We start from the raw sequence: 133,500 nt of genomic DNA, 5'->3' as shown, positions 1-133,500 counted from the left end.
TTCTGTCAGAGCTGAAACCAGGATGCCCTACCCATCGTCCCATCTACCCATCGCTACTCATTTACAGCTAAGTCTCTTGCAATAGACTTTGGCAATGCTAAATATTGAGTTCTATAATAATAGTCCTCATGGCTAGGAATTGGCTTTTTTCTAAATTTGCTGAAGGTTTGGTCAGTGCTGGGATATTTATGAGCTTCCTATTAACTCTTGAACTCTTTCAAAGTTGAGGTACATCAGAGACTTGGTGGGAATGAACTCACCTTGAAGGACTTACACCCATTTTCAGTGAATTTGTCCTGTGTCAATTTAGCTGAACTGGAACTACATTTCCCAGAATTCTTGTCTCTGTAATTCCAGTCAGGTTAGGCATATGGAAAACTGTATCTGGAAGGAAATATGGAAGCAGCAACAATTAGGCTTTGAAGTTGCGTGTGGGACATCAGACACTGTTGCAGCCCACTGCCACACTGTTACTGTTCTGCAGGTTCACGTTCAAGCCCACAGCTCCTCAATATCCCAGGGGTCTCCTTGTTCAGTTTTTCTGAGTCCTGGGGCAGGCGTGTGTTTAGTTCTGTGTGAAGCGTCAGCTGCTTCTGCAGTCACTCACATCATCCTGGTTGGAAATTCTAAGAAATAAACATAGGTTCCAGTTTGTCCTTGATCACCCCACTTTCACATCCCCTTTTTTTTTTCTCTACTTCTGGCCGTAATGATCTATAGCAACTTCAGGCTGGCTACTGGATGCAGAGGTAACACTCTTCCAAGACTTCTCCACCAGGTTCAATGATAGTGCAAATTTTAATCCCTAGAATAAATCCCCATTCCTTATCACTCATAGTAGTTCTTCTTCCTTGGTTGCATCCTACAAAATCTTGTGCCTGAAATAGAAATGCTGTCATAACAAAAACCTAAAACAACTGCCCCTGGCTTTGGGACAGCATGGCAGGAAGAGGGCAGCTGGCCGAAGCTGGAAGGGTCTTCCCAGGATGATTCGTTAAAGTTGAAGAGTCTACAGAAGACAGTGAAAATTTGAAAAACAGTAAGAAAATTTTTATTGGAAAGTTTGGTAACATAGCTCCCAGTCATAATGTGGAAAATAAATATTTAATGAACTCGCTGATCTAGCTGGAGAAATTTATAGACAGAACGTGGAAAATTCCAACAGACTTCTTTCTATGATTAAATACAAAATGAAAGGGGGATGGGAAAAGAAAGAGAAACTAAAGAAAGAATTGTACCATTTTCACTTAGACTTTAAGAATTTAGAGGAAATACAAAGAATCCAGGGATTGTCAGGTTTGAAAATAAAATGGTTTGTCATCCCGAGTTATTCCCAAAAAAATTCTCAAAGAAAGAAATAGCCTCAGCAAATATAAAATCCAATGCCCTGAAAGAAACTCAGAGTAAAGACTGCAAATGTGTGGCTGCTCTAAATCCCCTTGTTGAGACCCCAAAAAATGTAATCGCATGACTCCTAGGACTCTAAAGGATCTTATAGATGTGGCCCCACAGCAGCCTTACTCGCTGCCTGAGGTAGAAAAGGGCCTGTCTCAGTTAAAAAAAAAAAAAAAAAAAAAAAAAATTTGTGAGTGGTTTATGCTAATGGCATGGATTTTAAAAGTACAATACAAAATACAAAGGAGTCTTTGGACCTCCCCAACCTACTATGGACAAGAAGCAGGCTGAGGAGGTCACTTGGTTACAAAAAAAATTGATCAGTACATATAGATAAGGACCTAAAAAGCAGAACCAAGAGCTAAAAGGCAATGCCAAGAGCAGAGGTGAATCATTCCCAGGGAGCGAAACTGTCCCTGACCCTAGATTTCAGTAACCACTGTGCCTCTCATTGCCTCCTTATTTGAACTGAGTTTCCTACTGCTCTTATTTTATCTCACCATTGTGTGGTGGTAGAAAAACGTGTCTCTTTAGTTCATAGCTCATCATATAGAGAGGAATCAAGCCCCAAGAGCAAGGAGGCTCGTCCACACCTGGCACCTGGCCTAAGCGTGTTGCTGTAGTGCAGTGAGAACTCAGAGGGGTCATGGGAAGGGCTGAATGTATTTTCTGTGTAGTCAAAGGGCAGGCAAGCTACCACGCTGATTGAATCTGAGTGGACTCTTTGACTTCTTTGCAAATAGAATGTGGCTAAAATGATGAGATGCTAGATTCTGGGTCCAACTCTTAACAGACTAACATTTCCATTTCCTGTATCTCGAATATTCACCTTTGGAGTCTTGAGTCTCCATGTAAGAAGTTCAGCTGGAGGAACCATGTGGAGAGGTCCTGAGACTGCATGGAGAGATAGAAGAGCAGAGTTGAACCCAGTCTTCCATCAATCTGTGCTAAGACAGGCATGTGAGTGAATCCATTTTGGACTTCTGTATCAGCCCATCAGCTGAATACCCCCAAATGACCCTGGGGAGCCAGAAGAATTTTATAGCTGAGCCCTGTTTTGATTTCTGACCCACAGAAGCATGAAATATAACAAAATGTTTTGTTTTTAGCCACTTAGTTTTGGGGTAGTTTATTGCTCTGCCATAGATAACTGGAATGACATTCAGTGTGAGACATCTCATTGTACAGCAGCTGGGATATGGAAAAAAAACTCGTATCATTTTAAAATGGAAAAAAAAAGCACTGCTCTTTCCCTTGGTCTCCTTAGTGGTCACTTGGCCTCAAGGTGTAGTAATTCTCTGTTCCTCATACCAGAGATTTTACCAACACAGCCTTTACTACGTTAGTAAACTTTTTGGATTTTAGAGTCCGATTATTGGGACCATTTGGATCTAATTCTCCACTGCATCTTCCCACCAAGCTTTATTAATAAAAAGTGTTATGTTTTGGCCTCCATCTGCCACTCCTTTTTCTTCAGACATCTTTGGAATTCAGGCAGAGATGTAGAGGGATATTTCCTCATTCCTCTCTAAAGTATTTCTGCCAAGCCCAACTTTCAGAATTTTAATGCAATCAGATTGGTTTTATTTGCTTTTAAATACCAGTGAGATGGAAAGGAAAGAACTGATTTTTTGTGTGTGTGTGTCATCTTCCATTAACCAACGCAAATAACTTTCCATATGCTCGCTGAACAATTTAAATGCATTTCTGCAAGTCAGCCTGCCTTTAATCTTTTTTCAGCATATTTGTTAACGGGGAAGTTTAGATCAGCGTGACACCTCTCCCTCCTTATGGTTAGAGAGTGAGTAAAATTACAGAGCTTTAATCCTGAGAGTAATCTGTAAAATTTTTACTGCTCATTTCATTTTAACCATAAAAAATCCAATTTAATCATATGCTGTATCCATAAACAGATTTTTTTTTTTTTGCAGTAGGCGGGCCTGTCACTGTTGTGGCCTCTCCCGTTGCAGAGCACAGGCTCCAGACGCGCAGGCTCAGCAGCCATGGCTTACGGGCCCAGCCGCTCCGTGGCATGTGGGATCTTCCCGGACCGGGACACGAACCCGTGTCCCCTGCATTGGCAGGCGGACTCTCAACCACTGCACCACCAGGGAAGCCCCATAAACAGATATTTTAAAACCTGGTCTTAAAAAGTCTTGGGAAAGAACTTGCATTAAAACTATTCTAAGAATTTGCATATTCTGCTTATTTTTGGCTTTTGGTTCCTCTCTGAGCTGGCCATCTGTGTAACTGTCTCTCGGACTTCCTTTGTCACACCTAAACTGTGGCTACCACAAAGCCACATAACCTAGAAAGCTTCAAACCCAGTTTAATCTTCTCAGCTCAAGTAGATTACAAAAGCTCTGTTTATGTCACTAAATGCCTTTCGTTTCTTTACATTTCATTCAAGGAGACAAAATAGTCTCTTCCCATCTTCTTTCCAAATCCACCCTGTTTCTTCACAGTGACCAGCCGTGTCATTCTCAGGCTTCACAGCAGATCCAGCCGTGTCATTCTCAGGCTTCCTAACTCTAAACATCTAAGTGGTATTAGGCCCCCCAGTATTTCCTAGAACTATTAAATAAGAATCTACGTATAAGAAAGTATAGAGTATAAGGTATTCTATAAATAAGAATCTGGAATCTATAGCTCTTTCATTGTTAAATCAGAGTTCTAGATCCCTCAGTAGACTGGATTATTGGGGGTTCCATCCAAAGGGACAGCTGTATACTGGCAAGATGGCCCCTCCTCTGGCCTCCTCAGTGAGAATAAAGGAGGGCTCCATATCTGTGATGCTCTGGCGAGAGCCTCATCACTCTCTCTCTCCCTACCACCAACCCTGGTGCTCACAGATCCTCCATCACCATTTCCCCTGAGCCCATTAAGACGATTCTTATTATGGTATCCATCTGGATTTCTTTCAGTTGCTACAAAAAAAACACATCAGGTCATCCCTCCTCTCCCAGACTATAGGGACCATGAGGCATCTGAACATCCCTCCTCTTATTCACATTCCTCTCCTTCTCACTCCCTGAACCTTCCTGCTGTGCTTTTAGAACTCATAGTCATTCGGTAGAAAAAACCCCTGTATCCTTAACCTGTTCCCTTAACTACCTGCTCTAATTGAAACTAAGTTCTCCTCTGAGGACACTGGCTCCCTTGCAGCCCTCTCTGGTGGAGGCATCCACTGAACACTGCTCAGCCTGGAGGAGGGGTGGCTGGCTGTTTGCTCAGCATTGCCACTTCAAGATCACTCTCCCTTCTTCCCTCTATCGCGATACATCACCAGCCATGCCTTCTCATTGCATCATTTGCAGTGCTCTCACTTCTTTTTTTTTTTTTTTAACATCTTTATTGGAGTATAATTGCTTTACAATGGTGTGTTAGTTTCTGCTTTATAACAGAGTGAATCAGCTATATATAAACATATATCCCATATCCCCTCCCTCTTGTGTCTCCCTCCCTCCCACCCTCCCTATCCCACCCCTCTAGGTGGTCACAAAGCACCAAGCTGATCTCCCTGTGCAGTGCAGCTGCTTCCCGCCAGCTATCTATTTTACATTTGGTAGTGTATATATGTAAGTGCTAATCTCTTACTCCGTCCCAGCTTACCCTTCCCCCTCCCCGTGTCCTCAAGTCTATTCTCTACATCTGCGTCTTTATTCCTGTCCAACTTCACTCCTGGCTTACTGTCCATCTCTTCAATGCTGTTCCTGCCAAAATTCTCAGTGATTTCAATGTACACCTAACTGATCCTTCCAAAGCCCTGGTTCCTTAGTTTCCTGAACTCTCCTCTAAGGATCTCAACTCTTGCCCTACGTCATACACTCACTCCTGTGGTCATATCTTAGATTTTGACTCATTACCAAAAAATGTAACCACTCCATATTTCAACTTCAAGAATTCTGCTCTTCACAGACCAACTCCTGTCTCGCCATTAACAGGTGTGGGCAAGAGCAAGATAGAGACTAGAGCTCATATGATCACATTTTAAACCCTGAGCTAATACAAACTAGAGAAACTCACATTTCATAGTATTGCTTCATTACTTTATTGTTAGGAATTTGAAAAGTTTTTCACTAACATAGGTAATGCTGTACTACACATCTCTGTATAAACTGCTGATTGTTAATGACTTTATTTAATGACATACATTTCTAGGAGTTAATAGATTGAGAAGGATGAGCTCTTTTAGTCCTCCTATTGCATTAGTTGAAAGTGGCCAGATTTGCTCAGAGGAGTTATGATGAAGGTTGAGAGATACAAGAGACTTTTATTTTTTCCTTTATACTTCTACAGTGTTTGAGTTTTACAATAAGAACCAACATTTGTGAATCAGTTGTGAAACTAAAATCTTTTAGTTTTAAAAATAGTAAATAATATTAACCAGTGATTCACAAAACAAGAAAAGTAAATTGCCAATGAATATGGGAAAAAAACTTTCCAAAGATGAACTCAGAGACCGGTAAAAATATTCTTTCATTCTTTGTAAGCAACTTAGTTATCCTGCCTTGATACTTCTAGAATTTTTCTATTTACCATTCTGTTTCTTAAAATATGAAGGTATGTTCAAGGTGTTAATTCCTTTTCGTTCACAGGATATCTTAAAGTGCAAATTTATTATCATTGACTTTACCTGGAATATGCTGTACTCTTCTTCCAATTTGGCTCTTTTACATTTATGGAATATATTAAGTCCCTCTTTTTCTCACCCATCTCCTTTTTATCATGTCTAACTCACCCTCATGCCAACCTGCTCTTTCTTTGTGGTCTTCTGCCATGCTTAATTAATGTGGAAACACCTTGTGTCCTGAGGAGAATTAACATGCTGATCGTTATATGTCTTAAAGTAAATCATTTTTGGAGTCTCTTCTTTCTCTGAAATTTCACAAAGACTTCTTTTCTGTTGCTTTATCATACATTTTAATTTCCCTCTTTTAAAAATGTACTCAGTCCTAAATAAGGCACAGTGATTACCACATCACAAGGACCGAGGAATGAGTTTATGTCCATTGTGATCCAACTTGGGTGCAAGTCCCATTCTTTTATTGGGACTTTATCCAGAACACTGTTTCAGGAGCATGTGCTGATTTCATATGCTCTTTCATTACTTAGAAGGCTTTTATCTATTTGGATCCTGCAGGAATGAAGTGAGCCCTTTCTATACTCACCACCTGGGTTTTTAATGTTCTGAACGAATAATGCACATGGATCTGTAGAACCCTCAGTGTGTACCATGACCGGAGGTCTTCCCGACCCCGTCCCTCTTTCTAATACTTATTTGTGTGCATTACATCTTGCAGAAGATAGTAAGCTGCCACCATCAGTCTCAATTTTGGGTGGTCCCTGGTTCTATCCGACTAGTATTACAGAAATTTTGGTCTCTAATTAGATGTAGAAAAAGTTGAGTTGGGTTGTAGACATTGACATCATAAGGTAGCATCTAGGAAGTAGAAGAATAGCTGTCAATTTTTCTATTTGATAAAGATCTTCAGGTTCTGAAACAGGAAGAAAATGGCAGAGGATGCAGAGAGAATGGCTTACTGCTTCCCATCACTGACCTAATTGGTTTCTCATTTCTATCATCCTGGCAGTTTGTAGAAAGTGTTCCCAAATTCAGTTAGGTTTACTACCATGGCTGTTGTGAGTTTTTATTTTCTTCTGTTTCTAGAATCGGTTATCTGAGTTAGAAGTTGAGTGAGGCAAATTAATTATAGCCATTTTCTCAAAAGACAAGAGATCATTAACTAGATGCTTTTTATTCATGAGATGTAAAAAGGAAACCAAAGCAACCGGGTGGGGAAAAATACTGTATAAAAGATTGATTATGTTTTCAAAATTTAAGCTACTGATATTTTCTGCCATTTACTTTATCTTTTACTAAGAAAAGCATTTAAATACTTGCTGGGGCACAATTACTTTAAACGGAAAGAGTAAACATCTTATAAAAAAAATCACATTAGTCTTGATTACTTCTCTTAATGGCAGTCATATCATGAAAGCAAGTTCATCTGTTCCTTCACCATAGCTTCTAAGGGAGATAAATAGTAACTGAATCAAATGGACTGTCTATTCATTGTTCTTACCATTCATCTGAAGATATCATTGTTTACTAATACTTAGGTACTTAAGTCAGGATGCCATGAAAAACAATTTTACTGTAGGAACATATGCAATTAAATTGACTTATATTGTTACTTAGGACATTTTCATAAATTACCATGTACTAGTCATCTTAAATTCCCTATAGAACAGATCCTTAATATTTCTTCAAGAAACTGAATATCTGAAATCTATGTCCAGTTCAAATCAAATATAGAAACATGCAGCAATAAAACTTTGTACAATTTCTCTTCTTAGTTTATTTATACACAGAGTGGGAAACAATAATCTTTTCCACATGTTAAGGATAAAGCAACTAAGAATGTCCTAGATAGCTTACAAATGTTTAGTACATATTATTTACCCTCTGGACCACAAAAAAATCTAACATGCCATATTTAATTTAAGAATTTGACATGTAATCATGAGAGGGTGTGTGGAAAAGGACTGATGTTTTCTCAGTTCTTAAAAGCAAAAGCAAAGTTTTGTTGCACGAAAATGAAAAAACGTTCAACACAGCGGCACAATTTAATAGCTTTCAGTATTAATATGTACAAGGCTATACTATATCTATGTTCAGTTTTCCATATTTCTATGCCTGTGTTTATCTATTGAGACAGATAATTTATACAATTCTCCAATTCAAGTGCAAGGATGAATTTTAATATTTTTCACCCTAGAAAACATAATCAGGAAAAGAGAAATGTATCTCATTCCCTTAAATTGTTTACCCATTATCTAACTAGCATAGTCAGATTGTTACAATGTGACACAGCACAAATAGTAAATTAAATTTTTTTAACATAATCTAAGGTAACTATCTGAATATCCCAGAGTGCAGTGATGATGTAGGGACACCTTACTTTATTCTCCAGTTTTCTCTATGCAAAGAAAACATGAATGTTTTGATTCATCACCCCCTTTGCTACCATGGAGATAGCAATACCTAAAATCACTTACAAAATTCATATTTGCAATGAGAAATAGAAAAGAGAAAGATTACACCTTACGTGTCTAAGAGTTGTAGTATTATAATCATAGAACTTTCTGAAAAGATAGATGGCACTCATGAATATAGAATCATTATACAGAATCACTGATCCTACCCAGCAGATGTCAAAGGAAGGCTGAGAAAATCATTCCAGTCCCAAGAACGATAAGGGCAAACTGAAAACTATTTCCAGAGACTAGGACTCCTCATCTTGAGTTCCAACCATTGGCACTTCCCTGGGGTTCTGTAAGTATCATGAAAGACAAAGTTTGGCTATTAATCCCACTAATCCTGTGTGGAGGATTTTTTTTTTTTTTGGTCTGAATTACCAAATCCAGTAAAGCGTAATAAGTAGTCAACTAAATATTAAGCAAAATCAAACTTCACTCTGAGAGTCTTAACTCAAGAAATTTTAGACATTGAGCTTCTAGTAAAAGGTGCATAGTCAAGGGCAATCAGTATATCTTAGGACTGATCAATAAATCTCCTTGACCCTTTGCTCTTCTCTCACTGTGCTCTTTGTCAAAAATATCTCATCATGACCTCTGTGAATCATACCTGAGTTCATATTCCATCTCTGAGCTTACTCCTGAATACTGATCTCTTGTTCACAAGCGCGTATAATGTGTCTTAACTGCAGATACTTGACATATTTGATTGTTTTGAAGACCAGCAGGAGAAAAGCCAAGGTTACAGCTCTGCTCCATGAAATAAGGAGTCCTCTCTACATTCCCTCTCAGGCAGGGAGCCCACCTGAGTTGTATCAAAGGACAATGAACAATGTGACAATGAACAGCTTTCTTTCAAAAGATATTTTTAATCACACAAGTGTCTATAAAGGTATTTGGCTGAGATCTGATCATTGAGACTAAATCATAGTATTCTGGCCCACAGAATTTTATAGATGGGTAGTAAATCCAGTTGCCAGTACCATTAAACAAAACAAAAACAACAAACACGTCAATATGGTTCCTTTAAGCCTTCTAATTTTCATTATTTCTTGTGTTACACAAAATAAGATTAACTACTATGAAATGTGGCCGAGTGAATTACCCTATTGGAAGATATCTTTTTTTGATATCGTTCGTTGACAGATCATTTATTATCAGAGATGCCATATTTTGGCAAATTATGTGGAGAAATAATATCTTCCTAATTATTACTCAATAACTTAAATGAGTTACAAAGTAAAGTTATATAAAGACTATGCTGAATACTGGTTTGGTCTATTGCAAACGAAATGTTTAAAGATGAGTTGATCTGAACAGCTGACACCTGAGTTCTTTTTAGGTGTGAGAAGTCTGTGTTTAGGAAAACACCTTGAGAAGCCACTAGAGGGCAATAGTTAGCAGGAAGTTGGGAAAATAAAATGTGTCAGAACTGTGTTAATGTAAAATAAAATATAAAATACAAAATAAAATGTGTCAGAATAGGATGGTGTGGGAGAGAGCTGATTAAAATGCCGTGAGACTGGACCCTTTGTTGGTGGAAAGCACCATGAGATAATGTTTAATGTTCAATTTCAAATTCTTACTTTGCAGTCTAGGTCAACCTAGGTCATCTGTCCAGAACATCAATAAAGTCAGATATGCCAGATAAGGCCTTCAGTAAAGTGTGTGTGTGTGTGTGTATGTGTGTAGAAAATAAGGAAAACTCTGAGTTCACTGTTTGAGTTAACACGTCGTGGAGAAGTGGCAATAAATTATTTGTTCTAATTTAGTTAAAGTAGGAGTTTGAAAGTAAAGATGACACTGACTAAGACTATGCTGGGTATTCCCAGAAGTCTTAGGGAGCCCCTTGAATATTTCATAAGATGTGGATTTGGGATTTGAATCAATCTTACAATCTTAAGTAGCAGGATAAGTTTAGTTATCACAGAAGATTTTAGATTAACATGCATACACACACACAGACATGTACACACACCACAGTTATTAAGAAAAAGATTAGCACAGGGCTTTTAAGCGTTATTGGTTCATGGTGGCAGATAAAACAGTCTCAGCAGCCAAGTAGACGCTCCTTATTACTAGAAATTTATTTCTATATCTATCATGTTTATCTCTAAATGTATCTTTATCTATCTGCCAAAAAATCAGGGAGATATATATATATATATATGAGATGTATCATATATATATATCAGGGGTTGGTAAACTATGAACCACAGGCCACATTCAGCTTGCTGCTTATTTGTTAAATAAACTTTTATTGTAATAATACAGCCATACCATTGTCTATGGTTGCTTTCACACTACAATGGCAGAGTTAAGTAGCTGTGTCAGAGCCCTTAGGGACCTCAGGATTTGTGGTTCTGCTAGTTTAGTGGTCTTGGTTCCCAAGGGAGGAATTATTCCACCAGGAGACCCAGTAATATGGTTCCATTAAATTAGGAAGTTTAGCCTGCCACCTGGCCACTTGAAGCGCCTCATCCCAGCGAATCAGTAGGCAAAGAAGGAGGTGAATGTTCTGCCTGGGCAATTAATTCTGAAGAGCTAGTGGAAATGGATTGCTACTACACAGGGGCATAAAGGGAAGTATATTTGGAATTCAAACGTTGCTCTGGTATCTTAGTGTTCCCAAATTGGTTGCTATTTAAAGTGTCCAGAAGATGGTGCTCAAGCAACATATATAGTTGACTTGGGGGACTCCTATTGGCTGATGATTTGCTCCCGACCAGCCATCCTTGGCCAGAGAAAGGTAAAGGCTGAATTTGCAATTGTTAATGCTAGAGCTGGACAGCCCCCGCTTCTATATAGGAGCTGAATGTAATTGCTTATTTTACTTCTGGTGTAGAAAGAATAAAGGTCAAACGAATACCTTACTTTTATAGACCTCTACTGATACAATTCTACTGATACAATTTTTATAGAATCATAAAATAGTCTTGAAATTAAATCAGAAAGTGTTATATGGGCAAAAGGGCAATACTTTATAGTCATATGTCATACTTTTAATTGAAAAGTCATATTTGAAAGCTGTGCTCTATTTTTAATCCATTCTATATGCTCACTGTTTTGTTCTCTGATTAGCCTTTAATCCTGAACAAGAACACTTATTAAGCCTTGTTTGATCTTTTCTAGGAATCCCTCATCAGCTGAAATAAATAGTCAAAATATTGTAAAAGATTTCAGCTAAAATTTACAAATCTATAGATAATCAAAAGCAATTGCTAAGCAAAGTTGAAGAAAGATAGACTATATAAAGGATTTAACTGTTCTGGGCAAAATGGTTGAAAGCACAGTCTCTGGAGAACAACCCAGGTTCAAACACTCACTCTGTATAATTTGGAGCAAGGTTCTTAGATTTTTCTGTGCCTCAGTTTCCTCAATTATAAAATGAGGATCATATAATTTCTTCCTCATAAGTTTACTCTGAGATAACATGAATACAAAGAAAGCACTTAGAATATGCCTGCCATGTAGGAAGCACTAAATGAATGCTAATAATATTAATTATCATTACTATTATTTAACAAATTTAAATTTTGTGAACAACTGTCTAAAATATTAAAATTGTACTGTAGGAGAGATATACCATGTTCTTGGATTGGAAGAATCAACATTGTGAAAATGACTCTACTACCGAAAGCAATCTATAGATTCAATGCAATCCCTATCAAACTACCACTGGCATTTTTCACAGAACTAGAACAAAAAATTTTGCAATTTGTATGGAAACACAAAAGACCCCGAATAGCCAAAGCAATCTTGAGAACGAAAGAAGGAACTGGAGGAATCAGGCTCCCAGACTTCAGACTATACTACAAAGCTACAGTTATCAAGACGGTATGGTACTGGCACAAAAACAGAAAGATAGATCAATGGAACAGGATAGAAAGCCCAGAGATAAACCCACGCACATATGGTCACCTTATCTTTGACAAAGGAGGCAGAAATGTACAGTGGAGAAAGGACAGCCTATTCAATAAGTGGTGCTGGGAAAACTGGACAGCTACATGTAAAAGTATGAAATTAGATCACTCCCTAACACCATACACAAAAATAAGCTCAAAATGGATTAAAGACCTAAATGTAAGGCCAGAAACTATCAAACTCTTAGAGGAAAACATAGGCAGAACACTCTATGACATAAATCACAGCAAGGTCCTTTTTGACCCACCTCCTAGAGAAATGGAAATAAAAACAAGAGTAAACAAATGGGACCTAATGAAACTTAAAAGCTTTTGCGCAGCAAAGGAAACCATAAAGAAGACCAAAAGACAACCCTCAGAATGGGAGAAAATATTTGCAAATGAAGCAACTGACAAAGGATTGATCTCCAAAATTTATAAGCAGCTCATGCAGCTTAATAACAAAAAAACAAACAACCCAATCCAAAAATGGGCAGAAGACCTAAATAGACATTTCTCCAAAGAAGATATACAGAGTGCCAACAAACACATGAAAGAATGCTCAACATCACTAATCATGAGAGAAATGCAAATCAAAACTACAATGAGATATCATCTCACACCAGTCAGAATGGCCATCATCAAAAAATCTAGAAACAATAAATGCTGGAGAGGGTGTGGAGAAAAGGGAACCCTCTTACACTGTTGGTGGGAATGTAAATTGATACAGCCACTGTGGAGAACAGTATGGAGGTTCCTTAAAAAGCTACAAATAGAACTACCATATGACCCAGCAATCCCACTACTGGGCATATACCCTGAGAAAACCATAATTCAAAAAGAGTCATGTACCAAAATGTTCATTGCAGCTCTATTTACAATAGCCCAGAGATGGAAACAACCTAAGTGTCCATCATCGGATGAATGGATAAAGAAGATGTGGCACATATATACAATGGAATATTACTCAGCCATAAAAAGAGACGAAATTGAGCTATTTGTAATGAGGTGGATAGACCTAGAGTCTGTCATACAGAGTGAAGTAAGTCAGAAAGAGAGAGACAAATACCGTATGCTAACACATATATATGGAATCTAAGAAAAAAAATGTCATGAAAAACCTAGGGGTGAAAGAGGAATAAAGACACAGACTTACTAGAGAATGGACTTGAGGCTATGGGGAGGGGGAAGGGTAAACGGTGACAAAGCGATAAAGAGGCATGGACATATATACACTACCAAACGTAAGGTAGATAGCTAGTGGGAAGCAGCCACATGGCACAGGGTTATCGGCTCGGTGCTTTGTGACCGCCTGGAGGGGTGGGATAGGGAGGGTGGGAGGGAGGGAGACGCAAGCGGGAAGAGATATGGGAACATATGTATATATATAACTGATTCATTTTGTTGTGAAGCTGAAACTAACATACCATTGTAAAGCAATTATACTCCAATAAAGATGTTAAAAAAAAAAAAATTGTACTGTATAACTTGGGCCATTCATTTAAGATACGTTTGTCCTTTTTCTTATTTAAATATTTCATGCAAATCAACTTTATAAAATGCCATGTTATTATCTTCCATTTAAATAGCATGACACTGAGGGCATATGTAATTAAATTGAAACAGATTTCAGTTAAATCAGGATTTAATTCATTAGTCAGAATTAATTTCCTCATGCTTTTTTATGAATGCCACATTCTAGTTCAATATACCAATATTTATACTCTTGATAATTAAAATATGATTGCAAATTTTATACTTAACTGGAATAGTTTAGAATGCATATCCTGTATATTTCAAAAAAGGACCCGATTTAATATATTTCAGTTAATTCTGTAGATACAATCACACATGGGTTTTGTTCTAGTGAAAACATTTATTAAAGCCGACTGATTTTAATAGGAGCACTGGAGGGCCCCTCTCTCCCCAACGGTCTCATTTACAGAGACTGCTGCACCTGTTTACATTGAGCAACTATCCACAAAGCCTTAACAATTTGATTATATTGAAAAGATATCGGTACTCCTGAAGTTAATGAATGCATTTAACAAAACCCACCCCATACACTTATTTTGAAACTCAAGAAAATAATTCTAAAATTTTCTGGTAAAAATAAATTTTCAAAACCATGAAATAGTGCTTTGAAAAAATGGAACAATAAAAAACGTGAGTTTAGCAAGCAAAGTATAGCCTGCTAAAGAATGAAACATATTTGGATTCAATAATCACTAAAGTATTATTGTGTTGGCATGAAAATATATCAGTGAAAAAGAATAGAAAGTTCATAAACATACAATTGTATATGACAATTTAAATATAAGGAAGTACATATCACTAAATATTGGCAAAGGGATAATATTTAATAAGCAATGTTATGAAAAATTAACAATTTAGAAAAAGAAGTTACACAAATTTTAACATGTTCAGAAATAAATTCCAGTCAAATTAAAGGGCTAAATAAAAAAAAAAGATTCAAGAAATTTAAAATTAAGAAAACCAATCCTCTCAAAAATCCTGCAAGATTTTTAATACTATTTGCATAGTATGACTGGGAAAGCTTATCTCAAAGAGGTTAAGTAACTTACCCAAGGTCACTGTGCTAATTAGTGAAAGAGTAAGTAATCAAATGCAAGTATATTTAAATACAAAATCTATAATTTTCCATTACAATTCTATATTAAGTGCTTAGAATAGTGACTGGCATGTTTTGAACTAGATAAATTTATCATTGTTAGTGGTGTTTACACCATTACAATCATTATTATCCATAGAACTAGAGGAGAGTTGCAGAATTGATGAAGTAAATAAATCAATTTAGAAATAAATATGACTTGGAAACAATGTTAGTAGTGTACTTTTACATAATGTTGCCAAAAGTTACCAAGAGCCAATAAAAATTTTAAACCTCCTGAACTAATGATTCTTGGTAATTTGTTTCAAGGAAGTAATAAAAAGAAGTGGATAAAAACACTTTCTGCACAAAGAGGTTTATGACTAGGTCCTCTGTGACAGTAAAAATTTGATAATAATCTAAAATTTGAAGAATCGACATTACTTCATTAATTAAATTTGCTGCATTAGCACAATAGAATAGTAGGTTGATTTTTTTTAAGTGATAATTATGTAGATAATGTAGCAAAAGGAAATCATTGTAGCAAAAGGAAGAACATAAATGTAATCCTGGTAAAATGCACTTAACTACAATAATGGTGCTTACACAGAAAATCACACATAGGGTGACCATCATGGGGATATGGAGTTTTGGTGATGTTTTTTCTTCGCTTTTTTAAAAAATATTTTTTATGTTCAAGTCATAAAATTCGGAGATAATACATTTAGGTAATTTGCTTAATATATTCATAATATAATTATTATTTCCAAATATACATAAGTATATCGACATTTAAGTTCAAATTAATGTGAGATTTAATTAGATTGTTTCAGCTCATTAAAAAGGGATAAATTTAACATATTAAATAATATATTTTCACTTTCTCCTCCATTTTTTACAAATTTGAATAAAAATAAAATTTTCTCATTAATCCTTAAATTAATTCCCAACTAATCACTGGAGGGGGGGAGAAACCGTGTCTATGTTTTAGTAGGAATTTACTATGATTAAGGATAATCACTTCCATAGTCTGAAGAATCTAAATCTAAATCTTTTCTGATTTCTCTCTGTTCATTAATATGCCATTTTTACAGCCTAATTAATAAAACTTTCTTCTATAGCTCACCCTTTTCCCATAAATTCATCTTGTTAATGTTAATGGGAAGATAATGATTACATTCTTGTGTCATAACCACCACCTTTTCTTTAACAGATAAAGATTGATAGTGATTCTAAGTAGGAGAATGTTGGCCCAGGAGGGGATAGGGAAAGAGGCAGAAATTGTACACAACCTGTTGTGACTTCTTTTTCAAGCTTTTAAATACACACAATTTTTTTTTTTTATTGAAGTATAATTGTTTTACAATGTTGTGTTAGTTTCTGCTGTACAATGAAGTGAATCGGCTATATGTATACATATATCCCCTCCCTCTTGGACCTCCCTCCCACGCCCCCCACCTCACCCATCTAGGTCATCACAGAGCACCGAGCTGAGCTCCCTGTGCTATACAGCAGGTTCCCACTAGCTATCTATTTTACACATGGTAGTGTATTTATGTCAAACCTAATCTCCCTATTCACCATCCCCCAACCGCCCATGTCCACAACTCCGTTCTCTACATCTGCGTTTCTATTGTTTCTACTTCTAGGTACTTAAACGATATTAACCTTATTTTGAAATGATACTTTTTAAACAAACAAAACCAAAAAGCAATAAAACTACCAATGAAACTATGAAACAATGTTCTCTTATCTATTAGATGTGTTATTTTATACTTCTTTAGAGAGCTTCTTTAGACTTTAGACAGTGGTTTTATTGTATCGCTATTGTGCCTACATAAAAAAGATAAATAGAAACAAACCAAGTCAACTGATATATTTCTAAAACATCTTCACACTCAGATCCAACTTTAATAAATCTTTCTTTGGATCAGGGTTGTTTGGTCCTCTGTGTCTGCACTATATCGTCCACTGTGCCATCAAGAACCATAGTGAGGTGGATATTCTGAAAAGTGCCCCACAGTTGTCCCAGCTTTTCTCCAAACTGTCGACATCTGTTTTGCAAGTTTTCATGTCAAGGTTTCCTTGAATATTACCAAATACCACATTCCTTGTTCCTCTTTCTACTCAGGTGTTTGCTGAAAGACCCTTTTTCAGGGAGTCTTTTGCTGATCACCATACAACAACATTGTATGCAACAACATCATCCATATTCCTTTTCCTCTTCCCCTCATTCTTCTTCCCAGTAGCATTTATTCCCATCTGACATCAAAACATTTCCTCATTTATCTATTTATTGTCTTCCCCCAGACACACTAGACTGTAAGTGTTATGAGACAGGATTTTACTTCCCCACCCTTTTTTTACCCAGCACCTAGCACAGTACCTATCCCATAATAGATAATCAATGAATAACTGATGAATGACTCAATGACTATTCACCTAAACTATGGAAAATTCAGAAAAGTATTCCTAATTCACAGGCATTGCCCTGCCTTTGAAAGACAGGGTTTACACAGTGAGAAAATGTATTTCTCCTCGAACCCTCCTCTATGGTAACAACCCCACCCCTTTTGACACCATCCTCCCTAGCTGTGTTAATATGAATGTACATATAAACCACCACAGCTCTTGAGTTTTGAGTGCACTGTTTCCCTTCCTTCTGACTATCTTGATGGTAAAACTGCTTCTGGTCAACTCTTGGCTTATCGGCCATAGGACGCTTTACAAGTTATTTGTTTTCTCAAAAATGCATGGGTTTGGTTTTGTAGACTTCATTAGATATTGAATGTAAGTATCTTAGTATATACTTGACATGTAATAAATGCACTATACATATTAGCTATTATTAAGTTTTTAAAGTCCTCCCGGGCTCGGTTCTAGCATCCTACATGAGTTTGAGCAAAAATATTCAAATCTATTTGAAATGCGTTATGTACAGAATGTCCGGAAAGAATCCCATACAGATATGTGGGAGAAGGCTCAATAAATGTTCATTTAAGTACAGTAAATGTGGACTTTATCCCATATTTACCTCCTTACAAATCAAATAATGCTTCAGATGATGATGGGGAAGGAAGGTGGAGAAATAAAGAATACAGCCCTGCTGCAGGTATAGCAACACCTAGTCATGGGAAGATTATATTTTTCAAGTAATTTACATCTTAAAATGTATGAAAAAACAAACACAAAGAAGAATTCAGGCTTCCGTCCATAGTATTCCTTTACCTGAAATAGTTTGCCTCCAGCTATTTTTATGGCTCCCTACAATGTATTTATCATGTCATAACCTGTGAGCCTTCACCAAACTAGTCTGGAAGGAGGTGCCTGTCTTGGTTCATTATTCTCTGATATTGCATCCCGTTCATTTTCTTCATTGCACTGTACATTTTTGTAGTTATTTATTTATTTATTTTTGGTGTACTTGCTTCTTCTTGGTCTCTCCCACTAGTGCATAATTTGACGAGGACAGGAATGATTCATTACATTTCTAGCACCTTCCAGAATGCCTAGCACACAGAGGTACTAAATTAATGCTTGTGAAATATATTAGTTAAGTAAAGAACAGCATTCAGCAAAATGCAGTGGAGATCCGAAGAAATTTTTTGGAAAATATTTGGAAATTCCTTTTTTTGCCAAGTCATGTGGATACAACTTTAGGATCGTAACAAAAATAATCACAAATAAACTGTGCTACTGTTTGTTAGTGTAAAAATGAGCAGACTTTGCATCTTCTCTCTTATGTTTGCAAATCAGTAGCTACTTGGGGCAAAATGAAAGGGTATCAGATGGGTAAAGTGGAAAAAAGAAACAAAAAGAATCCTGGATTCAAGGAAATCGGATGTTTTTCCTCAGTTTTCCTTATGACTGTAATGTTGGGAAAGTCATCAAACTTTCTCCTGACTTGGTCACCTCCTCTGTGATGTGGTGGATTTGGAATATATCCTGAGAATCCTGTAATCTTTGTTTTTAATTTTTAGCATTTACGAAAACATGTAATGGGTTTATTATTGTTATCTTTAAATAATTAATAAATATTTTTACACTTAAAATTTTAATTTCTAACATAGATATCAGTAGAGCTGCTCCACACACACAAAAGTTACTTGGGTAGTCAATAATTTTCAAGAATGTGAAGAAGTCCTGAGTCCAAAAATTGAGAACCCTTGATCTAAGAAAAATGTAATATCAGTCCTGAAGAGAGTCCTTACAGCACTAACCACGAGGGAAAACAGTTGGAGTTAGCCTACATATTGTTCACTAAGTGACTAGCTAAGTAATAATCATCATAATAATTTATGCAATATTTACCATGTGCCCTTGCTGTTCTAAATGCTTTACTTATTACATGAATAAATCACACAGTGCTTACAACAAACCTATGAGGAAGGCAGTACTGTTCCATTTTATAAATGGGAAAGTGAGCCCTGAGGTGTTAATGATTTGCTGGTAAATGGTGGTGCCAGACTTGCATCTGCAGTCTTACCTTGGAGCCTGTGTGCTCAATCACATTCTGAGTTCCTGGAAATTGCAGTATTTGCATAGAACAAAACATCACGCAGCAGTCAGGAACAATGTGTGAGTAGCCTCACGTGGGTAGATGCTCTACAAATAACGTTAAGTGAAAAAATATGCGGGGAGGGAGGGAGGTGTATTGCAATAACTTTGTAGGAAAATACCATTTGTATATATATTTGAAACAGGTGAAACAGCACCATAGCGTTTTTAAATATAAAGAAGTGTCTCAATAAATGTGTAGAAGTTGAATTGAAAAGATACTTATGTGTTACTCCAGATCAGTTGACTTGTGGTGGGGAAAATGGATAGGAAGGTGGGGAAATATAAGTAAAACAAAATAAAATAAAAATGGTCCTTAACAAAATGATGATAGTATGCCAAGAACCGAAGAGTTGTGAATTCAATTTTAATACCAAGGTTAACAAGAACAAAGAAAATAACGTCTATTCCATCCCTCACCTCCCATGAAGATATAACCTGCAATCACCTTGAAGAAAAGAATTGTCCCCTTTCTGCCACGGTGACAACCATATGCCCAGGTAACAATAGGAAACAGCCAGCTCTTTCTTTCAGCTTTACTTTTAATCAGTCTCAGGGATTCTGACCCTGATCGATGAGGCTCTCCTCAACAAGAAAGGGTGAGGTACAGTGCCTGCAGAACGTGTAAAGTAGAGCAGAATCCCTGGAAAGGTAAGAACCCTACTAAGGAATCTTTCCAGCGGCCTAAAAAATTGAATATTGTGACATAAAATACGTTCCACTCCTTACCTGTCTATGATTTTTGGTTTTTTTTTGCTGCAAAAGGAAATATTTATTTCACAATTCAGCTAGCATGAGAATTCAGTGAATCAGAATGCTAATTTTGTGATAAGGTTTGTTTATGCCAGGGTCATTTTATTTAATATTTTCTGTTCCTCAGACAAATCTGAATAGTTCACTGAGTTTTCCTTAACTAACCACTGAAGCAATAAAAACTGTAATTTCTTTCTTAAAAACAAGCAAACACCCCAAAACTCATGCCCTCCTTTTCATTAGCACAGTCTTATCTTGTATCTCCTTTTCGGAAGCTTGAGATTAAAATGTAATTTTGTGGGGCTGCCAGAGATGTTTCCCTCAATCCCTTTGGGTAGGGGCTCCAGCACTACAGCTCCAACACACCTATAGGCCTTTCTAACTTCATCCATTCCATTACTTTAGGGATTCCTCTTTCCCCACCAATCAAGGAGCTGGGTCTCTTTAAAGAGCTGAGTATTCATGAAAATCTGTCTGTTTCCAGTTGCTAGAACCGCCCTTTCCTGAGGGGATTAATTCCAATGGGAGGAAGGTAGACATATGTTGAGTTTGGAGCCTGAGCTATTTCCAGGCCTTTTCTTCTTCCTGGCTTCCCCCTCTGGTTCAGGTTCAAGTTCCTTCTTTCCTTATAGCTGAAAAAAGCAGGAACTATCTCTATAACACCTTGCCTTTTCCACAAAGAATCCACAGAGTGAATAGTTTAAAAGTGCAGATGGAGAAAGGGCCCCTCAGGCTGAGGCTGCTGAGTAAAAGATGTCCCCAAATTGGTATGTGAATTTGTGAAAAGTTCTGGAAGACATGAAACAAAATTTCTAAGTCCTGAACTTCGACCTCAATTCTTCACAGACACATTTATTTTAAAGTGAAATCTACAACTTCCTCTTTGCATGGGGCCAGACAAATACCCTCTGAAGGGAGGAAGAAAGCCAAATAAATGTTCTAAATATTCCCCAGGACTTTAATTCCATGAGCTATCGTTTGGTCTAATCCTCATGTAGACATTTTTGGTACCTCAGTTTGACCCATTCTGTGGGCAGGCTAAAACTCCCGGTAAGTAACATCTTTTGAACGCCTTTCTCAAGGATGCTGGCCTTTTCTTTTCCTATATACTCAATTCTTTCCACTTACCTCTAACATTAATTTCAAGAAGCAGACAGAATGTTCCTTGGTCCTGAATCATAATACAAACACAATACCCATCCTTGTAAAATTATCACATGGCCTTATCCTCATTATACAGAATTCTTAAAATTACTCCCTCTTCTGTTATTTCACCTTCTTACTGAACTGAAACAAACTATTTCATTAGACACATCTCATGGAAAGTGATTTGTTGCATACACCAATACTTATTTATACAAGGTTCATGTCCCATCAATATTTATTAAAAGTCAAAATGCTATTCTTCTTAATTTTCATATCCCCATTTATGTCATGTATTTCATTTAGTTCTTTGCTAATCCTATACTACGAAGTTTTCCCATTTATTACATAGCTTTATGATTAATTTGAAAAGTAAAATTTAGATTCCCTATACTGTTATTATTTTGTAATACTAAGGGAAGCATTTCATTAGTTTCTAATTTTAAAGCCCTTGCAGTTTAGTTCACTCTGTAAAATTCTACTGAAACCTGTTGTCCTTAACAATTTTCTGTAGGGGACAGCTGTTAACACTGTTTGCAAACACCTAAATGTCATCCCAAGGAAGAAAGAGCTTTCTGCTTCTATTATAAAGGGACACATTTTCTAACAGAGCAACCCTGGAAATTGAGAATTACCGAGTCAAGTGCAAATTCCCCCAAAGGCAGAGATCTTTGGCCTCTGCAGAAGGTCCCACTTCTTCCCGCTCCGCCCCGCCCTTTCCTCCCTCCGTTCCCCGCCGCCGCCCAGGGCGCTCGCTGGAAGGGCGGGTGGAGGGTAGGGCGACAGCTGACTCCCGGGCCGAGTGCTCGCGTCCTCCCACCTTCCAGGCGCCGAACTGACCATCCCCAGCCAAGAGAGGTGACAGCCGCGGACCTCTATACGCTTCCCGTCGCCGGGAGCCCGCGCGGACCATGTTTTCCAGCTTGGGGAGGTGGAGCGCCATTGGTTCCTACCAGCGGCTCCCCCGAGGCCCCGAGGCGCAGGTAAAGATTCCCGGTGGAGGTGCGGGAGGCGGGACGGTTTTCTGGCCAATCTGGCGGCGAGGGGAAGCGGGGAGAGCTGATTGTCCAGACCCTGAAACGCGAACTGGTGTCTTAGATCCCTGTTTTTGTCGTAATCACACAGGGACAGCACAGATTCAGACGCGCACGCACACACACAGACACACACACACAGTCGGGAGAGCTGAGATCAGACCCCAGGATGGTGTGAAACTTCAGCCAGCGCGATCTCAGTCAAGGTGGCTGCTGGAAGAGAAAGCAGCATCTTTGAAGGTCTAAGTGACTCCACTGTTTGCAAACAGAAGCAAATATTTGAGAAAGGAATGAATGGACCTGACTTCTGCTGAAGGAGTAGAGGTTGGGATGGGACTCTAAAACCAGTGATAGAGCCTGTTAAAACCACAGGAGAGATCTGGGATAACTAAACTCTGTGTGTCAACTGACATGGTGTTGGGACACTGAGGCCTGGGGCAAATCCAAAAACTGCAGACATTTGACTGTGCGTTGCTACCCTCCCCCCTGGCCCCCATAACACGTGCTCCTTTCACAATAGAAGTCATGTGCTAAGGCAGTGGTACAGGGAAATGAAACCTGCAGTTGTGTATCAGGAGCAATTTCCCTAATAAAAATTCTCTTTGTTTTACTTCTCATCACCTCACAAGACCGGGTCTTAGATCTAGCCCTTAACACATGTAGTTCTGTAGTACTAAAAAGGAAAAAAAAAAAAAGATTTCAGATTCAGATTTCAGAGGACCTTGTTCTAATCCTGGCTTTTGTTATTAACTCCAACTGTCAAATGAATATGACAGCTATTCTTCTGATTACATATGAAACTATAAATTTCTTTAAAAGTAAAGCAAATTTTATTTAAATCTATAAAATATAGGCGTTGAATAAGTCCCTTAAAAATGTGCAAGCGCTCCACCAGGACAATATACCTATTTTATTTTAGACGTAGAAGGCTTAATCAGGCACACTGGTTTAACTGATCATTAGTCTAACCACAGAGGTGGCCAAAGGCAGTGAATTACAAATAGGTGGGGTGGGAAATTATAAAACTCAAACAATTCCCTCACCCCCAATTCTAGTGGATTCTTCCTCTAAGATTCCAACAATGTTTATTTCCTTGACTATTACTCAACCTCAATAGCTTTATGGACCAAGAATCCATTTGGGCAAGATTGAAAATACTCATTTTCTATTTGTTACTTCTATGATGCCAAGTTAAAAAAAAATTGATGGCTTCAAAGCATGTTGAAAACCTTGTATGATTACATTTCATTGCTGAGACTTTATATTTTTGACATGATAGATCTCAGATAAAAATCCCAACCTGACCTGTAAGCCAAGAACTTGACCTTCTGATTGAATTTCTAGGGCTGGCATAGTGACCCATGAATAGAAAACCTCTAAAAATTTTTATTGGCAGTGATTAACATTCATTCATTCATATATTCATTCATCTAGAACATGTTATGAGCTGGGCCCTGGAAATATAAATGTAGATCAAACATAGCTTCTGTCCTCCAGAGAAACTAAGTCTAGCAGGAGAGAAGTACCTGTAGGCAAATGATTGGATAGTCAGGTAAGAGTGAGGGTAAATTCAGAGAGGGCAGATCTGAAGAGCCTTTAAACTATGTTAACACAGAACAAGAATCTGAGCATTGGAGGTTGGGATGGAGGAGAGGAATCACCAAAGGCAATAAATCCTACAGAGGATTGGACCACAAGTAAGATGTAGCCAGGAGACGTGAAGTACAAGGAAGTGGACAAGAAGAAAGGTGTTTCTAAGCAGCAGCAAACAGCAACAGTGTGTAACAGGTAGAGCTGAGGGTGTAGAATTATGACTGGAAAATAGAATGAATTTACTGGATCCAATCCAGTGTCTTATACTTCTCAGTTGGACGACTTTGGGCAAGTATTTTTAAACTCTAGGCCTTAGTTTCCTCTTCTATAAAATGGGGATGACAAAAATAGTCCCACCACAAAGACATGTTATATTTAATAATATACTTTTAGTACAGTATCTGGCGCAGAATAAGTGATTAAGAAACATAAGTTCCTTTTGCTTTCTAGATGTTTTCCCTTCTCCGTGAGCCTGTACAGACACTTTCCCATAACTTCCTTCACGATTCCCAGGACCCTCCTTTAATACCCAGGAAAGCACCTGAAGTTAGGGATTATGAGGTATTGTTAACTGTAGCAATCACACCACATCCTCAGGAGGCTGCATCTCAAGGTTGAACCCAAAGAAGATTGAGAGCAACACCTTTCACTAAATCCTGGACCCAAGCTATGCTGTGGGCTAAACTTTCTGCTCCTCCATCATAATTCAGAAATAACAGGACCACCATTCAAATGAAAATTGCCCATAAGTCATTAATACTAAGGTGTGTTTATGGGATGCCTACTATATGCCCAGTGGTAGATAAGTACAAAGATAATAAAATAGCTTAGAAAACAAAGGCCTGTAGTGGGCCTGGGGAGATGAAAAAAATGAGAACTCATTTGGTGTCAGTTACATCTGCAGAGGAAGTGCTGTCAGAGTGAGAATAGGTGAGTTAGAAGGATTGCAAAATGGTCAATGGAGAAGATGGGAGTAAATTAGAACATTGGAAGATACTGTCAGAATTGTCATATCCTGGTTTTTAACATAGATGTTGCTTTGCAGCAATATATCAATAAGAAACTCAGTGAGACCCACGTTATGAATTCAGTAATTATTTATTGAGAAGTCATTTATACATTCCTGGTGCTTGGTAAGGCTTAATTACATTTACCAGATATTTTACCTGCCTGCCATTTCTTCTGGGACGGAAATATGCTTGGAATTCACTGTAATAAATGCAGCATAAGATGCCTGACCCACATTTAAGGAGGCTATTTACCAGAGGACTCAAAGAGCCTCGTATAAGATGCTTTCACATGGAAAATGGGCCTAGAGCAAATATTAAGTCAAATACCCAGTTCTTGACCTGCTAAAGTATCTAGTAGCTTTGCAAGACTTTGGCCCTGAAAACGACAACCTTTTTTATTTAGCTAATGATTCTCTGGACCAGCTAGATCATGTCCTTGTTTGGGTTAGCTTGGCTGATCTCTGCTGAGCTCTCTCAGCATGTGCTATCGTCTGGAGAGTTGGCTGGTGGCTGGATAATGTAGGACCTAGTTCCTCATATGTCTGGCAGTTTTCAAGCTGTTGGCCAGGATGACCAGATGAGAACCTTGGTTCTCCTCCATGTGGTCTGTCATCCTCCAGGAGGTTAGCTGGGTCTCAGTCATGTGGTTCACTCAGGGTTCCAAGCATAGCAAGCCTCTTGAAGCTTAGAGTTGGAGTTCTCTTAATGTCACTCCTGTTGCATTCTCATAATCAAAACAAGAAGCAATGCCAGCCCAGATTCAAGGAGTGGGAAGTAGAGTCTGTCTCTTGATGGGAAAAGCTGCAAAGAATTTGTAGCCGTTTGTAGTCAGACACAGAAATATATGTATTTTGGATGAGAATACAATCTTCACATTGGTGGCCAGTTATCAAATTGGCAACTCCCTGTAAAATAAAATGTGGCTTCCAGGTTAATCAGAGAGTTTTCAGAACATTTTCCCCACTGATATATGTATTGATACTTATTTTCCAAATAATATGTTTGGTAACAAGAGTTATGACAGTTTTATAGTTCACATGTTTGAGTGGTTATTTGGGGCCACCATGTGACAAATGTTTTACGTTTGTCACAGCATTTACTTCTTGAAACAATCATATAAGGATAGATACCAATTTGCTAAATTAGAGTTTACCCTTGAACAACACAGAGGTTAAGGGTGCCAAGCCTCATCAAAGTTGAAAATTCACATGTAACTTAGAGTCGGCTTTCCATATATGCTGTTCCTCCACATCCAAAGTTCCTCATCCACAGATTCAAACAACCCCTGATTGTGTAGTACTTACTATTGAAAGCAATCCAAATGTTCAAATCCATGCAGTTCAAACTCATGTTGTTCAAGGGTCAACTCTATGTGTGTGTGTGTATACACACACACATATATATTTCTTCAAAGATTTAGAGTATACCGTTTGCTATAACTAAGAGAACAGATTTGGAGTGAGTATTATGTTTTCTCCTCTATAGTCGGGACATTTTACTGTACAGGATGAAACACTGTTTCACTTATTACTTCTAGAATCAGAATTTTTAAAAATGTGGTAAACACTTTTTCAATATGAAATCAGAACTGGATTAGAGAGGATCAATGCAAAAATTGTTAAATATGGGACAATTTCTAAGAATGAAATTTAATATTGTGATTAGTTTAACTTTTTAAAAGACACAGATTGATGCTGACCTTAAAAATGTAAAATTATGACTTTTGAGCACTTCCCTTTTAAACCCCTCCTCTTTTGGTTGAACTCACCAGGTCAATGGGAAGAATTTTATGGAAATATTATAACCTCCCCAAATAATATGCAATAGTGATAAATATATAATTGTGTGTATGTTTATACATTTATACAAATTATGTAATTAAACACATACAGAAGTTAGTAAACCAAATGCCTGCTATAGTCTATTATTTTTCTATTTTTCAGAAAAAAGCCAAAACTGTTTTTAATTTAGCAATTAAAATGTTTTAAATTTAGCTTATACATATATGTAAGCTAAATTATGTGTGTATATATGTATTCATTTACATAAGCATATGCATACATATATACACAGTCATATAAATTCAAGGAGCTATGTATATATATATGTGTGTGTGTGTATATATTTATAGAGAGAGAGAGGAAGTAATGGGAATTTTAGAAATAATTTTCCTTTTCTACATGGTTTCTTGCTATGTAAGCAGTTGTAATGTTGGGAGAAATCTTAAAATTTTTCTAGTGCAACCACTGTCCAAGAATATCTTAATTGTATTCCTTAAAGATTATGATATCAACGTAGCTGAAACATAAATGATTTCATGTCTACTCTTCCACTTGCTGACAAAGATATTTCAAATGTAAAATAAAGACATTTTCTTCATACAATAGCTGTTTTTTATATATATATATATTTTGTTTTGTTTTGTTTTGTTTTTTAGAAATGCAGTCCAGAGAAAAGTGCTTCATTCTTCAGTAAGATGACCTATTCCTGGTTTAGCAGGTAGGAATTTTACTAATTTATCTGTAGTATACCACACTGAGGAAGATTCCAAGCGAAATGACACCTACATGTTATTCCTTTAATCTAAGCATGAATATTTTTACAAAATAACTTTGTAAAGCTTTTCTTCTCATATTATTTATTACAAAAAAAAATCACATATAATAACATACTAAATAGTTCCACAGATAAGACTACTAATACTCCTGTAATAAGGCTGCCCCTTTATAGGATTTGTATCCCTGTTAGCACTAGGGAAGGGCAAAAAAAAAAAAAAGAGTATATATATATATATCTCCATCAAATATGTTACCCACTTTATACATTTTATTTCATTTAAGTCTCCCCTATGTCCTATGAGATAGGCTTTAACAGGTGAGAAAATCTGAGGCTCAGGAAGAGGAAGTAACTTGTCCATTGACACCCATGTAGGAGCACACTGACCTGATGTTAGAAGTCAGTTTTTTTGAGTTCATGTTTCACACTTTTGTTTGTTTGTTTGTTTGTTCGTTTCATTATTCTACTCTTTACTGGAAATGCTCTCATATACTTATGTATACTACTATTAAAACACACAATCATTTTTGTAAGACATATAATGTGATTCTTCTCATAGAGTAATTCATCTATAATGTGTGATGAAGGCTTTAACACAAGAATTACATCATATTAAATGAGAAGAGTTGATTTTTTTTCTAATTTTATAAATTCAGAAGCTTTCTTTAGAAATGTATTTATTTTCCCCACAGAAATTTTATGATAATATGAAACTAAGTTTATCATCTTAATGCTTTTTTTTTTTTTTTTTTTTTTTTTGCGGTACGCAGGCCTGTCACTGTTGCGGCCTCTCCTGCCGCAGAGCACAGGCTCCGGACGCGCAGGCCGGAGGCCCACAGGCCCAGCCGCTCCGCGGCATGCGGGATCCTCCCGGACCGAGGCACGAACCCGCGTCCCCTGCATCGGCACGCGGACTCCCAACCACTGTGCCACCAGGGAAGCCCCATCTTAATGCTTCTTGATCTTTAGTTGGTAGAAACAAAATTGCCCAATTTGATCTACAAATATGTTCTCTAGAGTAGCCGAATAGTGTAAAAGAAAAGTTTGGTTGTATACTAGATACCCTACATTATGCTGACTTTTAAAAATGCAGACATAAATGACCTAGATCCTGTCTTCCAGGAATTCATAGTAGAATTAGAAAGATTAAGAAGTACAGTATCAATTACCCAAAAAGGCAAAAGGTAGTATAAACATGATGGAGAAACAATTTTCAGGAGTGTCATCTAACCAAGTTTGCACAGTTTGGGAATGTTTCACAAGTGATTAATGGTTTAACCCAACATTTAAAAGGTGTAGGGGTGAGCCACGTGGCATTCCAAGTTGAGCAGATACCATATGCAAACCACAGAGGCAGAGGAGAACTGACCCTTCCACATTGCAGAGTGTTGGTGTGGCAAGCCATCAAGCTGGAAGGACAGATCAGAAAGAGTTCTCTAGGACATCCTGAAGATAGTGGGAAGCCAGGGAAGGATTTTCAATAGAGAGTGACATACTATTTGCACTTTAGAAAAATCACCTTTGCAATTCTGTGGATATGATATGTAGGAGATGAAAATGGAGACGGAGAGCAAGGTTAAAAGGCTCTTTGGGTATCCTGGTAGATTTATGGTTACCATCTGAATTGCGGTAATGGTAATGATGAAGAGGAAGGAACAGATTCAAGAGCTATTTAAGAGAGAGAGTTGGCTGGTTGAGGAAATTGAGGAACTGGGAAAAGTCTTGAATAAATCTCAATTTCTGGCTCAGCTAACTGAGAGGATTAGGTGTTGTAAAAAATTTTGTGAATTCGGTTTGGGGAAGTTTCAATTTCCGGTGCCTGACTCATTCCCATAAAAAATATCTACGGAAAAGTAGCTCTCAGACATATGGATGTGAATTTGAGGGTCAATGACCGTAGATCAGTAGTTGAAGCCATGAGCATGATTGAGATCATCGAGAAGGAGAGCCTATTGAATAGGATGAACAAACAGTACATTGGGAATTCTCAGTATTTAAACAGTGAGAGGAGGGGGAATCTACAAAGGAAGCTAAGTACTCAGAATATGAGAGACAAACCAAAGAAAACATGTGATTGCAAGCTAGGGAAACAGTCAAAAAAGGAGAAATACAAAGTGACCAATAGGGCTAAATACTGAAAAGGAGTAAATTGAAATAAGAGCTGAGTATATTCTCCATTGTAAAGATGATTGGTGATTTTTATGAAAGCTGTTGAAGTAGAGAACTGGTATACTTGATGAGCAAATAATTGGGCAGAAGAGGTTGAATTATGATAAGAATTCCAAGTTATACAAATCTAGGAATCACTTAGAGGATGGCAAAAATTTTACACCAATATGCTACATTAAGTTATGCACTAGAAAAAAATAAAGATTAAATATAAATGTAAATGTGGACTATTTACAGTTAACGATTTTGATTTTTCAAATTTGTGTATGTGTAGATATGTTTTCCAAACCTGAGTTCTGTCTCATCCATGAATTGAGAGAAAGAGTGATGTCTACACTGGCTTTAAAAATTTCAGACTGTCATTTTTTTGGTGGGGGGAGCGCGGATTTTTCTTTCCATTTTATTTTCATGCTTTGCCTTTTAAAAAAAATCACTGAGGGGCTTCCCTGGTGGCGCAGTGGTTGACAGTCCACCTGCCGATGCAGGGGACACGGGTTCGTGCCCCGGTCCGGGAAGATCCCACATGCCGCGAAATGGCTGGGCCCGTGAGCCATGGCCGCTGAGCCTGCACATCCGGAGCCTGTGCTCCGCAAACGGGAGAGGCCACAACAGTGAGAGGCCCGCGTAACACACACACACACACACACACACACAAATCACTGACATTGCCCTTGTCAGATTCCATACACAGTTTTGTATCCTGCTTTTCAAATATACCATTATAATAAATTTTTTCTTTCTTTTTTAAATTAATTTTTATTAGAGTATAGTTGCTTTGCAATGTTGTGTTAGTTTCTAATGTATAGCAAAGTGAATCAGCTATACGTTTACATATATCCCCTCTTTTTTGGATTTCCTTCCCATTTAGGTCACCACAGAGCACTGAGTAGAGTTCCCTGTGCTATACAGTTGGTTCTCATTAGTTACCTGTTTTATACATAGTTATCAGAGTGTCATTTTTAAGTCACAGACTATCACAGAATGTGAAAGACGCAAATAATTTTAAGTAAATGTACTTTAAAACTTTTATATCAAGTTATAAAAACTATGTGCATTTATATTAAACATTACAAACACCATTTTAGGAGGCCTAAAGGAAAAAGCTGAAATTAAATGTAATAAACAAGATAAAACATAGCAAAATTTAAAATATGGCAACCCAATAGCTTGAAGTCCATATCTTAGATCAAATAGGCAATAAGCTATAATTTTTGAATATCACATTTATTTTCTGTTTAAATTTAACATCTCAGCACTAGATAGGAGATATTTTCATGGCATGCCATTATCTGAAACTATCATTGGCGTTAATCTAATGTGGTTTCTTATCTGGTGATCAAACAATTGCAGCTGAAACATAGCTATTGTTCAAGAGAATGTCTCTTTGAAGACAGCGGTTAATTGTGTTCTCAGATCTGTTCTTTGAGTTACAGAATGAAGTCAGAAATTATTTCCTAGGCCAAATTCAAGCTCCCATAATTATATGAATAGTTCAATTAAAATGTACTCAGATGATACAAACAATTAGCAAATTATATGCTTATGAGCCTTAATCCCTAAGGCAGTAGCTGTCTAGATCATGTTGATGATCAAGTAATTATGAAGGCTTTATTAGCAAATATAATCTGTCATCAGTGTATAATAATCATGGTCATAGAATAATCCCCCTGACATACATGGAAAAATCTAGTTAAAGTTCTTATAGGTCACAGTTGAATAATAATTTTAACCAGGGATACACTATTCAATCTGTCCTACCTTTTGCTCACATATTAATAAAACTTGTACATTTCCTAACTTTGTCCTATACTACGATTTTTGTACAGACTGTCTTGCCTTTTCCCATTACACAATCACCCCTTTCCAGAAATGTTTAAAAATGTAATTAGCGGGCTTCCCTGGTGGCGCAGTGGTTGAGAGTCCGCCTGCGATGCAGGGGACACGGGTTCGTGCCGCGGTCCGGGAAGATCCCACGTGCCGCAGAGTGGCTGGGCCCGTAAGCCATGGCCGCTGAGCCTGCGCGTCCGGAGCCGGTGCTCCGCAAAGGGAGAGGCCACAACAGTGAGAGGTCCGCGAACCCCAAAAAAAAAAAAAAAAGTAATTAGCAATAATGAAAATGATGATGTTACTGTATTATCTATACTTTCCAAGTATTCAGTTATTACTCATCTACAAAATTTACTTTTCGTCTCATCCTCCTACCCAACTGCCACTGGTTTACTACCTTTAACATCAGTTGGATGAGATACTTATGCACACTTGTTAATGTTAAATATGCTCAAAATTCTCTCTAATGTAACAAAATTGAATGCAGAGTAGAAATATTACACTTAATGACACTGTCTGCCTTTGGTTAAGTTAGCACTGATGTATATCACATTTACAAACCTGTGGCCAGTCCCTAGAGTTCCTGCTGTTTAACCACCTGTAAAAATGGAAAATTAATATTGCTCTGCATGCTGTAGAGAGTTGTGAGTATCAAAGTAGTTTAAGTGAATGTCCTTTGAAAAGAAATATCAATCTAAAAAACACAAGGTGAATGTAAGTACCTTTATTATTGCTTTAGGACTAAAGTCCGCAAGTTTGTGGGACCTGGTGCATGCTCCGTTTCACTCATTGGGAGGGTCAACTATTGGTCCTAGTTGCTTCCCCAAAGCTACTTCATCAATTGATTTAAAGAAACACCACTTCCTCTTTTCCTAGATGCTTATGTGTAAAAGTTAGACCAGAAGAGAGCAAAAGAGGTGGAAGAAGCACACACATGGCAAAAGGGAAGTCACAGCCGAACCCAAATACACCACAATCAATTCGGCTTAAGTGTCACTTTTAGATGCTGCATTATTTGGAGACAGCATGAAAGCCAGGGGTCACTTATCCCCGTGAACCAAAACCGCTGAGTTTTGCACGGTTCTAACTCAAAATGCTGAAGCAGTAAATGTTATTAAAAATGCTTTTGTGAAAATCAATGCAGTCTTATTTTGAAAATGAATATTTATTTTGTGGAACAGAATAGAAGGACTTAATATGACATAAAAGTAGTTTATTGCTTAATATGTTTTTAAAAGTGCACTGAAGGAAATTGTCCAGCATATTGAACCAACAGAGGCATGATTATGGAAGGTCCTTTCTTAGTACATTTAAGCCTTTTTGTTAATTATGAATTGTAATATGATATTAGACAGTGTAATAAAAGTAAAATTGAATCCAGTGGAGACCGGTTACCACAGGGTTTAAATCCATCCGAGGGTCAATCAATTCAGATTGTTCAGTAACAATGACAATGAAAGCAGTTCCAATTTGGAGTAGTGTAATACTTTGTTATGGTCTCTTGGACTAATATACTTTGTAATGGAAAAAACTGAAGCTATAGAGTCAGAAGGCCTGGGTTTAAATGGTAGTTTAATTTCTTATTGAATCAGTCATGTCATCAAGCTCAAAACTGAGTATATCTGAACTATATTACTTAGCAGTGTGTTTGGCTTCAGGTAACAGAATAGTCAAATAATAATAGCTTAAATAGATATGTATTTATTTTCTTATGTTATTGGGTAGTTCACCAGCAGGGAATAGGCTGGTGAACTACCTCAGAAATGTTATCAAGGACCCAGGCTTTTTCTATCTTTCCACCCTCCATTTCTAGTATTCGGCTTTTCACCCATGGTGGCAAAGATGGCTTCTCCATCTCAGACCATTATGTCTTCAGTACAGGGAGGAAGGAGGAAGGTGCAGGAAAAGGAAGGCAAGCATTTTCTCCTTGTGAAGTTTTGTGTCTTTTTTTTTTTTTTGGGCCATGCGGCCCGGCTTGCGGGATCTCAGTTCCCCCACCAGGGATTGAACCCTGGTCACGGCAGTGAGAGTGTGGACTCCTAACCACTAGGTCACCAGGGAACTCCCTGTTTTGTGTTTTCTTTTGAAAAAGAAAGTTCTCCTCAGTAGACTTTTGTTTAGGTTTCCTTAGCCGTAACTGAGTTATATTATTTAATGCTAAGCAAAAAAGTAATGAGATTACCAGGACTGATTTAGGCCAATCATAGATCATAACTCTGTGGCTGGAATAAGCACTTACTCTGAGTTCAAGAGATTTTCAAATGAATAAATATCAAATTCCAGTTTGTAGGAAGAGTTGAGGCAGAACGGATGGGTGTAAGGTAAATACAAATCATTGTCTGCCACAATAACGTTCGTGGTATAACTAGACCATGCACCTTTGTTTGCCTGGGAAAATCTCAGTTTAGACCCATTGTTTTTGCATAATGACTCACCATGTACTCTGGGGCAAGCTTTTTGAATGGAGGAACGTGGAAGTACTGAGAGGCTGGCAGTATCTTGCCGTACTTCTTAAGGCATCAGCTCCAAAATGGCTCTGTGATATTGACTCATATGCTGTGGATCAAAGTAAGTCATATGGCCAAGGCCTAAGTTTCTGGGGCAGATACAGCTACTCCACTTGGACATTCTGTAAAGTCAAGTGTCAAAGGGTATATATAGTCCCAGCAGAGGATGGATCCATTTCTCTTCTGATACAAGCCTAAAAAGCAAATATGGGTTTTGGCATGAATACCTTACTGTGAAAGTTAGCTATTTAAATTTCAGTAAGGGAGGTAGGGTAGGTGGGTGTCTCCAGTATGAGATGAGTAAATGAAGTTAGTGTTTCACTGAATAATTGGATATCTAAACAGCCCAGTTAAAAGCTACAAAGGATTATTATACATTATTGAACTCCAGGATAGAGTTGTATGATTTTTCAAACACACTCTCTCGTCATTCCAACCTGATCAATAAAATAATTTATAAATCAAGAAGTCAAGCTAATGTGTGCAAAATTAGTTTTAACTTCATTATTGATTTTGCTGAATTGTTTACCTTGCTCTTTCATTTTTAGAATAATTATTTTAGGCTATAAAAAACCTTTGGAAAGAGAGGATCTTTTCGAACTCAATGAAAGTGATTCCTCCTATATTGTGTGTCCCATGTTTGAAAAACAATGGAGGAAGGAAGTTCTAAAGAATCAAGAGAGGCAAAAAGTAAAGGTAATTAATTATTAAATTGTTAGTACTTAATGAAAAAACTAATAAAGCTTGTTCGAAATATGAGGTATTGATATAGAAAATACCTTAAAGATGTGAAATAACAAGCCATTTCTATAAGTATAATTGGTTGTTACTGCAGCTAATTTCTGTCATCAAATTATTAAACATCTCTTCCCTTCAAAGCTCAGGAGCAAATATGTTGATATGTGTATAATTTTTGGCATCTCACCAATATCTTTCCTCATCCATCATGGCAAAGATGGTCTGCATATCTCAGAGAATCATGTCTGTTGGTCAAAGTAAGTCATATAGTGGCCAAGGTCAAAGCTTGTGGGGCAGGGATAGGTTCTCCACATGTAGCATGATGCACACACACACACACACACACACACACACACATGAATATATATATAGTCTTTAGACTTCTCAAAAAGAAAATATAATTTGAAGATAAAAACTGTATTATTTAAACAGTTTCAAAACTCACAAAAGGGATAAAATAAAATATTTTTCCACTTATGCCACGTGGTATAAATAATGCCATGTGGTTTGGAGACATACCATACCAATGATATGGGCCATATTTTCAAGTTTAGCTGAATTTATTTTTTTGTTGTTGCTTTACTATCTTTGGAGTACAATACTAATTTTATGGTTAGTTTATATATATTTTATACATTAGTTCTGTTCCCTTTTTACATTGTTTTTATTTTCTTTACTTATGTAGTCATCTTTTCATAAAGAGGCACATACCAGGAAACCATCTCTGCTCCGTGCATTGTGGAACACCTTTAAGTTTGTCCTGATTCAAGTTGCTTTATTCAAAGTGTTTGCTGATGTTCTGTCCTTCACTAGCCCACTCATAATGAAGTAAGTTGAAGTCTTGTTTTTTCTTCTTCCCACAGGAAAATGATAAGCAAATCATTCACTAAAAAAGAGTGCGATAGGTCCCAATTACAAATTTTATTTAGAATACAGGCAGTCTATTACGTTTGCCTGTGATATGAATGTGAATTATGATACTATAGTGAGTAATTACTGAAACCTACCATGTACTAAGCACTGTTCTAAAAAGCTTTATATTAATTATCTTATTTAATCTTTACAACAATCCTATGATGTAGGAAGTAGTATTGTACCCACTATCACAATGCAGAAACAAAGAATTTCTAGTACTTTGCCTAAGACCATACAGCTAGAAAATGCCAGAGTTACAACTCAAATCTAGGAAATCTGGCTTGAGTATATGTTTAGAAAATGAAAGGACACATACCTCTATTTTTCTTAGCTGTGGACTTTTGGGAATTGAAATTTATCAGCCAAGGTAATAATATATAAATATATATAAATATATATGTATGTGTATATATTTATGTGTACACATAGAAAAAAATTAAAGAATTTCTATAATATTTCTATAGTATCTATATGCAAGGATTCACAGGCAGACATTAAAATTGAGTCCTTGACTATAGGCTACCTTTTTCAAGGGGACATTTCCTTACTTCTGCCTGTCGTATGAAGGAAACACAAGGAAACTTTTTTTTATGAACTAATAATTATACTTTTTGTTTTGAATAAGTTTTCAAGTTGGAGTTTTTAAGAACAATTTAATTCATGAAAATAGAGTTAATCCCGAGTTGCCTGGATCCCAAATAATATTCAGGCACATATTTATCCAATATTTATTAAGCACCTACTACATACCAAACTGTTCTAAGTAGACCATGGGGATAGAGCAAAAATCAAAAAGTCCCTGCTCCGATGACACTTAGAAGGGAGAGATAAATACTAAACAAATGAATAAATATAAATTGTATTAAGAAATAGTCAGTGCTAAGGAAAGCAAAGTGCAGCAAGGCAATAGGGTAGAGAATACCAGTCTGGGGAACTGGAAGTTGTTTTTTTCTGTGAGGTGATTAGGGAGGACATTTGTTATAAGGTGAAATTTGAACAAAGTTCTGAAGGAAGTTAGGGAGGAAGCCGAGACCATATCTATTGCATGGCTAAAGCCTTGAGGCAGCAGTGTGCTTGGTGTCTTTGAGGACCCTTAGAAGGCAAGTGAGGCTGGAGCAGGGAAGCTGAGAGGTCAGAAAAGGAAAGTGATAAGACTGAGGTCAGAAAGATTTGGGGGCTGGAAAAGATTTTGAAGGGCCTTATGGAACGTGATATATTAGAAGGGAAACCTTTGAGAGATTTTGAGCGTAGAATGATATGATTAGACTTCAGTTTTACAGGAATCACTCTAGCTGCTGCACAAAGAATAAAGTAGAGCAAGAGTGGAAGAAGGAACAGCTAAGATAATCCAGGCAAAAGTCAATGATGGCTTCAACTAGGTTGTAGCAATGAAGGTGATAAGTGGTCAGCTTCTGGCTTTATTTTAAAGGTAGAGTCAACATGATGCACTGATAGATTGAACGTAGGTTGAGAGAGGAAGAAAGGAGTCAAGGATGGCTTCCGAGTTTCTGTTAAATCACAAGGTAAATGAGTTACCATTTATGGAAGGTATGGAAGGCTCAGGAAAGAGTCAAGTAGGGAGTGGAATTTGCTAAATTTGAAATATGTATTAGCCATTCTGCAGAAAAGAATTAAAATAGCAGACCTGACTGCTGTCCTTTGGAAGGCCTGTCTATAGGGCTGGCCTTTGGCTGGCAGTTGGAACTTGAACTTCAGGAGGGTTCCCACCACCTTAACTGATAGGAGTGGTTCAGTATCTCCAGACTGTTTATACAGTCAACATGGTCCGTGCTGAATACCTGCTTTCCTTCCGAGAGTCTGGAATTTGGGCGTGTGTTAGGAAGAGGGTGCCCTGGATGCTGAGTCTTTAATGGGCTTCCCTGGTGGACAACATTTCACATATTTGCCACAACTAGCTGCTGGGAGAATTAAGAGAGTTCTCTGCGACTCTACTGAGAGAGGACTTTTTGAAGCTTGTACCTGTTTTCCCCTAGACTTCACCCCATTCACCTTTTCTCTTTGTTAATTTTGTTTTGCATCCTTTCACCATAATAATTAATACTCGTGGATATGACTATATGTTGAGTCCTAAAAGTTGTTCTAATGAATCATTTAACGAGGGAGTGGTCTTGGGGATCCCTGACAGACATTTAGGTAAAAAGTTTGAATGAGCAATCGTCTACATAAGTTTGGAGTTAGGAAAGATATAGGCTACAGTGATAAATGTGGGAACTGTTCCAAATTAGACTAGGTATATCAAGCTACTGTTCTGGATGAGCTCACCTTAGTTACAGTGAAGGGAAGTAAAGATGTCCACACAAAAAAATCACAAGCTTTTTCAGCGTGTAGAGGTGGTGAAGACAGGGAAATCCATCAAGAGATAGTGAGAAGGAGTGGCTGGAACAGAGCGAGGAGAACCGAAAGAGAATGGTGTTAAGGAATCCAAGGGCAGAAGCTGTTTTATTGCTGTCAGAAAACTGTTTCTGTTGTTTTTACCCCAGAGTCTCTATTTGGTTCCCTTGTCTATAGACATATAAGCCAAATGTCTCCTGGATTAACTGTCCCCTCCTCCCACAGACAAGATAACAGATGTCTCATTCCCCCTGCCTCTGCCCCTCACCTCTGAATATTCCAGTTATTTTTAAGTAGTTACCACTGAGTAATTACCATTCACCTATGACCAGAAGTCCATCTATCAGAGATGCATTGGCCAGCATCTTCTCTCCTGCCCTGTTCTGGTGATCTATTGCTGCAAAATTAGCCACTTCAAAACTAAGTGGTATAAAACAACCATGATTTTATTATGTGCATGATTTTGTGGACCAGGGCTTCAGAGAGAGATTGTTTTTCTCTGCTCCACAATGACTGGGGAATTCACTGAGTAGCTTGAAGAGTTGAGATAGTTGTAGCAGCTCCAATAGAGACATACATCTGGGAACTTGGACCTAGCTGTTGGCTGAATGATACCTTGATTCTTTTCTGCATCTGCTGGTACCAGAATGTGAAGATGGCTTCTAAACTTATATGCCTGATGCCTGGGCTAGGATGGCTGGAAATGGTCATCTCTCTTTCCCTCTTTTTCTCTCGCTCCACAGCTTCTCTGAATGGTTAGCTTAAGCATTGAGGTCTCTGGTTAGTTGATCTTCTTACATAGCAGCTGGATGTTCCCAGACTAAACATTCCAAGAAGTTTAGGCAAGTCGTTTTACGACCTAGACTTGGAAATCCCAGGATGTCACTTGGGCCATATTATTTTAGTCAAGCAATTCCTTAATTCAGCTCAGATCCAAAGGGAGGGGAATTAGGTTCAAATTCAAAATGAGAGGAGTAGCAAGTGATCCCCAGCCATTCTTAGTCATGTTCTGATTTCCATTTGCCAATGACTGACTACTGCTCAAGAAACTCATTAGAGAATCTCACTGTGGTCACTCTTTCTGAAAATAGTTATAGACGATAGCAATTCAGTGTCTCTGTATTCTTCCCAAATCTGCAGTCTGTAGGGTACTAAAGAATTGTTAAGTCCTTGGCTGTGGGGTAGAGAATTGTCTCCCTAATTTTGTCACACACCTTTTATAACATACTAGCTTGATCACACCTGCAAAACAGAAATTTCAACATTGCATTGAAATGAGTCAGTTGACATGTCTTTCTCCCTGAGTAGACTATACGTTCCTCCAGGAACTTATTCAATTTTTGTGTCCTTAGCTCCTAGCACAGAGCCTGGCACATAGAATGAAATACAATTCCTGAATGGATTACTGAGTAAATGTACTTATCCAAAGCTATGCTTTTCCAAGAAGCACTCATTCTAGAGTAGCTGAATAAGCTTACAATTCCCACACTGGGGAAGAATTGAGTCATCAGAATTTTATGAATTTATATGATCATGTCTCATGTATAATAAATATATCAAAATAATACTTTCATTAATTTACTAGTAGAAGAAATTTGTTTCTTGTTGATCATGGTGCTTACTCTTTTTTCCCATTTATTGGGATTTTATTCTAATGTCAGTCAAACCAAAAAATAAGTATTTATATCTGATATCATGAATATAGATTTACAGTCTTTACCATGCCTTGATCACAGATTATTTACAGTATTTCCTGGAAATATTTTTAGCAGTTCCATATTAATATAGTACCTGGTGATAGTCATTTAGTTGTTTGATTTTATGAAACAGGAAACAGTCTATTGATAGATGTATCTACGGTAAGAAGAATAGTGCTTCTCGTTCAGGAAATTTAATTCTGAGACCAAGAAGTTATTTAGTAAGTTGCTTTTGTAAAAATAATTTGGAGTCCCAATGGATGGCATCTGATAGACATCAACTAAAAATACAGAACCTGCTGTTGTATAATGTTTATGTGGGTTGTGGTCACTTCAAATAGGGATTTTCAGTGACTAGAGGTTTATAATAGGATTTTTAGAGGCACTGGTATTATATTTGATTCTAAGGTACAATTTTAATAAAGATAATTTCTGAAGTACTTGGTTTATAAAGCAATTCGGGCAACATGAATTGCATTTAAGTATACATCTATTAACTGTCCAAGCTGTTAATAAAGTAGATCGAAGCTTAGATAATTAGAACCATCCCTATTGTCTAGGTGTACCCAGCATTGACCTTAATCACGATGACCATGTTGTCACCAAACTTAAGAGGAAATAAGTAAAGGTAGAGGAGAGGGAAATTGGATATGCATAAAAGTAATAAAAGGGGAGCTATAATTCAGGCCTTTAAAGAAACAGTGTCTTTTTGCCATGCTAAGAGATTGTCTGCTTAAGTTCTAATTGTCATGTTTCCCTATATTTAACAAAATGCATGATTTCAGCAAAAAAAAAAGAACTTTTAAATGTCTCTGTGTCTCAATTTTCATGATGAAGTTCGGCCAGAACATTTAATTATTTGATGAGATTGCCATATGAAAACTAGAAAATATCCTTCTACCCACAAGCCTGCGATAATAATTGTTGATTCTATTTATTATATATGCTTGAGTAAAAATAAAGGGGGAAAGGATGCCAAATTGGGCAAGTAAAAGAACAGGCAAGAGTATGTACGTGTGTGTGTGTGTGTGTGTGTGTGTGTGTGTGTGTGTGTGTATCATTTTGACAGCACTTAATTCACATAAGCATTTTATTATTTCAGATGTTTAACATTTCTTCTCTTTTCTCAATTTGCATATGACATTCAGGCAAATGATCATTTTCTGTGAACACCGCCCAGATTTTGGCTGGAGTGGCTATGGTTATGCTTTGGCACTTTTTGTCGTAGTCTTCTTGCAAACCCTGATCCTTCAGCAGTACCAACGTTTTAACATGCTCACTTCAGCAAAAATTAAGACAGCTGTAATTGGACTGATCTACAAGAAGGTAAAAGATTGAAGAAATTCCCAATTTCTAAATGAACCGTATCCTTATGTGCTTTCAAATAACGAATCTGGAAAAATAGAAGTGTATATTAAAAAGTTCGAGTGTGTCCTTTGAATATACATTTATTTTGCCATGAAAGAACTTTGACTCATCAATATTGGTTGCATTAATTTCTTTATAGGGTCCTCCATCTATAGTCCCTGAAACTTCTAGTCAACTCTAATCCATGAAATTAAATGATATTCTGTGTCCACTGTTACATCACTTAACTCCTCCTCAGAAGATGAATGGAATTGAATGTTTTATGGTTGTCTATATTTATGTATCAATAAAATTCCTTTCCATGATCATGTTCCATCTACATAGTACCTTTTACTTGCTCTGCTCACTCTGTCTTTTCATGCAACAAAGCCATCCTTCTCGCTACAGTCGTTACCTATTTCTCTTTGAGTCCAAGCCCTCTCCCACCCACCCCAAAACCTAGCTGATCCTTATACCTAGCATGACCCTAAAGTTTAATTTGTCCTTTCTTGAAAATACAATTTTAAATACCACCTCTTTACCATTCAGAGCCTTTTATTTACATGATAGTTATAAACAATTAAAGAGTTTCCTTCCTCCCATAGTTATCACGGAGTTATTAAATCAACAGGTGTATTTTGCCTTCTTAGTCTGTACTCCTCTATAAATTGTGGGCTCTTCAGATTTGGAATAGGAACTTTTTAACCTGTTGTACCTTTATCATCTAAGAGAGTGGCTTTTACACATTTTTATAAAAGTTGGAAGACTGAGTAAGTGAATAAATGAGCCATTGCCTTCAAGAAATTGGAGAGAACTATTAACATACATAATAAATGTGTGGAACTAAATGCAGATATTATAAGAGATCAGATAAGCAGGAAATCTACAATGTGTGTAGGCAGTTAAGGAAGGTTTCACATAGAAAGGAGACTTGAAATAGTCTTTCAGAAAGCTGTAGGATTTGTGTAAGTGGAAGGAAATATAATTTGGGTTGACCTGGGCATGAAGTGTTACAGACGATTTGGCCATATTAGGCCAAAATGGAGGCATAGAGTGATTTTAGAGACTCTGGAATGACCCAAGCTCAACTGAGCCAGGAAATACTGAACTTGGAGTAGAGCTAGCTCTGTATAACGTAGCCCAGATACAGGGTCAGAGAGGCTGCCCCAGTTGTAATTTTAACGGCTGTAAATTCTGAGAATTTACAGAATCCAAATATGGAGAAAAGATTGATCAAAGAGTCTAGGAATCAGTTTAAATGCTAACATTTGTTTTCGATATATGGTCTATATGGAACAGGACTTCATTCATTGATTTAAGCATTGGAGTTTAGGTATAGGATTGGGGTGCATTTACAAGCATAAAAGAGTAGATTGCGGTAGAAATTGGAGCAAACTGTCCGAAATAAAAAGGAAAATCAAGTGCTATGGGTGAGTCCATTATAAGGGCAAAAAGACCCTGGAGATAATGTAAGAGGGAACAGAGTCTACAGGAGTGAGACTGTATGGGTCCTTAGAGAATGTTTAATAACAAAGGGCACTCAAGGATCAAAGGAATACAGCAATCAAGCTGGTTCAGTGGATCCTGCAGTAGGGATTAAGATTTAATTCTAACTCCATCAGACAAACAGTGGAAGATATTAGTAGTGACCTGTAGTCCTAGGATGCTCTGGGACAGCCCATGCAGGTGGCACAAATATAAGGCAGTCTTCCTTCTGAGTCTCTTATCCTATATCTGCTTTCCAGAGGGACCAACTGGGGTTGCTAAATTTCCCTTCTCCTATACAGATTTTAGGATTCTGATTTTTGTCATATTTAGATAACTTCAAGATCCTAAATGGCTCTCATAGTGGCACCAGATGACCCATGTTCATCTGACATTGGCCCTCCTTCATCAGGGATTTGTTACACTGGGTTAAAGCTGGTCTCACACCTTTTTCTTGGTGAGGAAGGGAGGTGTTTGAAAGCTCTTGTTCTGTATCCATCCACATGACTGCTGCTACTTTGGAGTAAAGTTCAGGGAACATCATTTTTTAAGGTTTGTGGGGAAGAACACAGGCCTCCTTCCACTTGATCACTGCATGAGTCTTTGGGTCTTAAAACTCAGGTTTTGTTACCCCTTAGCTCTCCGTTGCAGGCTCCATGCGAATTCTTTTTTTTTTTTTGCGTTAGGCAGGCCTTTCACTGTTGTGGCCTCTCCTGTTGCGGAGCACAGGCTCCGGACGCGCAGGCTCAGCGGCCATGGCTAATGGGCCCAGCCACTCCGTGGCATGTGGGATCCTCCCGGACCGGGACGCGAACCCGTGTCCCCTGCATCGGCAGGCGGACTCTCCACCACTGCGCCACCAGGGAAGCCCTCCATGGGAATTCTTGAGGGCTAAGAAACAAGATATGGTTCAAAAGCAGCATCAGTTAGTCCTGGGCTTAATGTGGGCAGTCTGAGGGCATTCTTCCATCAAATACCATCCAATAGGAGTTTCTGTGATTTTTTAAAATATTCTATATCCACATTGCCCAGTATCGTAGCCACTAGTCATATATGGCTGTTGAACCCTTGAAACTGAAACGTGGCTAGTAAGAGTAAGGAAGTAGATTTTTAATTTCAATTAAATTTAAGTTGAATAACCGTGTCTAGACTGTCTACATTTGTGGCTTAAAGGTTTATTCTTTCCTTAATTGTGGGAAGTATATAATATAAAGAAAACTGATAAAATTCTGTTTCCATTCTTTAAAATAGATATACTTAAGTGTGATCAGAAGGAGGAGAGAGAAAGAAAATCCTGGCATACTTATTTTGCATCCAAAGGAACTGAAAAGAAATGAATTCTCATAGATTTATGAGGATCCACCTTTACGAACACCATGACTCATTAGAAGTATGGCAACCACTGTTTGAGAATCACTGGGATAGAAGTGTTTAGGGCCCAGCAAGTTCTAAATTATATGATGTCTATGACTTACAGCTAGGATGGTCAGGAAAAATAGTTCAGGAAATAAAGATATGAACCAGGGCCGTGGCAATGAGTCCAGAAAGGAACAAATACACGAGGGAGAATGTGAAATTGTAAAACAAATTTCATCATCATAAGATGAAATGAACCATTAGTGAATTGAGCTCAGTGATAAAAAGATATTTCCAGTCCATAAAAAGGGTTTTTGAGGTTGGAAGCCATATCTGGTTTATCTGGGTCTTCTTAGAGCATAATTCAGTCAATGAAATGAATGAAGTTTCAAAAAGTGACGAGTCACATAGTTGTGTTACAGATCCTCCTGAGTGGGTCCCCAACAAGGGTCCTTCTGTTCAGTGTCCTTCGAGCCCACCAAGATTGGGTTAGGAGCAAAGGAAAGCTTTATTCTCTGATCAGATAACGGAGAGACGGGAGCTCGCTCTAGAGCAGGGGTCCACAATCCCCCTCCACCCCGGACCCCCAGTCCGTGGAAGAATTTTCTTCCAGGAAACCAGTCCTTGGGGACCGCTGCTCTACAGCACTGGGCTCTCCCGACAGGCTGGCGGGGAGGGGAGGGGAGGGGGCGGGGTTCTTGCTGGGTGGTTGCAGCTGTGCTGCTCAGGCTCCTGATCAAAGTGCCAGGCCCAACATCTCTGCTCGCGGCCCGCTGCTGCCATCTTGGATTAAGTGTCATGCGTGGCTACTGCACCCAGACACCGAGCATCGGTGTAGGCTCGGCCGTTTCCTTTCTCAGCAGGAACTCTGGTCTGAAGGGCTGGGTGCGAGGCCTCTGCACACTGTCCCCTGGGAGCAAGTGAGACTAGACTAAACATCCAGGGAAAGGGAAAAAAAAAGGTTAGACTTTATTGTATTACCCAGTCCCCTTAGAATTGTTTTTTTTTTTTTACAATGGTGTGTTAGTTTCTGCTTTATAACAAAGTGAATCAGTTATACATATACATATGTCCCCATATCTCTTCCCTCTTGCGTCTCCCTCCCTCCCACTAGAATTGTTAATGGGTTTTGCGGGTGACAGTTGTGCTTTGTGTGTTTTCCAAAAGGAGGGTATTTATTTGGTTCCTTGGATAATTTGATGATTTTGAATTACTCAGTCTTTTAGTATTTTCATAAATACTAAGTGTGGTTTATCTTTTCCTTCTAGAAAAGTGGGAGAAAAGAGTTTATATTTGTTTATAATAGTAAGTTGGGGGTGGGTGCTATTAGAGATCAATGGATATCTCTTAAAAAATGCTATAGTCTTAATGAAATGAGAATAACTCTTCTTGGATTTCCATTGTTTTACTTGGCCACTTTAAATGGTCAATAACTTAGTAAGGGAGTTTACAAAGCTACATTTGGAGGAGGCGTGGATAGAAGCCTAACTATTGTTGTGATTAGTATTTTTTCCTTTTTTCCTCTTATGGGAGCAGTGTTTATTCTGTTTTATCATCAACACCACTGTGCCCCTTAGAAGTCAGTAGCAGAAATATAAAGGATTCAACACTGCAGTAGCCATAGGGCTTAGGGGGATCCTGACACTCTGTGAAACTCCCAGGTTTGTGCATCTCCTCCAGCAGCCCCATGACCTTGTTATAATCAGCCTGTGTGTAGGACCTTTGTGTAGGAGGGGAGTGGACTGCACAATTAGATTATAATCTCTTTAAGATTTAGGACTGTATCATTGAAAAATTAGCATTCATTAGATATTCATTGATTCATTTGTGTACTTTGTATTGATAAAAGTTAGATGGTTTAGCATTATACGCCAGTAAATAGAGAGGAACTCAGTGCTAGAAATCTAGAATTGATTTCTTTTGCAGTTTTTCAATTCCACAAATTGTAAAGGGTCCTTGGTGAATGTATTTGCTTGGGAATCCAACTGTTACTCTCTACCAATACATAGTAAATTTTAAAACTATGTAATTTGATCAATAATTGTTTTTTCTTCATCTAAAAACATAGCTCTTGATATTATATGATCTGATACATAAGTAATCATGCATATTTGTCTAAATATATTACAAATTTTTATTTTTAGTTAAAAGTTACCATTGTTTGACTGTAAAGATCCCTCATGATCTACAGAACTCTGAGTATTTTGCTTCTCTTTTTCCAGGCCCTGCTTTTATCTAATGTTTCTAGAAAAAAGTTTTCCACTGGGGAAATTATTAACTTGATGTCAGCAGATGCCCAGCAGCTCATGGACTTGACCGCAAACATCAATCTCCTTTGGTCAGGTCCTTTTCAAATCCTGATGGCCGTATCATTCCTTTGGCAAGAGCTGGGTCCAGCAGTGTTAGCAGGGGTAGCAGTCCTTGTGTTTGTTATCCCAATGAATACTTTAGTTGCAAATAGAATGAAAAAGCTGAAGGTAAGAATATGATTGCCTCAAGTTACATGTGTCCAATAGTACTTATTACTTTAATACATTTAGGTGCTGAAAATTTATGCCTTCTTTTATATTTTTCTGAAGTTTTCAAGTAATTACCAAAAAGATTAGGCTTTAAAGATGAGAAATAGAAAATAACATATGATTATAAAATAATTACGAATTACTAAACACACTAGTATTTAGAATAACAGGTTTTTCAGTGAATTCTTTTAAACTAATTTTTAAAAAATATTCTGATTTTAAATGATTGTAAGTCAAATTTTTAGGAATGGACTTACTTTTTTTTTTTTTTTTTTTTGAGGTACACGGGCCTCTCACTGCTTTGGCCTCTCCCGTTGCGGGGCACAGGCTCCGGACGCGCAGGCTCAGCGGCCATGGCTCACGGGCCCAGCCGCTCCGCGGCACGTGGGATCTTCCCGGACCGGGGCACGAACCCGTGTCCCCTGCATTGGCAGGCGGACTCCCAACCACTGCGCCACCAGGGAAGCCCTGGACTTACATTTTTAGGACCTTAATCTAGAGCCCTAAGACATCCAAAGAGACTCCAATATTATATACAAATATTCCAAACAGAAAATATGCTTTAATCATACAAACAATATTAAAGATATTAACTTGTAAATGTGTACTTTGTTAGATATACAAATACTTATTATTATATATAAAATAATTGTGACAGTATTATTGGAGGAAACCCTTAAGAAGCAATACCTAAACAATAATAAGTATAAAATAATATAAATATTAAGCATTTGAATAAATGTATAATACTTACATAATGTTTGCCAAAAAAACAGTATTTGAAAATATACATTTTAATCACTCTAATTTCCAAAGTACTAATAACACTCAAGATAGTACACTTAAAATATAGAAACCTTTATTTATATATATATATATAATTGATAGAGTTTGGGGAATTTTATCCCATTTTAATAGACTATGGATATTATTTTATCATTCCACTCTAAATAACTATTATATTTTCTACTCTTTTGGAAAATGTACACCTTGTTTTTATCCTACTGCTGGCTACTTTCAAGTTTATAATGTCTATTTATAACTATTTTCTAACATTATCAACAGAATAATATTGCATGAACATTATAAGATGGTTTTATATAAAATATTATACAAAATAGAGGAAATACATTGTATTTTTAAAAATAGCTATGGTCATGTCAATTAAAGTATTAGCAACTCTCGTCAAATATACTTTCATTTTCTTTTCCTTACCTAGAAAAGCCAAACGAAGAACAAAGACAAACAGATAAAACTGCTCAATGAAATCTTACATGGAATTAAGGTAATATAAAAAGAGCATACCTTTAATTTAACTATTTAGAATATAGCAATGAGTTAAACAATAAATGAATTTTTTAGCATTCTCAATATCAAAGTAATGATATAAGTATAATTTTTGAGGGAGTATTTTAGATTTCAGATGTATAGGAATTCTTATTGTTGAAATAACATTTAAATAAAGCCAAATAAAATGCAGGCTTTTTTTTTTTTTTGATTCTCAACCAACAACTAAACACAAACATCCCAAAAGATACAAAATATTACTTGTTTCAAGGGTAGAAGTGATGGGATGAAGCAGGGCAGAGTGACAATATCATTGTCATCAGTGTGAAGGCAGATTTATACAGACAGGGTAAGTGATGAGAAGGCAGATTTATATGGGGTTCTTTTACTCAGAATAGAAATGATCATACAAATGCTATTCTATGAAAGGTGTGTTACAGGTTATTTGTTTCCTAGAAAAGCTACCCCCATGCCACACCACTAACATTTTCTCTGTGATAAAATGAGTGAAACCTTTTGAACTTTTGAATAAAGATCTTCCTGAATTTACAATGGAGCTATATCCTGATAAACCCATCATAAGCTGAAAATATCCTTAAGTCGAAAATGCATTTAATACACCTGGCATACTGAATATCATAGCTTAGCCTAGCCTAAATATGCTCAGATCACTTACATTAGACTACAGTTGGGCAAAATCGTCTAACACAGAGCCTATTTTATAATAAGGTGTTGAAAAGTTCATTAATTTATTGAATACTGTACTGAAAGTGAAAAACAGAATGGTAGTAGGGTTACAGAATGGTTGCAAGTGTATTGGTTGTTTACTCTCTGGACTGTGTGGCTGCCCAGCGTCATGACAGAGTAGTATACCACATATTACTAACCCGGGAAAAGATCAAAATCCGAAATTGGAGGTGCAGTTTCCATTGAATGAGCATTGCTTTTGCACCATCCTAGAGCTGAAAAATCCTAAATTGAATCATTGTAAATTGGAGACCTGTATATAATTTCAAATCCTATTGCACTTGGATTATAGCTTACCAGATTTTTCTAAAGCACAAAATTTGCAGAGTTCACGTGGAATTTCCTTCTAACATTTATTTTATTTATTTATTTATTTTGCGGTACGCGGGCCTCTCACCGTTGTGGCCTCTCACCGTTATGGCCTCTCCCGTTGCGGAGCACAGGCTCCACAGGCTCCTGACACACAGGCTCAGCAGCCATGGCTCACAGGCCCAGCTGCTCCGCGGCATGTGGGATCTTCCCGGACCGGGACATGAACCCGTGTCCCCTGCATCGGCAGGCGGACTCTCAACCACTGCCTCACCAGGGAAGCCCTCCTTCTAACATTTAAAGATGCATAGGACATTCCCTCTGTCTGGTGCATCTATCATTATATACACAGAATAAACCCATTATATGTACCCATTGATTCACCTTAGAATCAATAAATGATATACTGTATTGTGCTGTGTAGAATTTTTACAAAAATATAAATTACTGAAGTGAAAGACATTGTTAGATTGAAGATACCTTGAAAGGAGGCTGTTATCCATTTAATCATCTAAACTTTAGAATGGCAGTAACTAACTCTGAAATTTAACTCAGATTATTCAATAAGGTCACACATCCCCAAAGTATATGATCCAGATGCATCTTGCACCTCTTGGTGGGTTAATTGAGAGCTCCTGCATCCATTAGAAAGTAGAGTGATGTATGTTCATAGGTTTTAAGTATTGATATTCATAAAAGGAAATTTGTACTATCAGTAGGACTAGGACAGTGTAGATAAAATAAAAGAAAATTTCCTCAAGATCTAAGCAAAGTTCAAGATTTAAAGTAGCAGTCCCAGTAGTAAATACACTAGAATATTGGTAGAGGTCCAAGTGGCAATCAATTAGTATAGTTTAAAGGTGTGAGCAGTTTGCATCCTTGGAGTCTGAAAACAGGTGTCATAGAGCCTCTATTTGATAATGATAATATATTAGCATTTATTGAACATTTTCTATGTGTCATGCACTGTGCCTATCACTTTATATCTGTTTCCTCTTATAAACCTCAAGAAAAAGATTTCTCATTTTCATTTTACAAATAAGGAAACAAAGTATCTGAGCAGGTAAGGGTCATGTCTAAGTTCACAGATCTGATGAGAGATTATTAGGGATCTCCAGAGAACCAGGAGTAATAGGACAGATAGACATATAGATAGATAGATAGATAGATAGATAGATAGATAGATAGATAGATAGATAGATAGATAGATAGACAGACAGATAGATAGATGATAGATAGATAGATAGATAGATAGATAGATAAAGATTTATTTTAAGGAATTGGCTTATGATTATGGGGGCTGGCAAGTGTGAAATCTGTTGAGCAGCCTGGAAATTCCAGCAGGAGTTGATGTTGCCATCTTGAGTCTGGAGGCAGAATTCCTTCCTTCTCAGGGAGCCTCAGTTTTTTCTCTTAATGTCTTCAACTGATTGGATGAGGCCAACCCATTTAATGGAGGGTAATCTGCTTTATTTAAAGTCTGATGATTTAAATGGTAATCAGGTCTAAAAATTACCTTCACAGCAACATCTAGACTGGTGTTTAATCAAAGAACTGGGCAACATAACGTAGCCAAATTAACACATAAAATTAATCATCACAAAGAGATAGAGCTGGAATTTGAATGTAGGTCTATCTCACTCTAAAACATATGTGGTGAGCCATTGTATGATTCTGCTTCTGCATGTTTTGCATCTCAGAAAATAGTTTACAATCTCAGAACACCAGTAACCTTTCAGAAAATGGCTTGAAGTCCCAAGACATCAGTTTTCAAGAAATTAGGAGACCAAGGAGAGAAGCTTAGATATTTAGAAATGGGAAGAGAACAGAACTGAGAGTTGGACCAGAAGGAAAATTGACAGGATTAAGCTAGATAGAAACTGCTATGGAGCTCATGCCAGGAACTGGGATGTTGCCAAAATCTGGCTCAAGAATAAGCTACTGGTGGGTAAGAGAGACATAAGCCTGGGGAAATGGTGATTTCCTCCCCCGACCCACCCCAAAAAAACACAATTCAAGGAAGTGTTTTGACTCAGTTGAAAACAGGAGAAATTTTCTTTACTTTATAGGTAACATCTGTTTTTTTTACCTACACAATTATGTGAGTGTGTGTATGTGTTATAGTGTGTGTATTTGTATGTGTGCATGCTTTTATTCCTTCTATGATATTGATTGTCAAATAGTCATTGTCTGACTTCTTCACAGATCCTTAAACTTTATGCATGGGAACCCTCCTATAAAAAGAAGATTATTGAAATTCGAGAACAGGAATTGGAAGTTCAAGAATCAGCTGGGTATCTTGCTGTATTTTCTATGCTGACTTTAACTTGCGTTCCATTCTTTGTGAGTGTGTGTATTATTTCTTGTTTTGATTTTCAAATTTGATTTGTGGATTCACCTTCAAATTACCTGGAATTAAGGTGTCCAAAGTGAAATCTTCTTTATCTGAATTTAAATTAAAAAGTATGCAGTCATTAACCTATGGAGATAAGAGAATGAAAGTTTTAAAGAAGGGGAAAAATTTTTTCGTGCATTCTCATTGGTCTGTATTTTTTATATATAATAAGATTTTACATCTTTGTAAATTTCTTATGGATTGAACATATGCCATCCTCATTCTTAAAAAATATAACCTGTATTTCAGAGTTCCATTTCAGCTCTAAAGTTTTTTGATTTTCATGATTAATCCCTTTTAAGCAAGACCCAAAGTCACACTACATAGAGTTGGGAAGGGAAGTTATCTAAACATTTATTGAGTGTTTCTACTGTTTACCAGACAAGTTATATGCATTGCTTTATTTCATTCTTGAAATAATAAGGCATTACTTTTCTCATTTCACAAAAGGAAATGGAAATATTGATAGTTTGGAAACATCCTCAAAGTTATAGAATTAGTATTTGTAGGTGAATTGATATGAACTGAGGTCATTCTTCTTCTGTCACTTCATACAAATATTGGGAATCTCATGCTATTTAAAGAGTATAAATTGCCTTAAAATATGAAGCAGCAGCTGAAAGCCAAAGGATAAGAAAACTACATATACCTGAAGCATCAATTTTAACCAAAGTTACCACTCTCAGTGGTGATGGGGTCAGGGAACATTCTATATGTCTCCCCTGTTGTTAATTTAAGATATTATTATTTTTTATTCAAACAGACATATGGGTATTATGAAAGTAAAAGCAATATTTACATTTGGAATACTTTAGTAGAAATGTCCAAGAAACATTTGTTTAAGACAGTCCTGTGTACATGATAAATAGTCAATACATTCTCATGCATAAATGAACTTTTCTGCCTTTTCTAAATGAAACTTAACGCGAGTAAATATAAATCTTATCAGTCGTGATTTATTTATGCCTTCCTTAGTTAATACTAAGACACAGAGAAAGTACAATTATTGAATATGAGACAGAAGGTATGCACACATTACTGGCAAAAATTTACATAAAACTTCTCCACTTTGAAAAAAGATGAACTACTATACGTTTTAAATGGGAATAATTGCTCTAGTGAAAATACGATATGTCAAAGAAGGAAGCTAGACCACATGTTCATAGGATGTCGTTATCTAAGATACACAATTGTATGATCTGTACTAAACATTGATTTCATAACTTTCTGCAGTAGTACTGAATTGTACTGAATTTTGGTAAACAGCAACAATAAAGGTTATTAAAATTTTCTTTCCTAATTTTGAGTCTCTAACTCATAATTGAATAATTGAAGATAATAACATATCTCTATTTTTAAGGTGTCCCTGGCAACATTTGGGGTCTGTTTCTTACTGGACGAAGGCAACATTTTAACAGCCACTAAATTGTTCACGTCTATGTCTTTGTTTAATATTTTGAGGCTTCCTTTGTTTGATTTACCAATGGTGATCTCAGCTGTGGTCCAGGTACATCCAAAGTATCCTTAAACTGAGAATCATTTCTCTACTGAAATCTATGGTTTTGCATATTTCATTTCTTTGTCTTTTTTTTAAATTTCACTTTTTGTAGTTGCTTTACACTGCTTTCAAAGTTAACCTCCCTGATTTAGTGAGCAATAGAGAACATTATAGAATGGAAGGAATCGTGTCTTCTTTGCCTGTGCTTCTCTTCTATAAAAATGACTTTTACGCGTCTTTTCAATAGAAAGTCAATTGACTTTCTTTTCAAGTCAATTGAAAATGACTTTTCAATATGTGATACTGTTTTCTTTGCTAAGTGTTAGTTTCTTTTATTTAGCTTTTTAAAATTTGGTGTTTGACACTATGCCATTAAAGGGTTCATTTTCTGTTTTCAGCTGAAAAATTTTTAACTAGGTGCTTTGCACAGAGCTGGATCTGAATTTTCCCAGGGTTCAGCAGCATTTCGTCTATACTAAATGAATAAACCAGGGAGAAAGTGCATTGATAATATCAGTCTGCCAACAAACCTTGTATGAGGTATCTGGTTCAGCCTGCTTTTATTGTAATCTCCAATTGCTAGAGGCTCTTTAGATGCTATAATGAGTAGAAGGTGGCTAAAACCACAAGGAATCCAAAGAACTGAGTTCCTTCATCCCTTTGCCCTGAGATTTTCTCAGTTAAATTTTTTTGATATCAGGTTTGGGCATTCCACCATCAAATCCTTTTCAAGTCTGGGTTCATAAACAAAGTGAATCTTTGCTTATTGGAACCGGCTCTTTGATCTAAGAACTTTGCCTTTTAATTTTTAAATTATTTAAACGAAGAGTAACATACTTCTATAGTAAATACCAATTAAGCTATTTTTGTTACATAATACCATTTTTATGTTATTTTACTAATAATGACCAACAGAGGGCATAGAAGTACTATTGTTGTGATGCTTTTAACACTTGTTTCACAGCACACTTCTCTTAAAGAAAATGTCATTCTTAGAGTAACAGTTTAATTTTGCTTTTGAAATTAGAATCTAGCTAAAGGTCTGGTATGGCAAAGTGTCTTCCAACTCCTAGTGGTATGCTACTACTGTCACTAAACAAATAAGGAGAGCGTTGTTAAAAAAAAAAAAAAAGAAAAGAGAAGAAAAAGAACCAGCTCTGCATACTGATATGACACACTTGGTAAACAAAACCACAGCCCAGTTACATCTTATCCATTAACAATAGACATTTCCTAGCATAAAGTGAATAAAAATATACTAGAGGTTTCATGCAAGTCAGTTTCAGGGGGAAAAATGATTCTATTTATCATAATTGTAGCTAAACATTTTACAGATATTTTACTATAACTAAAAGTTACTATTGCCAAGACAATCATTTTATTTATGCTCAGAAGCAGAATTCATTCAATCGTCCTGAAGTTGCTTTTAAAAACTAATTTTTGTATAATTATTAATGAATCAGTTATTATGTCTTTATTAGAATGTTAAGGAGGAATTTTGCTTTCTTCTTCTCATGCTTTCCTGCATATTGATATTTGTTTTGATCTTTGATCCTTGAAGCTGTTCTTTTCTTTATGGATGGACTCATTTATAAACATTAAAACAATGCAAACTATGCTTGCTGAATATTCTTATCAATATCTTCAATTTACATCAAAAAATTTTAATCATACTGTAATTCACAATAAATGCTTTTCAGTTTAACTTGTGTTTGAAACCCAAAAAATTTCATTTGCATTTATTTTGATAGACAAGAATATCATTGGTTCGTTTGGAAGACTTTCTCAATACTGAGGACTTTCATCCTCGAAGTATAGAAACAAAGTACATAGGAGGTCAGCAGTTCCTCTTTGTATTCAATATTTATTTGACTTCTAGGCTGAAGGCAATTGATTCGAAGATACATTTGTATTTATTTTTTCTTCCTAGATCATGCCATTGGTTTTACAAATGCTTCCTTTTCCTGGGATAAAACAGGGATTCCAATATTAAAAGAGTAAGTCATGGTTTGGGGAAAATTAAAAACAAAAAAATTTTAGCATTGAATTCTATAATGTTCCATGTTTTTATTTTTTAGAGTTTTTAAGCAGAAGATGAATCTATTGGAATTTACAAGATTTTTTTTAAACCTTTCACTGCACATTTCATTTTTATGGTTGTTTTACTCTCTTTTTTCCCTTTTCATTTCCTCTATTTCCTCTGCAGCATTTGCTGTTGCATTTTGGAAGTTTGGAATGTAGGACAGTGTGAATAGCAGCAATTTCAGGGATGATACCCAGTGCAGTGATACAGTGACTTGTCTAGGAATATACATTAAAAACAATTATAACATGAACTTCTTATGTCATCTCTCTCCTTTTCTTGTCATGCAGCTTAAACATAAAGATTCCAGAAGGAGCTTTAGTGGCTGTTATAGGGCAAGTTGGGTCTGGAAAATCATCTCTGCTTTCTGCCGTTCTAGGGGAAATGGAGAAACTTAAAGGAGTAGTCCAAAGAAAGGTAAAGTCAACAATGCATTCTTTTCACATCTCCTAGTGTAATAGGCTACAGCCAGCATATCATTAGTGTCAATAAGAATTTATCAAATTGAATTGAAGATGCAAGTATTTAATGAGCATTTCTAGTTTGTAACAATCATTTAAATTTCCACAGAAATTGATTAACTATGGATGGCTTAGTAAGAGCATTGTGTCCTCCAAATACTTCAGCAAATCATTTAGGAATGCTTATGGTAATTGTTTGATGATATTAACTAAATTGCAACCAATTATAGAGAAACGAATGTGATTTATAATGTAGTTTGAGTAGGTTTCTAATTATCATTCACTGCAATGTTTCCTAAGTAATTATGGCCGTTCCATTTCTAAGAAATCTTGTAGTTGCTCATGAGAAGGACCTTTGACCTAGAAAAACCTCAGGAAAATAATAATATTAACAGCTTACATTTAAATTTAAGCCTTTGGACTAAGGAGAGGTCTACTCCACTCCCAGCCATTTGTTTTATTCTTAAAGGTCAGTAGGAATAAGAATTCAAGAAGTTCTTCATCAGCTTTTTCTTCTCTGAAATACTAGACTATCTAATGAGTTTTTCCTTAGACCTAACTAACTGTTAGGTAAAATACTACCTATTCGCTCCTCTCACATCTGACAAGATGGAGAAGCTCTATAGATCTGAAACCAGTGTCTTCACAGTTTTGCTGTCGAGGAAAAAGCAACTCCAAATCTTTTTATTTTTTGTTCATAATATATCTTTCCTCATGTCTTTATATCTTTCCTGATTCCAGTTCTTCAGTGATCATTTATTTCTCTCTCAGCGTTGCTATTTCTTAGTTTGGAATCAAGTATGATTTTTAGGACTTTTTCTGATAAGGTTACACTCAATGAATACCACTATTTAACTTTAAGTACACGATCTTTGTCTCCTTATGTGCTTCCTAATGATTACAATCAGCCATTTGTCTATCGATCAAGATGACTATACCTTTTCCTAGGCCAGTAAGTATCCTTTAAAAATATAATGCTTGTCATGTTGATTTTATTATCGTTCAGTTTCTTTGGTTAATTTCACAAAGCAATTATTGAGCACATACTATGTGCCTAGCACTTAGTACCAGGGAAATAAACATGAATAGGATATGCTACGCTTCTTACAGAGTTCATAGTCTAGTGAGGGAGATACTAAGATCAATTACAACAAGTATTTAAATTAGATTTTTTAAATGAAACGGTATAAAAACAACAAATTCTGCTTTAAAGAGAAAAACAATCAGAAAGTAGGTAGCCTTTTATTTAATCTTGAAAAATAATTAGGAGTGTATCAATATAAAAACAATATCAATTCTAGGTTTCACCTCATGCGTAAATGATAATAATAAGCTTGAAAGGTTAAGCAGTAGATTGAATAAGATAATGTGCAAAGACCTAGACTAGTTCTTGGCATAGAGTCAGCTGGCTCCCTATGAATTTTTATGGTTTTGTTATCTTCATTATGATTGTTGAGGTACTCATGGTAAGATTTAAAGATTATTTCTGATACCTTTGAGAATTCGTATTTAAGAAAGTGTTCATGGTGATAATAGAAACCATAACATTGCTATTACTAATCGTAAAGCAGAGAGGACACACTTTGTTTATGTTAAGCTAGGGTTGTCAAAGAGAAACTATATATATATATTTTTTTCAGAGGTATACAACGTGTTTTAATTCTCTTGGAAGAATTTCTCTTTAATGGCTTGTTTTTCTTTTTTTTTTTTTTAAAGATTTGATGAAAGATCATAATAATGCAACTGACAATGAAATTTATTTATTTCTGAGATATACATTTTAAAGTAATAACTAGAATTATGACTTATAACATTATACCAGAACATATAAGATTTTTAGAAATTTCATGTAATGTCTGCAACATTTATATTGACGTATTTCCATACAAATAACCCAAAGAAAGTTTAGTATTAGTTGTTTGTTTGTTTGGTTGTTGGTTTTTTATACTGCAGGTTCTTATTAGTCATCAATTTTATACACATCAGTGTATACATGTCAATCCCAATTGCCCAATTCAGCACACCACCATCCCCACCCACCCCACCACGGTTTTCCCCCCTTGGGGTCCATACGTTTGTTCTCTACATCTGTGTCTCAACTTCTGCCCTGCAAACTGGTTCATCTGTACCATTTTTCTAGGTTCCACATACATGCGTTAATATACGATATTTGTTTTAAAGGGAAACAATATTATCTGTCTGTATAATTGGCCACATTGTTCTTTAGGAAACTTGTTGGTCTGGATCAGTGGAGGATTTGAGGTACCACACTCTGAATTATTTCTGAAAACATTTTTAATCATAAATATATGTGTCATCCTTATTATATCTAATTTAGTAGTAATATCATAATGATGGCATGGCCAACTTAACATTTAGTATTTATAAGGTGATCTTGTTTACATCTTTCTGTTTCTCAAGGTTTCACATGAGCACTTTTTTGAGGCATATCATTCCAACGTTCAAATTCTAAGATCCCCTATTCTCAGTTTCTAAGGCTTACATCAGACATCATTCATGCAGAGTATCCAATATTCAATGTTCTTTGATAAAACATCAGAGATTTAGAGTCCATTTTTGAATTAGCAAAACTTCTATCGTAGTTTTATTATTAAGAATGAAATGAAACAAAAACATTTTCATTTGTATGTGAGACGCAAATGATAATTATAATGATGATAAAAAGAAAAATTTACATCTCTGTGAAAATTGATTAACTTTTTTTCAGCTGCTGTCATACCAGAACATCAAGTCCACACCTCTCAATGTAGTATTTAGTTCCGGTTTTATATTATATACCACTTTTCCCTGTTCTACAATCTTTTCTCCTGTGTTCTTCACCCTCTGTTCCCCTTATCTTGACTAATGTATATCAAGTATTCAGAACGTCTATCACCCGAGGACAGATTTAATATGCTATTCTAATCAAAAGTTATTCACTAAATGAGGCAATTCAAGAGCAATTACCTTTGTTTTCAAGATCAAGTCAGATCAGAACTATATTGTTTTGGCTCAAAAGCCATTCTATGTCTTACATGCTCAACAAGGAGGAATTAAAAATTAATCTTTGACCTTCAAAGTAGTTGGTAGAAATCGAAAGACTGGTAGTTACACACAGGTCTACGTCAGAAAGTACTTTAAATGTGTGGTATTGTTACAGAGTGCATAATATTCAAAATACTCAAATCAGTGTTTGGATAGAGTCCATGGGGCAGATTAAAATGTGAGTCTCTAGTTCAAATACTGGGAATCCTTTGGAAGACAAGGGCTAGTTCAAAGGATATTTTATGGAGCAGAGTCATATTCAAGAATAATGTCAAGATATAAAATTATCAAAAAATGAATTTAAGAGCAGAGAGTATGTGGAAGAGAGAGATGTGCTGCCCAGAACCCCCCTTCTAGGAAGGGCTTGCCACCCCGCCTTGGGAGTACATATAGCACATCAGCACCTTCATGCTGGCCTCCTGGGTTCCCACTCTGAAAGGCCAGGCCAGTTGAGCCTAACAGAGAACAACTGATGGGTGATGCACCTCCATAGCTCTCTGAAGGGTTGACCAAATCTTTGTTGGATCTGAATTGCTGTGCGACTTCCTGCTCTACCCAATCCTCCTTCTTCCTTTTCTTTCCTAAGAATTGATCCCAAATAAACAACTTGCACCCCAAATTCAACATTATGGGCTGAATTGTATTCCCCCCAAATTCATATGTTGAAGTCCTAACCCACAGTACCTGAGAATGTGACTGTATTTGGAGATAAGTTCTTTAAGGAGATAATAAGTTAAAATAAGGTCAGTAGGGTGGGCCCTAATCCAGTATGGCTGATATCTCTATGAGAAGAAGAAATTAGGACACACACACAAAGGGAAGGCCATGTGAATACTCAGGAGAAGAAAGCCATCTACAAGCTAAGGAGACAGGCCTCAGGAGAAGCCAACCCTGCCAACACCCGATCTCACACTTGTGAGAAAAGAAATTTCTGTTGTTTAAGCAACCCAGTTCATGGTACCTTGTTAGGGTAGGTAGAGCTGGCTAATACACTCAGTGTCTGCTTCCAGAAAATCCCACCAGACAGGTAACTTTGATAGAAGCTAGAGTGAAAGTAAATAAAAGGCACCAAGTAACTCATTTGAAGGGGCCTCTAATAAAAATACATAAGATTAAAACAGGATATAAGATGAAAATGTAAATAGAATATATTTACATTGAAGAAATCATTTAAATATTTTTAAATTCAATTTAAAGAAAACAAAACCATGGACTAGATACGTTCCTTTAATGTGGTGCATGCAAGTTCTCCTTTTCCCTTGTTAAGAGTATTTATTTTATTTCTTTCTTTTGTAGGGCTCTGTGGCTTATGTTTCCCAGCAGGCTTGGATTCAGAATTGCATTTTGCAAGAAAACATTCTTTTTGGCTCTGTCATGCAGAAGCAGCTTTATGAGCGAGTTTTGGAAGCCTGTGCACTCCTTCCCGATCTGGAGCAGTTACCAAATGGAGATCAAACTGAGATTGGAGAAAGAGTAAGGAAAATATATTTTATCTTATGCAGGAATAACATTCCATTCAGCTGCACTAATAGAATATTTATAGCCTTTTTACTGAGGTCTTGAAGAGCTATACAACTATAATTTTAAAAAGTCATTGTAGAATTCCTATGAAAGAGATGGCCATATTAAGGACGAATAATTATTTATTATTGACTATTTTGAAAATAGATTAAAAATCAGCAGGAAATTCTGTTGTTAGTGTCCAAATGGGGGAATGAAAGCCCACCAAGTGGATCATCTACGCTTTGCCTTAGTTGCTGGCATAAGGCCGTTCACTATCTAATGAGGGAATAATAGTTTTGTTTCTTCCTGAAGCTCTTGTGCACAAAGTCAAGCCTAGGACAGTAACAACAGAGCCCCAGTCTCCAGTGGTTGCACCAAGGCCAGTTTCCAACGAGGCTCTGAGACGATGCTGTCATGAATGTACCTGTTCCATATTTACACATTCCTGCTTAAGAGGAACTTGTTTCCCAGGCGTCGTATTCTTTGCTCTGTTTTATTTTCATCTCATTAATGAATAGTCATTATGCTACCCAGTGTTTTGGAGTTAAAAATAAAACAAAACAAAACAAGATATCATGAGCCAAAGTATGAAGCCCAAGAGATGATCCCCAACCCATGACTAAAATCTCCACTAATTAAACATGAATGCAAAAGCAGCCTCTGCCTACGATTCATGTGTACTATGAAGATAAGTAAATAATCCTTAGTGCTTTGAATTTCTAAGAGAGTTAGAATAACATTGTTAGGCATTTTTACCCTGGCTTCAAGTTATTTAATTGTCTTGTTATATAAATTGAAAGTTATAGAACAAAACTATAGAAAGGGGAAATATTTAAAATCGAGGGTGTACATTTTGCTGTACATCTGAAATTAACACAACATTGTAAATCAACTATATTTCAATAAAAATTTAAAAAATAAAATCTAGGATGAGGCAAATTTTACCTTTAACTAGACTTACTTTGGTTTCATTCATAGCCTGTTACTTTGCAGATGTATTTTCTCGAAGTGTTAAATTGATTTAATTTTTTTGCAACCTCTGTGTTTTTTCTGGCATCTTCACTATCCCTTGGTGAAATGGCACCATAGCTAGAATTATGCAGAAATGTGACTTCCTTTTCAAACTTGTTAATACATATCGAACATTATGCTGATAAAGCCAATCTCTAATAAAATGAAATAGCTAAGTATGTAACTAAAAAATTGAAGTGGGAAAAATTCAAAATGTGAAGTATAGATTTAATATAGTCATTAAATGTTATTGCCACTTATAATTTCTGCTTTTTATATTTTTAAATTAAATTTCTCCCAATCTGATGATGTACTTTAAAATAAACATGTAATTGAATATTTCAAAAAGAAATCTATTTACAGCTGTTTATGAGACGACCAAGATAATGAACGTAGAATTTTCCTCACTTTTATTCATCTTTTTCTTTGGCATTCTTCCACTGAACACAAATAGTTATTAATCTATTATATACCCTTATTCTGCAATGGGGTATATAAGGGTGAGCAAAAGAGCTATCAATCACCCAGTCTTCAAGGGACTGCAATCAACTGGATCTCTGCCAATGATATTATCAATTGTCTTTACCAATATTTATTTGGACACTATGTGCTGGGAATGCAAGGATAAACTAGGCACGAGCTCACAGGAGAGTGAGACACTGACATGGGTATTGTCATTTCTAGCAATGGGTGAGTAAACAGGACACTGAAAGACAAGAAGGGAGGGAATGAATCACTTTACTTGGAACTCTGGGTAGAAGATTGATTTCAAAGAGGACTTAGAGTATCTTTTGAGTTGAAAAGGGAGGATATGGGCACCCAAGCAGAGTGTATAGGCTCTGCCCAGATATGAAAAGGCAGGCTAGTCTGCTTGTAGGTCACAGTCACTTGAGAAGGCAGCATTGGGTGAGTGGTTGAAAGATGAGTTAATACCAGAATATAAGTATCTTAGGTTTCTACTAAGGAATTTGCTGATGCTCATGGATGATGGGAAGAGAGAGACACGGGCATACAAGATTTTTAAGCAAGATGATAACATAATTACAAGATTCGTGATGACAAGTCAGAGGATGGATTGGAGAGAGGAGTGATTGGGTGATAATAGCTAATGTTGATTGTGTCTGTATTTGGTATTGGCTTTGTCCTAAATATATATATATATATATATATATATATTTTGGCGGTACGTGGGCCTCTTACTGTTGCGACCTCTCTGGTTGCAGAGCACAGGGTCCGGACGCGCAGGCCCAGCGGCCATGGCTCACAGGCCCAGCCGCTCCGCGGCATGTGGGATCTTCCCAGACCGGGGCACGAACCCGCGTCCCCTGCATCAGCAGGCGGACTCTCAACCACTGCACCACCAGGGAAGCCCTGTCCTAAATATTTTACACTCAGTAAATGCTCATGACAAGCCCATGAGTTGGGGGCTGTTATAATCACACCACACACACACACACACACACACACACACACACACACACACACACACACACATATATATATGTATCATAGTACTTTGTATATATTTTTTTTACTCCTGGCTCCCCTGCTAAAATGCGACCTCCTCATGACAGAGGCTCGGTTTCATTTATCTTTAAATTCCAAGTGCTAGCACAGCACCCAGAGTATAGGAGATATTTGTTGAATAGTAGGAGGACGAGAAAGGCAAAGAAGCAATGACATTTTACAATTATAGGGCACTGGCTGATTTCTGTGCTGCATGGAGAGCTTTTAAACCAGATCTGTAAACACTAAACATAAAATAAATCAAGTAAATTGGGCCTGGCCCCATAATTCTCCATACATGGCTGTACACGTCGACTTTAATTCTCACAGAGTGATGTATATTCCTTATTCTTGCTTCTTAGAGTTGTACTTTTGCCAACAAGACTTGTACTAATCTTTCTACAGAAGAAAATAGGACATGTTGATTGCTGCTTTGGTAATTTAGCTATTATTCTCAGTCTCCTATGTGTCAATTTAAAAATGATCACCAGTGTCAGTACACGGCTGGCAGCCAGAAGTTTTCTTTAATGTTCCACAGGCACAACTTTTCAGAGTTAGGGAACCGGAAATTCTTTTCTCCATAACTGTTAGTATCTACTTTTGAAAGCACGCAATTAAGAGAAAGCAGATATATCTGTTAATGTGCACCAATTAGTGGTACTAGGAAATAGAGGCTTTTGGAATTTTAGGATAAAGAAAGGTTGGAGTGTTAACCCTGAATTATTACCTATCCCTGCTACAGAAGAGAATTTGGACGTAACTCTATGTGCTTTGAGATTTACACATTTTTCCTCTGGTTTTGTTTTTTCTCCTGCTTCATTTTCAGGGTGTAAATATAAGTGGAGGTCAGAGGCATCGAGTCAGTCTGGCCAGAGCTGTCTATAGTGGGGCCGACATCTACCTCCTGGATGATCCCTTGTCTGCAGTTGATGTTCATGTTGGAAAGCAACTTTTTGAAAAAGTGATTGGGTCCTCTGGCATGTTGAAAAACAAGGTAGCCATAGCATCACTTATGCTTTAGTGAGGGAAGGAGAGGATAATCTATGTAGCATTGTGCCCCAAATTCTAATATTTTGTTTATTTGTTGAAGCAGAGTAGTTAAATTTCACATAAAGAATGAGATGTTATATTGCTCTTTTACAGACTCACTTTAATGAATGTCTTAAAATTTTTTACAAGTTTACTCTGACCACAACTTATGTGATTATTACCTCATTGACTAATACCATATTCGAAGGTGGTTTACATGCCAAAATGAGTTGTTTTTAGCTTAGGTGACTTTTTTTGAAAAGTGGTATTTTGGTGCATAGCACTTTTATAAAAAATAGTATTACTTTATTATTTATTACTTAAAATGTGGTATTATTAATCTAGCATTCATAACAATTCAATTGTCTTGTGAAGGAACCAAGAAGAAAGGAATTAATATTTACCAAGTGCATACTATGTTTGACACTAAATTAGTTCATTTAGTTCTTATAGCAAGTCTCTGAGATAGGCATTATCGTTGTTCTTGTTTTATACATGAAGAAACTCAGGGCTTATAATGACTTGTTGTAGCTTGCTTAATTTAAGAGCCACAGAGATTTTTAAAAGCCTGTCTGACCACAAAACCATACTCATCGATTCACAATATGTGTTTACAGATTTATTAATATAGAGAATTCTGGAAAATTTAAATAAATGTATAAATATTTAAAGAATAGACAAATGTCTTTACTTATTGAAATGAAACCAAGATAAATCTTCTCATTCAATTTTATGTATATATATACAATAATATGGAAAGATTTAAAAATAAAGACTTGAATCAAACATGTTTTTGTAATGCTACAGGACCTTAGAAAAAGGAAGCAAGAGTGACAGTTATAAGATTGTTTTTAATTTGCTGTAAATTTGATTCATTTTTAATGAATGAAGAATACCTGAACTAATGGGTTAAAAACATTTGCTGACTTTTTTCTTTTTTCTTTTTTGTCTAGCAGTGTATCATCATTCATTGTGAAATATATTTATATATGCTGCCTTAAACTGGCACCTACCAAGAATTTTACTCTAAAATAGTAAAGACAAAAAATAATGATTGCAGCTCTCTTTAAAATGGCTTATTTTTGCCATCTTTTGTAACCCAGGGAATAAAATACTCTTTTGTAGACTCGAATTTTAGTGACACACAACCTCACACTTCTACCCCTGATGGATCTTATTGTTGTAATGGAAAGTGGCAGAGTAGCACAAATGGGAACATACCAGGAACTTCTGTCTAAAACCAAAAATCTCACGAATTTGCTTCAGGCCTTCAGTGAACAAGAAAAAGGTGAGGACACAGTGAAAAATAAACCTAAGATACAGTGTGCTTACCCATTTTGAAAGCCCATGAATTGCCTGATTTCTTACTATGCATTTTTCTTCATTCATGCTACTTAAGTCAGGAACTGGGTGTCTTCCTTTCTCTAGAAAAGAAACAAATACGTTGGGACACATCAGCTAAAAATCAACCTTGTTTATGATTTTTAAGCAAAATGTTATGCCCCAGGGTCAGTTTTTTCATTTATGAAATAAGAGATTAGATGATTTATAAGCTCTGTTGCAGGTTTAGAATATAATGGGTCTAAACATTCTACTTTCTTTGAAATTAAATCCATGTCAAATAAATAATAAATATTTGAAACATACTATTACATGTTGTGGGAGAGAAACAAAAGAAAAGAAAATCTGAAGAATGACAAAGGAGAATGATATTTGTCTAACTTTTACAAAATAGCAACTGAGTTTATTTACTACTAATTTTTGTTATTATAGTCCTAGTATTTTAAATTAAGATTCATAGATATTTGTGTGAATGAAGTGGTTTGGTCTTTATCTAATTAGGACATAAGGATGTTTGAAATCTAGTATTAGTTTAATATTCCAGAGATCAGTCATTTTCCAGCTCTGAAAGTTGGATGTACCATTATCTTTTTCCAGCTGTAGACGTTTTCTCATGTGTACCACCATCATGATCCTTGTTCTATACCTTTCCAGAACACCACTGAGAAATGGCTGGAAAACCAGTGAACTATTTCATAATTTCAGGCTAAAAGAAGACATATAGAGTTATTCTTAGTATTTCCTACATGAACTGGTATCTATTCATTCACTTTACACTTTACCTGGATATAAAAGTCAGAAAGATATGAAAGCAGTTTATAACAAGATCAGTGCAATTTAGTATTTTAATGCCATGAAATCAAAAAGCAGAGCCATTTTGCTGATGTGTTTCTCTAAGCTAATACACATTAGGTATGAACTACTATTTTCTTTATTCCTTGTGTATGCCCCTTTCTCAAATTTAAATATTCTATATGTAGATACATTCAGAAAAACCTTATCCATTGTCAGGTGGCTGTGATCAGTCTTAATAAAAGAAGACCTTGTCTTTTCTTAATGTCTAGCAGTTTTGGAAATGAGCCCTTGCCTATTTGGTCAGGCTAAGTAATAATTTATATTTAGTGTGTAGGAAAGATATATCTATGAGTGTCTCTGAGGGCTGCAATGAGGATGTGTTCTGTCATTTTCTCTATCCCCAGCACTTAGGTAGCCTCATGTTAGGCAAATAACAGGTACTCAATAGCCGTTTGTTAAACAGATGAATCTGCCTCCATTTTTTCTACCAAAAGTATGTCTCCTCAGAGTGAATGGGATGATTTGTAATGCTACGAGCCAGGATATATTTTTTGCTACTTATTTTAAAGGCAACATGAAATATAAGTTGTATTACTTTGGAAAATATAGCTCTGAAAGCAGGCAGTGTGTAAGTTTTAAGTTCAATATTTAATCTACCATAAAATATGGAACACAATTTTGAAAGTTGTGGAATTTGCTCTTGTTTAAGTCTCCAGTTTTGGAAACAAATATCATACCTCCCTCCATTGATATATCTTATGTACACCAGTCCTCTGTGGTAACAAGTGGAAAACATTCTTGAAGTTGAGCTGACATTAATAGATGTTACTATCTCAGCAACAGAAATATGACAGATTTAGGAAAATGTAAATTGGACTTTCTTCTAGTTACTTCAGTATTGTGTCTTTTCTGTTAAAATTCAGAAAGGTGTTGAGTAGAGATCATTTTTGTACTAGAAATAGAATATGGTTTTTACAATGAATATTTCTGGGATTTTGATTTATTTGGATGGTAAGTAAAAAATATATAAAGTCTTTTAAAAAGCAGGCATAAAATTACTCATGTTAATACTAGATAGATAGATATTTGTAAAAGGTCAGCCATATATATTGTAATTTTGTTAGTGACCACACAGAGCAGAACAAAAATAGATCAACTGATATACAATTTATATAAAACATCCCCCAGACAACAACTTCAAACCTGTTTACATTTAGTCACATTCCTACAGTATTGCCCTTAGACCTGGGCCAATTTGACCCAGTCCTGTACTACGTCTCTGCTCTGCCTTCCCTGGCTGGCTCTCTGGCCAAGGCCTAGGGATTGTGCCCATCGGGGGTCCTCTTCCCATCCCGCCACTCCTTGACCACTCCAGGTACTTGGAGTCCCAGAGTTCTCTGCTCATATGACATAAATTTGCTCCAAGGACCTGGGCTCTCATTCTTTAGTTCTACCCTCTTAAGGGTCGACTACTCTACTGGCATTCACTACTCCTTGGATGAAGGATGTTTTTTTTTCTTGGAGGAGGGTTGGCAGAGTCTGGACATGTAGCTGGGGCAGCCACAGACATGGTGAGGGGTGGAGCTGGGGTGGGAGAAAACCCAGCAAGCACCTTGACCACATCACCCGGGACTACCGCATTCCCCAGAGGAACTCGCAGGGCTCCAAACACTCTCACCTGGATTTTGCCTTCCAGGTGGTCGGGAAGGTGTATGTGTTAGGGTAAGCGATAGAACTTATTTACCAGTCTGTTAGTTCCATCTATAACTATCAAATACTTAGAAGTATGGTATGCGGGCCTTCATTTATACTCTTGCCCCAGTTACCACAAATGTTAGGCGCAGGCCTGTCCCTGTGGGGAATTTCTTTCTCTTCTTTGCATAAGTAGTGAATAAAAATCAACTTATATCTGAGAACATTTTTACTGGAATTTAGAAGGAAGAAGGCTACATGGACAGAGTGTGATTTGAGAAGTGTGATCCCCACTTCTAAATTCAATCTGTGATCTATCATTTATTTTTTACAATTTATCCTTTTTGGCCTTGAGTCTGTTCAGGAATTACTTTAAAAAGCACACAATATTTCCATTTAAAACTTTTTATTAACTTAATGTGACATGAAAGTGGGAGTAAAAGTCAGCACAACATAGTGGAAAAAACATGGGACCAATTTCAGAGCCCTGGGTTCTGGTTCTAGCACTGAATAATTACATGAATCTTTGTAAAAATGACCTCTTTTCATTCTTCCCATTTATGAAAAATGGGACTTGAACTAGATCTGTTTGTCCTGGTGTCTGATATGGAAATGAACAGTGTACATTTTTATCACTCCCTTGCCCCCAAAACTGCTTATGACCCAGACACTTTTTCTTTTCCTATAATTCTCACCCTCACTACCAGAGTTGATGACAGATAAGTAGAGTTTACAGTACAATTTGGTTTGGATACATCAGATCTCTAAAACTCCATCTAGCTCTGAAAAATCTGTAAGTCTCACCTTATGGGAATATTATATAAGAGGTGAGAATCAGAGGAGAGAAAAGAGTTTATGGAAAAAGATATGACTAAAGATAAATTTACATATTTATAGGTTTAGGATAATTCTTACCCATACTAATAATACTGATGGTAGCCAAGATGTCTTAGGGATTAATTCTGTCAATATAGTCACAAGTGTTTTACTTAATTCTCCCCAAAACCCCCTGAGGCTACATGGTCCTAATTTTACAAAGAGGATATACATCTTGCCCAAGTTAAGACAGTGTAAGTTGCAGAATTTGAATCCATCACTTCCTCTGTTTCATGCCAGAGGCCAATCAAACTCTTAAACATTATATCAAACCTGTAGGAACAAGTACATTGACTTAGTGTGAAAGACAGGAAGGAGTGTAGGGCTCAGCTCACACTTGCTCTCTCCATCTCTCTGTCTTTCTCTTTTTCTCTCTCTCTCCCTCTGTCTTTTTGACAAATTTGGGTTTCAGGCAAATCACTTATCCTATCTGAGTTTTATTTTTCCCTTCAAAATAGGGGTAAATTTGCCTGTTGTTCTCTTTATCTTATCAGCTCATTTGGGCACTCAAATTGTATAATGTATGTGAACATGTTCTATAAATTATAAATATATAAATTCAAACATTATTATTATCAGCTATAAAGATGAAAATGTGCCTTAGGCAGGAGAGGATGAAACATCCCCAAATTGAATTTTAATTCTGTGAGACATGGAATCCCACGTTTCTTAGAGATAGTTGATGTAAATCAGAGGCTTCCTTTAAGGACCAGATGTTTACTTCTAGAAATAAGAAAACATAGAGTTCATATAAGAGACCTTAGAAATCTCCAAGTCACTTCCTTCTTTTTAAAGATAAAAAGTCTGAAATTCAAGGAGGTTAAGTATTACACTGTGGGAAAAGACAAAAATCTGCCTAGCTCTGAGATGTTTCCCATCGAATTCACTAACAGTAACTTGAACCTCAGTCTTGTAGTTCTAGATGTGTGACTTTGATTAATGCTACCTGCTTTACTTCTTCGTGCTTTTTATCTGTAAAATAAGGATAATCGTAGCATCTTCCTCACAGGGGTAGTTTTGAAACATAAGAGTTAAAATATGTAAAGTATTTAGAACATTGCCTACCATGTAGGAAGCTATTATTAGTGACAATAGTAAGAACATGACAGAGATTCGGGGATTACCATTGCATGCTCTTAATACTTTTCACAATAATATTTGTCTATAAGACTTGATGATATTGCTTTCTTTTTTTAAAGACTGGAGTCATGTTCCTCTTGGGCAAATACTTAAACCTTCTGTGGAAGATCCAAAACAAGTTAGCACTCCTCTCTAATGTCTAAGAAAGAACTTCTCCGTAGGCTTTTTCATTATGGAATCTTAGTTTTATCAAGACATTACAAAACATTTTAGGTGAATAAGAAATAATGGGGAAAATGAAAGGCTCCCAGTATACCTGTGGATCCAGAACACAAAAAAATTCTCTAACTTGTATAATCTTTCATCATATTTCTCTCTATTTTGTGCATTGTTTGCTTTTATGGATATAAAAGCACTCACCATCTTCTTCCGCAGCTCATGCTTTAAAGCGAGTCAGTGTAATCAACTCCAGAACTGTACTGAAAGAACAAATCCTGGAGCAAAATGATAGGTGAGTATTAGGGTAATACCAGGCTCATAGGGATTATGGACTAATTAATTACATTTTTTAGCATTTAAAATGCATGCTATAAAAGTGATCTGTACATTATAATGGATACAAAATGTACTTAGTGGTTTCCAAATTTTATACTATGAGTTACAAGGTTGTATCTAAGTTTTTAAGTGAGATGTATGTGACTTAATTTGGGACACATAGTAACTCTCAGTAATTTCTAGCCAAATTCTACTAGAAGAAATCTACTCAGATTTCTGTGTGAGCTAAAGATATACCCCAAATGAATCTGTTTAGAAAAATAAGAGGAAGGGAAGGAGGGAGGAAAAGAATGATAAGGGAAAGGAAGAGAGAAATAAAAATAATAAAACTTTGACCCTGATTAGATTGTTATATTATACTTCTTTTTCATTTTTGTAAGTAATTAAAATGAACAGTGATTGAAGCAAATTAACCTAATCAGTTATTTGCCCTAATACTCCAACAGTTGCAAAGAGGAGACAAAAAAAAAAAAAAGGAATAATAGCAAAAAGTGGTTTAAAAAGTAAGTGGCTAGAATTATAGGGGGGTGCTAAAATGCAGGATTGGAATGGGTTAGAGAGAAGCAAATACTTCAGGATCCAATAGCTCCGAATTTTGTAGTTTTGACCTCGAGTGAATGAATGGGCGTTGAATTTATTATTTTTTTTGAAAGGATTGGCTATTCCTGTGGTTGTGTGATGATGTGGATGTTGCAGCTTGGAGCTCTGTGTACATACCAGGTTTAGCTGACTGAATAGGTAAATTAAATTATTCCTCTGGATCGTAAAGACCTTGGACTGCTTTTCTTCTTTATTGTCTTGGTGTTGTCATCCAGTCTCATGACTTTAATTACCTTTACTCCAAGTTTATATCCCCAGCCCAACCTGTCCTCTGAACCCCAGAGTTGGACCCTCCTCTTTGATGTCTAATCTTCTTAGCTAACGGCAACACTGTTCTTCCCGTTGCTTAGATAAAATATCTTGCAATCACCCTTGACCTCTCTCTTACTCCATATCCAATGCATCGTCAGATCCCATTGGCTCTATCTTCAAAATATATCCAAGAATCCAGAATTCAAACACTACTCATCACTTTCACAGCTTCCCTTTGTCCAAATCACTATCATTTCTCCCCTGAATTATTATAATTGTCTTCTTACAGGTCTTCCTGCCACCAGCCTTGCCCTGTACAGTCTGTTTGCAGCGTAACATCCAGAGTGGTTTGTTTTACAAATATGAGTCAGATCATGTCATTCTTCTGCCCCAAATCTCCAAAGGATTCACATCTCAGAGTAAAATCCCGAGTCCTCACAATGACCTATAAAGCCTTGGAGGACCTGGACCTGTTTACCTTTCTCAGAACCTCCTAAAGCTCATCTCACTATCCTACTGCAGCAAGACTGACTCTGCTATTCCTGGAAGACTAGGCATGCACCTCCCCTGGTGCCTTTGCACTTTCTGATCCCACTGCTTAGGGCATATTTCTCCCAGATATCCATATGGCTTGCTCGCCCATCTTCTGCAGGTCTTCTGCTCAAATGTCACCTCATCAATGAAGACTTAGTTAGCCACCCTATTTTATACCACAATACTTCTTACCCCTTCCATGCTTTTTCCCCCATAATTTTTACTAATTATCAGCGTACTGGAAAATATACTTATTTACTTTATTTTGTCTTTCTCTTACCTCTAGGTTATAAGCTTTATAAGAGCAGGAATTTTTGTCTTTTTGTTCACTCTTCTCTTGCCATCTACATAACACATTTCAACTAAACACTGAATAGCATGTGTTCAGTAAGTACTTTGAATGGATGAATAAATAACTAGAGACCGAAAGCACACTCAAGGAACTTTTAATCCATCATTTATTTTATTTTATTTTTCTTACCATTATAACAATAAGTTTCATTTAAATGAGTGTCAGTTTTTAAGGATATCCAAGAAAAGCAAAAAATACACTGAAACAGACTTTGAAATTTCTGGGCTGTGGGATCTTCAAATCTCTAAATTATAAAGAGAGTTTTCACCTGTGTATAGTCTCACCATACACTCAATAAGTAGCTTGCTTTAAGGCTTAAATCTTAAAAATCAATAAGTATTGTTATAAACATAATCATACCCTTTCCTCTGTAATAAATCATTTTTTCTATTTATAAGTCACGGTTAGTCATATCCAAATTGAACCTCTTAAAGTTTTTGTGAACCACTTTTACAAAATTTCTCCTTGAAAAAAGAACCCCAATCCCTATAAACGTTTGTTTACAGAACTGGTTTCTAAACATTTCTCAAGTTCTGGCGGCTCAAACAGAAGCCAGCATGCTGAAACTTACTTCTTCAGTAGAGTACATCAAAAGGATCACCTCAATCCTACCATGGCACATTCATGTCAACAGAACCCAGCGTCAAACTTACTTTTTAATGACTGTGATAAAAATGTTATTGGAGGTCCATGAATCCCCACATACCAATCTTTTCTTGTTTTTAGGCATGGCAATTATATCACTCTTATTTTTTGTTTGAGAGGTCAGAGACCTATTTTCATTTCTCCAAAACATGTGCATCTTTGCCTACTTCCATGTATTTCCTAGTTTATTACTTTCTATACTATTCCTAGTCTAGCTTTCATCATTTTTTATCTGCTTTACCATTTGGTAAGGTAACATTACATGGGGAAGATTTTCCTGACTTTCAACCTAATTTTTTTTAACCATACCCAATTATTTCCAATTTATGCAGAATTAAGATAGACTAGAGATTGGAAGATACAAACAGACAGGAACTTCACAATGGAGACTCTCTACAGTGGGATGTACTGAGATAGAACAATGAATCTTCCTCATGGAAGGGTTCACAGGGAAACTAACTACCCATCAAGCGGGAGGTGGAAAAGAAGTTGGACCGAATAATGACTGAGAGTCCCTCCCTTTGAAATTTAAGAGTTAGAATTACATTATGATGTTAGTTTTGTTTTCAAATGGGGACTAAAATAAGTTGAACTGTTTCAATATTTTGTTTTTCATTTTTTGGTTTAAATTTATATGGTATATATTATTTTATTTCCTTAAATATTTATTACTATCTTCCCCGACCAAAATAAACTGGAAATGCTATTTTAGTATCTAGACTGCCCCCTTTTGGCTTTCATGTCAGACTCTATTAATCACTTTAATCCTCCCATACATACTCTATACTTTGCAACTGTATGCTCAGTTCAGGGATAACGGTTTCAGTATGTTAATTTTATATATTTTATACAAAAATATGCAGACCGGTATTATGCCGACTTTCCCAAGGGTTTCTGAAGGACAGAGTAAAACTCATTTTTAACACTTCTCTACCAGCATAAAAAAATTTGCTCTTTTAAAATTCAAATAAAACCTGCTATTCACAACAAAGTGCCCAGGATCAAATGCAGAACTTTTGTGGAAAAAGGATCATTAACATTGTAGTTTGGAAAAACAGTACCCTCCTGTGTAGTGGCCAGTACATTATTGGTCTTTCTTAGTTATGTCTAATTAGGATGCCTTAATTCCCTTTTAACCGTTGGGTTCATAGCATTTTATATCCAGCTACATTAAGAATTAATTTTTTGGCTTGACACCAATGCTAAATTTGCTTATCCAAACAGAAGCCATGCCAAGGGCTTGAAGGATGATGACAGTAATTAACCCAAATCATATACCAGGAGCTATTCCAATGAAAGTGTCTGTTAAATAGTGTATCTTTTCCTGAGGTAAAGCTGATCCTACAAAGGGCATGCATGTACTGCAACCTCCCACAGAATGTTTCTTGACACTAATGCCAGAGACGGAAAGGGAAGAACTACTGGGCTGATCAAATAGCCATTTCTTATTCTGATAAACAAAATGGGAAATGTGGAGAAATGGGGGCATGTACCTCAGTTTAGAATTTCTAGAGGTCAGTTTGATATTAGATATATCAAATGACTTAGAATGTAGCATATCTCATGCTCCTATGTCCCTACAAGGGACCATGAGAGATGTGTAAAGAGAATTATCATTACAGCAATAATTAAAGCAGGAAAAATCTGCAACCAGTATACATTTTGATTTTGTTAAATAAATCTTAATATAGTAAAATGATAAAATATTATGTTGCCATTTGACAAAATATAATGCTGTAATAGAATAGTATTTGAGGTGCATTATATACTGAGTTACAAAGACCACGGGTAAAATTTTTTAAAAATTAAGACTTGTTATAGAGCAACATTTGAATTATGATACCACACATATAGAGAAAAGACTATAGCAATCCTCACCAGCATGTTAGCACCAAATATCTCTGGAATATAGCATTATGAGTATTTTGCTTCTGCTTGTCTTCGTCTGTTTTCTCTCTTCTCTCTCCTCTGTTGTCTTTGCTCCTCTTCGTGCCATTCTGTATTTTCCAAACATTTCTTCAGTAACACAATTCCAGAGGAATTGACAGCTACTTGGTGATTGGTTGGAAATGTGTCAATGTTGAGACCGAGGAAGCGTCGTGGCCAGAGAAAGCTTTTGAGGAGATAGGAAGTAACTGGTTTCGTGTAGGGCGTGTTTGAGATAATCAAGCAGAGACGAAGTAGGTGGCAAGTAGGTTTTTCACCGTATGGATCTGGAGCTCAAGGAAGAGGTATGGACTTGAGAAATCCATGTGAGAGTCACCCACAAAGACGAAGGTTGTTGAAACTGGGAATGGATGAGAGTGCTCAGGAAAGAGTGTGGAGCATAGAAAGGAAATAATGACTAGAACTGAGCCTCAGGAAATACAAACGTTAAAGGAAGACAGAAACTAATGGAGGCCCAGAGAGGTGGGAGAAAACACAAATGTGTGATGGTAGGGAAGTAAGAGGAAATGTCTCTTCAGCAAGGGAACGGTCAATGATGCTAAATGCCATGGAGAGTTTAAGTGAAATAATTTTTAAAGTATCCCATGAATACGGCAATAAGTATTGTACCTACTTTATCAAGGCCCCGTTGATGGAAACCGTTTCAACCAGGTGCCAGAAAGTTCGAGGAGAAAAAGGTGGTTTGGCAGAAAAATGTTTGGCTACAGAAAGAAGGCAAGAAGTAGGATAGTAACTGAACATAGAGTTGAGGGTGGAATCATTTCTGTGGTGATGGTATTAATTATAGATGAGAAAAATGTGGAGTTCTCCGTGGGCTGAAGGGAAGGAGTCGCTAGAAAGGAAGAATATGAAGATTAGAAAAGAGAGGACACAATTCGGGGTCTCCTAGATTTGCCTTAAGCTAAGAATCCCTTGCATCATTTGTTTAAAAGACAGATTTCTAGAGGGGAAATCTTATAATCTGCATTTTAAAAAGACACTGTCAAGTGTGTCATTGACAGGAAAGTGTGGAAACGCTATATTTAATAAATGTATTTTGAGAAAATGGGGCAGAATGGGATTCAGCTCATAAGGTTATCCTTAGATCTGAGGAGAAAACTACCTTTGTTTTTTACAGGAGAGAATTAGAAAAGGCTGGGTGGAGATGCAGATAAAAGTAGAAGTGTGGTGACTGACTTCCCTATCTGCTTTGACTTTCTCCATCAAGTAGGACACGGGGGCGCCTTCTGAGAGAGATGCAAGAATTTCTAGGCACTATAAAAACCCGGGTGGAAGGAAGATATTACTTTATGGTGGAGCCAGTTTGCTGGGCTCTATGATCTTTTGAAGCAGCACTCCGCAGATGGGCAACAAGTGTGACAAAGGCTAACTTGTCAGTTTTAACGTTGAAATTTAATTGAAAGAAAGCTATTAAAGTTCAGAATGTCACCACAGTTTGGATGACATGGTAATCATGGAGTACAGGTTGGATAATAAAAGGAATCGAGACAGGGCCTAGGTTTGCCTGGGGCTGAGAGTTTCCCGGATGTGGGACAGTCAGTGCTAAAACCAGGAATATCCCAGGTAAACCAGGATCGTTAATCATTTTAGGGGGCAAGGATGATAGAAAGTTACATTTGGGAACTGGGGGTCTAGGTAGAATAAAAACCAAATATAGTGAGAGTAACTGAATGTACAATCTAGAAATAGAAAAGGTTATGTGATGGCCAGGGACTGAAACAATTGGAGTCAAGTTTTCAAAGGTGGATTAGTTCCAGGTAATAAGATTCATGGTTTGCGGTCATGAAAGTTGATGGCCAATGTAGAATGCAGATGCAGGACTCTGGAAGTATGAAGGTCATGAAGGTGAAAAGAGATTGAGTTTAATACATTTGTCCTTGTCAGCTGTGACGTCACCCAGAATAGTGGCAGAACGAAGTGGGACGAATTAGCCCGATGCTAGTCTTCTGATAGGACAGGAGGCGAGTAGATGCGGAGGCACAGATTATGGTACAGCCAGATGGCATTGTCTTACACAATCTAGGGATTTGGCTCAAGTTTGAAGGATAATTATCTAGAAGAAGCAGTGAAAAAAATCATACAATATGCCCTGGCCCTAAAATATATGGGGTAAAAAAGAATAAACGATCTCCCTTCCAGAAGATTAAAGGAACATTATTATTATCACGGCAAGTCAGGTCTCTGTTAATGAAGCAGAAGAGTGTGCAATAAAGTGGTTGAGAATGTTTAACTTTTTAAAAAATGTTTAGTTGATCTAAAAACCTAAAAAAAATGTACATCGTCTTGCTTTATCAGGCCCTTATTGGATCAAGGAAAACAGTTCTCAGTGAGAAAAGAAAAGGTCCCTGTTGGTGGGGTAAGCACCAGAATAACTAGTGTTATTTGTTACTAACCACTCAAATATAAATGTTATTAATAAATACCATATGTTTTTCATTGAATTTGAGGAAGGTTGCTATATGATAGTTTGAAGAAATTGAATTAAATGGAACAGTTGGACATTATAGTGGTGTTTAATTAGGATTACATGTTATTTAGCTATGTATATTCTGGTTTACTAATAATAGTAACTAACATGATTTCAACTTTTATTTTTAAGTGCTCAGGACTGTGCAGGCACTTTGCTTGTATTTATAAGGTGGCTACTAGCATTACTCCAATTTATAGATAAGTAATCTGAGGACTAGAGTAGTTAGTAACTTAGACCAAGATCATAAAGCTTAGGATATGTCAGAGCAGGATTTAAATCTAGCTTGTGTGACTTTAAGTACAGTAACTTTATTTTTAAAAACAATTTTGCTTTTAGGTGAAGTTCTCAATCATTCTGAAGTACCTCCAAGCCTTCGGCTGGCTCTGGGTATGGCTGAATGTGGCCACTTACCTGGGGCAGAATTTGGTGGGAATTGGACAGAATCTATGGCTTAGTGCCTGGGCAAAAGAAGCAAAGCACATGAACGATTTCACAGAATGGAAGCGAATAAGAAGCAATAAACTTAACATCTATGGATTATTGGGATTAATGCAAGGTTAAACAAAAAGTCTAGCTGCTTTTCTTTTCTCTTTCTAACCTAATTGATTCAGATGCAAACGTAGGGCATTGTTTTACTTTTTAAAAATCTATGTCATAATATTCAAATACTTTGGGAGAATTCAAATGCCTGTGTTTTTAGTTCACCATATTTGCAAGAGTAAACAAAAACTTGTATGTGTCAACTACATGGCCCACACTGAATATTATCAATTTGTCTCATTTAATCTTGACAATAAGTATTTAGCAAGGTGTCATTATCCCCATTTTACAGCTGAGGAAACTGAGTCTCATATGTTAAGTCAGTCAGGACTCAGAAGTCTTGAATACATGGCTGTCCACTGTATGTGTGAGGCTTGTGACTGATGTGAAGATCAGTAAGTGCGTCTTAAAAACTGCATTGTAAGTAAAGCTTAAAACTACGTCGCAAGCAATATGCGTGTAAAAGTAGTAAAAGAAAACACTGTAAGGATTTAGAGCAGGGGAAAGCCGTATTTGGTTGAGAGATTAAGGTAATTTCTAAGGCATAGTTGGCATTTGAGGTGACACTAAAAAGATGGAGGGAATTTTGTCAGGGATCACAGAGGACAAAAGCTGATAGATGCAGAGAAAGATGTGAATAAAGACGGATGGGGAAGGTGAGGGGGATATAGGCATAGGTGAGGATGCCAGTCTGAGTAGTCTTTAGTTTTTTGTTTTTTTGGTTTTTTTTTTTGCGATACGCGGGCCTCTCACCATTGTGGCCTCTCCGATTGCGGAGCACAGGCTCCGGACGCGCAGGCTCAGCGGCCATGGTTCACGGGCCCAGCCGCTCCGTGGCATGTGGGATCTTCCCAGACCGGGGCACGAACCCGTGTCCCCTGCATTGGCAGGCGGACTCTCAACCACTGCGCCACCAGGGAAGCCCCCAGTCTTTAGGTTATTGATAGGGCAGTAGGGGAACTAGAGGTGGAAAGGTAGTTTGGAGATGATAGTTAGAAAGGCAAGTAGAAAACTTTGAGAATTGGGGGAAAAAGAAGTGACAGAATTTGGAGTCATTTTTCAGAATAAGAATAAATTTTCAGTGATGAAAAAAGATGGATTTTTATTGATGGGACTAAAGTCAGAGACCAGGGAGAAGTTGAGGTTGGTAGGGAAAAAATAATCAATGATCTTCAGGAATCTAGATGGGAGATCATCTAGTACAAAAAGATCTCTTATCTGATGCATCTCCTTGTCACCCAAAGCATCTAGACTAGTGCTAACCAATGGGTAGGGAATGAAATAAGATTTGAATAAAGTATGAATGGAGGAAGGGTCAGAGAGCTGCAGTGGGACTGGAGAAAAGGGATGGATAGGAAAGACACTGCAGTGAAAACATATGTAAGAATTGCTGATTTGTGGGTAGGAAGAGAACATCACTCATGATTTTGAAGTTTGGGTAATTGAGAGAACAATGAAGACAAAAATAAAGAAACCAAGGTTGAGGGAAGTCAGTTGGTAGAGCAGAGAAATGATTAATTCAATTTGGAGCATGTTTAATGGGAAGTGTGGATACATATTTTTCTGCTGTTTTTTTTCTCCCCAGTAGCAGAATAGATACACATTGTCCTTCAAAGAAGTTAGGTGATTTGAAAGAGTAAGAAGAAAGACACTCAAAAGTATAGTACTCAAAAGTGTAGAACAATTAAAGGGAAGATATTTTTAATTAATTAATTAACTTTTGGCTGCGTTGGGTCTTCATTGCTGCGCACAGGCTTTCTCTAGTTGCAGCGAGCAGGGGCTACTCTTTGTTGTGGTGCGCGGGCTTCTCATTGCGGTGGCCTCTCTTATCGTGGGGCACGGCCTTTAGGCATGAGGGCTTCAGTAGCTGTGGCTCGTGGGCTCAGCAGTCGTGGCTCTAGAACGCAGGCTCAGTAGTTGCGGCACACGGGCTCAGCCGCTCTGCGGCATGTGGGATCCTCCCGGACCAGGGCTCGAATCCGTGTCCCCTGCGTTGGCAGGCAGATTTTTAACCACTGCACCACCAGGGAAACCCAAGGGAAGATTTTTTAAATAGACAATTTTTGATGTGTTTATAAGAAGAAAGGAAGACAGAGTGAAGGAGAGTGATAAATTCAAATAAGAAATAACAAAGCCATCTACGTGGAAGTCTTGCTGTCTAGGGATATGCATAAGGGAAAACAGAGATGCATGCTTTTGGTAACAGAAAATGAAGATAACATTTAAAAATTTGTGATTTAGGGCCTTGCTTCTGTTTTCTGATCTCCTATCTTATTTTTATTGTGTGACCATAGTACTTCTTATAAGTATCTCCATCAGAAAGTAAGCAAATATTGTGAGACAAATTTATGTTTTTGTCATTCTGTTAACAACATTCATTGAGGAAAGAGTTGTTACGTTAACAACTAAAATGAGACACCAGGACTTAGAATGTGTTTGGTTTTGAGTCAGTGAATCAAGTTTTTTGGCTTGTGGTTTGCAACTTGAGGAAAAAGTAGGTATAGACATCTAGAATGCTGAGCAGCAAAAGAAATGTCCCATATACATCTCTATATCTATGTCTGTCACACATATATAGGAGGGTTAAACTCTTACCGATCCAGTGAGCTCATGTTACAGTTTTAAGGGAGACTCAGTATCCTTCGGAGAATATTTTAAGTGAGCAAATACTGTTTTTCCTATACTAGACAAGGTATGCAAGTTTAGTGTTCAAAATTTTACTTGTGTAAAGTCTGACTTTTAATTAACTATCAGTAGGTATAGAAAGTATTTTGTAGTAAAGGTAACAGATTATGCAGAGTTTAATCAAAAAGATTTTTTCCTGATTGGATTTTTGTTTTTTACATTTAAAAACATTTAAATTTTTGACTTATTATTAAATACAATTATAAATTATTTCTTAAGAAATGAAAATATATAATTTCTGATTTTTTTAGTAGTCTGCAGCTGTGTCCTATGGAACCTGGTTCAATCAAGAGCAGGCTGTATTCACTGATATCATCAAAGCTCACATTATTTTTTGAGCTTTAAAACATAAATAGCACTTTCACGTGTTAATGCCGGAGGCTATGAATAATATAGAAGGCTAACATTCAAAGAAAACTGGCGTACTGAAGCAGAAAACATTGCATCTATATTTTATAACAATAATAAAGATCTTACCTTATCTTCTGAAAAAGAAATAGCCCTGAACATTTTCTTCCTGGTTCCCAGCTATTTCCTTTAGAATCTCTAGGGCACTCTGAACATCCTTAATCTATTGTGTTTTATGCCCCCTTGTTAGGAACTTCCTTTTCCAACCCAATGTGTAAAATGTAGGCACCTTATTTTCAAAGTGCAATGTTTAAGGAGTACACACCAGTCTAAGATGAGTGAGTTGATCATTTACTTTACTTACCTCACAAAATTCCACTGAAATGACAGTGGATAAATATAAAAGTAAAGGGTTCAGGGGATTTCAGAGTGATAAATGTCTACATAAGCGATTATACTGATAATCAAGGGTAGAAGAACCTGTAACCAGGAACAGATACTAGATGAAACTGTCAAAGAATAGGGAGCGGTTCAGTCTAGCTGTGGAGGAACTCAGGTACAGAGAGTAGGATTGAGTAGCGTCGAAATAATCAAAGTGATTCACTAGAACATTGTTCTCCTGTTACCAACTGGCACAGCAGTAGTACAGTGAAAACTAGGAAGCTGATGTTTAAAAAGGAAATTAGGGTTACTAGTGTGTGTGACCTACATAGAAGAAAGCCTCCTTATGTGGCTTTTGGAGAAGTTCCAGCCTATGTCTAGATCACCATATGAGACTTCCAGTTTCACACCCACTTAAGTGGAATTTCCATTCAGAGGAGATTGGGGAAAATTAATGTGCACACAGGCAGAAGAAAGCCACACCAGGTACCTCTTAATTCACCATGGTTTTTTTTTTTTTTTTTAATCACCATGTCTTTATCTTGCATGTTTTAACTGGTAATGATGGATGGTCATGCATTTTAGTCAAGTGAGCAGTATAGATACGAGGCAGCAAATAGAGCAGTGGAGCCCAGAAGTAAAATAGTCATATTTGATATGTAAGAGAAGCTTAAAATTAGTATCTTCAGATATTCAAAAGCAGAGGCAAAGCAAGAGCAGAATGTGCTTAAATAAGTTCAGTCTAAGAACAAGAAAGTTCTTAAAAAATTTAAAGAATTTTAAAAAGATTGTACAAGTGTGAGAAGATAAATCGGTAGAAATTGTCCTAGATGTACAACATCAAAAACATAGATGGCAAATGATAAATAAGGAAAAATCAGAGGAATAATCCAAGATGTTCAACATCCATACAATAAGACACAGTAAATACAGATGGAAATTGTCAAATGCATAATATTTAACAACATTTTCTGTAACTGAAGAATACTAAAGCCTGTTCCCACAAAAATTTCCAGTTTAGAGCAGAAATACAGAGGGTTCCAAGAGAGTAGTTTATGTTGCAGGATGAGGGGGTGAAATAGGATGAAAGACATAATAGACTCTCTGCTGAGTTTAAACATATTCCAAAGAGATTTGCTGACTATTGAATTGTTTGGGAATAGATTAGTGCTTGTTGCATAGAAAAATAGTGGAATAAGCATTATACATTTAGTGAACCTCATGAATATTATGTTTAGTAGTAATGTAAACACTGAATATTTGAGAACAAAAGGGCAACAACCTATTTTTGGAAGGACTAGAAGCAAGTATGGGGAGTGAGGTAGGAAAATAATAGAAAGTATTTAAGAGTAAGAAATTATTAAAGAGCAGTGTGTGATGTTATTTAAAATATAAAGGAACTAGCTAAAAGAATTTGAGGTTGGAACAAGAATCCTGTTGGCAACACACTTTTACTAACAATTTTGTATAGTAGAGATCAGCGGTGCAATTATGTATCCCAGAAGACTCAAGAGCAAATGGCTTAAATAACATGGAAATTTATTGATGCCTCAAATGGAAAAGTCCAGGCACAAGTTTTTAAACACACTTGATCCAGGGGCTCAAACGAAGTGTCCACCATGCTTCCTCAGTTCTGCTCGTTTTCCTCTTTTCCTGAGCCATTCTCAGGCTTCACATGGTGATGAAAATGTTCTCTTTCAAAGAACCTCTTTCCATAGAAATCCATGAAATTACTCTCCTTGAAACAATTTGAGTCACATATCCACCCTTGAACCAATCATTGTAACCAAGCATCTCTTCCTCCACCCCTACAAGTTCCCCAGTTTGGGGATTCTTTGTCCTTTCATTTCTTCTTACACACCTGGATAGTTCTTTTCTGAGCTTGTCTCTTTCTTGTTATATTTTTGTCAAACACAGTTACCAATAGTCAATAGATGCTAATAACTGTGTTTTAACCTGTTCCACTGAAGCTACATGTTTATTATTTATATTTTCTAACTTTTTAGTTTTTTCAAGAACCTTCTCACCAACCAAACTGTAATAGCTTGACAGACCAAAAATAGTTTATTCATGACTCATACCACTTGTCCACTGTAGGTCAGGAAAGGGACTCTTCTGATTCTAGGGCCCAAGATGAAGAAGCAATCCAACCACTATTTTAAATGTTGGCAGGCACTGTGCAAAGGGAATAGGAGCTTTAGCAAGTCTGACACCTGGAAGTGTCATGTGAAATATCTCAACTTACTGTTCAGAACTATTCATTTGATCCCATCAATCACAAGGAGGTCAGAAAGTGCAATTCTACCATGGACCTAGAAGCTAGGAGAACTGAAATTATTTGTCTAGCAACATCAGTCACTACCACATTGTCTTTCAGGACATCATAAAGTTAATAGGTTGCCAAAATTCTGTCAACCCGGTTGATCTCTTATCTTTAGAGCATTTCTCTAGAACCTATGCTCATGAATAAGGAGAGCCCTGCTCTTATAGCGCACCAGAGTGTCCGTATTTATTTTCCATGCACCATATGCATTTATACTTAGTTTGGTCCACAGTGATACACTTTTAAGTTTGATATTTGAGTTTTCCATTAAAAATAAATGCTATTACAAGCAATCTTTTGAGAGTTAAAATTCCGAATTTAAGCTGTTAACGTGTCATTGATAACAATTTGTGTTTAGGTCTCTTTGTTTGCTCGGGAGCTTATGTACTCACCAGAGGGTCCTTGGCTGCCTCTCGAGCTTTGCATGCTCAACTGTTGGATAATGTGCTGCATCTCCCACTCCAGTTCTTTGAAACCAGTCCCATAGGCCAGATCGTCAATCGGTTCACCAAGGTAAGTAAGCCATACCTTATTAAATAGCATACGTATAAATGATCCACATTTAGTACCTTATTATCTCATTTGTAAAAAATATCATTCTAAAAAGATGGGATTACGTTTAGGGTAGATTTCATTGTTATTTTATTTCTAATTATTGGGACATTTATGATTGATGTATAGCAGAGTCACATCTTACACACATATTTAAAATAACCCTTAAAAACAGCTGAAAGAATCCAAGAAGTGCATGTGCTCTGGTGTCTACAACTCCAATTCTTATACACATTTAGTTTGAGAATCAGTGGTTCAGGCTGAGGAGGGGGAGAAATGTAAGTCTGTATCGACATATCCAGATTTTAAGCATTCTGCCTTTAAAAGAACTATCAACTCGTTAATGGCAAATGGGGGATGGGTAGAGGTTCCCAGAGTGTCTCTGCTAACCTATAGGGTTTTGCCCATTGTGTTTACTACTAAGTACTTGTAATTGTACTGTCCAATAAAATGTAATGCAAGCCACAGAGGTAATTTAAAATTTTCTAGTAGCCACAATATAAAAGTAAAAAGAAACAGTTGAAGTAATTATTTATAATAATATATTTTAACAGAAAATATCTGAAACATTACTTTAAAGTATAATCAATGTAAAATTATTGATTGAATATTTTATTTTTCTCCTACAAAGTCTTCAAAATCTGGTTTGTGTAATAGACTTCTGTTAGATCTCAGTTTGCAGCAGCCATGTGGCTTCTGTATTAGTGCATAGCCATGATCTTAAAATATGGCAATATATTTTTGTGTATATGAAAAACATTTGGTGTGGTATGGGGAAAAATGAGGATAAAACATCAAAATATAAATGAGAATACCTAGCGTAATCAATTTTTGATGGAGTATTAAATCTTGCTTAATCATACCAGTGTCACACTGTTCTTTGAAAGTTTATAGAAGAACTTGATCACCAGTGTTCTTTGTCTCCCAGTGGACATATCTCTATGACCCTCCTAAACAACTCGCATTATTATGCAGTAACATGACAAATGATTGGGTCTTGAACAGATGAGAATATGAGAAGGTGTATTTTAAAGACAGGAAGGAAGTTACTTATGAATATGATGCTCTTACACTATTTGGTATGTGAGATAATCAGGGAAGTCCCAAAGCAAGGCTGAGAAGAAATAAAATTCTATCTCCATTCTTTATCAGTTTTGTCCTAAACTGAATACTCCATCCCTTCAAGGTTGAGTGCCTTCCTATTCCCTGGGATCTCTAACGTCATACCTTATACCACAAACATAGCTTTAAGTTACATGTGAACTGATGCATGACCTTCCCATGTCCATTTCTCAGTCCCATTGTCCACCTCTATCTTTCGGTTTTTAATTTTGTAAGCGAAGATTATTTTGTTTTCCTGTTTCTTCTGATATTGGCAGGATCCAGCTATCCAAGAAGGTCACTGGACATGTTCTCAGTGGATAAGAATGGCCCCGGAGTGTTTTACAGTTTTTAGGGAGTGAATAATGGTAGACCAATGTCCCTGAATACCCAACTACCGGGGTTTGGACTCTTTTTTTTTTTAACAGAGTCTGATTTCAGTCATATAAATTAAGTGCCAGGTAGTTGTCATTGGGAAGTACAAATTGCTTGATCATAGACATATTGGTACTAGAACACCCTCTTAATTGTTACAGCTGAAAAATACATGGGGGTGGGCTGGGGAGGGCAGAGATCATATATTGAATAGTTAGATATTTAATAATCAGATTGTCACATCTGGGTAAATGTTTTTATTTTTACAATGAATGATATATGTCTTCTTTCCCTCATTTTAAACCAATGAAAAGTTAAAAATAAAGTGACTCGATATCAAATTTTTCAGGACATGTTTATAATTGATATGCGTTTCCATTACTACTTACGGACCTGGCTGAATTGTACACTGGATGTTATTGGAACAGTTTTGGTCATTGTGGGAGCTTTACCACTCTTCATTCTGGGGATTATTCCTTTGGTTTTCCTCTATTTCACCATACAAGTAAGTACACAGATTTTTATGTGTATTAATAACTTATAAGTTCACAGTCAAATATAGTTTCAGACCTACTTAGACTGCCTGTTAGTTAAGGTTCTCTAAGGAGCAGACATCAAGAAAGGATTAGATGTACTAGAGAATTGCTGGGGGAAATGCCTGTAAAAGATACAGGAGAGGGAGCAAGAAAAGGCTGGGTGAGCCCTTCGACAGTGAGGCAGGTCTGCTCCCTTCGAGGGAGAAGGAAGAAGATTGGGTAGGAAGAGTCTTGGACTGCAGAACGTTCCATAAGAGGTTTGGTTGAATGAATGGGAAGTCCACAACCAACACCGCCCAGTGGATGCTCCCATGTGACCCCTGAATGGGCTTGTTTTAGCACCCCTGCCATGCTCAGTCTTTGCCTGGGAGTCATCTGTGGGAAAAATGGCCTTCCTTCTACTATAGTAGTGCATTTGGAGGGGCAGCGGCTGGGCTGTCAGTCAGCTATGGGCCCTGCAACAGGAGAACTGAGTTGTGCATTTTCATGGCCACCATAAAACCTAGGTGTTGTTTACATTTTAGCAGAAAGTTAATTTGCCTGAAGAGCCAAGAGAGAAGCACATATTGCCTTTTGCCCTGTTATCTCTGCTATCAACAAACTATTGCTGGAAGAACTACAACAGATCTCTCATGATATGTATATATCCTTATATTCCAATTAAAATGTGGTCAACCGGGGGCTTCCCTGGTGGCGCAGTGGTTGAGAGTCCGCCTGCCGATGCAGGGGGCACGGGTTCGTGCCCCGGTCCGGGAAGATCCCACATGCCGCGGAGCAGCTGGACCCATGAGCCATGGCCACTGAGCCTGTAAAATGTGGTCAACCAGTTTGAATTCCAAAATTATGTCACTGTGAGGCTGTAGTGTAAAAACAAAATTTCTTAACACATATTTAAATTAAATATAAAAGTTTTTTGAGGCTCTTTATACAAAAGGATGCAGTTCTTGTAGTTTAATGTTTTCTCAAGCTAAGTTTTCAAATTCATATTGGAGTTTAATTTGTCCAACCAGGATGTTAATCATTTGCTCATTTCTGCACCTGTACTATCATTATTCCTCCTACTTCCTATGTTGTCCCTCTTCTCTCTGCCTGTCTGGATCTTACTTACCCTTCATGCCTAGGTTATATTCTACTTTCTGTGAGAAGCATTCTCTACCAAAGTAGGGCAAAGAGATATGACTCATGTAGGTATTATGGATTTATTATGCTGCTAGTATTATAGGCTGTTTTTTTGTTGTTGTTCTTGTTGTCATTTTATTTATTTATTTATTCATTTATTTATTTACTAGACCAAAAATTGTCTCCTCAATGTGATTGTAAGTCCTCTGGGGCAGACACTATGTCTTATAGTTAGAAAAAAAAAAAAGTCAAGAAATTGAGGAATGGTGTTGAGGATCAATTGTGTCTGCTTAAAAAAACAAAAACAACAAAACATATCACAAGTGATAGTCTTGTGGTTGGTGCACTATAACAGGGTGTCTGGGAGTGGAAAAGAGTCTAGAAACCATGTCTTGTTAGGCGGAACTTTATAGGGTGAGCCCTGAATGAAGATTCAGGAACCTCAGATTACTTTCCTGACTCCTGTGTTTGGTATATCACTTTCTTTTCCAGGCTTCATTTCTTTTCCCTGTAAAATAAGAGGTTTGCTTTAGGTCAGTACTACTCAAAGTGTGGTCCCTGGACCCATGGGCCTATAGAATCAGAATCTCTTTTTTAAAAAATCACATTTTACAACCAAAATATACACAATTTTTATTTGCTAATCATACCCTAATAGATCAGAGGGAAATAAAGAATTTCTCACAGAAGTCTGTGTTTTTAAAATCCTTCTGGTAATTTTTACTAAAGTATGAGAAGCACTGATCTAAATCAAATGTTCTTAAGCTCAATGCTCTGGTCAGTTTCATGGAAGGACCCCCCCCAGGGCTTCTATAATTCATTGAACTTTTATGAAACTACCTTTGAGACAATCTCTTAAGTCCTCTTGCAGGCTCAGAATGCCGTAATCGTTTGTATTCTCTAGAGCACTTAGCATAGAGCAGAGCTTGTAAACTATAAGCTGACAGGCCACATGTAGTGTCAGGTATGTTTTAGCGTAGCTTGCTTAATGTTTTTACCAAAATGAAGACATTTTTAAAATTAGGAATTTTACATAAAATTCCAGATCTGAAGATTTTCATGAAAAAAAATTGCAAGATGTAACAAACTCTTTATTTTCATTTCCAGTTTGTAGCAATTACGTGGGGCTGATGAAGGATCCACCCATCCCAGCTGTCCTCAGCCCAAGTCAGAAGGGAAGTAGTCAATTATAATTGTGGCCACATTGGTTTTTTTGGCAGAAAAAAATAAAGAAAATTTTTTCCATAACTATATTTAGGTACAAAAATATTATTGTTTGTACATTTGGTTGGCTTCCTTCATTTAATGGGTTAACCACCTGGCCACACTTCCAACATGTAACATAGAGCTTTTTCCACAGTAGGTACTCAATAATGGGTGTTTGAGAGCATTATCAAAGTGAAATTTTGCCCAATTATGTTCTAGTTGTGCTATCCAGAATTTGGGCTTTTTACTGTTACAAAGGTGCATTCGTTTCCTGGGGCTCCTGTAACAAACTTGGTGGCTTAAAACAAGAGAAGTTTTATTCTCTCACAGTTCTGGAGGCCAAAAGTCCAAAATCCAGGAGTAGGCAGGGTTGGCTTCTGCTGGAGGCTCTGAGGGAGCATCTGTTGCATGCTTCTCTCCTAGCTTCTGGTGGCTGTCAGAGACCCCTGGAATTTTCCTTGACTCCTAGGTCCATCACTCCAGTCTCGTCTTCACATGGCTTTCTCCCTGTGTCTGTGTCTTCTCCTTTTCTACTTTTTATAATGACACTCAGATTGTATTTAGGGCCCACCCGAAATCCAGGATGATCTCATCTCAAGAACCTTAATGACATCTGCAAAGATCCTATTTCCAAATAAGGTCACATTCACAGGTACTGGAGGTTAGAACTTGAACTTAACTTTTGGGGGCTGCTCTTTAGTTACACAAGTACCCACTACACAAGTATCTTGCCATTTTCAAACTATTGAAGCAATTTTGCCTACATCTTCCCAACCGCCTCTTTCTGTTTTCCTGTTAGAGATACTACGTGGCAAGCTCTCGGCAGATTCGGAGGCTGGCAGGAGCATCTCGCTCTCCTGTCCTTTCCCACTTTAGCGAGACTCTCCTTGGGGTGTCCACTATCAGGGCATTTGGACATGAACAGAGGTTCATCCAGCAAAACAAAGACGTGGTGAATGAGAATTTGGTCTGTTTCTACAACAATGTGATTTCGAACAGGTAAGTCATATTCACATATCCAGTTCAGGACTAGTCTCTTCTTGGATATTTTGTTCACTAACTTCTAAACAAAAAGTGTTTTTTGTTTTTTGTTTTTTTTTGCGGTACGTGGGCCTCTCTCTGTTGTGGCCTCTCCAGTTGCGGAGCACAGGCTCTGGACGCGCAGGCTCAGCGGCCATGGCTCACGGGCCCAGCTGCTCCGCGGCATGTGGGATCTTCCCGGACCGGGGCACAAACCCGTGTCCTCTGCATCGGCAGGCAGACTCTCAACCACTGCGCCACCAGGGAAGCCCCAGAAAGTGTTTTTAATGATATTTCATCAAAAATATTAAAGCCTTAAATATTTCTAGTATTTAATATACACTTAAGTTAAAGTGTGTCTATTTATGTCCGTATGAATAGTACATGCTACTTTACGTGAAAATAAGGTCCCACGTTTTTTGAAGGTTATACAGGATGCTATTAGAATTAGTAAAGATGTGACTCTTTGTTGTATTTTATATTTGTAGAATGGATTTTCTTTGCAAACAATAATCTATAATATTTTGAATTTGAAGCTATACATTTCACATAGAGGAGAAAAAAAAACATTAAATAGTTGGGCACATGTTAACTTTTAGTGACTAATTTTATCATATAAAAAACGTGTATGTAATCAGAAAGGTAAGTGATTTTCCAATGGGATTTTAAGATAAATGCATCATTTCAGCTGATGTTCTTTTGTTTTGATTTTTAATTCTGATTAAGTTTTAAAGCAAAGTTCTGCAAAAGTAAAGTGTATTTTTATGCAGAGAAATCCTTTACTCTATCATCACTGCAAAAATCCTGTTTGATTGAGTTCTAAGTAAGTGTGAAAAAAGAGAATGCAGCTATTGATGTTTACTTCTTCAGTTTTCAGAGGAGAGTTCATACTAAGTGCCCCAAAACTTTTGCATCTCAGTTCAGGAATATTTTCCATTATTACAGGTGGCTGTCTGTTAGACTTGAATTTCTTGGCAATTTAATGGTGTTCTTCGCTTCACTGCTTGCTGTGCAGGCTGGCAATTCTATGGATTCAGCAATAGTTGGTTTGTCCATATCCTATGCCTTAAATGTAAGTAATAGTGATTTTGTGGTATATAATATGTTTATAATCCAATTAATTAAGCTCTCTTCTCCTTTTCCTGTCTGAATTATAGACTGTATTAACTAACTAATGAGAGACAAATCTGGATTACCCTGGAGGCTCATTTCTTTCTTTTGCTACTAGCAAAAGAGCTAGCTCAGTATTTCTAAGTTAGCTCACAGAGAAAACAGGCTGATACCCAAGGCTCAGTGCTAGAGGATCCAGGAAACTCCTGCTGTTGCATCATTACCCAGAAGTTTCCTGTTCTCCTATCCTTATAGAGTTATAAAGTATAACAGGGATAGGACCCCTCTCTACCGTGGCCTGTCCATCTGGTTTGCCCAAACTAAGCAGAGAGATAATGCAAGCTCTGGGGAGAATATATGCTCTGCTTGTAATTTTTTCTCCTAATAAGCCCTATTTTATATGATACTGCAAAGTGCTAGTGGTATGACTGTGTGCAAGTCCCCTTAGTAAAATAGAAAATGTATCAAACTGCTTAATATAATTCCATATTATTTAAAAGATGGGTCTACATGATTTGGGTACATGCCCTTAGTCCCTTATCTAAAAGCCTCAAGTCAGTTGCATTTCAGAATTCAGAACTTAGGCTTCTAGAAAGGAATTATAATACATTTAACATATATATATACACACACACACACACACGCGCACACACACACACACACAAATAAACATATCCATATGTATGTATGTATGTATGTATATATGCAGGGCCTGGGGCAGAACTCTGTAATCAAACTCTTTGTTCTGCAGTGAAATATGTGAATGTACATCCTAAGTGGGTTAAATCAACACTTTAAGGAGACCCACATCAGTTCAGTCAGGTTGACCATCAAATGGTTTAGCACCAAACTCAAGAAAAATCTGAATTGTGAGAGTTTTGTGACTTTCAGAACTAGATTTGAAGTTACGAACTTGGGGAACTTATATTTAGGGATAAGTTGCGTGAGAAGAAAGTCGAGTTTGGGAGAAGAAAAGGAGACAGGAGTAGTCAGAAAATTCCTTCAAATGGAAGCTGGTAAAGAATGCCAAAGGTAACATTGTGTACAAATTTTTTCCTCACTTAGGATGTACATTTCTTAAGGCATATCCCATCAATCTTGGTATTCATCATTTCTTATACCAAGTATGGTCTCCTTTAATATATGTTGAACTATATTCATTCCTTCTTCTGACAAAGAACCATTGTTTATGATATTAATGAATTTAACAAACTTAAAGAAGCACATGTGTGTCTAAGGATAAATATGCTCACTTCTAAAGTTGTTAAATAATTCTAAGAAATAAAATATATGAAAATTCTGAAAAATGAAGCTTTATAAAGTATTATTAATAGCATATAAAAGACTGATACTCATTCATTAAGCTCTTGGTTTTTCACCTCCAGATTACTCAGTCTCTCAATTTTTGGGCAAGGAAAGCATGTGAAATTGAAACCAATGCAGTTTCCATTGAAAGAGTTTGTGAATATGAAAATATGGATAAAGAGGTAAGCACTCCTAAAGAACTAATAAATGGATGCAGAATTAAGATATTGTGATACACCTTGAACTGACATCTTAAAAATCAATTTTGAACAAAACCTGCATTTCCAAATTTATGCTGTAATATTTTGCATTTCGACGAAATTAAAATTCAATCTATTGTAAAATACACCATTATTTTATATAATCACTAAAGTAGACAAAAAGCACTGCTAATTAAATTAGGACTGTTCTTAAATTATAAGATATCCCATTTCAGTATTGTTATAAAAATGAAATATAAGCACCTGTTTTTAAGGGGCACAGTGATCTGTCCCCTACCAATGTAAAGTCAAATATGCAACCTATGATTATAACTTTGTAAAGATTTTACATTGAGAAAAGTGTCTTAATGCAGTCACCTCACAATTATTTACAGTCTGATTGTCCAATTTCAAAATTAACTACGCCTTTACTGCTTATACCTTCTGTCCCATTTACTCACCATTAGCATCTCTGTGGACGGGAAGGAGAAGGAGAAAAAATCAGTCTGCTTTGTTCCCTTTAATTAACTATAATTTGGGAGAGAGAAGAATTAGACTATAGACAGAGTATAATGTTAGCATTATCTTCATATTTTACTAATCTAGGGTACTTCTGTCTCCCAGTTCCTTGAATTAACAGGGCAGATGATAAAGGGTATATGTTGAATTTCTGCATCTTCTTCAATCCATTTATAAAGGTATCTAAATCTTCATGAAACTTTCCTCTTTTGCTCGCTCATAACTCTGAGGAAGAAGTGTTCCTCCTCCAAATAAAAACCTACAAATTTCCAGTTGTATTTTGGAAACATCTCTTCATATCTTTTCTCAGACCTTATTCCATTAACCACCTTCTCTAATTCCTCATTTCAGCCCCCCCAACCCCTTTACTCCTTTCAGCCTATAAATATACTAAAATATTTTCTGCATACTCCAACTCCTACCTGAACTTTGAATCTTCCTCTAGATTCTTCCCTGGGTCTTACCTTCCTTTTTCATACACATTTCACGAAAGATTAGTCTACCTTCACGATCACAATCACAGTTACCAATATCTAGTTTGTTCAGCTTATTGCCATGTAATGACTAATATAAAAATTGTATCATTTTCTATATTTTCTAAATCTTTTGCTATTAATATATGTTTTCTTTTCATTTTTAAAAAAGTTCAGTAAAATGTGTGTGTGCACACACAAGCACACACACATTAAAAAAAAAAATCTTTATGTAATTTGATGCAAGTTGTAACAGACACCATTGCAAAAACCCTTGATGTGGAAAGAAGTAAATGTGTCCAAATGACCCCTATTTACTCCTCTATAGCCCCGTTTCTCTGCTCCTCTTTACAGCAGAATTCTTGGGAATAGTTCCTGTACTTGCTCTCTCTAATTCCTCTTTTCTCATTCTTTTCTGGACCCTCTTTCACACAGGCTTTAAATCCTACCACTTCACTGAGCCTGCCCTAGTCAAGATCACCAATGGTAGCCTCTTAGTCTTTACTTTACCTGACCTATCATTTGACACTTGTGATCGCTCCCTCTCATGAAAACACCTCACCTCCCTGGCGGGGCACCACAGTCTTCTGCGTGTTCTTCTACCTCCTGCTTTTCCTCCAGTGTTCCAGAGCCAGGCCTCAGTCTCAGGTCCTCAGCATATGTAGTTAGTCTCCTTTACCTGGAAAGGGTTTCCTCTGATATCCACATGATTTGTTTCCTGACCATGTCCAGTTAAGCCTTTTCTAACCTCCCTGTTTAAAATTACACCAACCCTGCCTATTTCCTGATTTCCAAAGTTTTATCATCAACTAACATTCTGCATAGGCTATATGGTGCTTTTTGTCTTTCCTCACCAGCATGCATGCTCCGTAAGGGCAAGAATTGTTTTTCTCACTGCTAAATCACCAACAACCAAAGCATTAACTGGCACAGTAAACACTCAGTATTTGGGAAATGAATAAATGACAAACTGTCCTCCTCTCAGCTAAAAATTTCAGGTTACCTTCAGCTCCTTTATAAGGTTTTAGATTTTTCTTAATAACTTAATAGAAGATGGGAAGCCTCTTTATGTGTAAAAATTTATTTCTAAGATTTTGGTATTTTTTAAAAGCGTTTTCAGAACACTCATAATGTTTACAAACGTCATTCATCATTTTTGTTTTATCACTTTTGTTTATATGCATGAGAATTTTTTTATTGGGGGGAGATATTTTTATTGTAATTATAGTTTAAAAAATATTTCTTTGTTTTAAGGCACCCTGGATAATGTCTAAAAGGCCTCCGTCACAATGGCCCAATAAAGGGATAGTGGAATTTGTTAATTATCAGGCTCGATACCGAGATGATCTTGGTTTAGCATTACAAGATATCACTTTCCAGACTCATGGGGAAGAGAAGGTACCATATATATTTCATAAGTCTCACTTTACCTTTCATCTGAATATATTTATTGTTAAGGCCAAAGTATACTGTGATATTGAATATAAGATGGTCATTTGTTCAAATTTCATATAAAAGTAATAAAGACGTGGTTGGTTTGTACAAAATAAGCTTTTCCTCTATCAACAAAAATATATATTTTAGGCTGTTCATAATCTACTGTGAAACATGACTTTACTATTTTTTAGCTTTATTGAGGTAAAATTAACAAATAAAAATTGTATTTTTTAGCGTGTACAGTGTGATAGTTTGATATACATATATTGTGAAATGATTATCATAACCTTAAGAACACTTAAGATCTACTCTCCTAGCAAATTTCAGTATTATTAATTATAGTCACCATGCTGTGCATTAGATACCTAGAATTTATTTGCCTTATAACTGAAAGTTTGTACCCTTTGACCAACATCTTCCCATTTTCCCCACCCTTCAATCCCTGGTAACCTTTTGTTTGACGTTTTGATGTTTTTAGATTCCACATTTAAGTGAGATCATACAATGTTTTTCTCTGTCTGGCTTCTTTTACTTAGCATAATGTCCTCGAGGTTCACCATGTTACCACAAATCACAGGATTTTCTTCATTTTTATGCAGGATTATATATATGTTTATATACGTATTTTTTTTCTTTATCCATTCATGCATGGCATACACTCTTCAACACACATATTAGCCCAAGCCTTTCCAGTGAGTAAGGAGTGTCTGGATAAAGACTCATCCTTGCATGTCACGTTAAGTCTTCCATGACAGTCAATGTTATTCTGGTTGGCAAAATTAGATTCTACTGACCTGACATGTAATGTATTTGTTGTCAGTACCAAGGTCCCCTTCCCTTACAAAAAGTACAATGTAAACTGTTTATGATAATTTCATTACAGATTGGAATTGTGGGACGAACTGGAGCAGGCAAATCAACACTATCAAATTGCTTATTTAGAATTGTAGAAGGATCAGGAGGCAAAATTGTTATTGATGGAATTGACATATCTACAATTGGGCTTCATGACCTTCGTGGCAAACTTAATATTATTCCACAGGTAAAGACTGTTTTGTCGTTAGTCTTTCTTAACTCCCTCTAGGGAAACTTCATCTTTTGTTCTATTTTATTTTGTTTTTGTTTTAATTTTTTTTTAATATATTCCTTTCAAGCATACACATTCATTTTGGGGAGCCAAATTATTTTAAATGTATTATGAAAAATAACTATGTAATTAAATCCTATTAAACACTCTAAATCTGAAGTGTTCTCCCTACGTGCATTTATCTATTTGAAAAACTATGTTGCTTTGCAAGTTTCCTTCATAATAGTAAATACAAATAAAATTCAAATGTAGAGATCAGGCTGAAACACATTGGTAGTTTTTGGAAGAAAAAAACAATTACTGAGGCTTTTGCTTAGTTGGTAATTTGAATGTAGGATTTTGATTCTTTTGACTTGAGGTTTAGAAATATTGAAAAAATGAAAAGAACAATAATGCAGTTAGATCTTTTTTCAAGTCCTTTGATTTTTCCATCTGTGGCATCAGAGGAACTTGATCATTAACAAATATGCAAATTGGCTCAATAATATGCCTCTGCAGTCCAAGATGACTTTATTCAGTTGTGCTTGAGAGATTTAAGCTGAGCATTTATGAAATATCTTTATATTATTCTTTAAAAATATCTTAAAATACTATCATCTCTTTGTCATACTGTTTAAACACATACTTACATTCATGAATTTACTTCAAAACAAATTTGAGTAAAATCTGAAATTCTGACAGGGATAAAATTGACTGGAGAAAAGAAACAGTCATTCCTCTCTTATAAATCAAAACAGGAGTAGTAAAATACAGTTTCACTAGACATGTCAGTGTATTGGAAAGAGCGTGGACTTGTCGTCTTTGAATTCTACCTGAGCACTTACCTTCTGTGTGTCCTTGGATGAGAGCTTTTTAAAACCTCCAGTTCACTGTCTGTCAAATGAGGATATTTACTTCTATCTTTCTGGATTGGTGGGCTGATAGATAATATTATATACATAGTATAGATTACATTTATTCAGTTCTTTTCTGTATTATATTATATCCCTGACTGAAGGGCAGCTACCATCATTATTATCGTGGTTGTGATCGAGACATTATTAATAAGAGGACGAGAAAGAATCAGGAAGCTTATGATGATTTAATCTAACTTGCAACTTATTCTGATTTTCTTCTGCTTTTGGGTTCAATATAAAATGAATTTGATAACTATTTAGTTTTGATCATTTTGTTTTTTCCTTATTTAATGTACGCATGCCTCACGTGACAGTAAGATTACTGGTGACTATTTTATTCTCTAGGACCCTGTTTTATTTTCTGGAACCCTTCAAATGAACCTGGACCCCCTAGACAAGTATTCTGATGGCGAGCTATGGGAGGTGCTGGAACTATGTCACTTAAAAGAGTTTGTGCTGTCCCTTCCCAAGAAGCTGCTGCATGAAATTTCAGAGGGTGGTGAAAACCTCAGGTAAGCTGCTAAGAACAGAGCTTGGCCAGGTTATTCATTCAGGGCTTTTTAGAAACGAGTTGGCCTCAAAAGGAAGTCACTCCTGAGCTACCACGGATCTTGTCTGGCCTGTTCAAAGCACACCATTGCTGATTTCTCCTAGGGAAGACAGACAAGGAATAAATAAAATGATAGCCACTGGCTGGGAAACTGCTGGTGAAGGGAAACAAAGGGGAATAAGAGGAACAATGCAGTATGAAAAGTCACTATTTAATTGAATCTTCTTTTGCAAAGACTCCTACTCTAATAGCTCTCTTCCTAAAAAAAATTGTTGTAAAGGCTACTTTGATGTTTGATGTCTTAGGATGGTCCCTTTATGTGATCAGAGACCTAAGGGAAATCAGACCCTCTCTGCACTGGAGAGACACAGCCTGTATGACTCAGCCTCTTCTTTGTTTACTCTCTCCTCCCTCTCTGTTTCTGCCACCTTGGCCTCCTTGGTTCCTTGCTGTTTCGTGAAGATGCCAGGCCGGTTCCTGCCTGCGTCAGGAATTTTACATCTGCCAATCACTTTGCCAGGAACAGGTTCCCATTGGAAATCTTCAGGACTCACTTTCCACTTCCTTCAGGCCTTGAATTTAAAGGCATCTTCTCAGAGAGGATTATTTTGGCATGCCCATCTAAAATGCCCACCCCGTACCCACATTTTACACCCTCCCTTTCTGTACGTTCGAATTCTTCTCATTACTATGCATTTTGCTCATTTATTTTTTTGTTTCCCTATGTAAACACACAGACAGAGCCTTTTGTCTGTTTAATTCATTGTTCTGTTTGCAGAACTTGGACCAGAGTCTGGCATATAGTAATCACTCAGTGAATATTTCTTAAAGAAAAGAATGAATGAATGTGTGGGTTAGGAAGAGAATAACAGTATAATTAGAATTTTAGAACAGGAAGTGTGTGACCATAAAATCCATTGTGGAAATCATTTTACCATTTTTTATAACAGTGTTGGACAGAGACAGCTTGTCTGTCTTGCTCGTGCTTTGCTGAGAAAAACAAAAATTCTCATCTTGGATGAGGCAACAGCTTCCATCGATTTTGAGACTGATAACTTGGTGCAGACCGCAATCAGGAAGGAGTTTTCTGATTGTACCATCCTAATGATTGCTCACAGACTGCATTCTATCATTGATTCAGACAGGTATGCTTTATTTGTTTTCAGAAATAAACCAGTTTCTACAGAGATACCTACTGAACATATGAAACACATTAATTACTTGCCACTAGTAAAGGATTTTATCTGTGCTGAGAGATACAAAATGTCCCCTAATAGTATGGAAGATACTTTCCAAAATAATTAGAGGAATTTGTTAATGCTCAAAGAATATTAGAAAACTTGATATATTTCCTTAGTTAAATAGTACCTTTATTTTGTACTGACATAACTCATACAGTAATTTAAACCTTACGGTAGCAAGAACAAGAAGGGTGAACTGAAACACTGATTATAGGTTACCTGACTGGATTCTTTTCACATTGCAGGGTGCTTGTTCTAGACTCTGGAAGGATTACACAATTTGAAACACCACAGAATTTGATACACCAGAAAGGACTTTTCTTTGACATGCTAACAGAAGCAGGAATAACACAAGACTCAGGGACAAAAAGTAAATACTTTTAGTTGTATATTGATTATACCAAATAAAAAAAAATAGTATTTGAAAAAATAAAGACAGGGGAGAAATGCAAAACAGCGGGCCCCTAGCTACATGTTAACACAAACAAGAGATAAGCACCATAGCTCTAACCATAACGGGCTGTACCCAACCTTCTTTCTTCCATTCATTCCCTCCAGAATATCTGCCTTTTCCTCATTGCCCAAAGTACTAAATGCCATTTATCCCTTAAGTCTCTGACTTTGTTCAGGAGTCATCTTCTGCACAAAGCATCTCTTGATTTTTCCCTTCGCTCCCCTGTCTGATCCACATGCCCTTTTTCTGTCCTCTGAGTAGCCCTATGTGCATACCTTTATCATGGCAGGGACCATACTCTATTTAAATCCTTTTAGTCTGCCTCTCCTTAAAGCTACTTGAAGGCAAGTGCCCAGTTTATTGTTTTTGTGTGTTAGGTTCCTAACATAGTACCTTTCAGATTGTTGATACGCCACAAACATTTGTAGAATGAATGATTAGGCATTTTAGAGTAATATTATACAGGCACCTATAATAACTTTTGAGTTATTTTACAGTATATAAAATTATGGAGGGGCTTCCGTGGTGGCGCAGTGGTTGAGAGTCTGCCTGCCGATGCGGGGGACACGGGTTCATGCCCCGGTCTGGGAGGATCCCACATGCCGCGGAGCGGCTGGGCCCGTGAGCCATGGCCACTGGGCCTGCGCGTCCGGAGCCTGTGTTCCGCAATGGGAGAGGCCGCGGCGGTGAGAGGCCCGCGTACCGCAAAAAAAAAAATTATGGAGGAATCACAGAAAAATATATTGAGTTATTCAGCTGCTTTTTGGAAAGAGTAATTATATGTTAACTGAATTTTATAAAATAAAATTTTGCTTTATTTAAAAATAATATTTTATAATATTTTTACTATTTACTTTGAGTAAAAAACATATTTTCTATGGAACGTCATTTTCTGGCTTGATCAACCTCAGGTGAGTTATATATCAGATGGTATACATTCACAAGTAATTGTTGATTTGTAGTACTAATTATATTTTGAAGGGCTTTTTCATTTGGTAGTTTTATGTAATAGAAGCCACATTATTTCTCTGAATTGCCATTCAAATTTGAAGTTTTCAAACTTCAATGGTATTTTCCTTTCAAGATGATTTTAATAAAATATTTTAACATGTTAAGACTCAACAGCCATTTCTTTTATCCTCTTTTTCTCCTTCCTCTGCAACAACTTTGTACAACCTTGCTTCATCCCCTAAGTGTATTTATGAAAAGTTACTGTAAATTATAAAACCCTATATTATCTAAAGCTTCATTCCTTAAAATGTAAGCTACTGAAAGTGTTGTCCTGTCTTTACAATTCCTGTAGTACCTACCACTATGTTTTGTACTCAGTAGGCATTGAATAAATATCTATTGAAATCCATTAAGAAAGGGAACTGGATATTTCATTAATATCAGTTAAAATTTATGTTTTGGCCTCTTTACACATGTAGTAAAATCAATAAGAGACACTGCATAATTTAGAAATCTAATGGGAAATCAACAGTCACCTGGATAAATTGTGGTATCTTCATACAGTGGAATTCTATACAGCTATGAGAATGAATGAACAAATGCTACAGGCAACAACACCAATGAATCTCACAAACATAATGTGGAGTGAAAGAAAACACAGGGGACTTCCCTGGTGGCACAGTGGATAAGACTCCATGCTCCCAATGCCAGAGGCCCGGGTTTGGTTCCTGGTCAGGGAACTGGATCCCACATGCATGCCGCAACTAAGAGTTCATGTGCAACAACTAAGGAGCTGTGTGCTGCAACTAAGGAGACCACGAGCTACAACAAAGAGGCTGCCTGACACAACTAAGACCCCATGCAACCAAATAAATAAAATTTAAAAAAAAACTATAAAAAAGAGAAGTCAACCACAAAAGCATATTCTTATATGATTCCATGATTCTATTGATACAAAAGGTTTTTTTTTAAAAAAAAAAAATAAAGAAGAGAAACTATACTCCTAGAAGTCGGGATATTGGCTACTCTTGGTGGTGATGGGTAATGATTGAAAGGGTGAACAAGGTGGGCTTCTGGGAAATGATTATGTTCTGTTTCTTGATCTGGGTCTGAGTATTGGTTCAATTTGTAAAAATCATCAATCTGTATACTTAGGATTTGTGAAAATATAGATAGATAGTTATAGCTATATATATACATGATATCTCATGTATAATATAGTTAAATAAAGAGGAAAAAGAAAAAGTAAAATAAATTAGTCATTTAAAATGACTAAGCCAAAATTACTCAATATAATATTATTGTGTTTTAAAAAATCAATATTTCATTCTCATTTTTATTATGTACATCAAGTTTGTTCAATCACTGAAGTACTCTTTGAAACAAAGTGCAGGATACTTAAAATGACTGGATTATAGAGAAGCAGTAAATTTGAATTAAAAAAACCTTTTAATTCAATGATTTATTTCAAAATTTTAACTTCAAAATATATTAAGAAAATAATTATTATCATTTGGATATGCAGAAATATTTACCTTAGCTGATAGAATGAAAATCCTAAGAAGCATTAGGTTGAATTATTTTAGGATGAGAATATTTATTACTGAAAGCCCACTATATGCCAAGTAATGTGCAAGGCACTGGAATAATTTATTACTTTCAATTCTCAATAAAGAATATAAGAAAGTTATTACCGCTCATCCTATTTTACCAAATATGATAAGATACCAAGAGGACCTTGGCCAATAAAATGTAGAATCCAGGCCCAGATGACTACAAAACTGATGATGATGTTTTCAGTTCTCTAATAAGATGTCTCATTCCTAGAAGAGCCACTTAAAGAGTCCATAGTTCAAGAATGGGGCGGAGAAGAATTTAAACCAATAGCTGTGTAGACAAATGGAATTAAACCTTGGGGGTAGGGTGCTTCTTCAAATATAGTATTAGTTTGAGCCATATGAAATAGTCATTTTTGTAGGTAAAAAAATAGTTGAATAAGGGCAATTTCATATACTTTTAAATATAGCTTTGATATCAAAGTTAGTGTTAAGAAGATGTAATGCAGTATTTTAATACACGTGAAAATAATAAATAGTTCTAACTGGTCTAGAGGGCTTTTATTCTAGGAAAAAAATCAAGAAAATTAAAATAAAATATTATAGTAGTTAAAAGAGTTCAGGATCTAGTGACAAAGTGCTTATGCTAAATCTCAACTCCACCACTTTCTAATTGTGTAAACTTGGGCAAGTTAACTTATTTCTCTGGACTTATTTGGGTGTAAGAATTTTATGTACCTCCTAAGGGTTTTGATTTTTTTTTTTGAAAATTAAATGAGATAACACAACATTTAGGACAGATAAAACTCTTTCTGGAATATAGAAAACATTCAGTAACATGTTAGCAATCACTTCAGTACCAACAGTCCTATCTCCTCTCCTTATAGTTGCAGTTTTGTGTTTACAAACAAAATCACATCATAGGACATAGTATTAAGTAAACAAAAAGGGTAAAACTGAGCCAATGTTTATGAAAGGCTATTCTATACACAGCAAAAACTTGGGGATAATTGGAGATTAAAATAAGACACGGTCCTCAGTGGTGTGCAGTGTGATTGATCTCAGTGAGATTAAGCAAAGCTGAGAAGGCAGAAACAGGGCAGATCTCTTTCTAGTTCCTTCCAGTTCTCCTAGTTCCCACTTTTCTAGCTGTCATTTTCCAAGCAAGTAGACCATCTGTGGAATACAGAAATCAGGACTTCTGGCTACATTATGAGCCACATTTCTCTAAATTTTTTTATGAAAATTAATACTATTTTGGTAGTTTGTATGGTGGCTGCTATTGGGTTAATGGGGCCAAGGTAACTGGTGTGAACCCAGTAAAGGCTGACTGGCTTCTCTTGATGACCGCTGACTAGGTAACCAGGTTATTTACAGATCAACCAGATTTTGCACATGCTCAAGTTATCATAGTTGATCAAAGATAGCAACATTTTCTCTCTTGAGGGCAGCACAAAGAGAAAAATAAAACTGAATAGGGGGCTTCCCTGGTGGCGCAGTGGTTGAGAGTCCGCCTGCCGATGCAGAGGACACGGATTCGTGCCACGCACGGTCCGGGAAGATCCCACATGCCGCGGAGCGGCTGGGCCCGTGAGCCATGGCCGCTGAGCCTGCGCGTCCGGAGCCTGTGCTCCGCAACGGGAGAGGCCACAACAGTGAGAGGCCCGCGTACCTTATAAAAAAAAAAATGAATAGGCATATGAGTAAAATGTTAAAATATATCATAAACTGAAAAATGTTTGTGATAGTTGTGAAAAATATTTGTGAAAAATTTGAAAAATATTTTTCCAAAACACTTACAAGGAAAATGATACATGTGCATTTTTGTGTGTCAGGGGAAGAGATACAAGATTGATTTTTGAGTTCATGTTTATAAGACTCAGCTTATCATTAATACACTTGCGAATGATTATTGGTTTACTGCTATTTTTCAACTCTTGATAGAAAATGTAATGTGGTTATCAGAGAATAAGACTAAATGAATGATTTAGAATACGTGACAGTGGAGTACCACAGGAGCTAGGCATAAATGTTAACCCAGCTTTAGTCAACACTAACTCTGTCTGAACATCTGCTTCTGGCTTTCTGTTCTGAGCATTTGTGCAACAATTTCCAGGTATTACAGAACAGCCTCTGCTTTCCCTGTATTGCTATAGCTATGACTTTACAGAGGTAATAGACAAGAATTAATGTTGGCCATGATGCGTAAGGTCTTGAAAACTGTTGTTTCATGTATTTTCTTCCACTTTTTAGTTGAATCAGTTCCTTTTTATTCCGTCTTGGCCAGAAGCAGAAGTCCAACAAATGGCAATTTGACCAAATGTTTAACCACAAAGTAACGGTCAAAAGTTTAAAAACACAAGGAAGGAAAGAAGGAAAACAAAGAAAGAAGTGTAAACAACTAAGGGGCTTGTTTTTCTTAGGTAGAAAGAAGTCCCAAGGTAGAAAGGACAAAGCTGGCCAGAGCAGTTCCATAACACCACTGGCCACTTCTACCTTTAGCTCAACCATCTATTACATGTCCATTGATTGGTAGTTGCAAACCCATTGCTTTATCTCCAGCATCATGTCTGCATTTCAAGAAGGTAGAGCAGAATTATGTCACATACCCATCCCTAGCTGCAAAATAATTTTTAAAGTAGGGGATGTCGCCACTCCAAAAAAACTGGGTTCTGAAAGTAAGAATGAATAGAAAAGATAATTGCAGTAGCATTTAGCAAGGTCTGCCACCACTACTTTTTGTCACAAAGTATTTTTCGACTATGACAAAATATTCTTTATTTAGTTACTTGGGAGACAAAAGAAGGGTAGTGGTTACAACTAATAAGATCCAATTTCCAGTTTCCAATACTATATAGGCTATGTTAAGCAATTTAAGGTGATTGGATGAACTCTTAACAGAATTGTGTGTTTGTGTGTGTGTATTTATGTATTTACGTTGTGTACGTAGATATACACACACACACACACACGTATATAGCTATAGTTATAAAGTTGTGTTATGCCATTTAAGACATTTCAGGAGGTCTTTTAGGTAAGCCAAAAAATAGTTAATTCAATGAGGTGTAAGACAGACTGTATTTGTTAGTTTTTTAACATCCAAAAAACTTAATGTGAGGCAAGCTATTAATTCTTCCCAAAACTAAATAAATGCTTTACCACAGCAAATTTATTTTCTCTCATATTTCTGCAGAATTCTGCAGAAGTTTTTGACTCATAGTTTCAGGGTCTTGAGGATATTAGGGAAAATAACCTATTTTCTTGTGGCATTTTCTTATAATCCCTCATAAAATTAGCAAGTCACTGAACTTTGTTCATTCTCCTTCTATCATCTCCATTCATAATACTTAGCACTTTCTTGCCAGGCACTCACAAAACCCCAATGAATTAGGTACTATTATCTTCATTTCGCATCTTAAAAAATCTGTAAATTCAAATTTGCTTCTCAGAAATGTAAAGAATTAAATAGCACTGTCTAAACCTGTAACATTATCTGGTAAACAAGAGGTCTTTCATGGATACTATCCAGTTTAGTACTGAACAAAAATGGTGCTATAGGATTGCATTATGGGATGGATAAGGCAGCACAGCATTGGGGCTGAACATGGACTGGATTTGAATAACTCTGCTACGTATTAGTTGTATAATCCTGGGAAAATTACCTAACACATCTGTGCCTTAATTTCCCTATCTGAAAATGGGGTAAGAGGAACTACCCCTAAGTTTGTTAGAACAAAATTAATTAGTATTGTTAAAACATTTAGAACACTCCTGTACATAGTAAGCACTATTATCTATTGCTGAATAAGAAATAAATAAAAATTTAGTAAGCTTAAAACAACAAAAAATGTATTATCTCAGTTTCTGTGAATCGTGACTCTGGAACTGCTTCGCTCAGTGATTCGGGCTTAGGGTCTCTCATAAGATTACATTCAAATTTGAAGTATGGCTACATCATTTGAAGCCTTGAATACCAGGTGGAAGCATTTGAAGTCACATAAGAAGCTGCCTACCTCAATAGGGCACTGTGTATTTGTTAGTCAAGTGAAATAAATGTGGATGTATCACTATTATTTCCTCATATATTTTGAATCTCCGAGCAGCAGTAGTTAAAATAACTATGAAGGAATCACAGGAACTAGTGATTGGAGAGTCAAATCTACTGTTTTTATTTAAGGGCTCATTTGAAAAGACATTTATCAAATGAACTTAAAAAAAAATTGTATTGAGTTTCTTGCCCAAAGAATAAACTTTATTAGAGAATTATAAAGTATTAATCACCAACCAAAGGATTACAGTAGTCTATTATGCAGGATTATTAACTATCTAGATTAGTTTTGGCTCTGTTATAGTCGGAAGCCATGAACTGGTATTCAGAATTTTGAGTATACTGTTCATGATACAAGAAATGTCTCTTCTAAATTAGTCAAAGAAGAGACATTTCCTGTATCATGAACAGTATACTCAAAATTCTGAATACCAATTCATGGCTTCCGACTATAACAGAGCCAAAACTAATCTAGAAAAACAAATATCATATATCGCTTATATGTGGAATCCAGAAAAATGATACAGATGAACGTATTTGCAGAGCAGAAATAGAGACACAGACGTAGAGAACAAACATATGGACACCAAGGCAGGAAGGAGCGGTGGATGAACTGGGAAATTGGGATTGACACATATACACTACTATGTATAAAACAGATAACTAATGAGAACCTACTGTACAGCACAGGGAACTCTACTTAATCCTCTGTGGTGACCTAAGTGGGAAGGAAATCCAAGTAAGAGGGGGTATATGTATATGTATAGCTGATTCACTTCGCTGTACAGCAGAAACTAACAAAACATTGTAAAGCAACTGTACTCCAATAAAAATTAATTAAAAAAAAGAAAAGTAAGTAGAAAAGTAAGCAATTCCAGGGACATTCAGGATGTAGGGAATTAGGTAATAGCTGCTGAGGTCACGTGCCGTGAGCATCAGATCAGCTCTATTCCCGTTTCCTTTCTTATTTACATACCTCAAATATGTACTCTGGGCATAGTCCAGAATAGAAAATGAAGGACACAATTTAAAAAACAAACTGCAAAGTGGTATTTATTTACATTAAAATGTGAAATACCTGTATACACACAAATCTAAGAGGCACAATCTGTTATGCACAATAACTATGATCTTCAGAACATGTTATACACAACAGTATCTGCTGATACATAAGTGGTTCCAGTGAAAACAGTAAATACCAAAACATTCCTGACAAAATAAATTATTCATTCACATATTCTAATCATACAAGACAGTTAATATTTTAAAAGTTATGTACTTCAAAAAACACTAGCAAGATGTACAACCAAAATGTATTTTATGAAAAATGTCTTCAGATTATTATGCATAAATGATCCCTTTCAGAATGCATTTTTACCTTTTAAATAAACTACATTCATTTCAAGACTATTTATATATAGCCCCCTAATATGATTGAAGACATTTTTTTTAAAGGTATAACTATACTAGAGAATAGTTATGCTTTTCTAATATGCTAAACTAATGTCCCCCAATTCCAACACTGCCTATTTTTCAGAAACAATCAAATTATTTAAATTCCAATTTTAGAGTATGAGATTAGCTGCCCTGTTTTGCAAATTGTTTCCTCTAAGGACTGTTAACAGATTGTCCTGAACTATCTCATATACTGGAAAAATTCAAGCTTTTTAAAAAAAAGTCTTAAAATGCTTTAGGTTAAAGCTGGTTACTATCTATGGAGATTTTGATAAATTGAACACTTTTCTCCTAAAGACCTTTGCAAAAAGATATTTTTCAATTTTAAAATCTAGTAAAGATTTTTATAAAGTCCAAAAGAACACTTGAATATTTTCAGAACGCAGTGAAGGATTCCTCTTTGGCATTTCTCCATTTAGTTCTAAAATAAAACATGTCAACATTTTATATTTTTCTATTTACCTACTACAGACATTTTCTGTACACAAAAGTATTTGATTGAAATTGTTTTAACAGCAATTTCATTGCTAAGAAATTTTTTTTTTTTAGGATCTGCAAAAAACACTCAGATTTTTACTATGAGAAGCAGAAATGTCTTGATGTTGCTGAAATGAGCTTGCTTATTTCTCTTTTTCAGTGGTTGGAACTTCAACATCCTTTCAAATTCAACAATGGATAAAGCAGACATATTTTATATTAGCAAAACTGCTGACCAGAGTTTAATTTTTGAATATCGATAGGAAGTAGCCTCTATTAAGGAAAAAGAAAATCTTCAAATAATATGGGCATCACATAAATAAAACTACTATATTTTCTTTCTTGGTTCCTGCATCTTTTCTAAAAGGAAACAAACCAAAACTACTACAAATACGGATTTGTGGACATTTTTTTCACATTGTCTTCCACATTAGATTTCCACATTATTTCCAGTATTCGCAGACTTTTTGCTCTCATCACACACTAACCTTAAGGCTAAAAACAGTCCAAGTCTGATTAGTTTTAAATGATGGTAGGAAACAATAACAAGGTTTTTACAAATGAGTACAATTTTCCTCATTCAAAACTAAATACGGGTAAAAATCTCAGTAAAACTGAATCAAATGCAAGCTAAATTCTCCAGGGCTTACTGAAAATAAACAATGAAACAAAAACAAAAACATAAAATAAATACTGTACCTAATTACTGCTGTTTATCAATGTCTACAAAGGTCTTAAATAACAAAACAGATTTATAGTAATGACGGCTTTATTGTGACATTAACACATTTTTAAAATGTAATTAATAATTCTCTATTGTTTTCAAACCATGCAGAATCATGGAAATCCAAGCAGAGAATGACACATAGCAGATGAAGGAACTAAAATATAAATTGGTAATGAGACATTTGAATAAATCTGTAGCTATTTTAGAAAGAGAATAAATTGATCCAATAAATATATTTTGAAAGTCTGGAGAATGCAGGTTATAGGAATAGGACACAAAATGGGATACTGAGTTTGTGAAAGTAATTTTGTTATATATGGCAGTTACTGAATATTATATATGCAGCTTATATTAATAACACTATCTCCCAGCCACTCTAAGTACCTGACATCAACACTGTCCTTCAAGTATAGTTCAAATTTAAGAGTTACATGTGATAACCAAGTAAATAAATTACCAGCTCCTGCTAATACAATTTAGTAAGAACTGGGAATCCTATAATTGGCACTAGGCAATGTTTATAGAAGACAGTTTTAAGTGCACACGGATATCTACTTCCAGAACGCAGAAAATACAGTCACCTATGCTCCTATAAGAGTTTTACCTCAATTCTTTCACTTTAGAAGTATTTGTTGAAATGGGATCTCTCCAAAATCAAGGATCAATCTGGCCACATTCAATTCTAAAACAAAATGTTCTGTAAAATTTCATATATATAAATGTTACCTTTTAGGTAAATGTGTGAGATATTTTAGAGACTTGATTTAGTGGACAGAGGTGGTCTGATAAATAGGAAGAGATCAGCAAACAAGATCTCAAATGACCATCCCTCCATAATTCAGTTGAAGTTGGTCTTTTGTAAATGCTTACTGGGAATTTCTAACGCACTGACTTGGAGAGGCCAAGAGCCTCCATCAATCCCTGCTTGGATTGCCACTCCTGTCACCACTGCCAAGTCAGGGTCTACAGACGTGTTGGGATCCTTTCCAAAGAACTCTTGAATGACTTGGCGGATTCGAGGAATTCGAGTTGAGCCCCCAACCAAAACCACCTCATCAATCTCAGTTTTTTCCAGGTGGCCTTCTTCTAACACTTGCTGAATGGGTACTAGTATTTTCTGGAAAAGATCTTCATTAAGGGTGTCGAAGAGCTTCCGTGATATTTCTGTTTCAAATAAAACCTGACTTTCTCCATTTTTCTTTTCAGGAAGGCTAGCTCCAAACATGCTGTTCACATGGGGGCTGTCTGCTGGGGAAAGTTCGTCCTTTGGCAGTTCAGTGTCACTACTCTGAGGTTCCTTCCCGTCCTTTTTCTCCACCGTTAGGAATACCGACATCTGGGCAGTCTGATGAAGAGTCAGGTTTAATTTGACCATTTCTACAGCTTGTCTTAATCTGTGGATTTCCTCTTTCCTAGAGGGTAGGAAGCCATATGTTTGATAGATCTGTTTATATAAGTACTGAAGCAATCTTTGATTGAAGTCTTGTCCTCCAAGTTTATTGTTTCCTAAGTTAAAAATTAAAAAAGTTTATATTATATTTATGAATATATGTGTATGTGTGTACATATATACGTGTGTCTGTGTAGTATGTATGTATAAATGATATTCTGGGAATAATAAGTCCTTATTTAATGTATTAAGATTTTATTCATACAAAGACTGATTAAAAATAACTGGATTAAAATGATTTTAATTCAAATGTGTACTATTAAAATACAGTGCACATCCGGGTTTAAATGATGTAATAGGAAGTATCTCAGTGATATCAAATACTTTTGCAGAAAGTAAGAAATTGAGAACACTGACCGGCTTTTAAGTAGCAATTTAAAAACACTAAATGTCATTATTTTCAACAGAAGGAAGTCCTTCTTTTAATTAAAAAGTACCAGTAAGCATTTTCTTTTTTAAAAAATCCTTTTGTTTAAATGATTAAGGGCTGAAAAGTAGAAAAAATAATTTAATTAGGAAAAGAATAATGCAATATAAATGCTCACCACTGAACTTTGTTCTAAATGGAGTCCAGTTAGGCCACCTGTAACTTAAGCTCCACAGGCTTAATTCCTGAAACTAAATTAACCTTAAAAAAAAATTTAGAATGCAAAATACTATTATTAGATTTCCTAAAGATATCTATTTTGTGAAAAAGATTATTAAATGAAATAAACTGATCGTCCTTCATTTTAAAATAATTTCTTTCCTTCTGTTCCCTTTACCATGGAGGTGAAAACTACTGGCTCAGTTAGCTACAAATGGCAGTATATTTATTTGACTTACAGGATGTCCAGTTATTTTTTGAGACTTAACTTTTTGCTATAAATACAATAAGTGGTGGCATAAGATTACATGTACAGAAGATTACCAAAATGAACGCAAAGAATATGGAAAAATTTATAAATGAACACTTTACACATTAGATATGTTAACGTGCCTCAATCTCTTTAACGCTCCCTCTATTTTTCTTACCAGACATCGCTCGGGTTAAAAACATTCCTCCTTGTTTATTCAGCAATGACACATCTAGAGTTCCTCCGCCCAAATCTATCACCAAGACGTGAAAGACATCAGCTTTGTGGAGACCATAGGCCATAGCTGCTGCTGTGGGTTCATTTATTACTCTTAAGATCTTCAGTCCTATAAAATTGGTTGGAGGGAAGAACAATCATGAGAGGACACTATTAAGAAATTTCTTCTCACTTAATCTTACAACACATTAGTATCTTCTCTGATGTGAACTCCACTGAGTACACAGTCACAAACCCAATAAAAATAATGACATGGGATGGGTAAATATACGTTCTTCTAAATGGATGTCATTAAAATTATTCTAAAAGAAGATTATAGTATAAAGAAATAAAGGCCCAGATTCACGGAATACATCATTCTATTATTTATTAATACTTAATTTTTAAAAATCTCTCAGCCTCTTCTAATTTTCCTATTTTACTTGGGAATAAACTTAATAAGTTTATTATTATACTTAATAATAAACTTAAATAAGCAAATAAACTTTGGTCATTATGCACTGTAACAAACTGCTATAGAAATGAGGTAAGCTTAGTGTGCTCTTCTTTTAAAAATGACTTTTTGATAAAAAGAACACATGAATAAACAGAGAAGAAATGATAATAAAATGAAAAATCCAGATGATAGGCTCCAATAGCTACAATGACACTTTTAAAAAGTACTTAAGATGCAAGACCCTTGAATGCAAATCTGAAATATACAGCAAAATCTGACTTCAAGGTAAAGTTAAACAGTAAACATGCAAGCAAAAGATCAGATTTCCTTGAGCAAAACTCCTGCTTTAAACTAACTGCCACACATAACGAGCGGCCGTGAAAGTAGTATGGCTTTATGTATCACGAGCCATAGAAACTAGTCAAACTGAAGAATTTATTCAAAGACCATAATACCTTCCCCTTAGCTCTCTGACTTCATCACTCACTCTGCTCTGGCCACACTGGCCAACTTCCTATCTTCTTATGTACCAGCAAATTCTCATTTTATGGCTGCTACACTGGCACTCTCTCTCCTACAACACAGTTCCTCCATATATCTGCTTGGTTCACAACCTTGCTTCCTTCAAATCTGCTTAAATGTCACTTTCTCAATGAGGTCTACCTGACCGCTCTCTTTAAAACCTGCAAATCCCCCTATTCTCTGATCACCCACCCTCTCCTCTTATCCTGTCTTTTTTTCTACGGCAAGGTACTTTCTGACATACATTGTATCAAGGCTCTCAACCAGAGGTCATTTTGTTCCTCTGGGGACAATTGGCATTATCTGGAGACATAAAATTATCACTACTTGGTGGGGAGAGTGCCACTACCTTCGAGTGTGTACAGGCTAGGGGTGCTTCAAAATGCCCTATAATACACAGGACAGTTCCCCACACCAAAGAATAATCCAGCCCCAAATGTTAATAATGCTAAGTAAGAAATGCCATAATATACTTATCTTCAAGGCTGATTTTCTGTTCCCTCCAACAGAATACAAGCTCCATGAGAAAATGGATTTATCTGTTTTGTTTACCTAGGCACTTAATACTTGCTGAATGGTGTTGAATGAATTTTCTCCCACCTCAGATTTTTAAAAAACATTATATTATATTCATCTTAACATTAAAAGAATTTTAGAAGAAAAAATTCCTCATTGCTAATGTGTGTCCATGTTCTTTCTTAGCCTTTCTCATATGCCTGATAGGCTGCTGTCATAATATACACATTTTACATTGCACCATGGGGCTTTCTAAATTGTTTGTAAACCTGTATAAAAATCCATCTGACTTATCTACCATATAGTTTGTCTAGGTGCCTAGTTAGGTGGTTTGCAAATGACACACATTACTATAGATTTTCAGCCTAACAAAATTTTGAGCAAAATGTAACTCAGGCAAGTGATATTACCTGCAAGGTTAGCAGCTTGAATTGTCGAATTTCTCTGTTTTAGATCAAATTCTGCTGGTACAGAAATAACAGCATTGGCAACTGGCATTCCAAGATATTCCTCTGCCATTTCCTTTAATTTCAACAACAGTCTAGAGCCAACATATTCTGGGGAAACGGTGATCGTCTCATTACTTGTCACAGAAAACTCAACCATTCCATTTTTGTTTAAAACCTGTGAATAAGATTTGCAAAGATAAAAAAATATATATATAAAACTGTGTGTGTATATATCTACATATACATACATACACATACACTAACACACATACATATGGAATGTATTCAATCAAAACTTACCTTTAAAGGGTCATAAAATTCATTTGTTATCTAGCAAGTGCATTTACTAAGATTAGAAGTTATTACAAGTCATACTTTAAAAGCTATAAAATGAATCCACTCCACAGTTCTCAATAAGAGCAGAAAAATAAAATTCATTACTAAGCATATAATTGAAACATAGAAGATTCTCCATATATATCTGTTAAATGAAAGAAAAGATGAATGATAAAATAGAAGGAATAACAGTGGCTAAGTCATGTTTGTGACTCAAGATCTTCTTTTTTAAAAAATTGATTTATTTCCAAAAGTAATAGATAATTGAAAGAATGTTCTGGTACATATTAACAAGAATAATTTTAGTACTTCGATATGTTCTTATCTAAGAATCAATATCACTCACATTCTTGTTTCCATGGAAACATGTATTAGCATCTTTTTCCTGCTAATGTAGTTGTACATTTGTACATTTAAAAAATTAGACTAATTCTAAAACATACTAGTTTCACCAATAGTTTGTATTAACATCAATAGTAAAAGAGAATTAGTCTGTTCTAAGAAATTATAAGAAGTTTACCCCAATCATTCAAGACTACATAATTAGTTTTCAATTAAGAAAATCTGACCTTCCAAAAAGTATTTTACCTGCCTGGGGAAAACAAAAACAAGCTATGAACACTTAAAATAAGGTCCTTAAAATAAGACCCAAATATACCAGTACCTTCAGAGTGATCATGAAACAGAAACAACAAAAAAACATGATCACTTAGAAACTTAAAACAAACAAAAAAAACCTTTAAAATAACTCTTGCATCAATAAGTAATGTACCCAAAGCTGTAATTTAGAGGAAACTGTATAGCTTTATATGATTTTATCATTACATAAGAAAAATTACAAATTAGTAAAGGGTCTTAAGAAAGAAGCTAAAAGAGAACAAAGAAGTAAACCTAAGAAATGCCTGGAGAGATTGTTTTTTTGCTCCTTTGAAAATGAATAAAAATTTGAGAATTTTTATGATGCGTTAATCAATAAGCAGCACTGATACCACTATTTTAAAATCTATTTATTTAGAATCTCACTTCATAATTAACCAAAAGGGTGGGGGGAACCCTACATGGAATAAACATTTAAATGTTTAAAAGAAAAAAAACCCAGCAAAACCTAAACCTACAAATACTTATATAAAAGCATTAGAAAAAAAGTACAAGTGGATAGGATGGGAAAGGCCACTGTAAGCATGGTAAGAGTCCAAAAACATTTTTAAAAAATTATTAAGAGATGATTTTACCACATAAAAATTTAACAGTCTTGACAGTTCAAAAATAAAATTATACATCAGTTTTATTAAAAAAAAGGAAAAAATACTGAAAACACATCACAAAGGTATTTTATAGTCATTAAGGGAATGATAAACACCCCAAAAGAAAACAGGACAAAGGGTAAGAAGTGGATCACTAAAGAAAATGAAAATGCCAATAAACACATTTTTAAAAGTCTGACCTCAACAGAAATCACAGGAATGCAAATTAATACAAGATACCATTTTTTATTTATCTATTGGCAAAGATTGAAAAACAATAACTAGTGAAGATACAGGCAGTCTAAAAAATAGGTAAGGGCACATAAACTTTTCGGTGCACAATCTGGCAATACAAATCAAAACACTTAAAAACATGCAATCATTTGGCCTATCAATTCCAGTTCTTGAATTCAAATTTAGGAAATTATCAGAGAAGTGTAAAAACACACATGTACAAGGATATTCACTGAAGCTCCAATTATAGTGGAAAACCAGGGAAAAAATAAAACTTACACTGACAGAGACTGGACAATTAATTGGCGGAACAGTCGTTTCACAAAACCATGAAAGATAATGATGTGAGCCCACTGACTAACTGTCCATGATATATTGATGAGTTTCAAACAAGTCATTACACAGCATGCCTAGTATGATCTCTTTTTATGAATATAAATATGTATACACACAAACACAGCAAGAATATCTATTTATCCATCCACTCATCTATAGGTACTGGGGCTTCATTAGCCTCCGGCTACAATGAAAGAGCTGTGCAGACATTCTGAGGATAGCAGAGTGAGGAGATGGTAATGTCCTAAGTCCTCAGTAATACTGCGGGACCACTGAATTAGCTAACCCTGGAGCTGCTGTGGGATTGTTTGTTATATGAGATAATATAACTTCCAGGCAAACTGAGTCTGTTGAAATAGAATGTTTTGTAACTTGAAGCCAAAGCAGTAATTGAAACAGTATGCTGAACTTAAGTTAAAATAGATTTTGGCTTCACTTACCTTAAATGGGTATCTGCCAATTTCAGCTTCTAGCTCTTCTGGGGTAAAAATCTTGCCTATGAATCTTTTAGCGTCATATATTGTGTTCTGAGGATTTGAGTCCGCCAGCTCTAAGCTTTCATACCCCACATAAACATCGTTGTCAGTAAAGGACACCATGCTGGGTAGGCTGACGTGCCCATTTTCATCTGGAATGACCTTTACTTTTCCTGTTCCAGGAAAAAACACCCCAACTGAACAGTAGGTAGTGCCAAGGTCAATTCCAATCACTTTAGGAGTAGGCAGTGGTAAATACTGTTGCGCGAAATAGCCAGCCAACAGGAGAGTCAGAACAGCTGATCCTGAAATACAGGCAAATTACAAGTTGCGTCTTATCAAACTAGTACAATGTGCAAAATTACAACAGTAAAATCCCTTTACTATCACGCTTCCATACTAGACTAAAAATACTGTCCAAATATTTTCTTTTATAGTACTCACGATAACATTTCTCAAACATCAAGTTTTTCATAATGCAAACTGACTATAATACAATTAAAATGAAGTAACAACAAAAACAAACAAACAAAAAACCCCCTGTATGTTTGTGTGTTTCACTTATGGGTGAGTAAAGGAATAAAAAATAAAAACATTTCGATAATAATTGTGCTAATGCTGACAGGAGAAGTCATTCATCTGGAGCAAAAGCTAGAATATAATCCAATTCTTGATCAAATGATATTTAGATTTTATAGTTTTATAATTAGCTTTAGATATCATTATTAAAAAGAAACTAGCATTAAAATTTCCACAGCAAAAGCTCTGTTATTGTAAACGTGAAACTCTTTATATCCCCTCTCTTTTTTCCTTTCAAAAGGATGAAATGGATAAACTGGATTAAAATAATTTTGGAAATTGCTTAGATATTTTTAAACGGTCACTTCATAACAGAAGATAGTTAACTTTTTCTGTATTAAATACGAGTTGAGGACATCTTGCAGAGGTGATATTTCGGAGAAGAATTAAAAGTGTGTAACCCTGATGATAACATAAATGGAAGCTCTTAGAAGTCAGGTTTTAGTCACGCTGTATTCCCTGCACCAATGGTTCCCAGCCAGTAGAAGACTGTTCAATAAATATTAATTGCTGAAAAAGCCAAATACGAACAAACGCCACGCAGACTGTAAACATAAGTGATGGAGAAAGAAGTCAATTCGTATTTACAGCTAACCTGTTATTTGGTTTCAGGAGGCTGTGCTATACACCTGTGTCCATCCACGTTACATACAACTCAAAACACCAATTTGTAGGAGTCGGCTTTACTAATTATTAGGTCATCCTCATCAACACATAATGAAATGACATCAGGTGCCAATCCCACCTTCCTCTTGCCCCTACGTACACATTTTCGGAAGCATTTCATCACCTTCTCCTCCGGAGAGGGTAATTCCTACCCGGATTGGTGGAAAGAACACTGGACTATACATCAAAGAGGTATCTGACTCTCTCAAAATCCAGCATCCCATGAGTCTACAGCTCGGGATGCTGCTGCTGTTCCTCTCCCTTCCTCCACAAAGGGGTCTAGGGATCTAGGAGATGCACATTCTGGCAGCGTCTCAAAGGCCCCAATTCAACCAACGATTCAAAAATCGACGTTGCGTAGGAAAGAACCCTTCCCGAGGCCCAACGTCCCTGGGATGTATGCAGAGGTCGCCGCCGGCCTTACCCGGGCCTACTGCGGCTCGGGCCTTCCTAGAGGCGACCCCCAACCCGGCGTCGCGAACAGCCCCAAACCGCCTCTGAGTCACCTTTCTGGCGCCCTACCCGCTGCGCCAGCGGGATCCAGCAGATGCAACAACGACCCCAACACCCCGGCCTCCCTCAACCGCTCAGGTGCCCGCAACAGCGCAAAGGACCCTCCTGATCACTGACCTAAGATCGTCATCTCTCCGGCCATCACAGTCCCGCCGAAGAGGCTTAGGATGACTGTACCGGACGTGAGGCACCGCCCCCACGCCGCCCGGCCGCCCCGTGCTCCTCTGGGAAATGTAGTCCTGTTGCTCTGACGCGGCCCGAGAAGCTACATCTCGAACCAGAGAAAGGACTTCCTTTACCGTGAGGACGCGGGCATGAGGGCCCCCATTCAACCGCTGCCAGGGGCGCCCGAGCCGCCCTCCCACGCAACGGACTACAGAGCCAATTAGGCTGGGGTGGAGGAGCGCTAACAAGAGGGACTGGAGTTTCTAACCAAACCTGTAGCGCCTGGAGCCAACTTGAGGTAAAAACAGTGTTTTTAGCACCGCCTCGCCGCTTTGCCTTCTGGGAAGTGTAGTTACGGCCTGACCCATTCGCCTGAGGGACAGTGAGCACCATTAGGTTATTGCGTTTTAGGGTGATGTCCCTAACAAGGCCCAGGATCCAGCGTTTGTTATTTCGTTCTTTCTACCTTTTAAAGCGTTCTCGTTTGCCTGCGATCTGGATTCCAGATTGCGGGGGAGGGGGGGGGGTTGTCCCAAACATTCCCCCCGCCCCCGCCCCTCTCTCCAGCATCCCTAGAAGAGCCCCTGCCACAGTGCGGGCGTAGAGGGAGGCAGGGGCTGGCGACCCTGGAACTTGGATATGATCCTCACTCCTGTGCTTTCGTTTTGGAAAAAAGGAATTCGAGGAATCCTCAGTTAATGCGATTTATCCAAAGGAGCAGGGACACATTTTCCTCTATTGCTAACACTGAAGAGTGCCGTTGAAAAGAAAAAAGTAAACGAAATACCTTAAGTTTCTCTTGAATTAAGTTATAAGTGGCAGGAATTGTTTTCATGCACAAATCACTTAACATGCAATGGCCATTTAGGACACTTGTGAACTGTTTTTCTGGTTCTAGTCTTAAATAGACCCGAGTTTTCTCGCTTCTTGGTCCCTAGTGTACTTTATGTGTGCTCTCCACTTTCGTGTATATTTTAAATGTGTCATAATGTAAAGAATAAAAAGCATGTGTGCCTATAGTGAGTAGTGTTCACTACCATTTCCTTATGAAGAATGCATAATTCAAACACTCAGTTCCTGAATATTACTGGGTATAATGATCATGTTAACATTTATTGAGCACAGTGTTAGCCACTAGTAACAACCAGGAGGAGAGACAGAAGATAAACACATAAATGTAATTTATTATGGTGTGTAACATAATTGCAATATGGCCATAGGGCAGAAACAGGATTGAATAAAGGCTGTATAATTTTACCTTGAAGAGACGACTTGGTGGAAGATAATACGTCTAAGCAGTACTTTGAAGAGTAAAAGGGAGCCACGAGATGGGTTGATGGGATAATAAGAAGCAGTTGGCTGGAGGTGTTCTAGGAAGAGGGAACTGAATTACCAAGAGTGTGGAAGCAGAAGGCAATCTCATAGAAGGCTGCTGGATCATAAAGCATGAGGTGGAAGTTTCAGAGATAGAACTAGAGGTGTAAACCAAATCAGGAGGATTAGTCATTTGTGGCAGGCACTGGTCATTGCCATTCTCCTTGCCACCCACTCCTTCCTCCTTGCTAATAGGAACAAAAATTACTGGTAAGACTATCCCAGTTGTTTGTCAGGGGTATAGTAATGTTATTAAGAACAGAAAACACCAGAGTTGGGAAGTAAGGATGAGGGCAGGGATATGGAAAGAAATGTGGATATACTGATTTCTTCATTTTTCCTAGCAGGGAGTTAATAGGTATTATGTAGAATGGCGAATTTCAGAAATAGAAACATAAGTAGATCATTTAAGTTTATGAAGGCAACTTCCTGAAGGACCAAAAACTGATAAAACTTATAGAAAAAGGAATAGGTTATTAAGAATAAGTGGGATAAAATTAAAATGTACATTTTTTCAGTTTTTCACGGAGGAATGTCAGTATATATAATTTAAAGTTAAACTTTTAAAATCTATATAGCAAAATATATCAACAAAGGAAGCAGTAAAACCAAAAAATATATCAGATGACAGATTTAAGATCAATTTTTATTATATTTATAAATATAAATGGGCTAGACTAAAAACTGGCACATTGTCAGATTTTCTTTTTCTTTTTTTAATGCAGTTGTAGCTATTTATGAGAGAATTTTTGAGTGGATAACTAAATGAAGTTCATAGCTTGAAAATATCCTAGAGGGCAAGGTGGACCTACCCCTTATTTACAGAGAGAAAAATAAAAGGCCAAGAGAAGTCAAGAAAATTATGCTCTCAATTAGCATTCATTCTCTTAATAAATTAAACCTTACCTTCAATTTAGTGATTAGAGGTAGGTAATCTTTAAAAATAGTAGGCAGAGTGAAAATTGTCTAATTATATATCCCAGTAATTCACATTATTATTTCAGAAATGTGCTCCATTAGGAAACTCATTGCCAAATAATTAAAATCTTACAACATATCAATGTAATTCAGAGGACAAATTGCCCTTGTTGTTGTTTAAGAAAAATTCATTCAATGGAAAATTGATCCAGTTCTCTGCACATTCATTAAAAGAGTAAGCGTATTGAAATTACAACTTACTGTGCATTACATTTTTAGACTGTATGAAACACTATAATATTTGAACATAAAAAATTATTCCTTTGTTAAAATTATGCCATAACAGGACAATCTCATTTAATGAACCGGAATATGTGTACTTTTTTTTCTTTTACTAGAGTGTTATGGCTTCATATATTTCTATCTTCTGGGGACTGAACATTTATTACATGAAGATTTTTCATGTAGAGGTATAGTTAGTAATAAATTTGGTTTGTAACTAAAAAGCTGATGCCAGTGTTGTTTTTTCAAAGAATCTATTACACTTCAGAATCTTTGATAAATGTATTTGCTATTTAGTTTGAAAATATCTTTTATTTTGGATATTGCCTGTACGTTTCCAATGAATTTACATGGAAATATATATTACATATGTCCCCAATAAGTAACATATTGTCTTTTAAAAATATATTTCTGATCAAAGCAAAACATAATAAAAACTTAAAGGCATAAGAAGGCATTAATACTTCTTACATGATCAACAATATATATCCCAAACAATAAACCAGACAAAACTTAGAATTATTACCAGTAAAACTGAGAATGAAATAAGTATACCCGTTTACAACTATTATAGAGCATTGCTCTGGAGTTAACAGCCAGTGCAAGAGAATAAAATAGAAGTATAAATTTGGAGAAAGAATAAAGAAGAAAATGTATGATTCTTTTCTAATTATATAATTATTGTCTTAATTCAGACAACTGTAACAAAATGCCACAGACTGGGTAGCTCATAAACAACAGAAATTTACTTCTCACAGTTCTGGAGTCCAAGTTCTGTGAAGTCCAAGATCAAGGCAATGGCAGATTTGATGTCCGGGAAGAACCTGCTTTCTGGTTGATAGAAAGCTATCTTGTCTTTGTGTCTTCACAGAGTGGAAGGGACAAGGTAACTCTCTGGAGTCTCTTTGATAAGGGTACTAACCCCATTCAGGAGTGTTCCACCCTCAAGATCCAGTCACCTCCTAAGGTCCCACCTTATAACACCATCACATTGGGGATTAAGTTTTAATATATGTATGGTAGGGGCACAAACACAAACATTCAGTCTATAGCAATTATATACATGGCAAAATTAGCACACCAAAAATATCTGAGAAACAATAAGAATTGAATAAGGGGCTCCTTTAATAATATTGTGCACAAATAATTTTCCTATATGCAAACAATAACCAGTTAGAAAAATATGGCAGGAAAGATCCTGTTTAATGTAGAAACAAAAAGGTAAAACCCATAGAATTAAATTTAAAAATAAAAGGAGAAACTTTCAAACTCCCCTAAGACTAGAACAATATATTTAAGTAAATGAAAGATAAAACCTTCTTGGATAGGAAAACTCAATAAATTTATTATAGAAAATTTTAAACATACATAAAATAAATTAATTACATGTACTTTATCCAGATTCAATAATTATCAACTAGTGACTAATCATGTTTCGTATCTATTTCCACCCATTCCCCATTCCATATTAGTTTGAAACTAGTAGAAAATAGATATATTTTTTATCTTTAAATTTTCAATAAATATATTTAAAAATTAATAATTTGCAAATACACATTGTCAAACCCAAATATTAAAAATAATTCTCTACTATTAAGAATCTAGTTAGTACTCAAATTTCCAATTGCTTCATAAATATTATATCGTTTTCCAGTTTGGTCCATTGACTTAGAATTCAAATAAAGTCTACAACTTGCAGTTTTAAAAAAATTGTCCTCCAAGGTTTTGTATAGTCTGAATTTTGCTGATTACATCTCTATGGTATAAACATGTTTGTTCCTTTTGTGTATCTAGTAAAGATTGTTAGTTGGATATGGTAGTTTGATCGAATTTAGGCTCTTTTTTGTTTTATTCTTGCAAGACTATTTTGTCTTTGGTCATGTGTTTTTCTATTGGAAGGTAAATAATACTTGGTTGTCTCCCTTTTAGTTGATGATTAATGCCCAAGCTCATTAATTTATTAAGCATTGCAAAACAATGATATTCTATTTTTCCTTCTTTGTTAGGTGGAATATATTTGTAAGCAAGAACTTCTCTCATTTACTATTTGATTACCTAGTGGCATAGTTTATGTAAAAAGGCAAGATTAACGCTTGATTTGTTCTCTTTACTTTCTACTTTTAAAAATAATCAGCTTACTTGCATCCTCCAGTGGTGACCAGTTAATTTGTTGTTATTGTTATTGTTGTGTGGTGATATATGTTCCAATCTATTTTAATTATTATCCTTTTAATACTTAGATTTTCTTAACTTTGGCCAGTGGCAGCCTCTTCAAAATTCACTGTTGAGTGCTTTTACCACAACCCTAGTAGGCTTTACTTATTTCCTTGCTACTTGCTCTGAAAAGATGCCTCAGGATCCCCTTATTCTTTTATTTTGCCTCATATTTATTATTAGCCATACCTCCAAGGATCCCTGCTTGGATTTGGTATTTAGAGACCATAATTTGTGAGATAGGGAGTTACTGTTTTAAAGATGCAATTCTCCTTATATTTTTAATTTCAATGAAATATCAAATACAATGCCAGAAGGATATTTTATAACTTGACAAAATGACAATAAAACTCATTTGGAATATTTAGGAATAAGAATTTAATGAGAAAGCCCTTTCACATGTTAAAATAAATGACAAAGCTACAAAAATCAAAACAACTTTATACTATAGAGGAAATAGAAAATAGACCAAAGAAGAAAGTGGCATTTCCTTTAAAATGAGGAGAAAGGGAGAGATGGGGTATCCAATAAGTTTTATTGGAACAGTTGGTTATGTCCTTAACCATAGAGATATTTTACTTTAACATCAAAATAAATTCCAGATGGATGAAAGATTTAATTCAAAAAGTATAGGTGGTTTCATTCATTCACTTGGGATTTGAAGAAGTATTTCAAATTAAAACTTAAAACCCAGAAATTGTGAAGCAAAACTATACAAAAAAAGAGAAATTTCATTATATAGAATTTTAAATTATTCATATATAAATATATATGAAGTCAAAAGACAAATGACAAGCTGAGGAAATATTAAACATACATGAGATACAAGAGAGATTAACTTCCTTACTTTACAGAGAGCTCCTCTAAATATAAATATTTACAACCTAATTAAAATATCATAAAAGTTATTAATAACCAATTAATAGAAAGAAAATAAAAATGCAAGTGCAGAGTCCGCACCAGAGAATCAGTGTCTCCTTAAATTTTGCACTCTGGTTATGGCCCTGTGACAAAGTAGACTCCGAAGCAAGAAGTATTATTAGATGTAAAAAGGAATATTTCATGATAATAAAGGATAACAGCAATCTTAAATTTGCATATGCCTAAAAAAAGAGCTTTGAAATATATAAAGCTAAAATTGACATAGCTTTAAAAACACATACAGGAAAAAGTAAAACCCAGAACCATAGATGGACATTTTAGCATACCACTCTCAGTAACAGAACATGACATTATCATCATATGACATTTCTCTGTGTGTCTCAGTGTATCTTTAGTTGGCCATTTTCTTATAAGGACATCAGTAATATTGGATTGAGAAACCACTCTACTCCATTGTAGAGTTTTACCTAATTACATGTGCAACAATCCTAACTTTCAAATAAGGTCACACTCTGAGGTACTGAAGGTTAGGACTTCAGCATATCTTTTTTTGGGAGGGGGACACAATTCAACTTATAACAGACAGCAGAAAGTCATGTTACTCTTTTGATTTACATTTATTTAAATGTGATTAGTGTTTCTTTCCATTTACCACTCCTATCCTTGAACTATTGCTATGTTATATTTTGTACATAGAGTATGTTATTAACCCCACAAGGCGTACTTATTATTACTTTTAAATCATAAATATGCATTTGATTTAACTTTAACTTTTATAGTGTTCATTTCTTTCATCTTCGACTATTTTCTTTCAACTTGAAAATATTCCTTTCATGGGCTTCCCTGGTGGCACAGTGGTTGAGAGTCCGCCTGCCGATGCAGGGGACACAGGTTCGTGCCCCGGTCCGGGAGGATCCCACATGCCGCGGCTGGGCCTGTGGGCCATGGCCGCTGGGCCCGCGTGTCCAGAGCCTGTGCTCCACAATGGGAGAGGCCACAACGGTGAGAGGCCTGCGTACCACAAAAAAAAAAAAAAAAGAAAGAAAATATTCCTTTCATGTTTCTTATAGTGCTGGTTCACTGGTAACACATTCTTTCAGGTTTTTTAAGGAGGGGCTGAAAACACTTTAATTCACCTTCATTTTTGAAGAATATTTTCATTGGATATAGGATTTAGTTGGCAGTTTTAATTTTTTCTTTCGATGCTTTAAAGATGTCATTCCATTACTTTTGTCTTTTATTATTTATTTTGGAAAGTCAGTCATAAATCTCATTCTTACTTTTGGAAGGTGATGTGTCTTTTTTTCTCTGCCTGATTAAAAATGTTCTTTTTCTCTATAATTTGAGCATTTTAACTGTGTTTTTCGATATACAGTTTCTTTGTATTTATCCTTCTTGGGGTTGGCAGAGATTCTTGGATCTCTGGTTGATGCCTGCCATCAGGTTTGGAAAAATTAGCAACCATATCTTTTCAAATATTGTCTTCATCCCTTTTCTCTTCTTCTGAGATTCCAATTACACATATATTCATGTCCTGCATTATTTATTGTCCTATAGTCTAATATGCAGTTCCATTTTTTCCAAGTTGTTTCTCTGTGTACTTCTGTTTGAATATTCTATTTTTATGCTCACTAATAATGTCTTTATTGTGTCAGTCTGCTATTTACTGTGTCTAGTCTGCTGTTAAACACATTCCATGAGTCCTTAAACTCATATATGTATTTTTTTTTCAGTTTTAGAATGTCTCATTTAATTTTTATGTTGATTCTAATTATATACTGAAAATCTTTTATTCTTTCCAATTTACTTTATTTACAATTATTCTTGTTATTTATTTTAAAGGTCTCATCTGTTAATTCCAATGACATGATGGAGGGTGGAGAATCTCCTTATATCATCTTGTTTCTTTTTCTTTTCAGTTACATTCTCCTGCTTCTTCAGATATCTCATATTTATTTTAGCATGCCAAAAACCATAGAGAGAGAGGTTGATCTTATTTTCCCTCAGTCAGTATTTGCTCTTCTCTGTTACACACATAGACTGAGGGCAAATCACTTCCGTTCAATTGGAAATTTAGCGTGATGGGTGCTGAATTGTAGGTTAAGATAAATTTAGTACTTCTTGGGTTTCATATATTTCAAGTAGAGACATTTCTTCTGTTTTCACAGGCCCCTCCCTGTAGAAGGGCTTTGTCTCCTAAGCATTGCAAGAAAGCAAGAGTTTTTTGCACCACCCCAACACTCATATTCCATTTCCAGTGACTACCCAAAGCTCTGCTAGTTTCTCTTTCTCCTAGTAGAGTTCCTCTACGTAAGTCTTAACTAGATCTTCAAATCACAGATTTGACAAATGCTCCTAATGAAGCTAATCACTGCTAATCTCATCTTGCCTAAGAAGAGATATTCCATCTCTGGAGATAGTTTGTCCATTCCTTTTTGCTTCCTCACTGCTCTGGTGTCTTTATAAATTTGACTTGTGGATGCATGCATTTTTCCCTTGTTTGTTAGCATGGTGGGGGGGTAGTTATAGCTTGCACCTATATTCTGCATTCTACTCAGTGGTTTAAATAGATATTTTAGCTTTTTTGTTAAGTCTAATTGATTAGTCATGGCTGGTATGAATACTGTGATGAAAAGGATTTTGACATCACATTCAGACTCTTGGGGAATGAGGGCCATAATTAATTAACAATTTCTACCATGGGTTTGGATATGGGAGTGTGGCACATATGCTAGTCCTGTGTCTAACTGCACTATTACTGTGTGCTACAAACTTTGGCGGGTGGTGGATGTGCCCAAGACAAAGAAAGATAAAGACGGAAAGAGGCATGTACATTATAGACTATGAATGGAGCCTCCATGGGAGAAGGGGCTTTGTTGTCGTGTTCTCCATTGTATTCCCAGTTTCTGAAACAGTGAGTGCTAAATACATTGGGGCTGCTTAAAATATATTAAGTGAGTAAATAAGTAAGAGAAGTAAATATGGAGTGGATATAATTGGATGTAGGTGAGACCCTTTCCTGAATTTTGGGGACCCAGCTGCTTGCAGACTATGATCATGTCTGGCTCATCTTAGTATTTCCACAGCATGCCATACATGGTGATTAGATGCTTTTGAATGAGTGATTGAATGTGTATTGGAGCAGGTTATCATATATATTTTTAGTGTTGCTAAAATAATTGGATTTATCTATTCATTACATGAACTTTTACTGATTGCCTATCTGTTGTCAAATTCTACATATACTGAGGACAGCTTTTACTTAAAGTAATAACAATATGAAAATTTATACAAACAATAAGATAATATCTTAAATTTCTTTTTCACTAAATGCTACATAAACAGTGTATTCAACAACCTGTTAAAATAATTTTAGTCTTTTATCTTGTTTAATGAGCATTAGTGTCTTCTGCCACAAAGCTAGTCGTTCAAAGATTATACTACCTTGAACTTGAAGATCAAAACAAATGACACTACTCATGAGAGATAAATCACTTCTTTCTGAAAAGCCATTTATTAATGATGAATTTGTATATAAATATGTATTATTTAAGTTCTCTTTAAGTTATAACAGTCTATGATTTGCTAAACAATTTATTTAAATGATGAATAAAGCAAAATAATAATATTTATCATTTATTTAATTCTATAATAACTGCTTTATATGTATTATAAGTTGTATTTCTAAAAATGGATTTTGGGATAGGTTAATAATTTTTTACAGACAGGTAGCGAAGATTTAGAGAGTTAGCTAAGGCAGAATTTGAAACCAAGTCTGTCTTATTAAAAGCAAACAAAGAAACTATCTTCTTGTCTTAGTCAGCTTGGGCTGCCATTACAGAATAGACTGGGTGGCTTAAACAACAGAAATTTATTTTCCCATAGTGGTCCTGGAGGCTGTAATATCCATGATCAAGATGCCAGCCAATTCAGTTCCTGATGAGAGTTCTCTTCCTGGCTTGCAGATGGTTGCCTTCTCACTGTATCCTCACATGGTTGAGAGAGAGAGAGAGAGAGAGAGAGAGAGAGAGAGAGATCTCTTTTCTTCCCTTTAAGACCACAGTCCTTTCAGATTAGGGCCCCATCCTTCTAACCTCGTTTAATCTTACTTACTTCCTAAGTACCCTATCTCTAGATACAGTCACATTGGGGGTTAGGGCTTCAACATAAGATTTTAATGGGAGTTCTTCACCACTATAATAGGCAATTTTGTAATTAGTACTATTTATAATTTTTAAATAAGGATGAAATGATTTAATATCTTGAGCTTTTTTCAGTTATTTTATTCGTCTTCTGGGTGTAATTTGCTTTGTGACCTACAATTAATAACTCCGTGAATAACTCTCTGGCAAATAGTAATATTTGTTGAATGAATGAATGAATTCTATCTCTTAAGAACAAGTTTATGGTCATGCAGATTTGTGTTCTTGTATGATTTTCAATTTTTTCTCTCCAAAGTATAAGTTATACATTATTTTTAATGCAAATGACACTCTGTAATTATTCTTCCTAGTAGCTCTAGAATTCAGGGAATGGTTATAAACCTAAACTATCTTTGGTTTCCTAAATTTAATTATGCCTTATGATATGGCACTTCAACAGTCTAATCCTCTTTGCCACCTTCATTGTTCCTCAGCCCATCAAAAGTGTATGTAGCCACAGCAAGATCATTATATTTTAGATATGGTTTTGGAGCACATGAATAAAACTGTCCCAATGGTTAAAAATTATTTTATATAGCTGGAACATTCCGTGGGGAGTTAATATGGATTCTAGAATATGGCAGCATGTATCAATTTTCAGGTGATTTTCTCTTTTTCAACAAAGAAAGCCTTAAGAAACGTGGTGTTTTTCAAAGTATTTGTTTTCCATAACAAAAAGTTTTGGCCTTAAATTTTTATCTGACATAAAGAAGAAGTTCAAGAGTAGTGCAAAATAAAATAGCTTTCTAGCCTTAACTACATACAGGCTGAAGATAGAGGAGAGAAGGGGAGGGATGTAAAATGTTCAGAATCTCTAGGTCCTATTCAAATGGTCTGACTTAAATATTTTAACAACAACCTATCTGAGATTTTAGTGATAAGTGTTGAAAGGTTTGGCTAATTTTTACCAGATTGTCTGTACTAAGTATATCAAGATACTCTTTTGGTTGAGATTGGGATGAAATCTATAAACTTGAAACAGAATAGCATATGTTGCCTGGTAGAACAGGAATAACTCTGGGCCAGCTATTAGAAGAGAGTTCCAGGGCCAGCTCTGTGACACTGATTACATCTCTTCAACAGAGATGACCTTGGAGATTCATTTTTCTTCTAAAATGTTGTAACTGATTTCTCTCCCTCCCTTTTCCCACCTTTCTTCCCTCCCTTCTTTCCTTCCTTCCTTCCTTCCTTCCTTCCCTCCTTCCTTCCTTCCATAAATATTTATTTTACACCTACCATTTCTTACAGTAAGGAACCAGAATGAAAGAATTTCTGAGCTCAAGGAGCTTATAACTTAGTTGGAGAAGCCCACATATTTAACAACTACTTGCTAAAATAGTCATACAATTTTAAGTGTGATAACTGCTTCAGAGAAAGATTTACCTTAATGGAGAGGGGACTTTTTGGATAATATTTTATGTCTTTATTTCCCAACAGTTATTTCCATGTATTAAAGGGAAGCATTCAACCTTTTTTTTTCTTTTTTACTGTAATGAAATAGAGATTTAATTGCTAATGGGCTAAAATTTCTATAAAGAAGATAATACTGATAATGCAGTCTACTTAGGACTCTTTTAGACTAACTTTAGGACTATTTTAAATATATTTTTGAACAAAATTAGCTGTACTTTCCTAAAATTTTTCTTTTGCAGTATTCTAGGAAATAGGTTTAAACTTATTTCAGTGCCATTTCAAATGTTGGCAATGAGTTGTTTTATTCATGAAGATGATGAGCTCAGAGGATTAGGTGAAATATACTGTTGCTCTAGATTTCTCATTTTTTATGTGAAATTTTTTTCTGTAAATTTTAGGCCAGCTGAAAACATTTTCTTTATATAGCTTGTTGTAAAAAATTTAAACAATGCAGTAGTATGTAAAATTAGAAAACTTTTCCCCTTTGAAAAATCCAACTTTCCCATATGGTGTGTTTCCTTGAATTTTTTTTTTTCTGCAGACATACATAACATAACTATACATTTTTTAAAACAGAAATGTGCTCATATGATATATATTATTCTGTAATTTTGCATATTTTCCTTAATAATATATAATAAATATCTTTCCACGTTGTTACGCAAAATTCTGTTCCAATCTAATAGCTATGTAATTCTCCACTACACTAATGTACTGTAATTTATTTAAGCAATCAGATATGTACTTGGGTACTATTGGACACTTGTGTTATATCTAGCTTTTTGCTCTTATAATTCTGCACTGAAATCTTTCTGCATCTGTCTTTCCTTCTTCTATAATTATTTCTATGTATCACTTATTAGGAGTTAAAAACTTTAATTTTGAATAGGTATTTTGATAAGTATTGCTAATTTGTCCTCCAAAAATCTGTACAAATTTATACTCCTGTATATAAATGTGTATGTGTAGCTGCCCCTCCCTTCCTTCTGGCCAGTGCTGCATATTATCAATACTTGCTAATCTCATAGGATTTGCTAATCTTATTACAGTAACTGTAATCTTACAGTTACTTTATTTTTGCGTTTATATGTTTATTAGTGATGTTAAAAAATCTTTGTTAATGTTTATAGTTCATTTATATTTTATTTTGTTCATATCCTTCATTCATTAGTTGGTCATTTTTATTTATTATTTTGTGGATACTTCTTATTAATATTCATATCAAAATTCTCATTTATATGCTGTAGTAGTTTTTCCCAGTATGTTGTTTGTTTTTTATTCTGTTTATGCCATCTTTTGTCATGTTGAAGTTTTAAATTTTTATATAGTCAAGTGTTTTCTTTTATGGCTTCTAAGGTTGGTGTCATTCATTGAAAGAACTTCCCAAATTAAGATTTGAATAATGTTCCCACATTTTATTCTTATATATTTTTGTTTTATATTCAAATCTTAAAGTTAACAGAAATTTATTATAACATATGTTGTGAGATTGATTTCCAATTCTATTCCTAAATATACAGGCAATTGTTTAAATAATAGTTACCAAGTAGGCTGTTCTGTTCCTCACTGGTTTGAAATGATTCATTTATAATGTTCAAAACTTCCATATGCTCATGGGTCTTTGCTTGACTATTGTGTTTCATTAATCCAATTATCGGGGTCAGTAACATACTGTTTTAATCACTGAAGCTTTATCATAAATATTTGTATTTGATTGGATAAGTGTATATTTATTACTCACTTTTGACAATTTCTTGCCCCTTTTCATTGACTTACTTTTCCACATGGATTGAAGAATCAACTTAGTTCTTTTTTCTCTAAAAAATTCTAATAGGATTTTGATTAAAACTTTAATCTTTTGTATTGGTTTGAGGAGAATTGACATCTTTCCAGCAATGAGATTTTCTATCTAGGAATAAGATGTATTTCCGTATTTAATGAGGACTTCTATGTCCAGTGGTACAGTTTTAATTTCCTCAAATAGGTTTTACACATTCCCTGTTAAGTTTATTCAAAGGTAATCTGTAGCCTTTGTTGGTATTATTATGCAATCTTTGTTAGAATTACACTGTCAATTAAAACTCTTATACTGATTTTTTGATACATTTAATCAGTTTAATTCTCATTTGATTTATTTCTGATTTTCTAAGTAGCTATCATCTTTAAATAATGATAATTCATTACTGTTGTGGAGTGAGAAAATAGTGAAGGAGTTCCCTGCAAGTGTGGGGAAGCATTTTTCTTTTTATTTATACTGTATGGAGCAGTGCTATATGGGGATACTATTCCACTTTTTCTTTGGCTTTGAGAACCGTGTTAGGAACCTGTTTAACTTTGTCCAAAATGGAGTCCTCACTGGTTGTAGCCTTCATTCATTAGACAGACAAGCTAGTACCTCCAGAGTATTATAAAGGCATGTTTTACTCCTAAATTTTTCCAATTACCCTGGGAGTTGCTTACTCCCAGGCCTGCTCTTGTTTCCAACCTCTGCTGATGGGTTTCTTCCTAGCACTGGTTCAGAAAGTTGGTGCAGCTTCGCTCTGGATACTACATTCTTTTCCTGTTGAATTTTTGAATTTTTCTCTTTCTTTTCATGCCCTTCTTATCTCAGTGCTTTATTTTTTATGATTCTTGTATAATATTTGGTACACAAAATTATGTATATAATCTATGTGTAAATTGTGAAGCAAAATAATAAAATGTACACTGATGAATCCCCCTCCTACCTTAAGAACTTTACCCATGCCTTTCCAAATACCACTGAATCTACCAATGTGTTTCTTTCCTATCTTTTCCTATTCCTGCCTTCCTCTTAGAAATAAATTTTGTGTTACCCATTTCCTTTCTTTAAAAATTATCAATATGATGCATACCAAAACAGTACATTATTTAGTTTTAGTTTTGAACTGTGTAAAACATTTGGCCACATGTTGGCATCAGTTAGGGTTTGCTCGGGGAAGCAGAACCCATATGAGTGATATAGAATTAGGTATTTATCGTAGGAATTAGAATTTAGGCAATTATAGAACCAAATACGCAGTCTCCATAGGTCTTTTTTTTTTTTTTTTTTTTTTTTGCTCCCCTCAGTTTGAAGTCAGCTAGGACTGGGTCTGTAAGTGAAGCTGTACATGAAGTGGGAGAGACCAAGGACAAACTGGAAACATATTTGCCTCCCATGGCCTCCAGTCTTGATGAGGCAGATGACCTGCAGGATAAGATGACTCTCTTGACCCTGGAGCTGAACCACAGCCAGAATCAGAGAAGCTGAACAAGACCTGGAGGTATCTGGGGGAGGGGAGCTGTTGGCCTGGCTGCTGTCCTTTGCCAAGATCAGTCACAATGTTTGTGAACTGCAACTGCACATGAATGATACTGATATTCTGGGAGTTAAAAATTTCACCTTCCAAATCTCAGATAAATTTCTCTTGTAGCAACCTAACTAAAAAGCACAGAGACAGGGGGACTCTAGGGCACATAGTTTCAAATTAGTTGAATCGACCTAATGAAAAGTTATCCACTCTTTATAGATTTCTGTAACTTTTTTCTCTCAATATTTACTTTCTGAGCTATTTTTTGTAGTTATATATCCTTAATTTTATTGGTATATAATAGCTCATTATGTGAAGAAACCTCACAACTTATCCATTCTGCTGTTTTATGGACATTTCATTTGTTTCCAGTTATAATTGTCGTTATGAAGAATGCTGCTGTAGACATTCTCCTGATGTAATTATAAAAGCATTTCCCAATGGTTTAGAAATAGGAGAATGTAGAATACATGCATATTTGACTTTATAAAATAAATCCAAATTGTTTGTTAGAGTGGTTTTACCAAATTTATACTCATAGCCATGCCATACAGAGTTTTAATTGAACCACATGGTTGCCAACACTTGGCTTTATCATACTGGTTAATATTTTCTACTCTGATGAAAGTAGAGTGATATCTCTTTGTGATATTTATTTGCATTTTCCTGATTGTTAATGAGATTGAGTTCTTTACATGTTTTTAACACTATATTTTGCAGTTTTTAATACTAATATATGTTGCAAATATTTCTATGGCCTATCTTTAGCTTACCTCTATAATGTTTTTTAGTGACATAAACTTTAACTATATAATGTGGTCAATTTTATCAGTCTTTTATGATTAATACTGTTTATATCTTGTTTAAAAACACCTAACCTACTCTGAGGTCATTAATATATCCTCCTATACTCTGTTAGCTTTGAGATTGGGTCTTTAATCAAATTGGAATTGATTTGTGTGTGGTTTGTGGTAAGGATCCCATACTCTTTTTTTTTCAGATTTATAACTATTAGCTGAATATTATTTATTGAAGAGTCCATAATTTCTATGTTTTGCATGGCCATCTCTATTATACATCAGATTTCAATATTTATAGGTCTGTTTCTGAGCTATTTTATTTTACCAGTCAATTGATCTAATATCATTTTTATTATTATAGTTTTATAATAGATCATGCTATTTATCAGGGCAAATACCGTTGCTTTATTCCTTTTCTTCAAGAGTGTGTTGGCTGTTTTTCTTCCATTTATTTTTTATACAAATATTAGAAAAAAAGTCTAGTTTCCATTTCTGTATTCAAGGAACTTAGAAGCCTCCATTCTGTCCTACAACAAGTAAAAAGCTGAACAGACTGAAAAATCAACTCTTCTAGGATCCATAAGAGAGGTGGGTAAATTGTTGGAGAAAAATATACCACGCTAACACTAGTCAAAAGAAAGCAAGACTAGCTATATTAATTTCGTGCAGAGCAAACTTTAAAGTAAGGAACGTTAGGGATGCCTTCTTTAGAGGGCATTGCCTATTGATAAAGGAGTCAATCCTTGTAGAAGAAATAACAATCCTTAACATATATGTTCCTAACAACAGAGTGTCAAAATACATGAGGCAAAAACTGCCTTTATCAGAAATAGATCCAGTAGGTAGAAAGATCAGTAGGGACATAGTTGAACTCAATAATCCATCAATCCATTGGATATAACTGACATCTACAGACCACTTCATCAAAAAATAGTAGATTACACATTCTTTGCAAGCACATATGGAACATTCACTGAGACAGACCACATTCTGGGCTATATTTGTTAACATGACTTAACAAATTTAAAAGAATAGAAATCATACAATATCTGCTCTCAGACCACAATGGAAGTCATAATAATAGAAAGATGACTGGAAAATTCCAAAATATGTACAGAATCAAACAATGTACTTTTAAATAACACATGAATCAGAGAAGAAATCTCAAGAGAAATTTAAAATATTTTGAACTAGATGAAAATAAAAACACAATTTATCAAAATTTGTGAGATGCAACAAAAGTAGTGCTTTGAATGAAATTTATAGCACTGAACGCATACATTAGAAAGAAGAAAGATGGAAAATAAAAAGTCTAAGTTTTTACTGTAAGAAACTAGAAAAAGGTCAAATTAAATTCAAAGTATGCAAATAAAAGAAATAACAAGAATTAGAGCAGAAATCAATGAAATTGAAAACAAGAAATCAACAGTGAGAAAAAATGAAACCAAAAGCTGGCTCTTTGAAAATCAACAAAATCAATAAGTCTCTAGCCAGGCTAATTAAGAAAAAAAAGTGAAAGAGAGGATACAGATTACTAATATCAGAAATCAAAAAGGAGACATTACTGTACTCCCAATGAACATTAAAAGGTTAATAAAGGAATACTATGAACAGTTCAATGCCCATAAATTTTATAACCTACATGAAATAGGCCAACTTATTGAAAGATACAATCTGCCAAAACTCACACAAGAAGAAATAGTCTGGACAGATGTATATTTATTGAAATAATTGAATCAATAATTAATAACTTTCCAAAACTGGAAACAACAGGCCCAGATGGGTTCACTGGTGAATTCTGTCAAACATTTAAGGAAGAAATTATGCCAGTTCTCTACAATCTCTTTCAGAGTATACAACAGAGGAAATACTTCTAACCCATTCTATGAGGCCAACATTACTGTAATACCAAAACCAGAC

The 133,500-nt window shown here is 36.0% G+C and overlaps 2 protein-coding genes and 1 long non-coding RNA gene across 5 annotated transcripts in view; 2 read left to right on the top strand and 1 right to left on the bottom strand.

Moving 5' to 3' along the window:
• Positions 1 to 22,142: 22,142 nt before the first annotated feature.
• LOC115864252 (multidrug resistance-associated protein 1-like) lies at positions 22,143 to 99,510 on the top strand. The gene is made up of 28 exons (XM_030877776.2): positions 22,143 to 22,385; positions 27,477 to 27,538; positions 34,647 to 34,794; positions 35,522 to 35,664; positions 40,949 to 41,126; positions 46,211 to 46,465; positions 47,727 to 47,792; positions 51,056 to 51,193; positions 52,606 to 52,752; positions 54,495 to 54,579; positions 54,674 to 54,740; positions 55,117 to 55,243; positions 59,629 to 59,805; positions 63,179 to 63,346; positions 64,507 to 64,669; positions 69,601 to 69,676; positions 76,346 to 76,406; positions 76,857 to 77,076; positions 83,156 to 83,310; positions 85,175 to 85,330; positions 88,486 to 88,685; positions 89,652 to 89,778; positions 91,202 to 91,303; positions 93,568 to 93,711; positions 94,634 to 94,792; positions 96,079 to 96,245; positions 97,234 to 97,428; positions 97,770 to 99,510. The coding sequence occupies exons 1-28, from the start codon at positions 22,314 to 22,316 to the stop codon at positions 97,906 to 97,908; spliced, it is 3,897 nt and encodes a 1,298-aa protein (XP_030733636.2). The 5' UTR covers positions 22,143 to 22,313; the 3' UTR covers positions 97,909 to 99,510.
• Positions 99,511 to 105,559: 6,049 nt separating this feature from the next.
• On the bottom strand, positions 105,560 to 116,243 carry HSPA13 (heat shock protein family A (Hsp70) member 13). Its single transcript, XM_030877772.2, has 5 exons — positions 116,140 to 116,243; positions 114,229 to 114,569; positions 111,600 to 111,813; positions 109,657 to 109,824; positions 105,560 to 108,698 (listed from the first exon to the last, which is right to left on the bottom strand). The coding sequence occupies exons 1-5, from the start codon at positions 116,162 to 116,164 to the stop codon at positions 108,031 to 108,033; spliced, it is 1,416 nt and encodes a 471-aa protein (XP_030733632.1). The 5' UTR covers positions 116,165 to 116,243; the 3' UTR covers positions 105,560 to 108,030.
• A 118-nt stretch (positions 116,244 to 116,361) lies between these two features.
• The window catches only part of LOC115864251 (uncharacterized), a 188,235-nt gene continuing 171,096 nt past the window's right edge, over positions 116,362 to 133,500 (top strand). For 2 of the 3 annotated variants that reach the window (XR_011377413.1, XR_011377412.1), the window contains exon 1: positions 116,362 to 116,485. This is a non-coding gene — a long non-coding RNA (uncharacterized lncRNA). Of the gene's footprint in view, positions 116,486 to 119,537; positions 119,648 to 133,500 lie in introns of those variants that run through there. The other variant, XR_011377414.1, reaches the window with a different exon arrangement.

The sequence above is a fragment of the Globicephala melas genome, chromosome 4 (genome assembly GCF_963455315.2).
Source record: "Globicephala melas chromosome 4, mGloMel1.2, whole genome shotgun sequence".
NCBI lineage: Eukaryota > Metazoa > Chordata > Mammalia > Artiodactyla > Delphinidae > Globicephala > Globicephala melas.
The sequence above is the reverse complement of the archived record's forward strand: the minus strand, read 5'-3'. Positions and strand labels throughout refer to the sequence as shown.

Excerpts from the sequence above, each read along its gene's own strand:
- LOC115864252 (XM_030877776.2), top strand. The coding sequence starts at position 22,314 with ATGTTTTCCAGCTTGGGGAGGTGGAGCGCCATTGGTTCCTACCAGCGG. Across the intron at positions 64,670-69,600 it reads CTTCAGTGAACAAGAAAAAG|CTCATGCTTTAAAGCGAGTC; the intron begins GTGAGGACACAG and ends CTTCTTCCGCAG. Across the intron at positions 89,779-91,201 it reads CCATATCCTATGCCTTAAAT|ATTACTCAGTCTCTCAATTT; the intron begins GTAAGTAATAGT and ends TTTCACCTCCAG.
- HSPA13 (XM_030877772.2), bottom strand. The coding sequence starts at position 116,164 with ATGGCCGGAGAGATGACGATCTTAG. Across the intron at positions 109,825-111,599 it reads TCAAGCTGCTAACCTTGCAG|GACTGAAGATCTTAAGAGTA; the intron begins GTAATATCACTT and ends CCAATTTTATAG. Across the intron at positions 108,699-109,656 it reads TTTAACCCGAGCGATGTCTG|GAAACAATAAACTTGGAGGA; the intron begins GTAAGAAAAATA and ends TTTTTAACTTAG.